Here is a 144,179-nt window from a genome sequence, read left to right on the forward strand (position 1 = left end):
TCTTTATTGTTCTAAATTAAACCATACTTACCATCACGCCCATTCCAGCTGAAGCCAACGATCTCCTGCAATAAATGAAAAATAATAAACCAACCTCATCCTTACCTTTCCATGGTTCCCAGGACAGCTTCAGCTCGGCTACATCGAGATGACAGGCTGGACCTGCAGAACGCTGCCATCCAGCCTGTCATCCCGCGGACACTGAGAAGCGCAGGCATGCTTGCGCTCCTCAGTGTCAGGCTGTGACGGCAACCAGATGAGCCGAGTCTCTCACGCTCACAGCATGCGCAGGAGAATTCTCCCACGCTGTCAGTGACGTGCATGAGGTGAGCTGAGTTCATTGTCGGCTCATCTGGATGCCGTCACAGCCAGACACTGAGGAGCGCAAGCAAGCCTGCACTTCTCAGTGTCCACGGGATGACAGGCTGGATAGCAGCGTTCTGCAGGTCCAGCCTGTCATCTCGATGTAGCAGAGCTGGAGCCGCCCTGGGAACCATGGGAAGGTAAGGATGATGTTGCTTTATTATTTTTCTTTTGTTGCAGGAAATCGTTGGCTTCAGCTGGAATGGGTGTGATGGTAAGTATGGTTTAATTTAGAACAATAAAGAATTGTGTGTTTATTTCAATTAAAGGATTTTATTCTGGGTGTTTGTGTTTTTTTCTAACTTTGACTATGGGGTTAGTAATGGGGGTGTCTTATAGACGCCTCTCCATTACTAACCTGGGCTTGATGTCAGCTGGCATTATAAGCTGACATCAACCCCAACCCCATTACCCCACTGCCACCCCTACAGGGCAGTGGGAAGAGCGAGGCTAAGTGCCAGAATTGGCGCATCCTGTGGATGCGCCATTTCTGGGGCGGCTGACGGCTGGTGTTTCTAGCCTGGGAGGGGGCCAATATTCATGGCACCCTTCCTGGGCTATTAATATCAGCCCCCAGCTGTCTGCCTAGCCTTTGCTAGCTATTAAAATAGGGGGGACCTCACGTCATTTTTTTGGTGGGGTCCCCCATTTTAATAGCTAGTAAAGGCTAGGTATTCAGCTGGGGGCTGATATTAGTAGCCTGGGAAGCTCCATGGGTATTACCCCCTTCCCAGGCTTCAAACATCTGCCCCAGCCATCTGCTTAACCTCCGCTAGAGACTAAAATTAGGGGGAACCCCACGCCAATTTTTTTTTTAATAAATCCTTTATTTTAACACTAAATGACAAGTACAGTAATCAACACTGTCACTGTACTTCATATATATGTGACTGACATGTTTCTATCTATCTAATCTATGTGTGATTCTCTATTCTTTCTATTCTAAATTGTCGGGTACAGATGCTGAATTGCCGACCGGCTTTTTTAAAGAGACGGTGCATGAAAACACTAATATTTTTTTAAATAAATCCTTTACACTAAATGACAAATACAGTAAGCAACACTGTCACTGTACTTATTATATATGTGACTGACATGTTTCTATCTATATAATCTATGTGTGATTCTCTATTCTTTCTATTCTAAATTGTCGGGTACCGCTGCTGAATTGCCGGCCGGCTTTTTTAAAGAGACGGTGCATGAAAACACTAATATTTTTTTTAATAAATCCTTTACACTAAATGACAAGTACAGTAAGCAACACTGTCACTGTACTTCATATATATGTGACTGACATGTTTCTATCTATCTAATCTATGAGTGAAGCTCTATTCTTTCTGTTATAAATTGTCAGGTACCGGTGTATGCCGCCGCTGAATTGCCGGCTTTTCATGTTTCACTGTGAGCACTGTTCCCATCGATTTGGGCAACCACCTCCCCCAATACATTCTACATTATTGTTAGTTGTTTTTCTTCATGTAGAATTAACCTACAAGGAAAGAAAGGGTTTATTTTCATTCCGATATTTGTGTCCCATTGACTTGCATTGGTTTCCGGTATCGGAATGGGCGATATCCGATACTTTTTGGGTATCGGCCCGATCAAATCCGATCCGATATTTCCTGATATCGGAAGGTATCGCTCAACACTACTCAACACTAATTGTGACCACTGCTATGCAGGATAGAAGAGGAAGCAGTGGTCACTGTAGACAAGGAGCCTGAATTAGGTGAGTTTAAGCTTTTTTTTTTACATTTTTCTTACATTATTTGACCACTGAATGAGGGACTGTGGGGACATCATGTTATATTAGAGGCTGTAGGGACAGCATATTATATGAGGAGCTAGATATTATACCTGGGCTGTGGGGACATCATATATGGGAGGAGCTGTGGGGAAATTACACTGTGTAGGGGGCTGAACATTATACTGGAGTCTGCAGGGACATCATTTTATATAGGGGGCTGTTGTACTGGGGCTGTAGTGAATATACTTTATAGAGCATTGTGGGGATATTGTACTGGGAGCTGTGGTGGAAATTATACTGTATGAAGGGGCTATAGGGTCCATCACTGTGTCAGGATGTGCTGCAGAAGACCAGAGAAGAGGGAAGTATGCAGTGAAGAGCTGTAATATGAAGTCATCATGGCATCAGGTCCAGATGGAGATGAAAAGAAAGAGAACCACTCAATCAGAGAAGATGTCACCAACTATAAGGTATCTAGATGTAAATGTTTATTTGTGATACGTGTCATCACTGCTGTGTTTCCTGTATGGTCCACAGTTTGATGATTGCTGTTAACAACTCCCATCCTCTCCTTACTATTGGTAATGACATACTGGAAGTTGTAGGTTAATGCAATACAAATGTACACTGCTCAAAAAATATAAAAACAACACAATGTAACTCCAAGTCAATCACACTTCTGTGAAATCTACCTGTCCAGTTATGAAGCAACACTGATTCTGAATAAATTTATCCTGCTGTTGTGCAAATGGAACAGACAAGAAGAAAGGGTAGGCAATTAGTAACACAACCACGATATTAAAAGGAGTGGTTCTGCAGGTGGTGACCACAGACCATTTCTCTGTTCTCATCCTTTTTGGCTGTTGTTTTGGTCACATTTGTATTTTGTCATTGCCTAGAGGTACAGTTGCATGAGGCGGCGTCTACAACCCACAGAAGTTGCTCAGGTAGTGCAGCTCATCCAGGATGGAACATCTATGCGAGCTGTAGCAAGAATGGTAGCTGGGCCTGTCAGCACAGTGTCCAGAGCATGGAGCAGATACCAGGAGACAGGCCAGTACACCAGGAGACGTGGAGGGGGCCGCAAGAAGGTAACAACCCAGCTGCAGATCCACTACCTTCTCCTTAGTACAAGGAGGAACAGAAGGAGCAGAGCCTCCAGCAGGCAACTAACATCCATATGTCTGCTCAAACTGTCAGAAACAGACTCCATGAGAGTGATATGAGGGCCCGACGTCCACAAGTAGGCATTTTCCAGAGAACACCAAATTTGGCAGATTTGAAATGGCGTCCTGTGCTCTTCGCTGACAAGAGCAGGTTCACACTGAGCACATGTGACAGACATGACAGAGTCTGGAGACACCATGGAGAATGCTCTGCTGCCTGCAACATCCTCCAGCATTACCGGTTTGGCAGTGGGTCAGTAATGGCGTGGGGAGGCTGTGCAGCCCTCCATGTGCTAGCCAGAGGTACCCTGACTGCCATTAAGTACCATTATGAGATTCTCAGACCCATTGTGAGACCATATGCAGGTGTAGTGGCCCCTCGTTCCTTTTGATGCATGATAGGCTGTGTGTCAGTAGTTCCTGCATTATGAAGGCATTGATGCTTTGGACTGGCCTGCCCGTTCCCCAGACATGAATATAATCGAGAACATCTGGGACACCATGTCTCAATCCATCCACTGACTGTCCTGGAGTTGACTGATGCTTTAATCCAGGTCTTGGAGGAGACCCCTCAGGAGAACATCTGTCGCCTCATCAGGAGCATGCTCAGGCATCGTAGGGAGGTCATACAGGCTCGAGGAGGCCACACACTACTGAGCATCATTTCCTTGTCTAGAGGCATTTCCACTAAAGTTGCATCAGCCTGCAATTTGATATTCCACTTTGATTTTGCGTATCATTCCAAATCCATACCACCATGGGATATTAATTTTGATTTACATTGATCATTTTTATGTTTTATGTTCCCAAAGCATTCCTCTATGTAATGAATAAAGATTTGCATCTGGAATATTACATTCAGTGATATCTAGAATGTGGTATTTTAGTGTTCCCTTTATTTTTTTGAGCAGTGTATATGGGGCTGACTTGACATTACAATTGATTGTTGTTCTAAGCTTGGTTCTTATAATCAAGTACTGATGGCGGTTCTGGTGTATTCATGTACTGATGATATTCATGCACTGATGGCGCTTCTAGTGATGCATTCATGTATTTATTGTAGGTCTGGTGCCGTACTTATGTACTGATGGTAGTTCTAGTGACCTATTTAATTACGGATGATGGTTCTAATGTCGCATTCATGTACTATTGATGGCTCTGCTGTTCTATTTATGTACTGATGATGATTTTGGTTTTGTATTCATGTACTGAATACATCACAACCATCATCACTACATGAATACATAACCATAGCCATCAGTAGTACATGAATACCGCACCAGAACCAATATCAATTTTGTTGCAAGCTGTATTTGTCACATTACTGATAAAACAACCATCAGATGTATCAATATATCTATAAAGCTATATTAATTTTCACAATTATCCTTGGGTCTGACATTTAAAATATAGGATATCAGGGATGAATACTGCAACTTGTCCCTTGTATTGTGTAAATGGTCTGCAATTAATGATCCTATATCTAATTAGAAATTGCACTTGCTGTTAAGCTTCACCCCTAAAGTACAATTTTTTTTTTCACTTTTGCTGGTATTTTTTTGTGGAACAGCAAAATTCTAGTGGAGATAGTCATCAGAGCTTGTTACGTGACCCATCGGAGGGGAGCGGACTGAGAAGCTTTAGGGGTCCTGTTATCTTAGCCTCTCACCAATTCCTTTGCTTGGGGCGCGGGTGGTGGGCATCATTGGTTTCATTTGCCTAGGGCACTAAAATACATTATATATGGCACCAGGGCCAGAACAAAGACTGTGGCCCCACCCATTTACTCGTTTAAAAAAAAAATCCTTTATTCAATCTTGTCCAAAGATGTAGAGGACACAAAATTCAGACACTGGTAACAGCAGTTTTGTGATTTATCATGACCCTATTAGTCCTGCCCAAACATAGAATTTATTTATAGTCCTCATTAATCAACAAATTAAAAAGTCCTTGGGCCAGTGGATATGATTTGGTGAAAAAGACATACATCTTTTTTTTTTTAAACAAAAGCAGTTTATTGGAGATGATTTACTAAAGCAGTCTATTAGACAAACATAGGCTAGGCAGTCATAAAATATATCAGTGACTCATGTTTGATAAATTCAGCACATCTTTAGTATGTGTACTGTTTACACCATATATTAGTTAGCCTACTAAGTTATGCCAAATTGTTGTGCAAATTTGGTGATCTGAATTGCTGTCTAGACCACTCCTCTTCCCCATGTGATGGATTGAAAAAGCTGCTGTTCTAATGATCCTGCAGGCTAGAGCAGATAATTATTCAACAAACAACTGCCCACATATTATTAAATGGTTACGGGACAATCGGTGAAAATCCCGTGCCCGCAAACCACATGCCTACTCAAAAATACTGATAAGAAACCAAGAGAAACAGAGAGTAAATATGGCATAAGCAAGATTTTTATTTTTATATATACACAAGACTAAAAAATGCATAAATTAGCATGGAATTCAGTGGACAAAAAAGTGCAGTGTGCTGGAAGCAATGGCACATCCACCCTATCAAAAGCCCACCAAAGATCCCAAATGGCAACAAATTGTGTCAATCCTGTCAAAGGCCTAAGGGGGAGTAAGTAAGTATAAAGCGCCTTTCAATAGGTCCACCCCTCCAAAAGGCAAATCGCTAATAATGGATGCTTACCAAGGGATGAAGTGGGAGGCAGAGTGGAGAGCAACAGTAGAGGAAAGTTCAGCAGGCAAGCGCTCCGATGCACATTTCACCTCCATTCTAACAGGCTTTCTCAAGAGGCGTGCATGTAAACGCCAAACAGGACCTTAAGTAAGCCCTCCATCCGGTCAGGTGATCCATCACGTGATTCAAGTTGGATCACGTGACCGGCCAACGTCACCACTGTGCGTGCTATTTGGCGCATGCGCTGGGTGGGAATCCCAAAACCCCCATAGCACAGGTACTGGCCGTCACCCCGGTGGTGCGCATCCAGGAGCGCGCATTGAGCGCACACCCCGGAGCGCGCCGCAGGCCCGAGATAACCATGCCCGGGCAAGGAGGCAGGGAGACCACGGCGCAGGCACACCACAACACATGGTGCGTGATATATTATAGGCCGCAGATAAGGACAGTAAGGATCAGTTCTGTAGCTCTACTCTAAGGACAATATCAGCAAATGCTGGCTACAGTAATTTAATCAAAACATGACGGATGGCCCACAGTACGTATCAAATGACATGTATATATGGAGAAAAACAAAATTATATAAATACATATGTATGGGAGGAAACAATGTTCCAAAAACAGTGTACATATCACATAAGTCAAAGAACAAACAAACAAACACACATAACATGAATGGCTCCGTAACTAAAGTAGATGAAATTTGTGGGCCGAGTTTTTCTTCCAGGCTGGATAGATCAATAGGATGAAACAGGAGGCATAGTTAGATCCAATTCAGCGTGCTATTAAGTAAGAAAGAAAAAGAGAAAGAACTGAGAAAAAATATAAAGTAGAAAAGTAAAAAAGACAACTAAAATCATAAAATGCCGAAACCAAAACAATGGGACCACAGGAGAGCATATAGAAAACCACCTTTTCATAAAAAGGAGGCAAATCCCAAAGCTTCATGAAGACCCCGTGGAGCCACGGTGTCCAGATCAACGACCAATCTGGCCTCCTTCTGGGCCAAAAGTTTCCCCCCATTCCTCCCACGGGAACCAAGATGTAGGACATCTATCCCGCGCCCTTTCAGGGATTTGAGATCACAGCTGTGTTTTAGCCGAAAGTGACGCGGGGGGGTCCTGAGTTCCCAGGGGTCGGTGACCAATCTGGCAGCACAAATGTCCCACACGTGCGCCCGCACCCTCACCCTCAGCTCCCTGGTTGTCAGACCAACATAGATCAATTGACAAGCACAGGTCTCATAGTAAATCATGTGAGTCGTTCTGCAGGAAATATATTTAAGGATCTTAAACTCCCAGGAGCCGTCGGATGAGGTGAAGGAGACGGAGCGTACGGCATTGGCACATGCCAGGCAGTGACCGCAGGGGAAGAAACCCACAGTGGGTCCACGGGATCGAAAGGGGTTGGAAAGTGGAGGAACATAGTGGCTGGAAACCAGCATGTCACCAAGGTTGTTAGCCTTTAGTCTGTTTAAGACCCGGTGACGCTAGGCTCGTCACAGTCTACCCCGGAAACAGAGTAGGGAGAGCTGCTGTTGCATGAGGGAGAGATTTGCTTGTTTATAGTTAGTAAAAGTATTCCACAGCATATCTATAAATCCATCTGAACCAACAGTCCTTCTGAGGACTAATCCAGCTGCATATATTCAGTGATGATAGCAGGAGTTGGGCAGGCAGGCAGGGTTTGTGGCAGACTGCAGTGCATCTAGCACAAGAGGGTCCATTGCAGGTTCTGTCTGCTGCTGCTGTTGCGTCAGATATTTGTAGACATAGCCCCAGATATCAGGGGCCAGGGCTAATTTTGTTTTTATCTTAATCCTGGTTATTTGCTTAAAAAGCAAGGCAGACTGCAGTGCATACAGCACAAGAGGGTCCATTGCACGTTAAGACTGATCCTGCTGTTACAGATATTTGTAGACATAGCCTGAGGTATCAAGGGCTAGGGCTAATTTTTTTTTATCTTAATCCTGATTATTTGCTTAAAAAGCAATCCAGAGTACACCATTTTTCTGCAACATTTTTGCTTGTTAGCATTGCAGAATTTAGCCAGATCTTTTCCATATTACAGTAATAAAAATCCAGAAATTTTTAGTGAACGTGGAAAATATTGGCCTCCATTTACATTTTGTTGCAGTGTTTCAGTAAAGCTATTCACACGAGATCGCTGTGAAGAATAGTAACCTACAGGCCCGCTATTTAAGACCATGGTTGTCCGTCAGATGTATCACATATAACTGCGGTTCAAATCCAGCCATTTGTAGCAAACGTGGAAAATATTGTCCTCCATTTGTTCACTTTTCCATTCATAGATCCGGGCCTCTCGCCCGGCCAGCCTCAAGCGGGTCAAGAGGAGAACACGTGTCACACGAAGGCAATGGTGGGAAAAAGCAATTACTGTTGCAAGAGATGGATGATGAGACATAATTGCCAGAAAGTCAGGAAGAGGACCAGGGTGTGGAAGTGGAAGACGAGGTGGTGGATGACATAGTAACTGAACCAACCTGGCAGGGAAACATGCAAAGCGAGGACAACAGCACACAGGAGGAGGGAGACATAGCACCACAACAGGCAGTGTTGTAACTACAGACACAAGATGGGAAAGCGTTCCCCGTAACACCAACACAACGGAAGTTAGGTCTTCCCGAATCTGGTTGCTTTTTAAAGACTCTGCAGCTAACCCCAAAAAGGCCATTTGCACCACCTTCCAGGCCAGCATCAGCAGGGGTAGCAAAACTAGCAGCCTGACTACCTTGTCGACTGTACCAACGTCTTCCGCGATTTCTCTGTGCCTTATAATTATTGGGTATCCAAGCTGGACGCGTGGCAAGAACTGGCTCTCTACGCCTTGGAGGTCCAGGCCTGTCCTGCCGCTAGTGTTTTGTCGGAGCGGGTTTTTAGGCCCGCCGGGGGAATTATTACTGATAGGCGCATCCGCCTGTCAACTGAAAATGCTGACAGGCTGACTCTTATAAAAATGAACAAGGGCTGGATTGGGCCAGACTTCTCAACATCACCGAATGATAGCAGCATAACAAACTCAAATACAGAGTCTTTTTTTTGGGAGGTTTAACTCTATTCCCATGCACCTCTGTCTTCACACCCAGACATGGGTATACCCTTCCCTTCCTGTCAATCTCTGACAGCGGCATTTAACATCGCCACACCGGAAGCGCGTCACTTACCTCGCCCATCGGTGACCTCGTCACGTGATCACTGGTCACAGATAAGTGGGCATGACAACCCTGGGTCTGCAACAGACCCCAGTGGTTGTCATGTGCTGATTGCTATGAGCGCCACCTAGTGGTCGGTGCTCATAGCACAGGACCATTTCTGCTACATAGAGGTGATCGGCTCCTATGGAGACTATAGAAGCAAGCAAAAACTGCAAAAAAAATGTTGTTAAAAATATTAAAAAAATATAAAAGTTAAAATCACCCCCCTTTTGCCCCATTCAAAATAAAATTATAAAAAAAAAACCAAATACACATATTTGGTATCGCCGCATTCAGAATTGCCCGATCTATCAATATAAAAAAAGAAATAATCTGATCGGTAAATGGCATAACGAGAAAAAAATTCTAAACGCCAGAATTGTTTTTTGGTCGCCGCAACATTGCAATAACGGACAATCAAAACATCGGATCTACCCCAAAATGGTATCAATAAAAACTTGAGTTTGGCATGCAAAAAAAAAAGCCCCCTCCCGGCCCCAGATCCTAAAAAGGGAGATGCTATGGATCTTGGAAAATGGCGGCATTTTTTTTTTTTTAGCAAACTTTGGAATTTTTTTTCACCACTTAAATAAAAAAAAACCTATACATGTTTGGTATCTACGAACTCATAATGACCTGGAGAATATGGCTGGTCAGTTTTAGCATTCAGTGAACGTGGTAAAAAAAAAAGAAAAAAAATCACGTGGTATTGCACTTTTTTTTGCAATTTCACCGCACTTGGAATTTTTTCCCAATTTTCCCGTACACGATATGGTAAAACCAGTAATGTCATTCAAAAGTACAACTCCTCCCGCAAAAAATAAGCCCTCACACGGCCATATTGACCAAAAAATAAAAATGCTATGGCTCTGGGAACAAGGGGAGCAAAAAACAAAAATGCAAAAATGGAAAATTCTAGGGTTGCGAAGGGGTTAAAGGGAATCAGTCACCCCCCTGGGCGATATGAGACCTCTACTATGGCCATACAGGGTATAGAAAAGTAAATCTATACATACCTGTATGGCCCATAGTAGAGGTCTGATTGCAGAGAAAAGCACTTTGATCAATTCTGTTTTCCAGAGGCTTGGCAATCCCCGCCTCGCTGCTTAATCATCATATCCCCCTCCCCTGTGACGTGCACTGTGCTCCCTGACATGGAGCGCGCTTTGCTTCATCCCGGCCCTGTCTCTCCGTGCCGCAGGTTTCTATTGCGCAGGTGTCGGGGGGGGGGGGTCACTGTCACTTCCCGGCGCCTGCGCAATATAAACCTATAAACCTGTGGCGCAGTGCACAGGCAGACGGGTCCGGGATGAAGCAAAGTACGCTCTATGTGAGCGCCACTTTGCGCAGCCCAGAAGTCAGGGAGCACAGTGCACGTCACAGGGCCCTGTGATGTGCAGGGGAGGGGGGATATGATAATTAGCAGAGAGGTGGGGACTTAGGGGAATAATAGGCAGATAGGCGGGGATGGCTTGGCATCCCCCGGACGCCAAGCCTGTGGAAAAAATTATTGATTAAAGCGCTTTTCTCTGCAATCAGACCTCTACTATGGGCCATACAGGTATGTATAGATTCCCTTTTCTATACCCTGTATGGCCATAGTAGAGGTCTGATATCACCCAGGGGGGGGGAGGGGGGGACAGATTCCCTTTAACTTTAGGCCTTTTAGAGATCATTTCATCTTCAACTTGCTTAACTGTTCACAATAACAGTAATTTTCACCAGGGGGTGCTTAAACTTTTGCATGCCACTCTACACAGTATTTGCCCCTATTGAAGCCCCTTAATTTTCTTACCCACAATACTCCCAAAAATGCCCCCAGCCACAGAGTATATATCACCACACTTAACTCCCACCCTATATACTGTATGACTCCATAGTGCCTCCAGCAAGGTATAACACTTCCATAGTGCCCCCAACATTTATACCCTGAACTGCCCCCTCTCACAATATCATGTCCCCCAAAAGTTCCCCTAACACAGAGATGTCTTGTCATTATGATACCCCCACACAGCATGATTGAGGTTTCCGCAGGCCACCCTCCCCACCCACTCAGTATGTTCCACACAAGCCACCCACCACAAGTACTGACATTTAAAAATAAACACTTCTTACCTACCCTCGTTTCCCCGGCGTTCTGCTATGGTCTGTGAGGACTGAGGCTCTAGCCGGCAGGTGCGAAGTAGTGACATAATTGTGCCTGCAGCATGCTGAGTGTCAGACTCACAGGCTGAATGCTCCCTGATCCACAATTCTATTCAACCATATCCACATCCTAAGGATACAACTGTAATTGTGATGTTGCGTCTGGCCTTCATTCAACCTTCATTATAGTAGGACCATTACAAGCTGTCAATCATGCACAGTTTAGCATATCCGAGGCAAGGTAAAGAAGTACCCTGCTAGATTAGTCCTGATTCGTTAGTATATGCAGCATTGCAGGACAAAAAAGTTAATTCTTCAAAGATTGCAGCATTAGTAAATACATAAAACATCTGATCAGATTAAAGATTGATACAGCGTAACAGACAAACCTATTTAAATATTGTAAAACACATTCAGTACATTTTTAATTTCACACTTAAATAATCATTGTTGTTTCAACAATCTTCACATAAAACAAAATTACAAGCAAGTGTAAGAAATGTTGTCATATATTTTGAGTGAAATAGACTTCTTTCTTCTAGTCTGAGCCACTTCATCTGTTACTCCTGAACTCATCATTCACTTGGAAAAAAAACTGCTGAATGCCATTGTAAAGACAAGACTGCCAGTCATTGAGGTGTCCGATTGCAGCTGCCTGTTGAGGTCTATAAGCCAATGGAGGCAGAGATGCATATAAAATACATGCTGCAGCTTTCATGTAAGTATTTTACCACATCCCAGAGCTGGATTCACAGCTACAGACCTCAGTATTGCTGTATAAAGGTTTTCATGTTGCTTCCGACTATAAATCATAATCACGAGAGCAGAATTCCATGTGGTTTCACAGTGTACGGTACACCTCATTGCAGCTAGTCTATAGCTACTAACTCAGAGAAAACTTAAAATTAGAACCATAGTATGCAGAGGGAAAAAAATGATAAAAAAATGCAGCATAATGGCCTCAAATAGTGTTCTTCCTCATGTACACATAGCACAGCAGATTTCGAAAAGCCACTTGAAATGACAGGTATGCTTTACGGCAGGGATCTTCAACCTGTGGCTCTCCTGATGCTGTGACTCTAATCATACCCTATAGCAGCAGAAATAACAGGTTTCAGATCACAGCCCAACGGGGGTATTTAAAGTTTTTTTGCACTTTAATTGAACAAATATATCTAATAAAATGAAGCATCTTTGTATATATACTTGTTTGAATATGTGACTATCAGGATTATGATGTAGCAGCTTGAAACACAGACCCAGTGAAATTTTTTCATGCATTTTAATTCATATCCCTGGTTTTAATGAACCAAATAAATGTGATGTTTTAATATTGTTTTCTGCGTTTACTGGATTTCCTCCACTTCTTTCTCATGGCTCTCATTGCCCAGGAACCGGCCTCAAGCTTCCTTGCACTACGCTCATATTCAGAATTTTCCTACACCGGTGAGCTGATGTCAGTCAGTTTCTCTCCATTTATTGCATAGTGTAAGTGCAGTAATATATTCACTGATTGCTGTCTTCCTTGATTTTCAGCACCACTCCGATCCTCTGGAGGAAATCACACTAGGATGTATGAGTGAATAAACAAAGAAATAAAATAAATAAAATCGCTTTTACAATGCAAGTTTGTCAACGTCGGAGCGACGCTTCATAGGTTTACATTGTAAAGAGGACTTCCAGCTTACACAAACTCCAGTGTGATGCGTCAAGTCGAAATTGGAGTCACGTGAGTGAGGAAATGACTGCAGCAACGCTGGAAACCGAGGAAGACGGTGATCGGTAAGAATATTACTGCATTCACAGTACATAGATAACTTTTGTGAGTGTTTCTTGAAATAGATCTCCACTTTGTCAACTCTAATTTATTACTTAAATCGGGCTTTCCACCATAACGATAGGATATGCCATCACTATCATCGGTAGGGGGTTTGATCCCTAGGACCATCACTGTTCCTTCCAGATAATGATGGGACACAAATTGCATAGCACTGCAGCCCCTTCTGAAATTCGCTTACACAGGGGAAGAACAGTGAAGCGGACATAGTGCTGGTAAAAGATTGGCATATCTTAGTAATATTTCATCACTATATGAAAATCTATCTTTTAGTGTGTGGGTCTGTTTCTTAAGATCTAGTACATATCTATGTATGACTTACTAAGCACAAGAAACAATGAAATATTCTGGAAAATATCACATTGAAAATAAACAGCTTGCCTATTTGTAATCTGAATTTCACTGCCTACAAGTAACAAGCACGACCATGAACATATAGGCAATATGAATAAAGACTGCTTGAAACAGAGGGGAGAGAGGACAAGGGTAATGGATGTGCTGCCACTACTTCCCTGCTGTAGCAATTTTAAGAGGTTGATTCTTTCCATACAATTCTATTTGCAGTGGAGATGAGCTTTAGACAGTCGCCATTATTTATTGCACAAGTTACAGGATGTAACACAGAGGTCACAGCAGCTCCAGTAAATTAGATTATTCTGATGTAACAGGGAAGCTAAATAGGTAATAAACATTTCATTTTGTTCTCCATCCTGCTATTTTATTAATGTATGTATTCCTATCACGTTAGTAAAGTCTCACAAGTGGAAAAAAAAAAAGACCATGCACCTTGTGCAGTCTACTGCTCCACTGTTTATGTATGGATTCTGGGCTATATGCCTGCACTATGTAAGCAATAAAAAAACCCTACATATTCTGTGATACAGGACCATTATAACACATAAAGGGAATCGGTCAACCCTCCTAAGTCATCTATATGGGCATGCAGGGCATAGAAATTTTAATAAAATGCTAGCTTTATATCTGTGATCCGATGTCTTACACCAAGAAAAAATGTGTTTTTTCGGGAATGTAATTGAGCTGTTAAGATCTACGGACAGGATATAGCTCTCCCTGAGAATCTGCCTACAGAGCTTATTTCAGATAAAAGGGGGCGTTAGGAGTGTGATATGTAATGGCCACTCTCCTGATCTACCTGCAGAGCTGTGTGTGATTATAACTAACAATACAGCGCAGCTACAATTTGTATTATTACAAACATCTGCGGCTGCAACTCTTCTCACAGTGCGGTCAGTTCAGCTGTACTGCCCTCTCACCATAAGGTCTTGTGAGATGGAAGCTGAAAAAGTGTCTGTGCTGCCAGCTCTGCTGCAGAGCTGTGCCTAACTACAAAACTATGAGAGGAGAGCTGCAGTGGTGTTTGTAATAAGACAAAGTTCAGATCTGCTGTGCAGTGTTGGCTGTAATCAAGCACAGCAATGCAGTGAGATCAGGAGAGCAGACTGTCATTCATAACATGTCTAACAGTGGTAATGCCCCCTTTCATAAAAAAGAAGCTCTGAAGGCAAATTCTTGGGGAGATATGTACATGGCCCAGAGATCTTAATAAGTCATTTACATATTAATAAAAGCATGAATTTCTTTGGAATATGACATAGGATCACATAGCAAGGTTTAATTTTATTCAACTTCCTATGATGTGCAAGCCCATGTAGAAGGCTTAAGAGGGTTAATCCTTCTGACAGATTCCCATTAAATTGATTTTGCAGATTAACTTAAGTTTAGAAAAGCCAGGTTAATAGCATATTTTGATATGGAGAATGGCATTAAATGACAATTCCAGAATGCCAATACCAAGCCATGCCTATCAAATGAGTGGCAAGGGTTACAGTGTATGACATCTGCAGGATTATCAATACAACTGATGCCACAAAATTTAGCTCTTCCTAACATAGCTACTTTGCTGAGGGCAGAAAAGAAAAGATAATCTAAAAGGACTGAAGCATCTTTTCCACTATGCTTTAGTAATAGAGTTGGTGTAAATCAATTCTCAGGACTTGATCTAGTGGCCATGTCAGTAATCTGTGGTTGCTGGGTGGAAGCCTCTTACATAATGGCATCCACAGCTCTCCTCCTGATTAGCCGGGCTAGCTCGATGTCCCAAGTGACATGCTGCAACAATGACATTGCACCAGCAGGGCTGTGGTGTCAGTGAGCCAAACCTCCGACTCCTCAATTTCCATGTAACCAACTCCGACTCCCTCATACATGGCTCATGTTTAAGTGATAAATTTACTGCAGCACAGATTCATCTCAGCTAAAAGTCTAGACCCTTAGATCAGGAATAAGACAGACATTTATAGGACATTTCATAACTTTCCCAAATTCTTATGAAAAAATGTTCCCCACAAACTATTGAACTACTGTACCCAATTTATTATATATTTTAGGAGTCAGTCCATTTTATACCGACTCCACAGCCCTGTGCACTAGGCCAGTTAATAAATGTAAAAAAAACAAAAAAAAAAAAAAGGAGCAGCAGCTGATCGCAGGTAGGAGAGGATTCTCAAGGCTCCCATCAAGTAGCCACAGATAATTGATGTAGTCAACAGACCAGGTCCTGAGAGTGGATTTGCACCAACTCTATTTACTACTATATTTATGTAAAGATCCTTTAAAGTGTTGTTCAGTACTTTATATTGACGGCCTGTCCTTGGCATAGGTCATCAATATTAGATCGGTGGGGTGTGACATATCTGCCTCTATTCAAAATGAATAGGAGTAGAGCTGCATAATCCAGCCGCAGCCACTGTAGAGCTGATGGAGTTGTGTAGTTCAGCTCGGCCCCAGTTGCACCCCCACCAATCTAACATTGATGACCTAGCCTAAGAACAGACCATCAATACGAAGTACTGGAGAAACCCATTAATTAACAGTGGCACTGGTTCATTGTTGTTCCAATAGTCAACTTATAATATTTTACATCCACAATTTTTACTATATTTATTCAGTTTTCAGTACATTTTACAGCAGGCTTGTCTTCAATTTCTGTCTCAATTTTTCCTCATTAGAAAATGTCAAATAATTGGTATTGCCTATATGCTGTTAACAGTTACAATCAGCTAGTCGCTGTCGATTGATGCGAGTTGTAATACTTTAATAAGCTCAACCTGAAGGATGTTGGGGGAAAGAAGGAATATGTTTTAGCTCCCAAAATATCAGTACTCAGAAGAAAGCCAACAGAAGGGCCTGGTAGCATTTTTCTGCTATCTGCTCATTGAAAACATATGAACGCTTGGCTAAGCTTGACAGTCATGTGTATGGGATTGTTAGGGAAGATAGCTGTTGCCTGAATGAGCGTTTGGTCAACAGTTATTTCATCCTTAGACATGTAAAGTTACTTGCATTCGATGTTTGGGGCCTAGTGGAAGATCATGTGATCTACACCCACTTTTAGCATATTGTGGTGGTAATTGGATTAAAAAAAATAGAAATTTCTGTATTTTCACTACATTTCCAATGACTGAGTGTAGGTAACATTCATATTTAGGCAGATACACGTTAATACAGTTCACTGGTATTCTATGTAATTTTAGATTAATATTTTCTGTAGTGTTAAGTGTTTTTTAGTTGGAATTTCATAAAATGTTTGAGTTTACAATCCAGCTTCAATCACGCCTTGGGAAATTAACTACAACACAAAAAACACAGGAAAGAAAACTGAACAAGAGAGAAGCAAAAAATGTGTAACCCCCCCAATCACAATCTGATGTCAATAAGGCGTGGTCCGCGTCCACTGAATGTTACTGAGTAATATGAACTTAATGCAATGTTAGTAAAGTGACCTAAAATCAAAGTTACAAAACCTCCAGTTCATCATTAAGTTCTAAAGATGAAAACATTTATTAGTAGAGAAACTCCATACCTACCATGATTCAGGCCAACAATATGAAGTATGCACTTTATGCATATGGGTAATTTGGTGTTTGAAGACTAACAACTCCCTATTGAAACATTGACTTAAGAACAGTGAAAATAAAAATGTCATAAAAAAGTCATGGTCCACTAGTGTGCATGCCTCCAGTCGAGAGGTAATAGGTCCCCGAGTACCATACATCATATGAAGACACCACAAAGTGTCATGTCCAGTAAAACGCTCATAAGTGAGCGGAGTGGTGAAATCACCTCCTTGGCTTACACTTCAGCAGCAACAACGCAGACAATATGCCTTCACCTTCTCATTAGTGTAGCAGATTCCCTTTGGAAAAATATAATCATTTAATGATTAAGATTAGAAAAAAAAAAAAAATGAGGGAAAAAATATATATTTTATACAGTCTGTGAGAACGTCCTTGATTTCACTTCTGTGCCCCTTCTCTTCAGAATATTATACAGGCGAGGCAATTTCAATATGTCCGTGTTTTTACTGTAGACATTTAAGAATATTCCAAGTACAACTAATAATCCAGACCAAATATATCTGCAAAGGCAAGAAAAGAAGTGAGGGCTCAATGTACATAATCCAGAGAAAGCAATACATTATGCAAATTAGTAAAAATCAGGAAATTGTTTGGATATATGGAAACTACATAGGGGGTGGGGGGACATTTTTTTTCCTAACCATTCTTGTTGGAGATTATATATAAATTAAAGGGGTTTTCCCATGAAAAAAGTTAATTTTAATCAATAGATCTTGGAATAATAAGAATTTGGATGTGTTTAAAAAAAAAATGTTCCTGAGCTGAGATAATCTTATAGGCTATGTTAACACATCAGGTTTTGCTGTAGAAAAGGGACGCAGAAAAAACATGATATCTTGAAAGGAGGTTGTTCAGGATTTTTGTTACTGTTTTCTTGCGTTTTTGGTCTTTTTGTTTCTGTTATGCATGTACATAAAGTTGAGTGAAAAAAAAAAATCTCATTCTGGTTTATGCACAAAAATGCTGAAAACTTGACACCTGCGTTTTTTTCACCACCCACTAATTCCAATGGGTGAAAAAACGCTGAAAGAAGTGACATGCTCTATCTTTCAAAAAAAATGCAAAGCACAAAATCCTGAACCAATAAAAAAACAAAGATGTGTGCATGAGATTTCTGGAATCTCAGACTTTGTACCAACTGCAAAACACAGCTGAAAATTTGAATAAAAAAATCTGAAAAAAAAATTGTGTGTGAACATAGCCATAAATGTGCCCCTGCTACGTACTGTGTAATGGCTGTGTCTGACAGTACAGGGACATAGTCTGATCATACCACAGCTCCTGGGCAGAGGAGGAAGCAAAAAAAAAAAAAAGAGTACAGAAATTACAGCAGAGGATCACACATTATTCTTTGAGGTAAAACATTATTTAAAAACAGGCAGGGAAATGCTTTATCTCACAAAAAGAACCAGCTGTGATCCCCTGCTGTAATGTCTGTATATTCTTTTGCTTCCTCCCCTGCCCAGGAGATGTGGTATGATCAGACCATGTCCCTGTATGGTCAGACACAGCCATTACACAGTACACAGCAGTGGCACATTTATAAGATTAAAAAGTGTTCCTGTGCTGAGATAAACACAATGTCCACAATTTTATTCCAAGATGTATTAATTAAAAGCAACTTTAAAATTTACTTAAAAGGGGTTTTCCCACAAACAAAGTTATAATCTGCAGCACAGGCATTTCTCCTTTGGCTTTCTGTCAACATTGAGTATCTGTTTGCAGAAATCTCTGCAAGGTTTCTGCATCCTTTGGCAGTAAAACCACGCGTTTTTCAGTGATTTTGTACAGAAATGAATGTTTTTTGGAGCTAAATAAAGATAAAGATATTTGAAAAAAGAAACACGGGACATTGCTTTAGGAAGAAGTTTGATATTGATACGTTTCGAAGTTATTAAAACCACACTGCTTCAACCGTTTTTTCCTGGATCCTTCCTGTGGGACTTAACCACTTAATTTTTCTCTTTAGTACATACAAAAGAATATGCTAATAAATAGAATTGCTACTATGCATAACTCAAGTGGTCTGATCTCCATATTATTCAGTGCCTTATTAGACCTGGTTTTGGCGAAGTATACATCACATTCTAAAATAAAATAGGAAAGTGTAATAGGCCCTTATAAAAGATGGTCAATGGCAAGAAATTTTGGAGAGGGTGCCAAAACTGAGTGAATCTCATAGATTATTCCAGTTATACGAGTTACATCAAGTATGAAGAACACCTCCATTCTTATTCGACATAGGACTCTGGCCAAGTCCTCTTTGCACTAGAAGTAAAATAAACTCTGCAAACTCATTACACATGATGTGGTCCTGTCCTCATATGGAACCTTTCTGGAGAGGGGTTCTGGAAATTATAAACAGGGTTTAGGAAATTCACATATTTCCTACTTTTGTGTGTATACTGGGATATGTTGAGGATTTGACTACTGATGAATATGGTAAGACGGCTGCGTCGCGTATGTTGTTCATGGCCAGGAAATAGCTCAATACTAGGTAACTGATCAGGTCCCCACAATTCTGGAGTTTATAAATAAAATCTATTGGTTACTGGTTTTGGAAAGGGGCATTTATTTAAAAAGGAATGTTATTACAAAAGAGGTGAGGTTGATTTACCCTTTGCTTGTAATGGTTCTTAAATTTGAAAATCTTCAATAAAAAACATTTGATTTAAAAAAAATAAATAAAATGATATATAAAACACATTTTCTTTTGGAACAGACTACAAAAATATATATAATTCAGTAGGATTATGGGTGACAGTTTAAAGACCAGCATCTCTTTTCTGACCTATTAAAGGGGTTGTCGCATTTTAAATAAATAAATCATGATCTTAAAGTAAAAAACAAGCACCTTTGCAACTTTGTTACAAAAATCCTTTCTGCTCTCCAGAACAGCACTTACAAGTTCTTTCCAATAGAGCTTACAAGAGCTGCTCCAAAGTTGGACAGATTGCTGGTTCCGGAAAGTTTCAGTGCCACAGCGCTCCTCCTATGCTGCAGAGGAAAAGCTGCCCCTGTTTGCAGCGTCAGAGTGCACAGTTTGTGTCAGCGGCATAACCATGCCACTGGTAAGAGTCAATAGAGCAGAAGGACATCACCCCCCAAGAAAGCCAGGATACCGGTGCACTACTGTTCTACGACATTAAGAGAACCCTTTAACTATGTATTTTTCTTTTTAATAGTTTGCATTGAAAATCAGATTTATAAATACTTACTGAATGGTGAAAGGTTTAGCAAAAAATAAGAAGGATAGCACAATGGTCATGGCCTTTCTTCCAGTTGTAACTGCAAAATAAGTTAAAAATAAACGCTTTTCTCCAATACAACCATAGTGTGTACATATAATCTGAGGCTTTTGAATTTGAAAACATGTTATTGAAGAGTCTACTGACATGGCTCATAAAGTTGGGTTTACAGTAGCTAATTACTGATCAATACAATGGATGTCAAGATAATAACCTAGGTGTATATATATGGGCTGTCTTTAAAAACCAACATGTGGTGTTACAATGAAAAATTAACATTCCAGCCTTTTGTTTATCCTATCCCAACATTTTTGGGTTTTTGCCATCAATTTCTAAAGTTTTTTTACACATTAAATGGAAAAATGTCTAACTTTCATCTTCTGATAGGTGTCCTATGTTGTATTGGGATTAAAATATGGCTATAAGAGATTCCCAAAGCATTGCATTCCTATTTTTTTTTACATTTACACAGCATCCCAACTTTTTTGAAATGAAGATTATATTTCATGGTGATAATCTCTGTAAAATAGCTTCAAAGATGGAACATGGTCAAAGGGGATGTCCAGGAAAGGGTTCAAGTCTGCAGTCACCATGTGACTGCAGATTTGGGAGTACTCAGGATGTTCCAGTGCAGGGAGCAGGTGGGCACGGGAATGCAAGTATGCGATTTGCATATATGTGGTCATGTGCCAACTAGAAGTGTCCGTCCTCGCTGGATTCACTTGAATTGAGCGAGGCTGCGCACATGTCAGCACGTGACCACATGTATGCAAGTCGCATACTTGCGGTCCCGCTCAAGGCACTGGAGAATCCCGACAGCTCACAATATGAGGATTCACAAATCTGCAGTAACATACAAAGATGGCAGACTTGAAACTCCAAGCCTGGAAAACTACTTTAATATTGTATTTCTAGTAAAACAATGTTTATATAGTGGGACACCATTGTGTACGGTTCACTAAGCATACAGTGGCCTGCAAAAATATTCACCCCCTTGGCATTTTTTGTGTTTTGCCACCTCCCCAAGAGGAATTTCAGTTTTTTTTGAGGGTTCATGTAAAGAACATGCGGTTTTCTTTTCATTGTGAAGCAAACAAATAGGACAAAATAACAGTAAACTTCAGTGTGCATAACTATTCACCCCCCTAAAGTCAGTACTTTGTAGAGCCTCCTTTTGCAGCAATTACAGCTGCAAGTAGCTTTGGAAAAGTCTATGCGCTTTCCACTGGGATTTTTGCCAATTCCTCAAGGCAAAACTGCTCCAGCTCCTTCAAGTTAGATGGTTTCCACTAGTGAACAGCAATCTTAAAGTCTGACCACAGATTCTCAATTGGATTAAGGTCTGGGCTTTGACTAGGCCACTCCAAAGCATTTACACATTTCCCCTTAAACCACTCGAGTGTTGCTTTAGCAGTATGCTATGGGTCATTGTTTTGCTGGAAGGTGAACCTTGGTCCCAGTCTCAAATCACTGATAAACAGGTTTTGCTCAACAATATCCCTGTATTTCACAACATCCATCTTCCCCTTGACTTGGATCATTTTCTCTGTTCCTGATGCAGAAAAACATCCCCACAGCATGATGCTTCCAACTACCAAGTTTCACTGTGGGGATGATGCTTTGGGGTGATGAGCTGTGTTGATTTGGCGCCAGTGTTTACCTTGGTGGCCAAAAAGTAGGCATTAGACCTACCGGTAAAAGGTTTTCCGGGAGTCCCTCATGACAGCACCATCAGGAGGATCGGCCCCATATCCTTGATAGGGACAGGAACAGAGGTTAAAAGGCCCCTCCCTCCACCCAAACCCCAGTGATTTTCCAAGTACCACACCAGGATGAATCCAACTATTTTATTTAGCTTTCCTTCTAGGTTTACCTTCACATAGCAGATTGGGATATAAGGGAGGGAATGTAATGGGTGCTGTCATGAGGAACTCCTGAAAAACCTATTACCGGTAGGTCTAATGCCTACTTTCCAGGACGTCCCTCCTGACAGCACCATCGGGAGAATACCAAAAGTATACTTTCAGGGTGGGACTACTGCCTTGAAGACTTTCCTACCAAAAGCCATTTTTTGGCTTGATAATGTCCAGTTTATAGTGTCTGCAAAAGGTGTTTAGATTTGTCCATGTTGCAGCTCTGCACATTTGGTCAACTGTTGCTCCTGCTTGTTCTGCCCATGATGTGGCTATTGCTATAATAGAATGGTCTCTGATGTTGTCTGGAGGGGGGGGGGGGGGGATCTTCCTTCAGATGATTAGGTCACACTTATTACTGATGTGACCCATCTTGCTAGCGTTGTTTTTGATGCCTTCTTCCCCTTTTTACCTGCAAACTGCAAGAACAGGTTAGGGTCTACTCGCCAGTTGCTTCTAAGTATTGAAGGACTACTCTCCTAACATCCAGGGAGTGAAAAGTTCGTTCTAAATCATTTTTATGGTCATGGCAAAAGGAGGGTAAGACTATTTCCTGGCTCATATGAAAGGGGATTACCACTTTTGGTAAAAATGCGGGATCTAGCCTGAGGATAATACAGTCATCTAGCAGTCTTAGGTATGGGTATTTTAATTGAGATTCCTTGTATCTCACCTATCCGCCTTGCCGTAGTTATCGCGACCAAAAAAGCTGTTTTTAAGGAGAGGAATTTTATACCTGATTCCTTGAGGGGCTTATAAGGTTGTTTACATAAAACATTTAGGACTATACTTAAATCCCAAGGTGGAACATGAGTTCTGACTGTCGGTCTCATTCTTGTTGTGGCCTTAATGAATCTTTTAATCCATGGATGCCAAGCTAGATAGTCCATGAAGGCACTTAAGGCTGCGATTTGCACTTTCAAGGTGCTGGGTCTTTGGCCCTTATCAAATCCCATCTGCAGAAACGCTAAATATGTTTGGAATGTTAGGATAGGAACTGTAACAATTTCACAGTTTAGTTCCCATTCTGACTGCTGCACTGTCTCCCGACTGAGGTAACTTGCCACCGCGTTCTGAGAACCTTTCACATATATTGCTGTTACTGAAAAGTACTGTTTTTTTCTGCCCGCATAAAAATCGTTCCCACTAAAGCTTGCAGATGGCAATCTTTTGGCCCCCCTGGATGTCTGAGGAAAGCCATGGTTGTCATATTGTCTGTCAGAATTCGGATATGTTGATTCTTTAGATCTGTTTGACATCTTTTTAGTCTCTCCCAGACTGCCTGGAGCTCACTCAGGTTAGATGATCTGGGAAGGTCCTGCCCCTGCCGGATTCCCTGTAGGTACTAACCCTTTATATGGGCCCCCCAGCCACTGTTGCTCACGTTGGTGGTGACTGACGAATGGAAACAACTTCCACATAATTCCCTTCTGTAGGTTGATCCTAGAAGTCCACCTTGTTAGCGACTTCATCGTTATTACGGACAAAATTATTTTCTTGTCTAAACTGTTGATCTTCCTGTTCCAGGATGTCAGAATCTGATGTAATGGTCTCGAGTGAAATTGGCTCCATCGAACTCCGGGTATGGAGACTGTCATTCATTCTAAGATCTTCATACCTTTTCTGATGGTCACTTTTGGTTTGCTTTCGAAAGCCAGAACTCTGTATGAGTTTTTTGTTTTTTGTCTGGTAGGAAGGACATCTGATGTTCTGTGTCTAGGAGAATTCCTAGGAAGATTTTCCTTCTTCCTGGTATAAAGGTCTGATTTTTTTCCAGTTTACAATCCACCCTAGATTTTTTAGGGTTAGGACAATAGAAGATAAACTGGCTTTTAGCTGTTGTGGTGACTCTGCAATAAATAGAAAGTTGTCCAGGTACGTCCAGTATCAATATGCCTTGCTCTCTGAGAAAAGCCATAACTTCAGCTACCAGTTTGGTGAAAATTCGTGGGGCCGAGGAAAGACCAAACGGGAGGCACTTAAACTAATAATGTTGTATGTCCTTTTTTTTTTTAGCGCAAATTGTAGGTATATTTGACTGAGGGTGAATGGGTGCATGATAATATTCCTCTTTGAGCTCTATCGTACACATTACCATGTTCTCTCTGATTAGAGGAATCGTAGATCTGATTGATTCCATCTTGAATTTCTTGTATGCTACTGATCTGTTTAGAGATTTTAAGTTTATGATCATGCGATAGTTGCCCAGTGTTTTTTTTTTATTGAGAATAGGCTTGAGTAATAACCCAGAAACCATTTTTCTTCTGGTACTGGTATTACCACCCCTGAATCCACCAATTTTCCTACATCCGCCAGTAATCTTCTGGGGACCTGTGAAGACTGGGTAGCTGCTAAGTGGAATCTTCCCTGAGGGATCTGCACAAACTAGATTTTGTAGCCCCCTGCTATTGTTTGGAGTATCCATGGATTGTTGGATACTTCTGTCCATGCCCTGAAAAAGTGTTGGAGTCTCCCTCCAACTTTCATGGTGTCATTGCCTACGCATGCTATTTCCTTTACTAGGAAAGGTATTCCTTCCTTTACCTCCCTTCAGGTAGCTCCATTTCCCAGAGTATTCAGGTCTCTGTTGCGAACACGACCGCCGAAAGGATGTTACTCTTAAGTTTTTCCTCTGAAAATCCCTTTTTTTTCGTCCGAGGCCTTTTCCAACATATCGTCCAGTACTGGACGGAATACACAAAGGCCAGAAAAGGGGATGGTAGATAATTTGTTCTTGGAGTGGCTATCCCGACCAAGTTTTAAGCCATATCGCTCGCCTAGTCGTGGTAGAAAGCGCCCCATTTCTTGCGACGAATGTAATTGACTAGGCCGAAGAGTCAGCCATGAATCCCGTTGCCATCTTCAGTAACGGGATGGAGTCCAGGAGCTCATCTCTGGAAGTTTTCTTCCTCAGATGACCAAGCTGTTCCAATCATATATTCATGGACCTTGCAACGGAGGTAACCGCTATGTTGGCTTTTACTATTGCAGCAGAGGTTTCCCAGTTCTTTTTGAGGAGATTGTCTGCCTTCCTGTCCATAGGGTCTTTTAAACATGATGAGTCCTCAAATGGAATTGATGTTTTTTTTCGCTACCCTGGCTATCGGAATATCAATTTTTGGTATTTCTTCCCCTAATTTTATCTCCTCAGATTCAAATGGCAGGTGTGATTTGAAACTTCTAGGAACAACTAGTCTCTTTTCAACTCCTCTAGAATCATGGCTTTAATAGGATTATTAACAGGGAATACTCTGTTCATACGGGATTTCAACCTGTTCAGAGGAAGGCTGGTGAGTGTCTTCTACCATCATTGTGTTTCTCACAGCTGATCGTATCTTCCCAAGAAAATAGATAAAGCGCTACCATTTCTTTTTCTCTTCTGGTGGAATTGAGATAGACCCTGCTCTTCCTTCCTTTTCAGGATCGGTGTCCTCTGACAACTCCTCCTCCTGTAAACTAGATTCCATCTTCACACATGGTCTTTTTTGTCTGGGAGTAGTGATGAGCGAGTATGTTTTCTTAACCATTTTGCCGAGTATACTCGGGCGAGCACCGAGTAGTTACAGCTGCTTGGTGTTATGTTTGAATCACTCCCGTGTGCATGATTTGCGACTGTTTGACAGCTTTAATACATGTGAGGAATGTCTATTTCTTACACATTCCTCACATGTATTAAAGCTGTCAAACAGTTGCAAATCATGCACACGGGAGTGATTCAAACAAAACACCAAGCAGCTGTAACTACTCGTTGCTCGCCCGAGCATACTCGGCGAAAGGGTTAAGAAAACATACTCGCTCATCACTATCTGGGAGCTATCTGGGAAATTTGTGGGGAAACTAGATCGTGGCTGAACTTTGGACTTAGTCTCTTATAATGGCTCTTATGTCAGTCATAAAGGAGGAATGTTCTTCCTTAACCACCCTGGCAATACAGTCTGTGCATAAGTGCTTCTCATATGTATCCGGTAGTTTTGAGCTGCCGATGGCACATCTTTTTCTTAGGGGCAGACGGCGTCATGGCTCTTTTAGGAATCTACTTGTCCTAGAACGACAAAGGCTCATATAAATTTACTACCATAGACAGATGGAATCAGGGAGTGAAACCAAAAAAGGAGGGAATCACCAGCTAACTCACTTGTACTGGAGGTTCAGCCGGAGTATCAAAGAAACCAGTGGTCTGTCCTACCATAGCTGGCTGTCTGGTAGCACTGATACCTCAGTTCCTTCCTACCCCTACTTAAATAGAATTCATCTCACCTGTCTTCCATCTGAATCATCAAAAACAGTGTTTCCACTTTAAATTTGGTTCCATTTTTTTTTAAAAATAGACCGGAAGTGCGTTCGGCGCGCTTTCTACCATGGGTTACTAGAGGCCTGCACGTCACAGTCTCTGTAACCGGAAGTGCTGCTTATTCCTTTCCCAGCGCTCGCCGGAGCCACGCGCAGGGCTGTAGCAGGCTGAACAAAGAGCCCTCTCTCCAGGGGAGGCTGTTCTACACGGGAGCCATGGCTTTAACCAGACAGGCTGAGGGACCCCTTGATCAGCGGGGTGTAAGTCTCCGGAAGGAAGGAGAGGAATGCGAGGATCCCATCCCGATCGTAAGTTAAAGTTAATCCTCTTCTGCGTCTGTCCCTGATAGGGACAGGACATGAAAAACACTGGGGTTTCGGTGGAGGGAGGGGCTTTTTAACCTCTTTTGTGTTCTTGTTCCCATCAAGGATATGGGGACGATCCTCCTGATTGTGCTGTCAGGAGGGATATCCTGGAAAGTTTAATTTTGGTCTCATCTGACCACAGCACCTTCCTCCACACCTTTGGAGAGTCTCCCACATCTTTTGGCAAACTCAAAACAAGTCATACAATTTGTGTGTGAAAGTATAGGCTTTTTTCTGCCCACTCCTCCATATAGGCCACCTCTATGGAGTGTACGGCTTATTGTGGTAATTAAGACAGATACCACAATCTCTGCTTGGGAACGATTCAGGGTTATCTTTGTTCTCTGTGCTGCCTCTCTGATTAATGCCCTCCTTGCCCGGGTTGAGAGTTTTGGAGGGCAGCCCTCTCTTGGCAGGTTTGTTGTGGTACCATGTACTCTCCATTTGATGGAGCTCCGGGGAATCATCATAGATTGGGATAAAAAAATTGTATGCTTCCTTTCACCAAGCATGTGATTTATGAAGATAATTGGTTCCACCAGAATTTTTTAGGGGTTTCATTGCAAAAGGGGTGAATACATAAGCACATGCCAATTTTTTGACATTTGATCCCATAAATTTAAGCTTATATTTTTCTCACTTCACTACTTTAGACTATTTAGTGCTGATGCATCACACACAAATTGGATTACAAAAATATTTAACCACATGTTGTAATGTAACAAAATATGTAAAAAGCCATGGGGGGTTGGATACTTTCGCAAGCCACTGTATTCCATTATATGAGGGGAAAAGTACCACCTTTTTCCAGGACATGTTACTTCAGATCTCTGTATTATTAACCATATAAATTTGTATGAATCTTCAATTTCTCTTTTGCTTTATCAGATTTCTTGATCTCCACTTATCAGAATTGTGTTTGTGAGTTTGTCAGCAACACACATTTGCACAGGGACAGTTCATGAAGAAAATTACCTGTCACAGCAACAAGAGCTCCAAAAATTTTAATCAATGCGAGAACGAAAGAAATCCCAAAATAGCCAGTAAGGGAGAAAAAGAATGCATAACCGTACGTCTGAAATGGAAACTAAAGAGGGAGAAAAGTTATAACAAAGAAAAAAATATTCCATTACAAAAAAAAATTCACAAGACAAAAAAGAGCCATCAGTTTCTCTTCTACTAAGCAAATCCTTAGTGTGTTAAATATGAAAATTATATAATATACACACTGCTTGACATTGAAATTGCAACACCAACAATGACAGAACTATGGAAATCACACAGATTATGCTCTTGGTGGGATCTGAACACAGTAGCAGAGTGCTTTGAGGCTTCAGTGCTAACCACTACGCTACCATCCTGATTGATTGACATGTTATTGACATGCAAATGAAAAAAATGGAAACAAAATCTTCAAAATATCTTGATTTATTCAGTACTGAATATTAGCACCATGGGCAGAAATATACATATTTACACACCTGGGCTGCCATCTATTTAATAGCTGCCATCTGTTATTAATGGTTGCCTTTGGAATGTTTTGCCATGATGAACGCATTTCGGCAACCAAATCATCAAGATCCACTGCTGGCAGCTCTCTTTACAATTGAAGGTCTGTTTACCATACAGTATGACACCACACACCATAATCCCAGGAGTAGAGCAGATGTGATGTTCTCTCATGGCGTTGTGCACATGGTCTGGCAGATTCAAAGAACGGCATGTAGTGATCCATTTTGTATTGCAAGTGTAATTAAATGCCAAATACCAAACATAAGTAGTCAAACAGGGTTTAAACAACCCATCAAAAGGGGTTTGTGCTTGACATGATGGCAATGTAGGCTGGAATGGAGGTCTATACCCTTCAGCCAGGAGTCTCACTTTCATCTTTGACACATTGATAGCTGGAGATTGGTCTGGTAAGCAATGCCATTGAGCACATCTAAGACAATACTGATCAGCAGTTGCAAAAGGGAGTCATCAGCAGCGGATATAGAGGATTTGTGTACCAATGTGCATTCAGCGTGGAAGAACATTCCTCAGACAACCATTAATAACTTAATTGATAACATGCCAAGTCATGCAAGTATTTCTGAACGTGGCAATCATACTTGATTCTTAACCCCTTCCTGAAAAATGGTGTTTTAGTCATGCGGTGCGCCCCTGACGTAATTATGACACACCGATTGGTTGCCATCACAGCTGGCTACTGAAGACCCCCATGCTTGTCATGGCAGTACTCCGGTGAAAGCCAGCGGGCGTTCATATGACACTGATTTGTGCTATATGCAGCAATACTTTGGGTATTGCGGCAAATAGCACAAGTGATTACATGAATGCAACTTCAAGTCCTTTAACTGACAAGTAAATACAATAATAAGTAATACAAGTTAAAAAAAAATAAAAAAAATCACCCCCCTTTTCTTCCTTGAAAATTGATAAAGCAAAAACAACAAAAAAAAAAACAACTTATGTCTTATCTAACAGTTGGTAAAAGTTCGATCTATGAAAGTGTAAAAGCTGATCGGTAAATGACACAATGAGGGGGGGAAAAAAAACCCACAACCTGGAAGACGCCAGAATTGCGGTTATTTTTGGCCGCTGCAACAACACAAAAAAAATACAAACAGAGGTGATCACAACATTTTATCTAGTTCACAATGAACACTGTAAAAAAAATTGCAGAATTATGCTTTTTAAAAAAACAAACAAAACCTAAACAATGGGAGAATTGAATTTTTCTTTAACTTTTCAGTGTTTCAGTACATTATATGGTGAAATGAATGGTGACTACTGCTTCTTGGTGTTGCAATTTTGTTGATGAGAGCATACACACATGGAAGTGTGTGTTGTTATAAATATATCTAAATCTATAATGGAACTCATACATATACAATAATATATATCCTATATATCTCTCAACACTAATTGTAGTACAGAGAAGGTGTTATGTATGTATGTATGTATGTATATATATATATATAAAATCTACACACATTTCCCAATCCCTTTTTGCTGTTGATCTCTTCTTGTGATGTCTATATTGCCTTTAAGAGTGCATTCATCTTACAGTCCCTGATAATCTAGGCAAGGTAAAAATATTTGAACGGCTATAGGGTCTGATGCACTCTGGTCTATGCCTAAAATGAGAAAAGGTGACATTATAAAATGAATGCAGTCGGTAAATATACAACCCGACTGATGTATTAATTCTGAATAAATAAAACATGCCATTACAATGTTTTTTTTTTTTTTATGGAAGGAAAAAATTATTTGTGGAGCGAATATACGGCTTGAAGGTAGTGCCTATTCTGCAGCCTCTGCATAACATGACATGTATATTTTATGCTGTCATGCACTATTGCCTTGCATTAATACAGTTCTCAGTCGTATACCAGCCATGTCTTTTTTTTTAATCAAGCTGCTCTATTTCCGCACTCACCTTGGAGCAGAATGATACAGCGGGAGTCAGTCCACTGGTAATGGCCAAGCCTAGTAAAATGTAAACAAATCCTATGGAATATGAATACAGAACCTGAAAATAATAATAGGGAAAATACATTTCATTCACAATGATGGGTCGGACAGTCAATAACAAGCTATGTAGAAATAATAGGTGTGTGTATAGGCTTAGTTCGAAAACCGCCCAAAACACAGATTATGGAAATTATTAATAAAGGTTGCATTTGCTCTTTTATTAAATTAAGGATGGTGCCAGCATTAGATATCTGCCAATTGTGTATTGGATGAGCAAATTGTGGGAATTACTACTTTGAAATTCCCCATAACACAATTATTCACAATCGGCCAGTCTACTGATGTTAGGGATCAGCAGGTATCCTGTACCTGGTCTTATTGATTAGTTTCCACACGCTAAGGCAGTGGTGGGCAACATGTAACCCTCATGCCCCCCGACACCCCTTTTTAGCCATGTACTACGTAGAACATTTACATGCATTTCCTGGTGTCCCATCGCACACTCTGCTGTCCTGTGCCCTGTAAGTATACAACACTCTGTATACTTACTGGGCACAGGACTACTGTCTACTGATGGTTCTATCCTGTTTGGTGTAAACATCATGAACACCTTAAAGGGGTTGTCCAGTCCTAATTGATAAGTCTGCAATCACTTTGTAACTGCAGACTTATGAATCCCCTCAGCGCATGCACTGTGGGGATTTGCCGGTTTCTGAGCCGGGACTGGATGGTATGTGTGAGTTATACATACTCCCGGCCACAGGCCGTCTAGTGGGCGCATACAGGTGTATGGAGCGAGGCCCACTGGACAGGCTCTGGCCAGGAGTATGTATAACACATACATACCCTTCGGTCTCTGCTAAGAAACCGGCGAATCCCCGCAGTGCACAGTGTGTGCTCTGCCGGGATTCAAAAGTCTGCAGTCACACACAGTGACTGCAGACTTAACAATTTGGACCAGACAACCCCTTTAAACAGGCATGTTCCCATCTTACAGATCTATATCATACAGTTTGAAACAGAGTAGTAGGATTCTGACTGCTAGGAATCTCAGTACTCTCAAGAGTAGAAGTCCATTGTTACCAGTGTGCAATGGACTGGTAACCACAAACGCATGAGTAATGCTGGAGAAGACCTGAGTAAGTATGGTCCTCATAACAACATCTGTAGGAGGACACCCAGAGAAGAACATTAACAAAAGTTGTGGACTATATTCGGGCCATTCTTTCCTAGATTCAAGAAAAGTGGATTACATATTAATGTACTGTACCCCTTACCATTTCAGAATTAGATCCATTGTGTAATTTCATAGCCTTTTCTTGCACATTTCCTATTACAGCATCGGCACAAAGGGCAAGAGAAATGAGCAGCACACCTTGAAACAACAAAGGAACAAAATCAATCTAGCTTTACCTGCTATTACACTTAAAAGGTACAAAACAGGAGTACATACTCCATACACTGCGTTACCTCTAGAACTGCGGCTACTTAAAGAGGATGCATTACTTGCCATTAATAGGTTACTGTTTTACATGTCTAAATGTTGCTGTTTAGATTTTGTTCCTTTGCCTCTCCATTCCCAAGATATGGCCCCCCGCTTCGCTGCATATAAAATCAAGTCTTGTTCATCAAAGGGGCATGGTCCTCAAGAAGACAACGCATAGAAAACAGTTGAGAGGATAATGCCAAATTTGCTAAGAAGAATAGATTTATATAACACACAAAACGCAAGAAAGGGCTGCATCTCAGAAAGAGGTACAGAAACAAAAAAATTAACTCTAGAAAGGTGCCTTTACACCAGGTAAAAAATACATATTTATGGCAAGGGACAGGTCTTCTTTAATGTGAGCAGAATTATTAAAGTCCTACAACAAGGCAAATTGATAATACCAACTATATAAAATTAACATGTGCCTTAGTAAAATAGTCAGTGTTGGCTCTTCCTCTGCAGAGGAAGCAATGGAAGGCCTCTTCCAGGCGGGGGTTTATGATAAGAATATCTGTACGAGACAGCATAAGAGTATGCTTTGTTTATACTAGCTGAATAGTTTTGCTCCCTTTAGGCAAAAATGTCATCTGAATAGATTTGTCCCTCACAATGTTCAAAGGAATCTGATTAAATTATGTAAGTAGAGCTTCAGCTGGAATCAGACTAGTTTATGTATCAATGTTTCTGAGAAATTTATGAGTAAAAGTCAAGTGAAGTCAATTTGGCATTTAGTAACTAGCATCCAAACTGCTACCCTTAGGCAACTGAATCCTTAAGAATTTTTCATTTGAAAGTTAATATAAAATAGAGAAAGTAGTATGTTTTCTGAAAGCCTCGATGCCTGCAAGACTTTTGCTGGTTTATGCATTTATCCATGCATATGCTAGTGTCAATACTCATTTAACATATGTTACCTAATACACTGCCTTTGCAAAGAATAATACGTTGTAATAAACTCCACTTCATAGCCTTCTTTTTCCTCCCTTCTTATTGTCTGTTCTGCTGCACTTTTATATACAAAAAGATACGCTACTGTGACTACAGTTACAACTGCATGGTGAGCAAATCCAATTATTGATATTTGCATGCTGCACACAAGTCCTGAACGCTTCCGCTCCGATCTCATAGATTTGATTTGCGACAAGTACAGTAAAATGACGACAGCCGTACATTTTTGGAAACAGAACTTAAAAAAAAAAAATCTGCATAGAGCTAATTGGCTAAACACCATACAGATAAAGAGACAACGCAATAAATGAAGACATTATAGAAAAAAAATTCATGGTTTTATAAAGAATTACATATACTGAAGAATTAACAGATTCACTTTTAATCCTATATATTCTTTGACCTAAAGGCAATAATAAAATGCACATGAATCAATGTGAAAGGAAATGTGGTGATATCATGTTGAGCACTGACCTATGTGTGCTAATAAATTATATAGACCTTTAATATTGTAACTTACGGCTATCAGAAAAACTCCAGACATGGAAACCTTTTTAATATAGTTCATGGCCTTATTTTGCTTCCTTCTCTCCGAAACACCTGGCTGAAAGAGCTGTTTTAGCTGACAAGTTCATGCTCCTTTAGCAGCTGCTTTGAACTGCACTTCTACCAACAAAGTGTACTCAAACACGATTTATAAACACTTCATATAGGAGCATGAACTGGGGAGCAGAAAAGCGCACACATGGAGTACGTTTGTAAAGAGTCTTTGAGTACAGATTATTTCTAGAGATGTAGCTCAAAACCGCTACAGAAGGAGAATGAATTAGGCAGTTAAAACAGCACTTTAAGGATGGTGGGTGGGAAACAATGTAGCAAAATAAGGTAATGGAGTGTGTGTGTGAGAGAATACAGTTTATTTTAAAGAGTTCTCCAGATACACAGATTACTAAAACATTGTAAACCCTATGTAAAATGAAGAAACTTCACAATTTACTTGCTGTCAAAATTCCTCTCTGTTCCTAAGCTGTGACACGTGGCCCATGTTTCTGTAACAGTCCATTCAAAGCACAGAGTACAGAGATTTCCTGCCTGTGCTCTGAATGGAAGGAAGCCTGTCCGTTGAGCATTGCATGCAGGACTCAGCCAATGGCTCTCACACCAGTGGGCTCTGAACAAGCAGGTCAGGAAGAGGGAGAGGGGAAGGGCGATGCAGGGGCATGGCCAGTGAGCATCAGCAACTTTTACAGAGAGGGGGTGCATGCTCCACAGAGAGCAAGTAATCTTATGGACTTGAGGTGCTGTGATACAGAGTACAAGATTATATTATATGGCTCATTACTACTTAGCAGTGCACCGATCCTGTGATGTGTCAGTGTCCGCATCGGTAACATAACTGCCTGTAGGAAAGTCTCAGGACAGCGCACATTAGAAGTCTCAGGAGGGAGAAGCCATGTGTGCAGTGATTTATCCAACTTGTGACTAAATAATGTAAATAGTGACAGACCAAAAAGAAGGATGAAGGTGGCTGCAGAGAAGCTAAAAGGAAAAAATAGAGTTAACAGGGGGACTCGTTACAGGAATAGCCAGGTTATTTTCTGTTTTTTTAGTGCCTGGAAAACCCTTCAAGGGGGTTTTTAATGAATACATTTTTTTTTTTTTTAAAGCATAGTTACCTCTGGTTTAAAAATAAAAAATCAAACTAGCACTTTGCTTACCCTCCCCTAATCCAGTGTGGGCTCGGTATCACTGCATTGGGTCTCTTTTTCCTAATTCTAGAGGTGATATCAAGACCACAGCATGTATCACCAATGCAGCCAATCATTGGGCTCAGCGGTTTGTGATGTCGACATCGGAACAGGCGCTGAGCACAGTAGTTGGCTGCAGCGGTGATGCACACTGTAATCGCGAAGTCACCGCTGCAGCCTGTAAGCAAAGACCACATAGTTACACAAAAATACCTGATTGAAAAAGTTCCAAAATTGTTAAGGAGACAAACCAAGGACCATAGAAAATGCATACACTGTTCTCTCAGCGCTATGTCAGACAGCTGCGAAAAAAGCAGTTTCAGTGCGATACCACTACCGAGCAAGGAAAGCGTTGTACTAGGAGTTGATGTGCGGCTTTACCATTACAACTACTGATGGGCGCTGTATTAGACTTGCATGGGGAAGATTTGGGCAGCATTATAAGCAGGTATTGTCAAGCAAAACTTCTTATCATTTTACAAGAGGAGGACTTACATTTTTTTAATCTATTTCACTTTTGGGCAAAATTAGGTTAAAAAATTGTGTAGGTTCTCTAAATAGCTTATCCACTATGGAAGTCTGGCATACAGTCGCCCATGTCTTTGCTTTTTAAGCACCCATAAATATGACAGAGATTTGAGTATATTTGCAATCAAACGCGACATTTCAGGTTTAACTGGAGGTCAAAATAAAACACAATTACAAGAAATGATGTATGAATTCTGCATGTAATCATAAAACAAGGCAATCTGTACAACCACGGTGTTGTAGGATTCACCACAAGGCTGGAGAACCGTGGACTGTGTAGTCCTTCTGTATCTTCTTACCTGTCACATTGAAGTTTGGGGCTATAGTGCTATCCGCCAAAGTAAACCATATAAGACCTGCGCTCATGCACAAAGCTGCAGTCACATCCACAGCATTATAACGCTTCCCTACAGACAAAAAGGAAAATAAATTATGTGCACACAGAATCCTATTTTACCAATATTAAGGGACAAAGGACAAGAAAAGTCCTTAGATTGGGCACAATATGTTCACATTTGCAGTGTGGCTTCTGAGTTCACAATGGAAACCACAATTCTCGGTTACTACGTTTGTGGTGCCAACGCCAGACAGACTCCATTGATTTATAAAGGGATCCCTTGGGTTATGCCAAGGTGTCAGTAAATAAAAACTAATGTCCAATAGAAGTTAAAGATAAAGCGAATAACACATTGTTTAGAGTTACAATAGCTTCTACCATGGGGTGGGCAGGGATTAGTTCTTTTTTGAAGTTGATAGCAAAAACAATGGGCAAGAATAAGGATCTGACGGGCTTTGACAAAGTACATATTGTGATGGCTAGATCAGTCAGTGCATCTCTAAAATTGCATGTCTGTCAAAAAGTGGTCCCAAGAAGGAAAACTGGTGAACCAGTGACCAGGTCATAGGCGCCCAAGGCTCATTGATACACATGTGGAGAGAAGGCTAGCCGGTCTGGCCCTATCCCAATGAAATGCTACCGAAGTGCTGAAAAAGTTCATGCTGGTTAGGAAACAGGTGTCATAACACACAGATCATTGCAGCGTGCTGGTGTATGCAGTATAGTTACACACTATAGCATCTACAATAGGCATTGCACTAGATCATGGAGCAGTCAAAGAAGGTGGCCAGTTCTGACGAATCAAGCTCTCTTACATAATGTGGGGGGCGGCTGTGTATGGCCACAACTTACTTGGAAAAGAGATGGCACTATAGGAAGTAGAGGCTGTGTGATGCTCAGTAACATTCACATATCACCTAGCTGAACATTGATGTCACAGAGTGCACCCCTGGTGACTACGGTATTCAATAACGGCAGTGGCATTTTTAACTCCCCTTATTTTTCTGTTGACAAAACCATGTAAGGGCTTGTTTTTAGCAGGATGAGTTGTAGCTTTGAAAGACACCAGCCATTTTACCATACAAAGTACTTAAAGGGAACTGGTCACCAAATTTGTCACATATCAGCTTCAAATATCAACTTATTGAATGTCTGTGCTGCTTTCTTCAAATCCTCATGTAGCTTCCTGACTCCGCCTGTATACCCCCCCGGAAAACCTTTTTATTTTCTCCAGCATTGTATTCTAATCGGGTCCGTCTGGTCCGATGGGTGTGGCTTTGGCCTCTACTCCTCCCCCCGGCTGCTGCTCGCCGTCCTTGATGACGCCTCCTGCGTCATCCTCATCGCCATGAGAAATCTTGTGTCTGCGCAAACAAATCGTGTTTCACGCCTGATATACTTTGCCCTACTGCGGGCAAAGCCGAAGAACAGATGTGCGCGTTCTAACAAATTTGGTGACAGTTTCCCTTTGAAAGGGGTTATCCGGTGAAAACCAATAAGTCTGCAGTCACTGTGTGTGACTGCAGACTTGTGAATCCCCCCGCACATGTACTATGCGCTGCAGGGATTCGCCGGTTTCTGACTCAGGTATGTATGATTTATACATACTCCCAGCCAGTGGGTGCAGCCTCACTTCCATACACTTGTATTGAGCGAGGCCTCTAGTCGGACACGCTCACTGGCTGGTCGCTTCACTAGACGGGGCACAGCTTCACTATGCAAGTGTATGGAGAGCGAGGCCGCGCCCACTGGCAGGAAGTATGTATAACTCATACATACCTTCCGGTCCCGGGTCAGAAACCGGCGAATCCCCTTAGCGCACAGTGCATGAGCTGGGGGGGGGATTCATAAGTCTGCAGTTACACAGAGTGACTGCAGACTTATCGATTTGGCCTGGACAACCCTTTAAAGGGGGAACTAAAAACTCCAATGGGAGAATATAGTAATAAAAATGTAATTCCACCATTATTTTTGGGGTTTTGTTTCTACAGCATTATATGGCAAAAATGACCTGGAAAGATGATTCTACAGGTAAGCATGAATACAAACATATCACTTTTTTTTTTTCTCTTTGGTAAAAAAAGAAAATCAAAAATTTGTAGTAAACTGAAAAACTTTGTGTCACCATTATCGGAAACCTGCAACACTTATTTTTCGACCAACCAAGCTGAGTGATGGCTCGTTCTGTGTGTGGGGAGTTGATGGTTTTAGAAATACCAGTTGGGGTACATATGACTTTTATATTAGTGTTCATTGCATATTTATTTTAAGGGAGGTGTGGTGACCAAAATACCCCCAAAATTCTGACGTTTCGATTTTCCTCTCTACTGCGTTTACCATATGGGTTAATTTATTTTATACTTTGATAGTCCTCAAATGGAGCCTGAACTCACGACCATCAAGATCTCCTCAGCCTTTGGCTGAGCTTCACAGGAGTACAAAGATGGCAGCAGCGAAACGCATGCTAAGCAATCGGTGCCTCACGGTGCGGGGGTGGGGGTGGGGGGGGTTAACAGCTCCATTTAAATGCTGCTGTTGATTGAGGCATTTTAACGGTTAACAACAGTAATGGGAGATCAGCATCGGTCACCGCAGTGAGAACAGATACAAGCTACGTAACATAGCTGTAATCTACCATATGTGGAGATAGCGGAGCTCCCGAAACTCCTCTACATAAGCCGATCCCAGTGCAGGCATACAGGCAAGTTATTTTGCGCTAAGGGTGTAAGCAGGATAAAGTACACTGCAAAAACTGCTGAGAAACGGTCTGAGGAACATGTGAAAGATTTAATGGTGCCAACTTTTCCTCTAAATTTCCAAGATCTCAATGTAATAACATTTGTGGGATGTGCTGGGAAAAAAAATCAATTTCATGGCCACATGAAGGCCACACATTGCAACTTACAGGACTTAAATGATCGGCTTCTAATGTCTTGGCCTGACATACCACAGGACACTTTTAATCAAGCAATATGGCAAAAAAGAGAGTGGTTTATTAGCCCATAGTGGCAACGTTTCAGTTCTGGAGGTATAAACCTCTCTTTCTCAAGTTTGAGAACGGTTCATACCTCAGAACCGAAAGGTTGACACTGCCACTATGGGCTAATAAACCACTGTTTTTTGGTCATATTGCTTGATGTGCTGACACCATTCATTACTTTTTATCTGGATCTGCATATGTAAAAAGTCTGATTAAAATGTAAAATTAACTTAAACGGTAAAAAGCAAAGATAAAAAACGTAAATGGCAGATTTGCTTTTATTCAGTTGCCACAACTGGCACAGAATGAAATAAAAAGCCATCAAAACATTTTTGGGGTGCATACAACATTATCAATAAAAATTTCAACTTGCCATGTAAAAAACAAATCAACAGAAAGATTAAAATCTTATGGCTCTCGGAAAATGGCGACAATTTGTTTTTTTTTGTTTTTTTTATACACACAAATTTCAGATTTTTTTCCCCCAACACTTTAATTTAATAAAACAAACTTTACACATTTGATATCGCTATAATTGTACTGAACTGTAGAATAATTTTGCCGCATAATGAACACTTAAAAACAAAACCCTAAACAATGGTGGAATTGTATTATTTTAGTGGATTTCACCACACTTGGAATTTTTTCCCCCATTTTTCAGCATATTGTATCGTAAAGTGAATTATGTCATTCAAAATTACAACTTGTCCTACAGAAAAAGCCCCTATATAAACGTTAAGTTCCTTGGAAGAAGGCAAAGAAAACAAAGTGCATAAGCGGAAAATCACCTCATCATAAAGGGGTTAAAGATCCATTTAGACTTATATACATGCATTTGAATTAAAACACAATTAATATTAATTGGAAGTCATTTTCTAATAATCAGAGTATTATTATTCATTGGCCAGACCAATAGAAGTGACACAAATATCCTGTATTCTATTGGCAAAATAAAAGATGCGGAAGATGCTGTCTCCCCTAACCGATGGTATATTTAGTACCTAAAAAAAAAAAAGAAACTCCTACCTTGAATGAATACACCTCCAATCATGACAGGGATCAGCTTACAGCATTTAAAAATGACCTGAGTAGGATAGTTCAGATACCCCAGAGAAGTGTTTGAAAGGCCCATGGTGCCCACTGTCAGGAAAGCTATGATCATGTAGGTTTTTGCTGGTATTCTGAAAAAGATAAACAATATAGCAGAGGTCATTAAAAGCAATTTTATCAATTTATGTCTGTGGATTTATCTCCCACCTCTTCAACACTAAAAGCTGGTCATTCACTACTTCCACAATGAACAAGGCCTGTGTGCATGTTTTTTTTCCCCAAATGGGACAAAAGCAATAAGCCGCTGTCAGACACCACCGGCATTTTTATCTGTGATCCTTCGTGCGTCTCATCAGTGCTGTGGTTCCTGTATGGTACACGGTCTGACGATGATTGTTAACAACTCCCAGCATCTCCTTACCATTGTTAAATACATACTGGTGTCAGGGTTAATCACAGTTTATTGTATTGTTGGAGATTTGTGATGCAATATATGATATGGCCAGTAGAGGGCAGAGGAGAGGCTTGGCAGTTTGTGACTGTTGCTAGGGGAGTTCAAGGACAGTGAAGCTACGCATCGTTGGAAAAAGGTCTGGATAGAGCGGTGCGACTCTGGATCTGTTTTTGGTGTCTGTGGAACACACTGTTTGGCTTGACATGAGCCGACTGTGAGGACAACCAAGGACACAGCATCTCGGGCTGTCACGTGAGGCCTTATTTCTAAGAACTTAGAGAAGTCCTGCGTTAGAGAGATCAGCATTCTCTAAGATTCCAGTCAGCGTTTCTCATTATTCGGGACTCAGCCCAGCAAGGAACCGTCCACTTCAATCTCAGGACGTACCGGTGCCATCTTACATCTGACTATACATGCACATATATAAATAACTTTATGGAGGTCTAGTAAGTTAGTAGAAAAGGCCTCTTCTGTAAGAGACACTTCAAAAACTGCTCCAAGTAGGCGATTACTGGAGTACTGGCACAACACTGTCGTTTTATGGCTTTATGCATAAAAAGGGTTAATCGCATGTATTATGGCTAGCATATAACTATTAACTGTACTTGTGTATACTCTTATTCTGTGTTATTGAGAGGAATTGCTGTCATCATTTATTTATTCACCGTTTACTTTCCTTTATTTATTTTTTTAAAAAAAAAAAACTGTTTAGATAATATATTATAAATATTTACTAATCTTTTTGCGTGTCTGCTGTACCCCTCGTCCTGTGGCCGACCCTCGTCCACGTTTCATTGGGAGATGTAGGTTCATGCGATACAGTTGTATATGGGGCTGACCTGACATTGCAATTGATCGCTGTACTAAGCTTGGTGATTTATTCATGTACTGATGGTGGTTTTGGCGCTGCATTCATATGGTGACTGTGGCTCTGATACTGTACACACGTAGCATTCCAAATGTGCTTCATGGTCATGTTAAAACTTAAAATGCTCAAAATTTGAAGTTTAGAGATTAGGAGCTCCAAAAGCTCAGGGTAAGTTAACATATGTCCACACCTATTTTTTGGGGCAGAAACTGAGCAGAATCCTCTCCAAATCCTCAAAACTTGGTTCTATTAATGTACTGATGGTGGTTCTGGTAATGTAATCATGCAAGTCCCCCTTTAAATATGTTGTAGCCCTTGGGATAGGTCCAGTATGGCATTGTGGCCCTTGGACCAAAAAAAATGTTGTGGACCCCAGAGATAGGCCAAGGATTGAACATACTGAAATTTAAGGTAGTGTATACACTTTCTTTTTCTTTCTCCACCTGAAAAAAATGCAGAGTCTTTTGTAACTTCTTTTAACCGCTTCAGGCTTTGAAAGCCAGTACACAGCTAAAAAAGTGACCTGACCATTCTTTATGCAAACAAAGAAAAAAAAAAAAACAGCCGGAAAAGTGACAAAAAAAAAAAAAAAAAAAAAAGCTACAGGAAAAAAAAACACCACTACCATTTTCCTGAAGCATCTTCATATAGCAAAAACTATGCAGGTACATCAGTGTCTACAAGGCATACTCTAATATGTCCAATTTTCCTTCATCAGACATCTGCCATGCATATTTTGAGAATTATGTGACAATTCAAAATGGATAGATAAGTTTTTATTTCTATAGCACCAACATATTCTGCAGCGCTTTACATTTTAGACAATAAAAGACATTACAGAATAAGGCTATGTGCCCACGATGCAGAAATGCTCCGGATTTTTCCTGAGCGTTTCTGCATCTCCCTGGCAGAAAAAACGCATGCAGATTTTACATGCGTTTTTCCTGCCAGGGACAAGTGTAAGTGAAGCATGCGATTTTGCATGCGGGCTGTCAAGGGATTTTCCAAGCAATTTTAGCATCACTTGAAAAAGTGCTTGACAACTTGGTCACACTATATAAATCCATGCAACCGGCATGGATTTATATAGTGTGACCGTAAAAGAATGGTAAAAAATAAATATTATACTCACCTTCCGATGACCCCCGGTCTTCTCCGGTGCGTCCGGTGTGTTGGGCGGCTCGTGGTGGTCTAAAAGGACCTTCCTTGACGTCATTTAGTCGCGTGACCTGTCACATGACTAAATGACGTCACGGAAGGTCCTTTTAGACCATCGCGAGCTGCCGGGGAGCCAGGATGCATCGCTAAGGAGACTGAGGCCAATCAGAAGGTGAGTATATGTTTTTTTTTTTTTTTTTTTTTTTTTTTACAGGTACCATGGTACCCGGGTCTTGGGGAGAGTCTCCTCTTCTCCAGAGCCGGGTACCATCCGCACATTGAATCGCTTAATATTTGCATGTGCACATGTAGTCATGCGGATATTAAGCGATTCAATGCAAGTCAATGGAGGCGAAAACGCAGCGCTTACACAAAATAATTGGTAGTGCTGCAGATTTTTCCGCAATGATAATCCGCAGCGGTAATTTCCGCAGCATGTGCGCAGCACATGCGGATTATCATTGGGGAACATGGCAGACCTTCTACCAAGCGTTTAAGCGTTTCTGCGGCAGAATTGCCGCTGCGGAAACGCTTAAAAAACGCATAGTGGGCACACAGCCTTACACAAATTAACAGATACCAGGAAGTGTGAGGGCCCTGCTCACAAGTTTGCAATCTGGGCCACAAAAGTGTGAGATGAGGGATAAATACATGCAGAAGCTTATTGTGCCGCCACCACCACAACTCCACCTTACACAGGTAAGCGTTATAAATGGTCAATGTAACATGAATTTTGTTGATATGTTGATTATTAGTACAATTTACAACATCTTTATATTTCCGAGCGCTCAGTTTATTTGTTATTGAGATCGCCCTGGTCATGTAAAGGAAATAGCTGCCAAATGGGACAAATCAAAGCTGTTGGCTTACAGACCCTCCAGCGATTTACTACAAACAGCACCAATCTGGTCTATGTTCTGTGTCTGGATTTTCAGTGACTGGAAATGATTTCATGCTTAAAGGGAACCGGTCATATTGAAATTGGTTATCTGACCTGTAGGATATTAGAGAGCAGATCAGATTGATACACATTTTTGTGGGAAAAGTTTCAGAAAAACTTGCATATTATTCACTAAAGTCCCCTGTGTTTTATATGCAAATGAGTCCAGTGGGCGGTCTTATTCAGTGATTGACAGTCTTCACTGTATGACAGCATGCAGAGATAGCTGTTAATCACTGGTAGGACCGCCCACTGGACTCATACATGCAAACACCAGGGATTTTAGCGTATCAAATAAAAAAGTTACACTGAATCTTTTCCAATAAACCTATATATCATTTTACTTCTCCTTCTCAATACCATGCAGTCAGCAGATCGGACTGTATGTGCTATGTGTAAGAATGTAAAAGCAAAGACCCCTTTTAAAGGGAATCTGTCACTCGTTTTCACAATTACATCTTCAAATAAGATGTGTGTCAAACCCTTTAGAACAATGGTCCTCCCCTCATAAATCATGGATGCTCTGAATAGAGGAATGGTAGTGCCAGAAGAGTCTTCTCTACTAACTTTTATGGGAGTTCCGAAAAAGAAAAAAAAAAAAAAACATCTGTCCATTTACAATGGCTGTGAGGCAGTGGTTGAAAAACTATTTATTTTATATTCTCAATCTACATTTCATTCAGCAGAGTGTTAAGACAAAGTGGTAAAAAAAGTCCCATCGCTAACTAGGCCAAATGTTAGGTCAGTTTGCTAGTAGCCCCAAGTTTCTGCAGTGCAGTTTATAATGGACATTTATTACTAGATATTAGAATAGAAAACGAGACACTGAATCCTCATGCATTACATCCTCCAACCCAAGCACTCAGAGCGGTGAACAAGCTGTATACATGGCTCTGTGTAGAGATATATGTCAGAGTGATGACATTTACATCATTTTTTAAAATCTCATTTTCAACAATGAGACTCTTCTATCCCATAGTGCAATCTATCAATGAGGCAAACACACATTAGAACTGCAGGATAATATATAGATTTTTACTGACCTTCTGCGTTTATCTTGCGTCAGTTGAAGTTCTACTAATCCGAACATGGAGTAAAACCCAAATTGTACTAATGTCAAGTACCAACCAAACGGTTTAAAACCTTCAACGGAGAATATCAGCTCCTGTAGAAGAACCATTATCCAGTTAGTGTTAAAAGACCTAATGAATTGTGCTGAAAGAGGAAAACAGAAAACTATAGGTATATATCTGCTTTTGCTCGTACATATACTTATGAAGCAATTACAGAGTTACGCAGAGGGGAAAAGAAAAAAAAAAAAAAAAAAAAAAAAGATAGATCAAAAAGAATCTTGACTTTCTAGGTCTAGGGTAAAACTGGGCCCACCTCTAACCTGACCAGTGTACAAATAAAGTTAGTATATTACTGTGCACGGAGTATAAAATGGTACAACAATCTAATTCTTATAAATACATTCCTCAAAGGAAGTATTACCTGTGCTTGATTGTTGGTAGGATTGATCGTGTATACAGATCTGTCCTTCAGATAACTCCTTCTATAATGTAGTGCATTAGTCCATATAACCATATATAATAGCCAAGTTGTGATCCATTAAAGGGTTATTCAATCTTCATAAATGGGTATCGTCACATAGTGCTTGTACATAAAAGCAATTGTACAATTAACTGCTTGTTAATATGTCAAGAACGGCTGAAACGTTGTATATTTTTCTTTAATAGCATACAGCTAGGAGAACGACCACTGCACATATTCTGCTGACTCTCTCTTTTCTAGCGAGCATGTAAGCGCTAATTTGATGCTGGACAGGATTACAGGAGTGCACTGATCCTCCAAATCCCAGCCAGCATCAGCGCTTACAAGCTTAACAGCTGCAGTGGTCGGTCTCCTAAGCAATGACCTGTAAACAAAAGGGTTTATATCTTAAGAACTGCTGCACATTTTAATAAGCAGTAAATTGCAAAAATAGACTGTGACAAAATCCAGATAGGAAGCTGGGAGTAACCTTTTAAGCGGACAAGTGCTATATTATTTTACAAAGTCTCCTAGGGCAAAACTTCTAGACTGATTTCCCAGCTGGCACCGTGAATCCAGACTTTAAGGCCACGGCCCCACTATCAGTATTTGGTCAGTATTTTTCCTCTGGAGTGGTAGCCAAAACCAGGTGAGGAACAATCAGAGAAAAGGTATAATAGACACAAGTCACCAATTCTGTATCTATCACCCACTCCTGGTTTTGGCTCCCACTCCTGAGACAAAATACTGACCAAATACTGATAGTGGGGCTGTGGCTGTAACTGTTGCATGCCTATTCAAATCAACAGGAGGCGGATGTGCAGTACCCTTCAGTGGCCATCATCGGAAGAGAGTACTTTCGGCCGCCGATAGCTGATCGGTGGGGGTGCCCAGCCGATTAGACATTGATGACCTGTTCAATGGATGCTAAAGTAGGGGACAACCTTTTAAGCTGCATGAGGAACATACAGAGGGGCAGGAAGGAGTCTGAGAGCTGCCAAGAGGGATTTTATAGGTAATGATTTCACCCTTTAGTTCACAGGAAGTCAGAGACTGACTTCCTGTTTACACATTATCGCACCGTACTGGACTGGTTGTCAGACTGATCACATGACCCAACTTCCTATAACAAAAGGAAGGGAATGTTTAGATGTAACGGAGGTGGGATGAAACACATTACACTGCTGTAATGTTGATGGTGAATAAGTACACATGCAAAGAAAATAAGGTGCAACTACTTTTGCATTAATTATCCCATTTTATATTTGCATATTATATATTGCGCTTATGATACATATATTGGTAAAGTTTTTCTCAGATTTAGAAATTTAAGTGGGGCCAAAAGAGTTTCTAAAGAGTCGTATCATTCTTGATGGGATTCTCCCATTAAGCTTTATAATGTAACTATGGGCATATCAGTCCAAAATGAATGTTAAAAAATGTTCCACAAAGCTTGAGTATTTTGAAGCCAGTCTATTCTCTGAAATCATCTTCTTTAAAATATCGCAATACAAATAAATTGACAATTTCCAGGACAATAAGAGACATATTGAAATCTAAAACCAGATCTAAGAATTATTTTGACAAAATATTACCTGCAAATATCCATATATTAAATAAAAAACAAAAACTCCGGTAACACAAATAAAAAACTGCACAGGCTTCTGGAACTGGCTGAGATTGATGCCAAGCACCCGGATGTCATCCACAGCCTTAATGTGAGGAGACATTGTGTCCGTCTTTGAAGGAATACTGATGGATATATACTTCCTTGAGTTGTTAAATTTCAGATCCATGTTAACAGGCTGGGTGACCGGATCGTCCGACTGCTTCTCTTCACCATCAGAGTTACTGAAACAAATAAAACATTTTTGTTGAAAAAAAATAAACCCTTCAAAAAAAAACACTAAATGTTTTGTCATTCACAAAGTGCATTATAACATTAGGCTACGTTCTGAGTATACAGAGCAGCCCCTGTAGCCATGCCCCGGCCCTGACTGACAGCCGACCCCAATGCGGTTACTCAGAGGTGAATTAACCCACGCCGGCCCCGCCTCCATGGCTGAAACCGAATGCTGCCGGGGAGAATAAAGTTAATTTTCTCCCAGCAGCGTTCGACTAAGTGCAGGCGCCGGGCAGGTTAGTAACGCTATTAACATGCAGGTTAATAGCATTTGTTGCTGATGACAAGTTCCCTTTAACCACTTTGCGCCAGAGCCTGTTTTTGCCTTCGTGACCGGGCCAATTTTTTCAATTCTGACCACTGTCACTTTATGAGGTAATTACTCTGGAACGCTTCAACGGATCCCCCTGATTCTGAGATTGTTTTTTTGTGACATATTGTACTTCATGATTGTGGTAAAATTTCTTCGATATCACTTGCGTTTATTTGTGAAAAAAATCGGAAATTTGGCGAAAATTTTGCAATTTTCAAACTTTGAATTTTCATGCCCTTTAATCAGAGAGATATATCACACAAAATAGTTAATGAATAACATTTCCCACATGTCTACTTCACATCAGCACAATTTTGGAACCAAAATTTTTTTCTGTTAGGAAGCTATAAGGGTTAAAAGTTGACCAGCGATTTCTCATTTTTACAACAAAATTTCCAAAAACATTTTTTTAGGGACCACATCTTATTTGAAGTGACTTTGAGGAGCCTTTATGACAGAAAATACCCAAAAGTGATACCATTCTAAAAACTGCACCCCTCAAGGTGCTCAAAACCACATTCAAGAAGTTTATTAACCCTTCAGGTGCTTCACAGGAATTTTTGGAATGTGGAAGAAAACAATGAACATTTAACTTTTTTTCACAAAACTGCTACTTTAGCCTCAAATTTTAAATTTTCACAAGGGCAGCCAGAAAAAATGGACCCCAAAATGTGTTGTGCAATTTCTCCTGAGCACGCTGATACCCCATATGTGGTGCAAAGCCACTGTTTGGGCGCACGGCATGGCTCAGAAGGTAAGGAGCGCCATTTGACTTTTGGAATGGAAATTTGACTGGAATTGATAGCGGACGCCATGTTGCATTTGGAGAGCCCCTGAGGTGCCTAAACAGAGGAAACCCACAACAAGTGACCGAATTTTACAATCTACTCCTCTGTATAAATTAATCTAGTGGTGGGAAAATAAGTAGGTAAATGGTCACTAAACCCATAGATGAATTCCCACAGAGGTGTCATTTCCATAATGGGGTCACTTCAGGGGGGATTATGCTGTTCTGGCACTTTTCAGAGTACCAGAGCTAAAGAATCCCCCCTGAAGTGACCCCATTTTGGAAATGACACCCCTCTGGGAATTCATCTATGGGTTTAGTGACCATTTTAACTCGATGGATGATTTCCAGAAACAAACACGCAATGGAAGGTTTAGATTCTGGAGAACCCCCCACCCCTGTAAATTAAGTGAGCTCTACTCGAATATGTCATTCACTAAATGAACCAAATGTTTGAATGACAAATTGGGATACATTTTTACAGTTTAAAAACGTGGTTCTGTGTGGTAGATTTTAAAGCAGTCAGTGACGCATAAGACTGGCAATGATGGGCATTGTGGGCAATAGTAGCGGGTATCACGCCTCATTCCTCTCTTAGTACATACACGACATCTTTTCTGGGGGTTCCTTCTTGTTTCTGTTGCTGGAATAAGTGCAATAAAATGTCGCTCAGTGAGTCTTTTCACATCCTCAGATTCTAATGGATGAGCGGGGCTAACACTTTGAAAGACAAGATTTTCAATTACCTTTTCTTGATAATCAAGAAAAGGATCTGAATTTCCTGCTTTTTTGTACAACACAAAAGAATTGTATGTGGCCACCTGAAACAAATAGATAACCAACTTTTTATACCAGGTATAGGACTTTCTTGATACCTGGTATGGCTGTAGAACCTGGTCTGCAAGGTCCACACCCCCCATGTGTTTGTTGTAGTCAATGACTGACACAGGTTTTTGCTTCGGAGTGGTGGATCCTAGTTCTACAGTGGCCCTTGTGGCATCTGTGTGGATCGAGCTGAGGACAAAAATATCCCTCTTATCCCTATATTTCAGGGCAAGCAGCTCTCCGTTGCGTACAGCCCCTGACTGCCCCTTTTGGAACTTTTGGTTGACCAATGGTTGTGGAAACCCCTGACTGTTTTTACGGATGGTCCCACAAGCCCCGATGTTGTGTTCAACCAGACTTTTAAATAGGGGTATGCTGGTGTAATAATTGTCCACATATAGATTGTAGCCTTTTTGAAAAAATGGACTTATCAGCTCCCAAACAATTTTTCCAGATGTCCCCAGATAAGTAGGGCATCCTGGTGGGTTTAGCTGGCTCTCTTTCCCCTCATATATGCGGAAAGCGGATGTGTATCCGGTTGAACTTTCGCACATTTTATAGATCTTTATTCCAAACCTTGCCCTTTTAGATGGGATAAATTGCTTGAGGTGCAGTCTTCCTTTGAATTTTACAAGGGACTCGTCTATAGAAATATTTTGTGTTGGGGTGTAGAGGCTTAAGAATTTTTCTGACAAATTTTCAATGATGGGTCTAATTTTATATAACCTGTCATGTTCTGGGGCATTTCTGGGCAGGCATTGACTATTGTTGTTAAAATGCCAAAACCGCATGAGCATTTCATAACGGGTCCTAGGCAGAATGACTGAAAACATAGGGGTGGCTTGAACAGGGTGGTTGGACCAGTAGGATCGAATGCTCGGTTTTTTAACAAGCCCCATGGCAAATGTAAGTCCTAAAATTTTTTTATTTCCGGGACATTAGTTGGTGTCCATAAATTTGCCCTAGCATAGTAAGATCGGGGATTCTGGCTTATGAATTGGGATGCATATAAATTTGTTTGCACGACAATATGCTCTAGCAAGCTGTCTGTAAAAAACAAATTAAAAAAATGAATTGGTCCAAAATCTTCCACCTCCACATTTATACCAGGAGTGGCGTTGAAATCAGGGCTGAATGGAGCAGCCGAATCCGAAGCCTCCCATCTGGGGAATGCTAGATCATGTGGCAAAGCCCCTTGTACACTGGCGTGCGCCAATTCACTAGTAGCAGGGACAGCGCTTGTACTGGGCAGTGTTCCCTGATTTGGAGACGTTTCTCCAGTAGCGCTATTTGCCCCTATTGTTGTACTGGTCCTTGGGCTTGAGGATGGACCAGAATCACTGCTCATTTCTGAGCTCTCAGTGTCGCCGCTACTAAAGCCCTCAAAATCCACATCTCCATCTGAGATTGCGCTGTCATCAGTGTCAGAACACAGCAGGGCATACACCTCCTCTGCGGTATAAGTCTGACGGGCCATTTTATTTTTAGATTTTTTGACCCGACTGATCTGATCGACCTGACAGGACCGACCGACCTGACAGGACTGACTGATCTGACAGACTCACTAACCCTAACTCTTACTTTCTTATTTATTTTATTTTTTTTACTTTCACAGTGGCAAGGCTGACACAGCTCTTGTCACACTGTTTCTCCTCTGCTCTCTCACTGAGATCGGAGGAGAAACAGTGTATTTATCAGGCAGATCGCCCGGGAAAGTTTGTTGCTAAAACAAACTTCCCTGGTGATCTCTCTGATTGGCTGGTGTGACGCTGACATCATCGAGACCTGAGCCAATCAGGTCTCAATGATGTCAGAGGTCACAGCACCGGGATCCCCGCCGCTCCTGAGGTATGTGGGGGGTCCCGATCGCCGACCACCAGCTGTTACTATCTTTTAAATGCCGCGATCGCTATGGATCGCGGCATCTAGAAGATAGGAACAGTTTAACATCATGGGGACCTGATCCATTCAGGTCCCCATGATGCCACATGTCAGAGCTATCGCTCTGAACCGGTACCGCAGCGCTAGCAGGACCCTGGGGGTCCTGAGCGCTGCAGGACCACCCACCGTTTTTAAACGTCGGCGCTGCACAGAGCCCGGGCAGCGCCGACGTTTATGTACAGTGGGCGGTCCTGAACCGGTTAAAGATTAACCATCATTTTAAATTTGTATTTTATAAATCAACAGTACACATGAAAATAACCAACTTTGTAATATATCTTATCAGAGAAATCAGTTCCAGTGGAGAAAGAAACAGATCTTTCATCCTCAAAATTCCTACTTGACATGTAAAATCTTAGTTCATTTAAAAGGGAATCTGTCACCAGATTTTTGCTATTTAATCTGAGAGTAGCATAATATAGGGCACGAGACCATGATTCCAGGGATGTTACACTTATTAGGCTGTGCTGTAGCTTCAATACAAACAGTATTTTATCAGCAGGAGATTATCAGTAGTGTGCTACATCTCATGTGCTCAGCAGTCAGGCGGTCTGTATAACACCACCCCCACCACTGATTGGCAGGTTACAGACAATGTACAGTGTAAACAGGAAGTTAACAGTCAGGGGTGTGGACCGGGTTATACACAGGGGAGAAGACTTACCGCTCTTACATCTACTGTAGACAAAACAGGGATTCTATGAAAACCGTACTAAGCAGTTCAATAAGTGATATATCCCTGGAGTCAGACTTTCTTGCTCTATGTTGCTGCCATCAGATTATATAGCGAAAACCTGCTGACAGATTCTCTTTAAGACAAATACTCCTATTAGTGAGACAGGAGATGACCACTGCTACTAGTAAGATTCTATGTAGATGGGAGGGGGAAGGAGCAATTCAAGACCATAACATATGACGAAGAAGAGGACATTACTGGCGGGTTTGGTCTCCATCCCACATAGAACTCGTACCGTCCCATATTACACTGATGGGCATGACACCTGGACAGTAAATGAGATCTAGAGTCTCTGTGCAAGGTATTGATTACTCGGTGCAAGGTACTCGATTATTCGTTGGAGGGGGGGGCATTCAGTCTCGCTAATGAGTATCTTTCAGACTCTGCTGTTTACCCAACAGTGGGCTTCAGCACACGGAGGATTTTTTATTTTTTTTTTTTTACATAGAAATATAAGTGTGGGCAGGAGGTGGGTACCACATGCAGATCCCCATGTTTCTATGGATTCTTAGAAGTTACCATTCGGTCATTTAAAAATATTGTCCGAGCCATGTCTAAAACCAGGGAGAGAGCACAAGCTAAATCTCATCAGTATGTAATATACCCACTATGAGGACGGGGTCACACGAGCTTACGTTCTCTCGTGCGAGAGAATCAGGGCCAATTGTGCAAATGACTAGTGTTGAGCGAGTATGTTTTGTTAACCCTTTCGCCGAGCTCTGAGTATTTACAGCTGCTCGGTGATGTGTTTGAATCGCTCCCGTGTGCATGATTTGCGACTGTTTGACAGTTTTATTACATGTGAGGAATGTGTAAGAAGCAAACATTCCTCACATGTATTAAAGCTGTCAAAAAGTTGCAAATCATGCACACGGGAGCGATTCAAACATAACACGGAGCAGCTGTAAATACTTGGAGCTCGGCCCGAGCATACTCGGCGAAAGGGTTAACAAAACATACTCGCTCATCACTACAAATGACACTCGGCTCAAACTCTGTCAGACTTTGATCTGAGTGTCAGTGCACTCTGCTCTGATCCTCTCGCATGAGACAATTGCAGCACATGTGCGGAGGAGATGGAGAAAGTTGGCCTCCATTGCTGGCATCTGTGGTAATCGGACTGCTCTCGGATGACATCCAAGTGCAGTACAATGTTTCACACGAACCCACAGATTTGTATGGGTGAGCATAATCCAATCTTAGTTGCACTCGCAGCATGCTGTGATTGTTCTCTAATGCTAAATCGACATTGAATATAATCGCGGATCTGAGCTGTCCCATAGAATAACACTGGGCTGAGTGCCATATGATAAAACATCGCATAGCACTCGACCATGTTATACGCTCATGTGAGTGAGCCCTTAGGGTTTGTTCACTTTGCGTTTTTTTTTTTTTTTGTTTGTTTTTCAGGCTTTTATTTTGAGCGGGTCCACAAATATGGTTGAAGAGACACAAAAAGAATATTTTTAGTGTAAGGCAATGTTCACACATCATGGTTATTTTGCGTCACAAATCTGCAGCAAAACTTTATCTTCAGGGGCATTTTGTTCAGTATTTTTCTTGCAGTTTTGGTGCATTTTCTTTTCACTGTCCTTCTGTCTCTATTTATTCATGTACATAAAGTTCTGCGAAAAAAAGAACCCCATTCTATCTTGCCATCAAAAACGATGATGCAAGTTTTGGTGCATTTTTTCACCACCCATTACTTTCCTATGGGTGAAAAAACGCTGAAAGAAGTGACATGCTCTATTTTCCAAAAAAACATGCAAAGCATACAATCCTGAACAAAAAAAACAAACAATGTGTGAACAGAGAATTCTGGTTTCTCATAGACTTTGCTGGTACTGCTAAACGCAGCTGAAAATTTACATAAAAATCTGAAGCAAAAAACGCTGTAAAAACCATGATGTGTGTACATAGCCTAAAATGACTTTGCAGTTCATATGTTTAGTCTTTTGAGCGTATTTTAACAACTTCAGGTTTCTAAATTACCAAGGGTTTAAAAGAAGTGACCCGACCATTCTTCATGCTTTTTCGCCATGAACCAGCTTTATACTTTACAATAGAAGTCAATACGAAGGCTTACAGGAAAAAAAGCCCTTAAGACCCCTTGTCATCTTCTTAAGCATTTTGTCAGCAATTCCACCTCAAAAACACCCGAAAAGTTGCTAAAAAACGACTCAAACAAAAATGTTAACAAAGTAAAAGAAAAAAAGCCAAAGTTTCCACCTAAACGACACAACATTTTTGCTCACCTTAAAGAAACGTTGTGTGAACAAACCCTTGGGATTCTGCTCTGCTGCACACTCCTTGTGGAGTCCACTTTGAGAAGCAAAAGCAGTTGGCATGTGATCGCAAGTGTGTAAAAGCGGTATGAGTGGTCACATGAGGACCGCCAGGCGGGTAAGCCAGAGGGAAATCCTGACAGTGGTATATTACTGCTAGAATTCGCTCCCTCCATGGTTTTAGACAAGTCCTTTAAAGCGCTTTTGGCACAGTCATTACTTCAATGCTAGCAGCAGAGACTGAGCAGAAACATGACAGAATAAGGGACGGTTTGGTTACACATGGCAAGAGATGGTGTCGGCACAGAGGCTGACATCTCTAGCAGAGTCTTTAGAAGGCTTGTCTGGCGCCTCTCACCTATAGACCTGCTGGAAGCACAGCGCACCTGTCTAGTGACAATGACATCACATCTACACATACTGGAAGCGTGCACGACTGGTGGTATGTGTAGCCCCACACAACCCCTCTAACGGCACATTCACACAACGGTGTATTTCTTCCATGTTCTCTTCCCATTCTGATCCGGTCATTCAATGTGTTAGGCTTTGTTAGAAGCAGACGGACGGTGGACGCCCTGCATTTATCACTGATCCGTGGACTTAGCACCACAACACCTTCATGCCCGGATGTTATAGGGGCTCTCAGACATTGGCCGTTCCTGTGCCAGACTTGGAGCCACCACATATTACATTTGAGTACATTATCCGCACATAGTAGAGGGTCCTGAACCTGCGGCCAACAATACCCGGCCGGGCCGCTTCATTCTGGCCAGGTCTCCCCTTTACGCCCTTCTTAGCCTTGTATGAATGAGATCGGCCTGTTTCTAGGTGCTGGCCCCCAGAGGTGGGCTACCAAGCTACGCTGTGTGCAGGACCCCCATAGAAATGCACAGGACTTTTTTTCCCTGGAAAAAGCACACAGGAAACCCAGACCCCTGAGATTGTGCGGGGCGCAGACCCCAGAGTCTGCACTTCGCCTATTTGTTGGTGATTAATCAGTGATAGGGTTCCCCCCTGTATAGGACCACCTGAGGGAAGCCAAGCCTCACAGCCCCTTCTAGTGAGGACCACCACACCCGATCAGGAAGGGCTGGCCCTAATCATGTCCAGACAGCAGTGACGTGTGACAGCAGGGTTACCGGGCACAGGGTGACAGCAGGCGGGGGGCTGGCAGGGTCTCCCCAGGCACATTCCTCCTCAGCAGACACGGGTCAGGAGCAGCGGAACACTCCCGGAAGCCGCATACTGGTGACTGCCCGTCCGCCGGTACCGAGCAGTAAGGCCAGCACTGCCGCTGTACTGCTCCCAGCTGCCGCTTCCGCGTTCTGACGTCACGCCCTGCTGACGTCTTACCTCACAGGTCTGGGCGGGAGGACGGGCTGTGCTGGCGCCGGTTCTCCCTCCCAGCGCTCAGACGTCTGTGTGCGCTACTCGTCTGCCGAACATGTCTGCCCTGACACCAGAACTTTTCACTAGTTCATCTTTTCCCACAGTGGGACCCGTGTTCTCCTATTTTTTTCTTTTTTACTTAAAGAGAACCTGTAAAAACGTTATTAACCTGCAGCTATGTGGTTAATCTGCAGGTGATTAATAGTGTTATTATGCTGCCCAGATCATGCAACGCAGGGGGAAGAACATGACCTTTATTCCCTTCCCCGCAGCGTTCTGGTTTCAGTCACAAGGGCGGCGCTAGTTCAGTCATCGGCGGCTGTAACTGCAGAAACTGGAACACTGTGGAAGGGGAAGGGAATAAAGTTCATTTTCTCCCCGGAGCATATGGCTAAGTGCAGGCGCCGGGCAGGTTAGTAACGCTATTAACCTGCAGACTAACCTCATATCTGCTGGTTAATAGTGTTTTTTTTCTGCTGACAGGTTCCCTTTAAATTCATGTATTTGAGGCTAAAACTCATTTTTGCTATTGGGTTTCTGAAAATGTTGCACACTTTGGCTTTTCCAGGCGCTTTGATTCCTGCAGGAGGTCAGAAATAGACACATAACAGTACCAGCTCCCAATGCACTTACCTTTCTGTTGTGCCCGGCGCTAATCTCTGCTGGCACAGAGCAGCCGCTTCTCTTCCTCTCTGCTCTGCTTACTTATAGAGCATGACTGCCGATGTCATGCTGATTGACAGCTGGCTCCCTGCTACCTATTTGTGGGGAGCCGGCTTTCAATCAGCCTGACGTCACCAATCCCACCTCGTCGACAGAGGCCCAGAAGAAGAAGAGTTGCTCTGTTGACATGGAGCAGCTGAATCGCCGGCAGGAGCGATCGGTGACCTCACTGAGCCAGCATCTGGTACAACAGGCAGGTAGTTAGCAATTATCCGCCTGTGTTTTTTTTTTTCTATGGTTCTAAAAACAAAATCCTGGACAACTCCTTTAACCCATTCTGCAACCAGCAATGGTGCAAGCTATTGAAGGTGAGCAGAGCAAAACTTTTAATGATACCCAATAGTAAAAAATATTTTTAGCCCTAAATGCATGCATTTACATAAAGTCCCCAAAAGTGGGCAACCCCTTCACTCTTATTTGCTCCTTCAATTTTTCTTCCAAAAGCTATGCATTTTTTCCCACATAGCTATCAAATGACTTGGTTTTTTTTGCGGGACAAGTTGTAGTTTTGAATGACAATATTTTATGATACAGTGTACTTAAAAAAGCAGTGAAAAAAATCCAAGTGTGAAATTGTGAAAAATATGCAATTCTGACATTTTTTTTTATTGGGCTTTTGTTTTCACAGCGCTCACTGTAAGGTAAAAAAGACATGACAACACGATACTCCAAGGTCAGTATGATTACGACGATACCAAACTTGCATTTTTTTTTAAGTGGTGAAAAAATATTCAGAAGTTTGTAACAAAAAAATTAATTGTGGTTTGTGTCATCTTTTTCCGAGATCCATAACACTTTTACTTTGCCATTCATTTAAATGCCGCTGTCATATAAGAATATCCCAGCGCAGGGCGTACAGTTCCGCCTGTTACACGCACGCCGCTAAGTTCAGATAGGGGCGAGACGGGTTTCATGAATTCTTTGGAATCCTGGAGGAACCATTACTCAGGGCGACCATAAGCTGCAGCTTCTCACGCACACAATAGATTCAATTGCTGACCAGACACATCTGACAAGAGTCTTTTTCAACAGTTTAAGGCTATGTGCCCACGATGCAGAAATGCTCAGGATTTTTTCCTGAGCATTTCTGCATCTCCCTGGCAGAAAAAATGCATGTGGATATTACGTGCGTTTTTCCTGCCAGGGACAAGCGGATGTGAAGCATTCTTCACATGCATTTCCGCATGCACAAGTGTAAGTGAAGCATGTGATTTCGCATGCAGGCTGTCAAGCGCTTTTCCAAGCGATTTTAGCATCACTTGGAAAGTGCTTGACAACTTGATCACACTATATAAATCCATGCAAACGGCATGGATTTATATAGTGTGACCATAAAGAATGTTTAAAAATAAAAAATTAATCTATACTTACCTTCTGATGGCCCCCGAAGTCTTGCTTTCCTCCGTCCTAGCGTTCCGGCAGCTCGCGTTACACTCCACTGAAGGACCTGCCGTCACATGACTATGACGTCAGCGCAGGTCCTTCAGTACACCGCGATCTGTCGGCAAGGGAGGACAAGCGCAGCGGGGGCCGTCAGAAGGTAAATATGATATTTATTTTTTATTTTATTCTTTTTTTTTACAGGTTCTATGGTACCCGGGTCCGGAGCAGAGTCTCCTGTCCTCCACACCTGGATACCATGCGCACATTGAAACGCTTGGATTCCGCATGTACAGATGCAGTGATGCTGAATCCAAGCGATTCAATGCAAGTCAATGGCGGCGAAAACGCAGCGCTTCCACAAAATAATTGGTAGTGCTGCGTTGTTTTCCGCAATGATAACCTGCAGCGGAAATTTCCGCAGCATGTGCACAGCACATGCGGATTATCATTGGGGAACATGGCAGGCCTTCTACCAAGCGTTTTTTAAGTGTTTCTGCAGCGTTTTTGCCGCTGCGGAAACGCTTAAAACGCATCGTGGGCACACAGCCTAACAGTAGAATTTAACCTGAAGCATGGCTAGTGCAATTCAGGGATATTACAGCCACAATCTTCACTACAGTACAGTCTGAGATTCTTGAGTAACCGGCTCCAGTAACAATACAATAGTTTCTTCACAAGGCTTAGTATTACAGTCTCTTCAGTAGCATAATTCAGCATAGATTAGATCACTTAGCAGCATACACAACCACAGGCTTTTCCTTCACTAGAACACAATAGTACACAGCATTCTTTATCCTGCATGGAGATGGAGGGGGGCAGGGTTTGATGAGGGAGATGATCCCTGTGACACAATTCCTTCCAGTCCTTATCTTCCTGCCCAATAATACTCTGCACTGTTAGTTCAGGGCGTTTCTGACCTGTGTTTAGTTTCTCTCCTGTTCAGTTGACTTCTGTTAGATCCAGATAATGCACCACCTTTCTCTTCGGCTTCAGCCAGACTACGATAACAAGTTCCCCACAATCCTCCTGCGGCTCTGCTAAAACATTCCCTTTCTCCTGTGACTGTTTTAACCTCTTTCAAGATTAAAATAATAAAATCCATATAATCACCTCTCCTAGGTGTCCCCTGCTGTAGTCCTCTGACCGCTGACTCTGATGAGCCTGGGAGAATGAGCAGCTCCGGAGCTGCAGCTCAGGAGCCGTATCCTGTCACTCACTGAGCGCAGCTCCAGAGCGGCTCATTCTCCCGGGCTCCTCGGCTTCAGCGGTCAGAGGATCACAGCGGGGGACACCTAGGAGAGGTGAGTATATGGATTTTATTATTTTAATCTTATTTTTACAGGTGGGGACATTGCGAGAGCAGACACTACCACTACCCTCATCATTGTCCCTGCTGGTGTTGATCGCAGTGCCGGCAGGGAACCTTGATGTGGGCAGTGTTCAGCACCCGGCGCTTGGGAACAGCGCTATCTGTAGAGCTGATTCCCAGGCGCCGGTCCATGTCACACTGATGACACACGGATGTCATCCGTGTGTGTTCAGCATAATGCACTTTTGCGGACCGCGTATCCGCAAAAAATCGGACATGTCAGCGTGTTTTGCCCACGGACACAAAGTCCGTGGAAACACACTGACATGTGCGCAGATCCATAGATTTGAATGGGTCTACGTGTGTCAGTGTCTCCGGGATGTGTGGAAACTCACCATTCATACCGGAGATACTGATGTGTGAAAGAGCCCTTAGGATGTGTGCACACGTAGCAGATTTGGTGCGTATTTGCCTAGCAGATTTGCTAGCAAAATTTGAAGCAATCCTGATGCCAGAAAATTGAATGAGAAACCTGAAGTCTCATGCACACGTTGCTTACTTTTGACTTGCAGATTTGGTGCAGAAAATAATCTGCAGAATGTCAATTCTCTGTGCGTTTTTGCTCTGTGTTTTTCCCCATTGACTTCACTCAAATCAGTCAAAAATGCAGGGCAAAAAGCACCAAAAATGTGCATTTTTGCAGCTGCATTTTTCTTGCCAAGAGACGTAGAAGTGGTGCAGAAATTTTACTCGACGTGTGCACATATCCTTCCTGTCTTTAACTTATCAGCCAACACTAGGTTAGACTAATACAGGCAATTGTTACTCAACCTCCCCGGGTCCAGTGCTGCCTTCCTGCTGCTGCTCGGATGTTTAACAGGCTATAGCGGTGGCCTCAATACTAAAGCGCACATCAATGCTGCAGCCAATCATTGCATTTGTGCCATCTACATCAGCTGAGCTCAGTGATTGGCTGCAGCCAGTGATGTGTGCTGTAGTCGGGAATTTACCTTAGTAACCTGTAAACTAAGACCAGAGCAGCTGCAGTGAGTCAGCCCTGGACCCCGGAAGGATGGGTGAAGAACTCTTAGAATATTACAATCTGTCTGAACCTTGCTTCCAGAAAACCCAGTTAAACCTGTTAGTCTACGTGCACACATCATTTTAAGGCAGATACACTCCATAACCCCCCTGAAAAAGCGCTAAACAAACGTTAACCCCCTTCATGACCGGGCTATTTTCTGTTTTTTCCTCCTCCTCCTCCTCCCTTTCTTCCAAGAGCCATAACTTTTTTTACTTTTCCTTCCACATAATGGTATGAGGACTTATTTTTTTGCAGAACAAGTTGTACTTTTGAGTGGACACCATTAATTTTATCATGTGATGCACTGGAAAGTGGGAAAAAAATTGCGTTGAAATTGCAAAAAAGTGCAATCACCATGGAATCAATAGTGCTATGTAAATAAATAATATGAATAACTTCACAACTGTGTTTTTTTTTTTGTTTACCATGTTCACTATATGGTAAAACTGACCTGCCAATATGATTCTCCAGAGCTGTACGATTCCGCAGATACCAAATATGTATAGTTTTTTTTTTATTTAAATGTTGAAAAAAAATTCTGAAATTTGAACAAAAAAAATATTTTTTTTTTCCGCTTGTGTCGCCATTTTCGGGGACCTGTAATGTTTTTAATTTTCGGGTACATACGATGTTTTGATCACCTCTTCTTTCATTTTACTGCGTTTTACTGTTATGTATAATCACGGTCTCTTATGAATACCAGCTAAACGCTGTCTTTCACAGCAGAATCGTCATGACAAGCACAGAGGTCTTCTTCCTGACTGTCATGGTAACCCATCGGCGCTCCGCAATCAAGTCAGGGGTGCAGCAATTAGAAAGAGATTGACAGCTGCATTTAACATTTTAACAGCAACCCGCAGCTGTTAGGGGCAGATGATGGCTGAATAAATCAGCCATCATCTGCTGGGAAAGTTGTGGGCTCGGCGTGCGAGCCTGCATCAAAGTCAGCGACCCGACATATGACGTAACTGTATGTCATATGTCGAGAAGGGTTTAAAAAGAATGAACATAGCATTGTAAAACCAACTTGTTGTGCATATGTTCAGTTTTTTTTAGCTTCTTTTAACAACTTCATGTTTGCAAAGATGTAAAACGATTAAAAAATTGACCTGTCCACTCTTCAGTTGGCTTCCTCTTGGAAACCGTTCACTATTTTATGCAATGCAATAATAAAAAAAAGAAAAAGCACCAAATATTGCTGGAAAACACGAAAAAATACATGTTAAGAAAAACATTGCGAGCGCTTTTCTGAAGCATCGTCTGCTTGCAAACAAGGCGGGTCCACTAGCGCCTTAAGGACGTCATGTGCAAATACCCTTAGGGCTCGCTCACATGTGAGAGAATTGGCTCAATTATTCTAATGACACTCCAATCAAATTCTGAGTTTGAGCCGATTGTCAGTTTACTGTGATCCGATTCTCTCATCACTGGTGAGGAGAAGACAGAGAACCTAATTTCTCCATCTTCTCTATTATCTGTGTTTTACATGCAACCCTAGACTTGAAAGGGTGAGCATGCTCCAATTTGCACAGCCAGTTGCAGCATGCTGCAACTTTTTTCCCATGTCGCATCGGCATGAGAAAAAAGTTGCAGATCTGCACTGCCTCATAGAATGACATTGGTCCGAGTGCAATCTGATAAAAGATCGGATAGAACTCGTCCGATGAGTAGATTTGTGTGAGTGAGCCTTTAGAACAAGGATGTCAAACTTAAAACAGAGGGCCAAAATGAAAAACTTGGACAAAGTCGCGGGTCAACCAGTATACCGTATAATGGGCCCCACATAGTCCTCCATACAGAATAATGGGCCCAACGTAGTCCTCCATACAGAATAATGGGCCCACATAGGGGTAGTGGTTCTGGTGTCGTGGGCCAAATATAACCACCCTGCAGGCCAGATTTGGCCCACGGGCTGGAGTTTGACACGAATGCTTTAGACTAAGTTCTTACAATGAGTATTTGGTGCATTTTTCATGTTGCAGATATTTTGCATCATTTCTGCACGAAATAGCTAAATTAGGTTACTTGCATTTTTTCATTGTGTTTTTGAGTGTTTTTTTAATTTTGTTTTTTCAACTGAGGTTTTTGTCTCTTTTTGTATGTCATGTCTTAAAACTTTGTTTTGGATACTTCCTGTTTATTAGCTTTGTTAAAACTTTATTGATAAAGTTTGTGCGCATTCAGGCGTATACATATCTGTTTTTTTACCTGCATTGGCAAATAAAACGCATATTTACTTCTAGAGAAGTTGACATTTTGTAGATTTTAAAAATGCCCCTCAGGTCAGTTTACACTATGTAAAAAAAAAAGTACACTGGGCATGAGCTTTCTATGAATCCCACTCACATTGCTGGAATGCTGATACAGTGTGTTCTTTGTGCAGTTAAATACGCAGCGTCAAAAACACACCAAATACTCATTGTAAGATATATTTAATTGGACCAATGAATGAATAAAAGCGAGTGGAACGAAAACGTTCAGAGTTTCGTCCAAAAACGTGGGTCGATTTTATTTTTTCTCACTTGTCTGTATTTGCACCTCTGCTCCATTCAAACAGTGCTCTGTATAGCCCTATATACAGTTGAGACCAGAAGTTTACATACACTATATAAAAAGACACATATGCATGTTTTTCTCAATATCTGACATGAAATCAGAAATAAACTTTTCCCGTTTTAGGACAATTAGGATTACCATAATTTTTAAAATTTGCCAAATGCCATAATAATGAGAGAGAGAGAGAATGTTTTAAGGCATTTTTATTACTTACTGCAAAGTCAAAAGTTTACATACACTAAGATTACTACACCTTTAAACAATTCTGGACTGCCCATATGATGTTGTTGTTATGCTCGCGCCCGGACTGACTAGTGTGAGCGTGATTAGTGATCCCACTGTACCATGAACCGAGGAGTGCCTGGAGGGGCGTAAGTAAGTATCAACCCGATCCGACCAAGGTCGTACGGCAGCTCAGTCGACTCCGTGAACCAGGGAGGAACCGAGCAGAGGGACCAGGTGCTACTCCAGGTCAGACCCCGGTCACAGCTGTTGACCCACACCGGGGAATGCAGGAACAGGCAGGTTAAACTGGCATATTGACTGGTGGGTACTGGCAGGCACGGCTGGTATGCAGACAGGTGGATATTGACAGGCACGGCTGGTATGCAGATAGGTGCGCAATGGCAGGCACGGCTTGCATGCAGACAGGTGGGCACTGGCAGACACGGCTGACATGCAGACAGGCGGGTACTGGCAAGTAGGAACGTAGGCAGGATAGGGACCAGTGCAGACTGGGATACAGGAACAGAGCCGCAGGTGCGGTAGACAAGCAGAGCGAAGCAAAACCCGCAGATGCGGTGAACAAGCAAAGCAGAGCAAAACCGCAGATGTGGTGAACCAGCAAAGCAGAGCAAAACCGCAGATGCGGTGAACCAGCAAAGCAGAGCAAAACCCGCAGATGCGGTGAACCAGCAAAGCAGAGCAAAACCCGCAGATGCCGTGAACCAGCAAAGCAGAGCAAAACCCGCAGATGCAGTGAACAAGCAAAGCAGAGCAAAACCGCAGATGCGGTGAACAAGCAAAGCCGTGCAAAACCCGCAGTGGGATCACTAATCACGCTCACGCTAGTAAGTCCAGGCGCGAGCGTAACAGTTTGCTCAGGCACCTCCTACTGGGTGGAGGGGGTTAAGTATCCAGTGACTCACAGCAATAGGCTGGGGACGCATTAGGACTGTGCACACAGTAACCATAAGATACAGACAGAAGCCGCGTCGACGCCCCAAGCAGTCAGACAAGAGACATGGACACAGCAGATACGGAAACAAAATGTGCAGCCTGGACTGACAGGTAAGATTGCGGTCTTGCATTGTGGGAGGTGGTGCACCATGCAAGCAGGCCGCCAGGAATGTTATAGTTGTCATGTGTTTGGAAGCTTCTGATAGTTTTTTTGCCAACATCTGAGTTAATTGGAGACACACCCATGGATGTATTTTAATGCACACCTGAAACACACTGCTTCTTTGTGTAGCATCATGGGAAAGTCTAAAGAAATCAGCCAAGATATCAGGAAGAGAATTGAGGACTTTCATAAGTCTAGCTCATCCTTGGATACAATTTCCAGTACCTGAAGGTGCCTCATTCATCTCTACAAACAATTATTTGCAAGTACAAACAAGAAGGGAATTTCCAGCCATCAATACCGCTCAGGAAGGAGACTGGTTCTGTGTGCCAGAGATGAATGTGCTTTGGTCCGACATGTGCATATTAACCCAAGGACAAAAGTAAAAGACCTTGTGAAGATGATGGCACAAGCTGGTAAGATTGTATCAATAATCACAGTGAAATAAGTACTGTATCAACATGGGCTGAAAGGCCACTCTGCCAGGAAGAAGCCATTACTCCAAAAGAAACATAAAAAAGCCAGATTAATGTTTGAAAATGCACACAGGAACAAAGACCTTCATTTTTGGAGACATGTCCTGTGGTCTGAAACTAAAATTGAACTTTTTGGACATAATGACCATTGTTACGTTTGGAGGAAAAAGGGAGAAGCTTGGAAGCCCCTAAGAACACCATCCCAACTGTAAAACACGGGGGTGGCAGCATCATGTTGTGTGGTTGTTTTGCAGCTGGAGGGACTGGTGTACTTCACAAAATAGATGGCATCATAAGAAAAGATTATGTGGCAATACTGAAGCAACATCTCAAGACATCAGCCAGGAAGTTACAGCTTTGGGCACAAATGGGTCGAATGACCCGAAGCATACTGCCAAAATGGTAACAAAGTGGCTTAAGAATAACAAAGTCAATGTTTTGGAGTGGCCATCACAAAGCCCTGATCTCAATCCTAACGAAAATTTATGGGCAAAGCTGAAAAGGCAGGTGCGAGCAAGGCGACCTACAAACCTGGATCAGTAACACCAGCTGTGTCAGGAGGAATGGGCCCAAATTCCGACCAACTATGGTGAGAAGCTTGTGGAAGGATATCCCAAACGTTTGACCCAAGTCATCTAAATACTAATGAGATGTATGTAAACTTTTGACTTTGCAGTAAGTAATAAAAAGGCCTTAAAACATTCTCTCTCTCTCTCATTATTCTGGCATTTGGCAAATATTAAAAATAATGGTAATCCTAATTGACCTAAAACGGGAAAGGTTTCTTCTGATTTCATGTCAGATATTGAGAAAAACATGCATATGTGTCTTTTTATATAGTGTATGTAAACTTCTTGTTTCAACTGTACAAGTTCTGTGTTGGTCCCAGAACTCAGGCCCTGTGTCCTCATTCGGGCGTCAGTATTTTTCACGTATGAAAAAAAAAATGGTACATCTGTTTCTTAGAAAAAAAAAATAGGTGTTATCAATGTTTTTAACGTATGCATAAATACATTTCAGAGCTTCTTATATCCATGGCAATGTTAAATGCAGACAGCACATGGATGGAACACAAATGCCATCCATGTTCTATCTGTGATTTTCATGGAACCATAGGCGAGTATTAGCACTTTTCATTCATGCTGCTGGAGAGAAAAGAGACATGTCTCTTTTGGGTATATATAAGTTATTGTGTAAGTTATATAATTTGATTTGTGACACGAATATTGAAAAAAGCAATTTTGGTTTAGATTGAATGACTTCTCCAGGTTATTACGGTTGTGATTTAGATTTTCATTATTCCCCATATTTTTCACTGTAACTTTAGCATCCGTAGGAGCACCAGTTGTAGGGGATAAAAAGCACGCTAGTGACATACAGCGGGTGAAATTAGTACTGAACACGTCACCAATTTTCTAAGTAAATACATTTCTAAAGGAGCTATCGACATGAAATTCTCACCAGATGTCAGTAACAACTGTGGTAAAGCGGCTTGCTCGGCTCTCACAGAGGAAGACACAGGAAACACGTCTCAGGGTAACTTCCTGCGGGTTTATACGGTATAAACCCCGTCAGGGTTCCACAAAAATAAACAAGTCTTCTCTGGGATAACGGGAAAAGAAAAAGATAAAGAATTGCACAATTCATGGGTGAGCGGGTTTTGCCCACTTTCGGTATCAAAAACAGTCCAGCAAAGTCCTTCTGTGGCTCTCTCTGGCATTCAACTCACAGTCTGGAGACTTCCTCCTCCAGACCAGTCAAAAAAAACAGTGACTGAGTATTTAACTTCTCCCAGCCACACCCTTGAGGTGGAGATATTATGAGTAGGCTTCCCACCCGTTTCTCACCTACTCACAAAGAACCAGACCCAAGATGTCTGTTTAACCTCTTCAGCACTTAACATGCTAAAGAAACTTCTAGGTTCAGTTCACTGAGGCTCGTAGCCATAGGGAAACATATCTCCCCTCACATATATCACCAGTGACTCTGTCACACAACCCATCCAATCCACACGGGCAAAGAAATCAAACCATAGATGTCCATAAACTAAGTTATGTGTAATAATGAGAAATCACACAGGGACAAAGTATTGAATACATGAAGAAAGAGGTGCATAAAGCCATGGAAAGTCATGACACCAGCAGAAATGTATCAGTAATTAGAAAGCAATCCTGCCACTTAGTTAAAAGCAATATCAGCTGGTTCAACTGATGGCCTATAGAAAGATGTCTCATTGTCAATGTGCCACACAAGAAACATCTCATGATGGCTAAAAGCAGTGAGCTGTCTCAAGACCTTCGCAACCTTATAGTTGCAAAACATAGTGATGGCATTGGTTATAGAAGAATTTTTAAACTACTGAAGGTTCCAGTGAGCACTGTTGGGATCATAATCCGGAAGTGGAAAGAATATAATTTCACCATAAACTGGTCACGACCCCATTGCTGAACAAAAAGCATGTTCAAACACCTTTACAGTTTGCTCAACAACATTTAGACAAGCCTGTGGAGAATACTGGGAGAATATAGTCTGGTCAGATGAGATAAAAATTGAACTCTTTGTTTGCCATAATACACAACATGTTTGGAGGCTGAAATGCACTGCATATCACCCCAAAAACACCATGCTAAAAGTGAAGATTGGAGGGGGGAAGTTCATGGTGTGGGTCTGTTTTTCAGCATATGGCACTGGAAAACTTCATATAATTGAAGGAAGGATGAATGGACAAATGTACCGAGACATTCTTGAACAAAATCTGCTGCCATCTATCAGGATGATGAAGATGAAACGGTTTTGGACATTTCAGCATGACAATTATCCCAAACACACAGCCAAGGAAACTCAATTGGTTTCAGAGAAAGAAAATAAAGCTGTTAGAATGTCCCAGCCAATCATCTGACCTGAATTCAATAGAAAATTTATGGAAGGAACTAAAGCTCAGAGTTCATAGAAGGAGCCCACTGAACCTTCAGGATTTAAAGAGTGTTTGTGTGGAAGAATGGGGCAAAAATACATCTGAGCAATGTATGCGATTAGTTTCTCCATACAGGAGGTGTCTTTAAGCTGTAATCCCCAGCAAAGGTTTTTTTACGAAGTATTAATTAAATTTCAGTAAGCGTGTTCAATACTTTTTCCTTGTGTTATTTCTAATTATTACACATAACTTAACTTAATTTATGGACATCTACAGTTTGACTTCTTTGCCTGTGTGGATTGGATGGGTTGTTCAATACTTATTTCACCCGCTGAATGTCACTGCCAGAGCTGATATGGGTCTGCTAATACCTAGTAGCTCTGATATGCCAGCAGACACCCTGCAATGATGTTATTGCCAGGTCCTACAGAAGCATGCAGTGTTATCAATGCTTGTGTACACTACATAACGATATGTACCTGTCGAAATGGAAGACAGGAGCGGTAATAAACTGCTTTTGTTATTTCCCCAGAATTTGCGGCTGTGTCCTTAATTTTTTTTGCTCCTTTTTATAGCAAAAAGTCACGTGATCTATTCATATGTTATGCTTTACTTGTATAGTGCCATCATATTCCGCAGTGCTTTATGATTATTGTCCCCATTGAAACTCACAATCTAGATTCCCTATCAGTATGTCTTTGGAGTGTGGGGCGAAACCCACGCAAGCACGGGGAGAACATACAAATAATTTCTTGCAGATGTTGTCCTTGGTGGGATTGGAATCCAGGACCCCAGCACTGCAATGCAGCAGTGCTAACCACTGAGCCATCATGCCATTAAATTGAAATGTTGCGCAGAGCTTTAATATTTGCATGAGAATTTTTGTTATACAAAAAAATGGCTCTTCTGAAGTGTGGGGTGGGGATGTGGGTACTGGAATACCATAATGCAAAAAAATAGAGATTTCTTAAAAAGTCGCAAATAATGAATGGGCCGCAAACATCTGGATTACAAAAGCCACACGCATAATGGCGAACAGGGATAAAACAGACAAGCAAGTAGAAAATATACTTCAAAGTATAAAAAAGAATTTGTCCTAGAACAAAAAATAACCTTAATTAAGGCCCATAGTGCAAATGTTAAACGCTGTTCAGAATTCCGTTCGGCACCTTATGTGATATTTCTGCACATCTTCTAATAGAAGCTTTTCCTGGTAACATTTTTTTTTCTAGAAGGTAATATTTGCCAAGTTTATGTTGTATTTCTAAATTACTAGGTGAGGCCATAAATGAAGGAGATTAGGCAAAACATTATTCCCCACAAGAACAATTATTCTTCATGAATAATTAAAAGGTAAGCACTAAGATCCAAGAGAAATTGTTTGAAGTATAAGTGTCAAAGCTCTAATTCAGAGGTCAGTGATTTTTCTCAGAAATATATAAGTGATCAATTTTCATGAACATTTTTGATCAGATTATCATCAGTTTGATCAGAGTCCGTTTTTAACATCAGAGTTTCAAAAAATGATGGACATTTCTCAAGCTTCTCATATCGAGCAGTCAGTGAAAAACTGATATCACATGGATGACATTTTGAGTCCTGTCTGTTTTTTTCTTGAAACAATAGACTTACATTGACTAGATTTTCTGTGACTCAAATCAAAATCGGACATGTCTTAGTGTTTTTGTGTGGATTGTTTGGTCCGAAAGAATACATAGACATGTGAATAGCTTCATAGCAATAGGTATAAGTTCTACATGTGAAAAACCCGGAAAATTTACATATGAATAAGTTCTAATGGTACAGACTTCGGTCTGAGAATCAATCATGTATGGTGCCACAGTCATACTGATTATCTCCAGTGATTGTAAAATAAATTTATTAGCAGTTAGTGTTATGCTGTGGCCATCATAGCTTTCATCACTTTATGCAAGATTGGAGGAGGAGCTGGCTGAGGAACATATTGTCACGGGTGTGTTGCCACGAAGATCGTCACGAGTACACAGCCTGACTTCTCGCAGCTGACTTGTTGGTGCTTTGTGTTTTCTCGGCAGTGTAGGAGTTAATTCTCTCTCTCTCTGGGCTAGCTGAGGTCCAGCCTCGCCCAGCTGCAATCAATGCTTCTTTAGTGAGACTCCTTTATATTCCTGCAGGTCTGTTTGGGAGGTGTCGGTGAAAGCTTTTCATTCAGACTTACAGAGCGGATCGTGGTGTTTGGAGTTGCTGAGATAAGTGTATTTGGAAGTGTTTTTTCCCTTTCCTCGCTTTATCATTTATCTCCTTTCCCGTTGGTGTTCCCTCTGTTGTAGTTGTGTAGAAGTTGTATGCAAGGTGGTTTTGGTTTTTCCCTTGTACTGTCTCGTTCGTCTAAATACTGTGTGTGGGCATATTATTTCTGGTTCCCTATTGTTGTGATCGGGGTCCTTCTCAGGACTAGATTACTTAGGTGCAGGGATCCTCAGGAGGTAGGGGTTACGCTGGCGGCCTGGACCTCTGTACCTTTAACAGTACCTCCAGGTTGAGGGGTTAGTCAGGGTCCCAGCTTAGGGTCAGCTTAGGCCCCCTACCTCCAGTATTCTGTGACAGTGTGACATTTTCACCGACCCACTTAGTTTTCTCCAGCTACCATGGATCCAGTAGCCGGTCTAGCTCGGCAGTTGCAGAGTTTGTCCATGGGGCTGGCGGACGTTAAGTCCAAGGTTTTGCATCCTCTGGAGCAAGCCGGACCAGAACCTAAAGTAGCTCTCCCTGACAAGTTCACTGGGGGGCGGGACAAGTTTTTTGTTTTCCGGGAGGCATGCAAATTGTACTTTCGGCTGCGGCCTCGGTCATCGGGCAGTGAAGAACAAAGGGTGGGAATTGTCATCTCGCTCCTACAAGGGGACCCTCAATCTTGGGCGTTCTCTCTTCCCCCAAGCTCCCCGGTTCTCCAGTCAGTGGATAGGTTTTTCGCTGCTCTGGGACTCGTATATGATGACCCAGATCGGATCTCCCTTGCTGAGTCTAAGTTACGTAGGATTCAGCAGGGAGATCGTCCGGCGGAGGAATTCTGTTCGGAGTTCCGTAGGTGGGCCACGGACACCCAGTGGAATGACCCGGCTCTTAGGAGCCAGTTTTGTCATGGTTTATCCGACAAATTACAGGATGTGTTGGCACAGTATGACTCTCCCGCGTCACTGGAAGCCGCTATGGCCCTTGCTATTCGTGTTGACAGACGGCTTCGGGAGAGGTGCGGGATAACTCTACCCCCTGTAATGTCTCCACCTCCTACAAGGTCCCCTCATATGGTGGTTCCCCTGGTCAGTCCGGAGGAGCCTATGCAATTAGGAGGGACATCATTTCGGGGAAGGGGACCGGTGGTGTGCCATAAGACAGGAAGGTGTTTCCTCTGCGGGAAAAAGGGACATTTTATTGGGGGGTGTCCATCCCGTCCCTTGCAGAGTAAAGAGTCGTCGAAAAAACTGTTGATCCCAGGTTGTGTGGTGGACGGCAATCTGGGAGTAGGTATTTCGTCCCTAGGTTCGTCTCAGTTTCTCGTACCGGCGGAGGTGGTGGTGGGTACGAGAACTGAGAGGATATCTGTTCTTCTGGATAGTGGGGCCGGGGCTAATCTGGTTGATGCTCGGTTTGCCCGGGTTCAAGGTATGCGATTGAGTGAGTTGGCTAAACCCATCCCCATATTCTCGATCGATGCCAGGCCTCTCGGTCAGGGAAGTTTTTTGCAAGCTGTGCATGGTGTAAAACTTCAAGTGGGGGCAATACATAAAGAACTGTTGTCTTGCTACGTGTTGGAGGGTCTTCCCACTCCTATAGTGTTGGGCCTTCCTTGGTTAGCTAAGCATAACCCGGTTATTAATTGGCAAACCAGAGAGATAAGCCAATGGAGTAAATTCTGTAATAAAAACTGCATGAACACGGTCATCGGTGCGGTTACTCCTTGGGTCTTACCTCCATTTCTGGCGGACTTTGAGGATGTATTCTCGGAGAATGGGTGTCAGGAACTACCTCCTCATCGCGAGTATGACTGTTCTGTAAAACTGCTCCCTGAGGCCAAGTTACCTAAAGCTAGGTTGTATAACCTTTCTGGTCCTGAGAGGCAGGCCATGAAGGATTATATTTCTGAAAGTCTGGCTAAGGGGCATATTAGACCTTCATCTTCACCGGTGGCCGCGGGGTTCTTCTTTGTTAAGAAGAAAGATGGAGGCCTACGCCCTTGCCTGGATTTCCGTGAACTTAATCGGATTACGGTCCGAGATCCGTATCCGCTCCCACTTATTCCCGATCTCTTTAATCAGATCGTGGGCGCCAAATGGTTCTCTAAGTTGGATCTCAGGGGGGCGTACAATCTGATTAGGATGAAGGAGGGGGATGAGTGGAAGACGGCTTTTAACACTCCGGAGGGGCATTATGAGAACCTTGTCATGCCATTCGGTCTGACTAATGCCCCGGCGGTGTTTCAACACTTTGTTAATGATATTTTTCGCCACCTGGTGGGACAGTTTGTTGTCATATATCTGGATGATATCTTAATTTACTCGCCGGATCTGGTGTCTCATCAGGAGCACGTTAGACAGGTGTTACAGATCTTGCGGGATAATAAACTGTATGCCAAGTGGGAAAAGTGTGTGTTCGCCGTACAGGAACTCCAGTTTTTAGGCTTCCTGGTTTCAGCGTCCGGTTTTCGTATGGACCCTGGGAAAGTGCGGGCAGTTCTTGAGTGGGATCGGCCGGAGAATCTTAAGGCACTACAACGTTTCCTGGGGTTTGCTAACTATTACCGGAAGTTCATTCGTAATTTCTCGTCCATGGTTAAGCCTCTCACAGACATGACTAAAAAGGGGACGGATTTTTCTAGGTGGTCTGACAAGGCTTGTCAAGCATTCTCCTCCTTGAAAAAATGTTTTGCCTCGGCACCCATACTCATTCAACCTGATGCGTCTCAGCCATTCTTTGTAGAGGTAGACGCTTCCGAGGTAGGGGTGGGAGCAGTATTGTCACAGGGTTCGTCCCCTGGTAAGTGGCATCCGTGCGCCTTTTTCTCTAAAAAGTTGTCGTCCGCTGAGAGGAATTACGATGTCGGCAATAGGGAACTCTTGGCCATTAAGTTAGCTTTTGAGGAGTGGCGCCATTTTTTGGAGGGGGCAGTTCATCCGGTCACCGTCATCACCGATCACAAGAACCTGCTATATCTGGAGTCCGCTAAACGTCTGAATCCCAGACAAGCTAGGTGGTCATTGTTTTTTACCAGGTTTAATTTCGTCGTTACATATCGTCCTGGGTCTAAAAATGTAAAGGCGGATGCCTTATCTCGCAGTTTCCCTGGGGCCGGGAATACGGACGACCCGATTCCTATTCTTCAGGAGGGGGTGGTGGTTTCGGCAGTATGCTCTGAGCTGGAGGAGGAGATATTGGAGGCTCAGGGGGACGCCCCTGTTGGACCTTCGGGGAGACTGTTCGTTCCAGATCAGTTGCGACAAAAGGTGATCGAGGCACACCATAACTCAGTTTTTGCAGGACACCCGGGGAGTAAAGCAACTGTGGATCTCCTCTCGCGTCGGTTTTGGTGGCCTAACTTACATAAAGAGGTGGTAACTTTTGTCGCGTCCTGTGGGGTTTGTGCGCGCTCTAAGACCTCACATACCCGTCCGTCTGGGGCCCTCTTACCTTTGAAGATCCCGGAGCGTCCTTGGACTCATCTGTCTATGGACTTTATTACGGACCTCCCTCCGTCTTCGGGTAAAACGGTCATACTCGTTGTAGTGGACAGGTTCAGCAAGATGGCACATTTTATCGCTCTTCCGGCTCTCCCTAATGCTAAAACTCTTGCGCAGGTGTTCATTGGGGAGATTGTGAGGCTTCACGGGGTACCCTCCGAGGTGGTGTCTGATCGGGGGTCTCAGTTTGTGTCCAAGTTCTGGAAGGCGTTTTGTGCTCGGCGGGGGATGCATTTGTCATTCTCGTCGGCTTTTCATCCTCAGACCAATGGTCAGACGGAACGTATGAACCAGAGCTTGGAGACATATCTTCGGTGTTTTGTGTCAGAGAACCAGGAGGACTGGGCTTCTTTCCTACCTCTGGCAGAGTTTGCTCTCAATAATAGGCGGAGCGAGTCCACTGGTAAGTCCCCGTTTTTTGGGGCATATGGTTTTCACCCCCAGTTTTGTACTTTCAGTAGGGGGGGCTCTTCGGGGGTTCCGGAGGAGGAACGATTTTCCTCATCTCTCGCTTCAGTATGGAGAGGGGTGCTGAAGAATCTGAATACTATGGGGAACCGATACAAACGTATGGCTGATAGGAGGAGAGTGTCTGGTCCGGACCTAAGTGTGAACGATCAGGTATGGTTGTCTACCAGGAATATTAAACTTAAGGTTCCCTCCTGGAAACTGGGTCCCAGGTTCATCGGGCCGTACAGAATCAGTTCTGTTATTAATCCGGTGGCATTCCGTCTTGACCTCCCCCCTACGTTTAAAATTCACAACGTGTTTCACAGATCATTGCTTAAGAGGTATGTGGCGCCGGTGGTACCGTCACCTTTACCTCCCCCTCCTGTGGTTGTCAATGGTAACTTGGAGTTCCAGGTATCGAGGGTCATTGATTCACGCTTTAATCGCCGGTCCCTTCAGTACTTGGTTCATTGGAAGGGGTATGGTCCTGAGGAGAGGATGTGGGTTCCTGCATCGGATATTAACGCAGACCGATTAGTTCGGGCCTTCCACTCGACTCACCCGGATAAACCTGGCCCTGAGGGTCCGGAGGCCCCTCGTAGAAGGGGGGGTACTGTCACGGGTGTGTTGCCACGAAGATCGTCACGAGTACACAGCCTGACTTCTCGCAGCTGACTTGTTGGTGCTTTGTGTTTTCTCGGCAGTGTAGGAGTTAATTCTCTCTCTCTCTGGGCTAGCTGAGGTCCAGCCTCGCCCAGCTGCAATCAATGCTTCTTTAGTGAGACTCCTTTATATTCCTGCAGGTCTGTTTGGGAGGTGTCGGTGAAAGCTTTTCATTCAGACTTACAGAGCGGATCGTGGTGTTTGGAGTTGCTGAGATAAGTGTATTTGGAAGTGTTTTTTCCCTTTCCTCGCTTTATCATTTATCTCCTTTCCCGTTGGTGTTCCCTCTGTTGTAGTTGTGTAGAAGTTGTATGCAAGGTGGTTTTGGTTTTTCCCTTGTACTGTCTCGTTCGTCTAAATACTGTGTGTGGGCATATTATTTCTGGTTCCCTATTGTTGTGATCGGGGTCCTTCTCAGGACTAGATTACTTAGGTGCAGGGATCCTCAGGAGGTAGGGGTTACGCTGGCGGCCTGGACCTCTGTACCTTTAACAGTACCTCCAGGTTGAGGGGTTAGTCAGGGTCCCAGCTTAGGGTCAGCTTAGGCCCCCTACCTCCAGTATTCTGTGACAGTGTGACACATATTCCTTCATCCCCCTTAGCTGTAGTAAATTTTTGAACGTTTACATGCCCAGTATTTTTGTGTGTACCATTTTTGCATGTGTCCCTAAGAAAAAGGTAGAAAAATGTAATGCTTTAAATGTAACCAAATATCCCAGAGAACTGTGAAATGCAATCAAACATGTTTAAAACCCTTGATATATTTTAAAAGGAGCCTGTCAGCTGATACATACTGCCCAAACTGTGGGGAGCATGTATCATGGGTCTTGCAACAGGATAATGACCCAAAACACACAGCTAAAAACACCCAAGAATGGCTAAGAGGAAATCCTTGGACTATTCTGAAGTTGCCTTCTATGAGCCCTGACCTAAATCCTATTGAGCATCTTTGGAAAGAGCTGAAACATGCCGTCTGGAAAAGGCAAACTTCAAACACGAGACAACTGGAGCAGTTTGCTCATGAGAGGTGCAGAAGTCTCATTGACAGTTACAGGAGTCGTTTGATTGCAGTGATTGTCTCAAAAGGTTGTTCAACAAAATATTAAGTTAAGAGTACCATCATTTCTGTCCAGGCCTATTTCAACAGTTTAATTTTTTTTTTAATTCTGTGGAAGCAGAAAAGCAATGTCTGACTTTCATTTGTTCATTTTCATAGATTTTTAATTTATTATTACTATTGTCAGATTCAAGTTATTTCTGTGACCATTGTGGGTTTTTCTTTCATTAAACGAGGGGTACCAACAATTTTGACCATTTGTGCAGAGTAAGTGTACATGTAATACACTGACTCACCAGTGACGTCTCTAGGTGAAGTCCTTCATCTTCGCATTTCTTCTTCATCTGGCACAGACCGCCATCATTTCTTCCAGCCAGGAATCATCTCTGCAGAAAATAACACATCTCTTCTAGAGAATATTCCCACTCCCCCCCCCCGACTTCTACACTACACCAGTTGAAGAAAAAAAGCGATATAGAGCCGCCCTGCACAGTAACAGGAGCCCTCTTTTGTCCCATCCCATGGAAAACAATTTCCTAAAAAGTAAATTATATTACAGAAGTAATAATGTCCCTAATTGGACTCTAAAATAATAATGTTCCCCACTGGCCACCATAAACTAATAAAGTATGTTCCTCAATCTGGCCCCAAACAGTAATTCAGTCCCTTGTTCAGCCTGGCACCCCCATATATCCATCCTGCCCCCCCCCCTTCCCTGCATATATCCATCCTGACACCCCCCATATATCCCTTCTGGCCCCCATATGTCCAGTGTGACCCCTCCATATATTTATCCTAGCCCACGTGTATCAGCCTGCCCCCTCACATATACCCATCCTAGTCCCCCATGTGGCCTGCCTGCCCCCCCCCCACATATCCATCCTGGCCTCCATGTTTCCAGACTGCCCCCCCATATATCTGTCCTGGCCTCCATGTGTCCAGCCTGCCCCCTCCCATATATCCATCCTAAAGCCCCATGTGTCCAGCTTGTCCCCCCCATATATCCATCCTGGTCTCTATGTGTCCAGCCTGCCCCCCTACATATCCATCCTGGCCTCCATGTGTCCAGCCTGCCCCCCCAATATATCCATCCTGGCCTCCATGTTTCCATCCTGCCCCCCCATATATCCATCCTGGCCTCCATGTGTCCAGCCTGCCCCCTCATATATCCATTCTGCCCTTCCCCCCTGCATATATCCATCCTGACACCCCCCCATATATCCCTTCTGGCCCCCATATGTCCAGCGTGGCCCCTCCATATATTTATCCTAGCCACGTGTATCGAGCCAGCCCCCCCACATATCTATCCTAGCCCATGTGTCCAGCCTACCCCCCCATATATCCATTCTGGCCATCATGTGTCCAGCCTGCCCTGCCCCCCATATATCCGGCCCCCCCATATATCCATCCCCCCCACATATCCATCCTGGCCTCCATGTGTCCAGCCTGCCCCCCATATATCAATCCTGCCCCCCCTTTCCCATGTGTCCAGCCAGGCTCCCCCCCCTTATGTGTCCAGCCAGGCTCCCCCCCCTTATGTGTCCAGCCAGGCTCCCCCCCTTATGTGTCCAGCCAGGCTCTCCCCACTTATGTGTCCAGCCAGGCTCCCCCCACTTATGTGTCCAGCCATGCTCCCCCTTAATGTATTCAGCCAGCCCCCCCTTATGTGTCCACCCGGGCTCCCCCCTCGTGTGTCCAGCCAGGGTCCCCCCTTGTGTGCCCAGCCAGGGTTCCCCCTTTTGTATCCAGCCAGGGTTCCCCCTTGTGTGTCCAGCCAGGGTTCCCCCTTGTGTGTCCAGCCAGGGTTCCCCCTTGTGTGTCCAGCCAGGGTTCCCTCTTGTGTGTCCAGCCAGGGTTCCCTCTTGTGTGTCCAGCCAGGATTCCCTCTTGTGTGTCCAGCCAGGATTCCCTCTTGTGTGTCCAGCCAGGGTTCCCTCTTGTGTGTCCAGCCAGGGTTCCCTCTTGTGTGTCCAGCCAGGGTTCCCTCTTGTGTGTCCAGCCATGGTTCCCTCTTGTGTGTCCAGCCAGGGTTCCCTCTTGTGTGTCCAGCCAGGGTTCCCTCTTGTGTGTCCAGCCAGGGTTCCCTCTTGTGTGTCCAGCCAGGGTTCCCCCTTGTGTGTCCAGCCAGGGTTCCCCCTTGTGTGTCCAGCCAGGGTTCCACCTTGTGTGTCCATCCAGGGCCCCCCCTTGTGTGTCCAGCCAGGGCCCCCCCTTGTGTGTCCAGCCAGGGCCCCCCTTGTGTGTCCAGCCAGGATTCCCCCTTGTGTGTCCAGCCAGGATTCCCCCTTGTGTGTCCAGCCAGGGTCCCCCCTTGTGTGTCCAGCCAGGGTCCCCCCTTGTGTGTCCAGCCAGGGCCCCCCCTTGTGTGTCCAGCCAGGGTCCCCCCTTGTGTGTCCAGCCAGGGTCCCCCCTTGTGTGTCCAGCCAGGGTCCCCCCTTGTGTGTCCAGCCAGGGTCCCCCCTTGTGTGTCCAGCCAGGGTCCCCCCTTGTGTGTCCAGCCGGGCCCCCCCTTGTGTGTCCAGTCAGGGTTCCCCCTTGTGTGTCCAGCCAGGGCTCCCCTTTGTGTGTCCAGCAAGGCCCCCCCTTGTGTGTCCAGCCAGGGGCCCATCCCATTCTGCATCCACTCATATACATATACATACACACACACACAGACTGATACCTCTTACCTTCCTGCGCTCCCGTGCGGTGTCCTCCTTCTCCGGCGGCTGAGTTGCACGCCTCCTTCACAGCAGGCGCATGACGATGACATCATACGCCGGCCGGCGAAGGGAGACGCGCAGCTTCAACTGCTTCACTGGGACGTGCGCCGCGGCGGTTCAGGTAATGAACGCCGCGTGCGCGCGTCCCTGCATACACTGTGCCTGCGCTTTTAAAGGGCCCGTGCCCCTTAAGACCGCAGGTTTTTTTTTTTATTATTCTCTTCTCCCCCCTCTCCTCTGCAGCAGGGGGCGGGGCCCACCAGGAAAATTCCCGGTACCCCGCCAGCCCAGTCCGACCCTGTATGTGACCAACATTCTGCTTACTCACCAAGCAGCTCATAGTAAAAGCTAGAACATAGTTCTGCTTTGGCTAACTGAAGGTGAGCAGGTTTTTAACTGCTTCAATACTGAATGATTTTACCTTAAGAACTTGAATTTAATAGAGAGCCATATGGTATCCAAAAGAACCGGCTCTTTTTGGTGAACTAAGCAAAATGATCAAGTTCACCAAAAACAATCGAACTTCCCATCACTAATTTTAACTTTGTGACTTGTTCACATGGGCAGTTTTTATACTTTTCCATTGTCACACGCAAGCTCTGAAGCCCATAATTGCTGCATGTATACTGAACCACACAAGCCTCAGCCTCCGAGCCTGAAGATCAGCTTTCATTTCTGACATAAGCAGGTTATACATGTTGGAGAAAACCGCTAGATACTACTCCATTGCCACTTAAGATGTTTCTACGACTATGTTATTAAATGGATTTTGGATGTTTGCCAACAATAAACAGCAAATTAAGGTATAAAGTGCTATTAAGAGGATGCGCGGTGTTTAAGTGCTATATAGAGATAGACAATCACGTTTATTCATTTTATATCCAGTGGAAGTAAATTGCTGCTGTTAGAGAATTAGAATTTAATGTCATTATAATGAGGCACATCAAGATTAATAAAATCAAAGAACAGTACAATGTTGGTGTTTTTTCAAAATGGAAGTTGCAACAATAAGGTTTTGTATGTTTTGGGGGAAGTAGAGGTAATTGTAGGTGTAAATGTATTCTGTGATCGGCCCTATATTGAGCTGTCCATCACATAGATGTTTCAACAACCACTCAGTGAAGTAAGACATAAAAAATGAAGGGAGAACTAAACAGAACTCCTTCCAATCGCAGCCTTCCTCACAGAGCTCCATTTTTCAAATCTGATGTGTCACTTTACGTGGTAATAACTTAAAAATACTTCTATGTTTTCCATTGATTCTGAGAGGTTTTTATTTTTGACAGTCTTTACTTTAAAGAAGAAAAAAGCCAGCTCACCACACCTGCAGTCTCTATTTCCCTGGGTGCTAGGTGACACATGAATGCCTTAATCACGATAATACAATAATTGAAGAAAGTCCAGCCTGACCGGTTATAATGTGAAATATGTATCTTTTATTTCATTTGTGCAATAGCATAAAAAACATTTACTTGCGTTCCAAAGACCAAGCATTTCAAACAGAAAAAGTTCTTTTTTCAAGACCCCTTTATTACATTGTAACCGGTGCTGCTGGAACTTCTTCATTTATTATCATGATTAAGACATTGTGGGTGAAATCTAATGCAATTCTGCCATTGTTTTAGGGGGTTTTGTTCTTACAACGTTCGTTATATCATAAAAATAATTTGGAAACCTGAATCTCCATGTCAATATGATTACAGTAATACTAAACTTACATATATTTTTTATTTAAGTAGTGAAAAAAAATGTAAAAGTTTGTAAAAAAAATAAATTTTGGTTTGTGTCACCATTTTCCAAGACCTGTAACATTTTTACTTTTCTATTAACAGAGCTATGTCAGGACTTGTTATTTGTGTGGCGAGCTGGTGACCAAAAAACTGCAATTCTGGCATTTTGAATTTTTGTTTTTCATTACAACACTTACTGACCAGGTAATTAATTTGATATTTTGATAGATCAGAATTTTATGGAAATAGCAATACAAAATATTTTTTACATTTATAATGTGGGAAATGTGGGGGTGATTTGAATTTTTATACTTTTTTTTTTTAATATTTTTTAAAAAAAACTTTTTTTTTACTTCTTTATTCTTAATTTCTCTTAAGGTGCTTGAATCACAAATTGTCCGATCACTTGTACTATAGAATGCAATACCACAGTATTGCAGTAAATACCATATATTGCAGGTCTGAAATCAAATGTAACAAATTTAAAGATTTGCATCATTGTCGGAAGAATAGAAGGAACAAGGTGAAACTCAAGACCAGCAACCCGATGGCTTGATACTATCAAAATAATGGCAGAGAAGACCTTGGTGGACCTATCTAGGCTTGCACAAGATCAATTCTCCTACAGAGTGTTCATCCATTAAGTTGCCATGGCTCAAGATCGAGCCGAAGGCCATTAAATAAATAATAATCTGGATAAACTGGATGTAATAAATAAAAAAAACAACTTCATGCTTGATAACACCGGTATTTTATATACTGCCCAAGATTCACAATAGGGTACATAAAACTTTGGGATGCCCAATAGTGGCATCAACGGATTCCACACTATCACCTCTTTCTTTCCTGTTAGAGAAGATCTTAACGCCACTAAAAAATATACAATTCCTACTTGACACATGGGACTCCATTAATCTTATTGAAAACCTGGGACAGATTTCAACCAAAGCACTACTTGTGACTTGGGATGTAAACAGTCTTTACACATCCATTCAATACCGCAAGGAATTGTGGAGGCATAAAGAAAATTAATGGAAAAATCCTCCTTGGAGAGTGAGGTTATTGACTTCTGAATGGATCTCTAGAGTTTAGTGCTTAAAGAAAACTTTTTTTTTTCAGGATGATTACTTTTTACAGGTTTAAGGTATTGCTATTGGGTCCAACGTAGCACTGCCAGATGCAAATGTCTCACTTTGAAGAACATTACATTTTTGTCAATGAAATATAGCGGCAGAACGTCATATTCTGGCGCCATTACATAGATGACATCTTCTGCGTATGGCGATGCTCCTTGGACTTCCTTTTGAAGTTCCACTCTGTTATCAATAACATCTGGCATTAATTACAATTCAGTACATATCATGATACACAAAAAAAACTGTTTTTTTTTAATACTACAGTGATTAAAACTTCAGAAAGTTAATTAACTATTAACCTATTCATAAAGGAAACAGACGAGAACAATTTGTTACATTATTCCATCTGCCACCCCAAAGAATAGATTTCAAGCTCACAGTTAAATAGAGTTAATCAAATTATCACCGATCCTCAAATTCGTCCAAAGAGACGAGACGAAATGGTGCAGAAATTCAGAGAGGGATTATCCTACCGAAACACTAAACTAAAAATCTATTTCAAAAATATTACCAGAGCCTAAGGGAAGGAGAATCCTGTTTGTACACTCTTTTCATCTGTTTATGTATAAAATACATAAAGGTGTTTGTAAACATCGGCCCCTTTACAAAATGGTTATCCATCAGTGGAGGAATTTAAAGAACCCTTTCTACCATGTTTCAGATATCCACTCAATGTTTGAGATAAACTGCTACATACTGATATAGGGTCCTCAAAAAAATTACCAGTTCAACATTTTCTAAATACACCAAAAAAAGGCATATTTGATGGCCTTCATTGTCGTAGACTGGAGTAAGATTTGTAGAATAAAGTACAATGCAATTAGTCATGAATTAGACAAGTTAGCATCGCCACGCCTTGTCCCAGCTCCAACAATATTGGTGGATCTGGGCAGAATTGTTATGAAAACGCCAAAAGTCGCAATATTTTCGCACAACTTTAAAAAAAAACACTTTGATGAAACGGTTCCATTGTGCTCTAAGTGGAAATATCTCCATAATGAAACTGTGCAGTGCAAAAGAGAAGAAAGCAGTAGAATCAGAAGAGGTCATGAATTTTTGCAAGGTATTTCAGTCAATTGTTTTTTTTTAGTTGATGGCAGGTCCTCTTTAAACAATAAGATTTATGTACCATGTTTCTCCAAAAATAACACAGGGTCTTATATTATTTTTTGCAATGAAAGATGGGTTACAGCTTATTTTCAAGGGATGTCTTATTTTATTTCTATGAACAATAATCCACATTTATTCTAAAAAAAAAACATTTATTCAAATATAATCATGTAATCATATTCTGAAGCATGATAACTCTCCAAACCTTGAATTCCATCATGAATTTCTTGAGATCCTATTTCCTTTTTCCATGTACAATTAAAATAAGTAATAATGAGAAATGACACAGGGAAAAAGTATTGAACACATGGAGAAACAGAGGTGCAAAAAGCCAAGGACAGTCATGACGCCAGCTGAAATCTATCAGTAATTTATAAACAATCCTGCCACTTAGTGAAAAATAATATCAGCTGGTTCAACTGATGTCCTATAACAAGGTGTCTCATTACCAAGGTGCCACACAAGAAACATCTATTGGCGAGTAAAACCAGTGAGCTGTCTCAAGACCTTCAAAATGTTATTGGTGCAAAACATACTGATGGCTTTCAGGTCAGGAGAAAATGAAAGGATTCATCCAGTCTGTTCAGCTTTCCCAGGAGACAGGCACCAGGCAGAGGTATTAAAAGTCTTCAGAAATTTACTTAGATAAAAATCATCATAAAAAAAGATACATAGAACAACGCGTTTCGGCTTAGTGCGAGGAACGTTTTCTAGTAAAAGAAGTATAATATAATAGTCCTAATATGATCATTGAATATATGTTGTATGTGTGGATAATGCTATAGATTTACATTTTTTTATACATCCACTCATGCTGTATACACGCAAATCAATGTTTGTAATGTTTTTTATGTGTGTGTGTGTGTGTGTTTTTCACCATATATTTTATCATGTATTGCAAATATACTTGTAACAAAAAAAGAAACAAGGACAAGCTAAAGCTGCATACTGAAAACCACCAAGCAGCAATTAAGCTAATGAAGAACCACCAGGTCTTGACCATTTAACATAATTAATTTATTCAAGTGAACCTATATAGACTATATAACTCTAACAGACTGTAAAGCAATATCTTACCTGAGGAAGGCTATTCTGTACAAATATATAGCCGAAACACGTTGTTCTATGTATCTTTTTTTATGATGATTTTTATCTAAGTAAATTTCTGAAGACTTTTAATACCTCCGCCTCGTGCCTGTCTCCTGGGAGCGCTGAACAGACTGGATGAATCCTTTCATTTTCTCCTGACCTTCATTCCACGGTCTCCTGGCTGAGAGATCTGTTGTATCCAGACTATAGCTGCACACCAAGGAGTCAAGGCATCTCAGTCAGACCTAAGAGGTCGATACGCTATGCCACAAGCTGCATCAAAGGTGAGCAAATTTGCTTCTGAAAAATAGCTGAACCTAATAATCTGCACTTAGATCTGCGCCTGTGTTTTCTGTCTTTTCCCCTCTCCTAGACCCTATAACCTTGGGGTCATATACCTCTGATCATTAGAAGCCTAAGGAATCTACCATTCGCTTGGGTGGAAGACGGTTTGCAGGAAAACAAAGGCTGCGATCTCCTGATGGAACATTTTAGCAACAGACTAGTAAGAAGGCGTGAAGCCTTTGCTGCTATTAACCCATATGGAGAAACATACGTTAGTACAGGACCCTTATTGAATGACATAGATTTGGAAACAAAAAAGATCAGAAATTACTTTTTTAATTTTGAGAAGAATATGAAAATGGAGATTCGTCACCATTTGGATGCTGAGTTCCTGGACTTATGCATTAAAGAGAAAATTATACCCAAAGGGCTACAGATATATTTTAATAGTACATTTCCAATGGATTTAGAGTTCTCAAAAAAGTGACGTGACACTATAGACACATGCTCTTATAACCTAATGACAATTTTGATAGAGAAGCGCAAGGAGCTTGCACTCCTTGCAACTCAAAAATGTGAATCTTTGATCAAGGAACTTGAGATTTACAAAATGGTTCCATATTATGATGCATTGAACTCTGACACAAATACCAATCTAAAAAATTTTGAGAATAATCTCATGAAAATAAAAACTAAAAAACTAAGGAGAGATGTCTTCCTAAACAAAAATAAAAACCTTTCAGGTAAGGATGATAGCAGATACAAAGAAGGATCTGCAAATCATTCTACCCCATTAGATTCTTTCTCCAAAAAACAAAGAATTACAGTTAATCAATTACGCACTTTTTACAACTCTAAGCTATCAAATAATATTGAACCTAAATCTACGAGCAAATTCCCTAATAAATATCAAGGGAACACAGGAGCAATACCTTAACATAAACAAACACATGGTACACCGCAATCAACTATACATAGATGTGATAGGTTATTGACTTTGAATAAAAACAATAAGGACACATCATAGTCTAACTTTAAAACAAAATTTACCTATCCATAATCCAGGATTACCATCTTTAAATATTATATCAACTAAGAAACAACAGGCTTTTAGACAAAACAACAGACAGAACTGAAAATGCGGATGAGACCAAGACTAATGACAATAGTTTTTTTGATCTACATGATCTCACCACACATAGCATTGAAGATACTTCTTCAATGTTCACCACAGTGATACAGGCGTCCACCCTATCACCAATTTCTCTAAGCTCACATATCTTTTTTTTTAGAGATCGGCCCCTTATGCCCACCCCCCTTGGTGGAAACAATTGTCCCCTCGATTTTAAGTCAGTCGAATCTGGCTCTAAGTATGGTCCCCAGAGGAAACACGATTACTGCTTCCCAACCTCAGATTACAAAGTATTTCACTGCAGTAACCATTCACCCCAAAAAAAGAAAAGGAGGACCCGAGGTTCTAGAGGGGGAAAAAACTCCCAAAAAAACATCAAAAGATCCAGATACCTTGGAAACAGTGGAAATACAGGGTCAAAGAATAATCTGATAGTTGAAACGGATGTAAATCGACATAATGGAAAGATAGATAACAGAAAAAGGATTTTTAATCTCTCCAAATACCCACTAGATCCAATAGAACGAAAAGTCCTCACAAAAGGCCTCAATTTCTGTCCAAGCCAGGAGACTAATAATTTTGACCTCTTTATTGATTTAAACAAATTTGTGAGGAGATTAACACTTACAAGACACTTTACTCTTAAAAAGAAAAATGAAAATACCTCAAATCCGAAACCCGCTAAATGTTCAGAAACCATAGATAATAGAGCTACCACTATAGACTCTAATCTACATCTTGAATTAAAAACAAAGTCAAACTTTAATCCTGTCCATAATAGGGGGAGCTACATAGAAACGTTCCTCGCACTAACCGGCGAGGAATTTCGTACTCTTAAGTCACAAGAATTTTCAAAAAAGAAAAAGAAAAATCAAGTGACTAGAGAAACCAAAAACCCCATCCAGAAGGCTAATATAACGAGGAAAGAACAAATGGCGATTGCTAAATTAAAAAATAATAGAGAAATTGTAATCCGTGAAGCCGATAAGGGGGGAGGGGTAGTTGTCCAAGACAGAGAAGCCTATATTAATGAAGCATACAAAATTTTATCTGATGGTAAATACTACCAAAAACTATCTACAGATCCATCAAAAATCTTCACAAAAGAATATCTGATCTAATTGATAGGGCTTTCTCCGAAGGCATTCTGAATAAAAAGGAAAGGAATTTTTTAGTTAATAAAGAGGCTTCCACTGCCTTTTTTTACGATTTGCCTAAAGTCCATAAGGACCCTATCAACCCTCCGGGACACCCTATCATCTCAGGGATTAATTCCCTGACTAGTCCTCTATCTCACTTCCTTGACCTTCATCTCCAAGAACATGTTAAGGAATTACCTTCTTACCTTAAAGATTCTACCCAGCTAATCCATGAATTAAACACAATATCTTGGAATGAAAATTACTGGATAATCACATTGGACTGAAATGCCTTATACTCCAATATAGATCATGAGTTAGGAAAAAATGCGACTAAATATTATTTATAAAAAAATGGAAATATGCCTGAAAAACAGGTAGAATTTCTTGTGACGGCTCTGGACTTCATACTCAAACATAATCTGTTCGAGTTTGAGGGCCAGTTGTACTTACAGAGACACGGGACCGCGATGGGGACTCGGGTAGCCCCAAGTTTTGCTAACTTGTTCATGGGGCTATTCGAGTCCCTGTCACCCCTATGCTCCTCCAGATATGCACAGAATATAATACTATATAGACGCTATATTGATGATTTGATCATCATATGGAACGGTACCCGAGAGGATGATGAACTATTGGTTAAAGATCTGAATGATAATACTTGGGGCATATCATTTGTCACAAATATAGAGAAAGAGAAAGCAGTTTATTTAGATCTTGAAATTATGCATGAAAATAACAGAATAATCACCAATACTCATTTCAAATCAGTAGATGTGAATGGGTACTTGGATTACAGGAGTGCCCATTATACCAAATGGAAGAACAATATCTCCTATAGCCAGTTCTTTCGTATTAGAATGAATAATACGAGGGAATTGGACTATGAACAGCAATCTGATCTTCTAAAGGAAAGATTTATGATGAAAAAATACCCTAAAAAAATTGTCAATGAGGCATACAGGATTAATTTAAATAAAACTCATAAGGATTGTTTGGGGAATCTTACCTCACCAGACAACAAAAAAAGAAATGCTCAGAAAATAGACAATCCCAGGAGATGGGCACACAACTTTGTCACCACTTATAATAAAGGTAACCAAAAAATTAGAGAGATACTACAAAAATACTGGTACATACTGAGACAAGATCCCCTTCTACGGGATGTACTACCAGAGAGACCAGGCATCACCTTTAGAAGGGGTAAAACACTCAGAAACATTATAGCACCTAGTCCAGGGCCGGCGTCAGCACCCGGCGCACCCGGGCAAATGCCGGGGCCCTGAGCAGGCAGAGGGGCCCACTGGCGGTCGCGCATCCCGCTGGGCTATGGGCGGAGGAGAGCGGTGTCAGCGCCCGCCCTTCTCCGCCGCTTGCTCAGGGCCCTGGCAGGCGGATACTTACCTCTCCCCGTGCCTCCGCAGATCAGCTGTCTTCCTGCTCTGCGCTCCCTGTGACGTCTCAGGTCAGAGGGCGCGGTGACGTCTTTACACCGCGCCCTCCCCTGAGCCATCACAGGGAGCGCTGAGCGGGAAGACGCAGACAACGCTGGAGTTCGGACCCGAGCAGCAGGCAGCAGGTGAGGAGAAGGGAGGTGAGTATTTGATTTTTTTTTTTTTAAATGTATGGAGGCATGGGGCAGTATAAAGAGAAGTGGGGGGGGGGGCATCCTCAATGGGGCATTATAAGGTGGGGAACAGCCTGCATAGTGCATTATGTGGGGGGTAACAGCCTGCATGGATCATTAAAAGGGGGTGGCTGTATGGGGCATTATGTGGGGGGTAACAGCCTGCATGGAGCATTATAAGGGGGGGACAGCCTGTATGGGGCATTATGTGGGGGGTAACAGCCTGCATGGAGCATTATAAGGGGGGGACAGCCTGTATGGGGCATTATGTGGGGGGTAACAGCCTGCATGCAGCATTATAAGGGGGGGACAGCCTGTATGGGGCATTATGTGGGGGGTAACAGCATGCATGGAGCATTATAAGGGGGGGGACAGCCTGTATGGGGCATTATGTGGGGGGTAACAGCCTGCATGCAGCATTATATGGGGACCGGTATCCTGTATGTAGTGTTATATGGGGGCCGGTATCCTGTATGGAGTTTTATAGGGGGACCAGTATCCTGTATGGAGCGTTATATGGGGGCCGGTATCCTGTATGGAGTTTTATAGGGGGACCAGTATCCTGTATGGAGCGTTATATGGGGGCCAGTATCCTGTATGGAGCTTTATAAGGGGACCAGTATCCTGTATGGAGCGTTATATGGGGGTCAGTATCCTGTATGGAGCTTTATAAGGGGACCAGTATCCTGTATGGAGCATTATATGGGGGCCAGTATTCCGTATGGAGCCTTATATGGGGGCCAGTATTCCGTATGGAGCCTTATATGGAGGCCAGTATTCCGTATGGAGCCTTATATGGAGGCCAGTATTCCGTATGGAGCCTTATATGGGGGCCAGTATTCCGTATGGGGCCTTATATGGGGGCCAGTATTCCGTATGGAGCCTTATATGGGGGCCAGTATTCCGTATGGAGCCTTATATGGGGGCCAGTATTCCGTATGGAGCCTTATATGGGGGCCAGTATTCCGTATGGAGCCTTATATGGGGGCCAGTATTCCGTATGGAGTCTTATATGGGGGCCAGTATTCCGTATGGAGCCTTATATGGGGGCCAGTATTCCGTATGGAGCCTTATAAGGGGGTCAGTATTCCGCATGGAGCCTTATATGGGGGCCAGTATTCCGTATGAAGCGTTATATGGGGGCCAGTATTCCGTATGGAGCCTTATATGGGGGCCAGTATTCTGTGTGGAGCGATTCACCGGTTTCTGAGCTATTGTGGAATTTACAATAGATATCACTCATGTAATGTAAGAAGTGAAATCTTTGCATTGTACTAATATATATATAAATATTTATTTATTTCTCCGCCGTATCTCTGCATCATGAATCGTGGTATGTGTTAAAGGGGCCCACTGAGACTCTTTCGCCCGGGGCCCAGAAAAACCTGGAGCCGGCCCTGACCTAGTCGCTTGAAAAAATCTGTAGTGAAAAGCTCTGGAAAAAAACAAATGTCTCTCCAATTTAAAACTACTAATCCTATAACAAAAAAGACAACCAATACACTCAATGGCACTTTTAAATTTAACCAGAAAAAGTGCCAATGCTGCCAAACAATAACCCATGGCCATCAATCTATCACCTCCAATAGTACAGGAGAAACCTTTCCCATAAAACATCACCTGACTTGCACTAGCAGCTATGTTATATATGTAATTACATGTAGTTGCGGAATGCAATATGTTGGCCGGACGACACAGATGGTCAGATCACGTTTAAACGCACACCGACATAATGCGAAAATTGGGCTACTAACACATAGCCTATCGAGACATCTCTTACTAAATCATAATAAGAGCTTTGAGATAAGTTTGACTCCTGTCGAAGAAATTCCGCAGAATATATCAAACAGAATCCATCTACTGAATAAGAAAGAGGCTTTCTGGATGTACAGATTGCGCTCTCTACATCCGGACGGCCTAAAGGATAGACTGGAGAACATATAGAACATCGAATTAGATCAGGACAGCATTGCTGACCAATAGAAATATATAGAAAGAATAGAATATATGGTAACCCAGGCTAGATATATTTTTTATGATATATTCTTGGGTTTGCCCATAAACCCCTGACTAGTGAAGCCAGCGTCATGAGGACATCCACAGCATAGAGGTAAATACCAATGAGAGAAACACAATAGACCCTGGAGTGTGGACTACACGAGTTCAATCCCAGTAGAAAAAACTAACTTATCTGAAAAGTTCCCACAGCAATTAAAGACATAGAACTCACAATATGATTAGATTAATGTAATATGATTATTCTTTTTTTATTTTTTTATTTTTTTTTATTTATTTATTTTTTTTTTTTGTGTTGTGTTTTCTCTCATAAGAAAAGTTTTTCTAGTAAAAGAAGTATAATATAATAGTCCTAATATGATCATTGAATATATGTTGTATGTGTGGATAATGCTATAGATTTACATTTTTTTATACATCCACTCATGCTGTATACACGCAAATCAATGTTTGTAATGTTTTTTATGTGTGTGTGTGTGTGTTTTTCACCATATATTTTATCATGTATTGCAAATATACTTGTAACAAAAAAAGAAACGAGGACAAGCTAAAGCTGCATACTGAAAACCACCAAGCAGCAATTAAGCTAATGAAGAACCACCAGGTCTTGACCATTTAATATAATTAATTTATTCAAGTGAACCTATTTAGACTATATAACTCTAACAGACTGTAAAGCAATATCTTACCTGAGGAAGGCTATTCTGTACAAATATATAGCCGAAACGCGTTGTTCTATGTATCTTTTTTTATGATGATTTTTATCTAAGTAAATTTCTGAAGACTTTTAATACCTCTGCCTGGTGCCTGTCTCCTGGGAGCGCTGAACAGACTGGATGAATCCTTTCATTTTCTCCTGACCTTCATTCCACGGTCTCCTGGCTGAGAGATCTGTTGTATCCAGACTATAGCTGCACACCAAGGAGTCAAGGCATCTCAGTCAGACCTAAGAGGTCGATACGCTATGCCACAAGCTGCATCAAAGGTGAGCAAATTTGCTTCTGAAAAATAGCTGAAGCTAATAATCTGCACTTAGATCTGCGCCTGTGTTTTCTGTCTTTTCCCCTCTCCTAGACCCTATAGCCTTGGGGTCATATACCTCTGATACTGATGGCTTTGGTTACAGAAGAATTTTCTAAACTACTGAAGGTTCCAGTGAGCACTGTTGGGGCTAAAATTTGGAAGTGGAAAGAACATCATTTCACCATAAACTGGCCATGACCAGGTGCTCCCCGCAAGATTTCAGACACAGGAGTGAAAAAAAATTATCAGAAGAGTTGTCTAAGAGCCAAGGACCACCTGTGGAGAGCTACAGAAAGATCTGGAATCAGCAGGAGCAATTGTTTCAAAGAAAACAATAAGTAATGCACTCAACCTCCATAGCCTGTATGTACCTCACCACGCCAGACTTTATTTCTGAACAAAACGCACTTAGTCAAGCCTGTGAAATACTGTGAGAATGTAGTGTGATCAGATAAGACCAAAATTTAACTCTTTGTATGCCAAAATACACACCATGTTTGGAGGTGAAACGGCACTGTATATCACCCAAAAAACACTATACCAACAGTGACATTTTGTGGTAGGAACATCATGGTGTGGGGCTGATTTTCAGCATACGGCACTGGCTAACTTCATATAATTGAAGGAAGGATGAATGGACAAATGTACCGAGACATTCTTTAAAAAAATTGTCTGCGATCTACCAGGATCATGAAGATGAAACGAGGGTGGACATTTCAGAAAGACAATGACCCCAAACACACAGGCAATTGGTTTCAGAAAAAGAAATTAAAACTGCTAAAATGGCCCAGCCAATCACCTGACCTGAATCCAATAAACAATTTACGGAAAGAGCAAAATCCCAGAGTTCATAGAAGGAACCCACGGAACCTTCAGGATTTGAAGAGTTTTTGTGTGGAAGAATGGGCGAAAATCACGCATGAGCAATGCATGCGACTACCTCTTGAAGCTCATTAAGAGAATGCCAAGAGTGTGCAAAGCAGTCATCAAAGCAAAAGGTGGCTACTTTGAAGAACCTAGAATATAAGACATATTTTCAGTTGTTTCACACTTTTTTGTTAACTATGTAATTCCACATGTGTTAATTCATAGTTTTGATGCCTTCAGTGTGAATGTACCATTTTCATAGTCAAGAAAATACAGAAAAATCTTTAAATGAGAAGGTGTGTCCAAACTTTTGGTCTGTACTGTATGTCACACAAAATAGTTAATAAATAACATTTCCCATATGTCTACTTTACATCAGCACAATTTTGGAACCAAATTTTTTTTTATTGGGGAGCTATAAGGGTTAAAAGTTGACCAACGATTTCTCATTTTTCCAATAAAATTAAAAAAAAACATTTTTTTAGGGACCACATCATATTTAAAGTCACTTTGAAGGGTCTTTATAACAGAAAATACCCCAAAGTGACACCATTCTAAAAACTGCACCCCTCAAGGTGCTCAAAACCACATTCAAGAACTTTATTAACCCTTCAGGTGCTTCACAGGAATTTTTGGAATGTGGAAGAAAAAAATGAACATTTAACTTTTTTCACAAAAATGTTACTTTAGACCCATTTTTTTTTATCTTCGCAGGGGTAACAGGAAAAAATGGACCCCAAAATTTGTTGTGCAATTTCTCCTGAGTAAGCAGATACCCTATATGTGGGAGAAAACCACTGTTTGGGCGCACGGCAGGGTTCGAAAGGGAAGGAGCACCATTTGACTTTTTGAATGTAAAATTTGCTTGAATAATTAGCGGACGCCATGTTGCATTTGGGGAGCCCCTGATGTGCCTAAACAGTGGAAACACCCCACAAGTGACACCATTTTGGAAACTAGACCCCTCAGGGAACTTATCTGGATGTGTGGTGAGCACCTTGAACCCCCAGGTGCTTCACAGAAGTTTATAACATTGAGCCGTAAAAATAAAATTTTCACATTTTTCCCACAAAAATGTTTTTCAGCCCCAACTTTTGCATTTTCATAAGGGTAACAGAAGAAATTGCACTATGCAGTTTGTTGTGCAATTTCTCCTGAGTTAGCAGATACCCCATATGTGGGGGAAAACCACTGTTTTGGCGCGCGGCAGGGTTTGGAAGGGAAGGAGCGCCATTTGACTTTTTGATTGTAAAATTTGCTTGAATAATTAGCAGATGTGCCCCTGATGTGCCTAAACAGTGGAAAGCCCCAACAAGTGACACCATTTTGGAAACTAGACCCCTCAGGGAACTTATCTAGATGTGTGGTGAGCACCTTGAACCCCCAAGTCCTTAACAGAAGTTTATAACATGGTGCCGTGAAAATAAAAAAATTAAACTTTTTCCACAAAAATTATGTTTTAGCCCCAATTTTTTTATTTTCACAAGGGTAAGAGGAGAAAATGGACCCCAAAAACTTTTGTGCAATTTCTCCTGAGTACGCCAATACCCCATATGTGGGGAAAATACAGTGTTTGGGCGCACGGCAGAGTTAAGGAGGGAAGGATCACTGTGTGACTTTTTGAACGCAAAATCGTCTGGAATCGAGAGCGGACGCCATGTCACATTTGGAGAGCCCCTGATGTGCCTAAATAGTTGAAACCCCCCACAAGTGACCCCATTTTGGAAACTACACCCCTCAAGGATTTTTTCAAGGGGTATAGTGAACATTTTGAACCCAGAGTTACGACACAGAATTTGATAACATTAGGTCATCATATTGAATAAGTTGTCATTACTCTTGAGCGCAAGTGCTCGCTACTTGAGTTTGCATTGGGTACTCAGGTATGCACCATGTATCACGGGTGCTCAAGTGAAATTCTCGAGTCCCCGCCCGCATGTTTCACGGTTATTAGACACCCCAAAAAAAACATGCGGGGATCGCTAGTGCATGGCAGGCAATCCCCGCAAGGTTTTTATGGCCGCAAAGCATATGGGGCGGAGACTCGAGCACCCGCGATACTCAGTGCATACCCGAGCACCCGATGCAAACTCAAGTAGCAAGCATTTGCATTCAACACTAGTTGCCATATCGTCCTTTTTTTTTTCTTCTTTTTTTTACTTTTGATAAAAAAACAACCCCAACCCTAACATTAGCACAACCCCAGCCCTAGCGTTCAATTTTTATGCCGTTCCTAGTGCGGTATAAGTGATTAGACGACCTTATTCTTCGACTACAGAGATATCAGAATCATATCGGGTTTTTATGATTGACAGCTGTCACACACTAAAAGACACATATTTTGTAAAATCTAGTTTTTGCATCGCCATATTTTGAGAGCTATAATTTTTCCATATTTTGGCCGACAGAGTAATGTGACGGCTTGTTTTTTGCGGGATGAGTTGACGTTTTTATTGGTGCCATTTTCAGGCACGTGACATTTTTTGATCGCTTTCTATTCCAGCTTTTGGGAGGCAGAATAAACAGAAACCAACAATTCAGGAATTATTTTTTTTATTTATTTTTTTATTCTACTCCACGTGTGGTAAAATTGATAAGGTAGCTTTATTCTTCGGGTCAGTACGTTTACAGCGGTACCACATTTATATAGTTTTTCTATGTTTTGGCGCTTTTACACAATAAAAGCTATTTTATAGAAAAAATTATTTTTTTGCATCGCTTTATTCTGAGAGCTATAACTTTTTGATTTTTTGGATGATGGAGCTGTATGGCGGTTTGTTTTTTGCGGGACAAGATGACGTTTTCAGCGGTACCATTTTTATTTATATTCGTCTTTTTGATCGCGTGTTATTCCATTTTTTGTTTGGCAGTATGATGATAAAGCATTGTTTTTTGCTTTTTTTTTTTTTTTTTTACCGTGTTCACTGAAGGGGTTAACTAGTGGAACAGTTTTATAGGTCATGTCGTTATGGACGCGGCTATACCAAATATGTGTACTTTTATTGTTTGTTTTTTCATAATAATATTTATTGATGGGTACATTATATTTTTATTTTTAGTGGATTATTTTTTTTAATTTTTATATTTTTACAATTTTTTTTTTTTTTTCACTTTGAGAGTATTTTTTACTTTTTTACTTTGTCCCACTATGGGACTTTCACTTTTTTTATTCTTATCGCCTGCATAGCATAGGGATGGAGCACCATCCCTGTGCTATGCAGGCAGTATGCGCTGCACAGTGATAAGATTGTTTGGTCATGCACTGCTCATGACCAAACAATCTTCCTGCTGTCTGGTGACCCGGATGTTGTCATGACGACATCGGGTCGTCATGGCAACACCTGGGAAGCCGCGGCAGACAGCGCTGGAGGCCGGAAGAGGAGGTGAGTATACCGATCACCTCCCCTTAGCCACCGCAATGCTGCGATCGACTTCGATCGCAGCATTGCAGGGGTTAATGTGCTGGGAGCGGTGCGGGACCGCTCCCTGCACATAGTACCGGGTGTCAGCTGTGACAATTAGCTGACACCCAGCGGCGATCGCACCCGCACAGCCTGTGTGCGCGCGCGATGACGTACTAATACGGGTCAGGCTCTTAAAGCCCAGGGCACAGACGCGTATTAGTACGTCATGGGCTTTAAAGGGGTTAAAAGGATATTTCTGGTTTGGGACAAAAATATGGAGTCACTCTATGTACCTGTAGACTGTCTAATTGTGACATCATGCAGTGCTCATGGTGTTATGATTCCCTGGTAGTCCCACGTGCTAGTCATCGGTGATGTGACCACATGTATGCAATTTGCATACGTGCGGTCACTTGCCAACTGGATTCCACTGACTTCTATCTATTCACTTTTTTTATGACAGAAGCCAAATGAGTCTAGTCGGCATGTGACTGCAAGCATGCGAATCGCCTACATGCCGTGACATGACCTCTCAGTGGCACAGGGAATCGGAACAGTGTGCGCACCAAACACTGTCATGATTCGGCAGTCTGCAGTCACATAGAGTGACAGTAGACTTTTTTCCCAAGCCTGGGGAACCCCTTTAAGGCTGCGTGCCCACTATGCGTTTTTCAAGCGCTTTTGCCTCGGAATTTCCGCAGCGAAAATGCTTAAAAAAACACTTGGTAATACGTGCCCCATGGTCCCCAATGATAATCCACATGTGCTGTGCACATGCTGCGGAAATTTCCGCTGTGGATTATCATTGCGGAAAAATACGCAGCATGTCCATTAAATTTGCGGACACGCAGCGTAATTGCCGCCGTTGACTTGCATTGAATCTCTTAATATCCACACCATTACATGTGCACATGCGGATATTAAGCGATTCAATGTGCGGATGGTACCCGGGTCTGGAGAAGAGGAGACTCTCCTCCAGACCCGGGTACCATGGTACCTGTTAAAAAAAGAATAAAAAAAAAAATAAACATTATACTTACCTTCCGATGTCCCCTGGTCTTTTCTCCGCTGCGTCCGGTCTCTTGTAAGGCTTGCGGTGGTGTGAAAGGACCTTCCATGACGTCATTTAGTCATGTGACAGGTCACGTGACCGCTGACGTCGGCGGTCACGTGACCTGTCTTATGACTAAATGACGTCTTGGAAGGTCCTTTTAGACCACCGCGAGACACCGGGGAGACCAGAAGCATCGGATAAAGAGACCAGGGCCATCGGAAGGTGAGTATAATGTTTTTTTTTTTTTTTTTATTTCTTACCATTTTTATTCTTTTTTTCAACTATTAACTTGGTCACACTATATAAATCCATGCTGGTTGCATGGATTTATAGAGTGTGACGAAGTTGTCAAGCCCTTTCCAAGTGATGCTAAAATTGCTTGGAAAAGCACTTGATAACCCGCATGCAGAAATGCATGTTTAAAAGCTTGACAAACGCTTCTACATGGCAGGAAAAGCGCATGTAAAATCCGTATGCGTTTTTCCTGCCAGGGAGATGGGGAAAAAATATCCAGCATTTCTGCATCGTGGGCACTTAGCCTAAGACATTACAAGAGTATTTTAATTATAAAGATCATACAATGAAGGTACTTGAGGAAAAGACCAGTGAAAACTGAAAAAAACAAAATGAGATGTAAAAAATACTCCATTTTTGCTACAGTTTGGTAAACAGCACGTGATGAGAAATTTTCCATGTCCACATGTGCAAGGCTGACGTTACTTATTGTTGCCAAGAGAGCCTGTTCCACAAACACATTTTGTATGGAGTGAATAGTTATCCATTCAATTATTCCCAGTGCAATAATTGTGAAAACGCTAAACCTAAGATAAAAACAAAATGAGCCAATACCCTGCAGTAAATAAGTAAATAGCAGTATTGAATGAAAATAATATAGGGTGCTTAGTTAACATAATTTTGATCAAAAAAATGTAAAAGCCATCCCACCACGTTACGGTGATCCTATTCAGGACGGTCCTAAGCTCTAGTATTAAAACCTCACCATATGGCTAATAACATAAATGTGAATCAGGGCCGAGAAGGACCAAGGCCCACACTAATGGACACCCAGCAGTGGGGAGCTATATAAACATAATGTCCAACTCAAAGTACCACACTGTAGAGCAGACATGTCAAACTTAAACACACAGAGGGCCAAAATGAAAAACTTGGACAAAGTTGCGGGCCAACCAGTATACAGTATAATGGCCCCACATAGTCCTCCATATAGAATAATGGGCCCCACATAGTCCTCCATACAGAATAATGGGCCCCACATTTTCTGTATGGAGTACTAATGGGCCCCACATAGTCCTCCATACAGAATAATGGGCCCCACATAGTCCTCCATACAGAATAATGGGCCCCACATAGTCCTCCATACAGAATAATGGGCCCCACATAGTCCTACTTACAGAATAATGGGTCCCTCATAGTCTTCCTGTCACGGGTGTGTCGCCACGAAGATCGTCACGATTACACAGCCTGACTTCTCGCAGCTGACTTTTTGGTGCTTTGTGTTTTTCAGCAGTGAGGGAGTTAATTCTCTCTCTCTCTGTGCTAGACGAGGTCCAGCCTCGCCCAGCTGCAATCAATGTTGCTGTAGTTAGACTCCTTCATATGCCTGCTGGTCTGTTAGGGAAGTGTCGGTGAAAGCTTTTCATGCAGACTAACAGAGCGGATCGTGGCATTTGGAGTTTAAGAGATAAGTGTATTTGGAGAGTTTTTTCCCTTCCTCGCTTTATCATTTATCTCCTTTCCCGTTGGTGTTCCCTCTGTTGTAGTTGTGTAGTTTTTGTATGCAAGGTGATTTTGGTTTTTCCCTTGTACTGTCTCGTGCGTCTAAGTACTGTGTGTGGGCATATTATTACTTGTCCCCTTTTGTAGTGATCGGGGTCCTTCTCAGGACTAGATTACTTTGGTGCAGGGATCCTCAGGAGGTAGGGGTTACGCTGGCGGCCTGGACCTCTGTACCTTTAACAGTACCTCCAGGTTGAGGGATTAGTCAGGGCCCCAGCTTAGGGTCAGCTTAGGCCCCCTACCTCCAGTATACAGTGACAGCGTGACATTTTCACCGACCTGCTTAGTTTTTCTCCAGCTACCATGGATCCAGTAGCCGGTCTAGCTCGGCAGTTGCAGAGCTTGTCCATGGAGCTGACGGACGTTAGGTCCAAGGTTTTGTATCCTCAGGAGCAAGCCGGACCAGAACCTAAAGTAGCTCTCCCTGACAGGTTCACTGGGGGGCGGGACAAGTTTTTTGTTTTCCGGGAGGCATGCAAGCTGTACTTTCGGCTGCGGCCTCGGTCATCGGGGAGTGAAGAACAAAGGGTGGGAATTGTCATCTCGCTCCTACAAGAGGACCCACAATCTTGGGCGTTCTCTCTTCCCCCGGGCTCCCCGGTTCTCCAGTCAGTGGATAGGTTTTTCGCTGCTCTGGGACTCGTATATGATGACCCTGATCGGATCTCCCTTGCTGAGTCTAAGTTACGTAGGATCCAGCAGGGAGATCGTCCGGCGGAGGAATTCTGTTCGGAGTTCCGCAGGTGGGCCACGGACACCCAGTGGAATGACCCGGCTCTTAGGAGCCAGTTTTGTCAAGGTTTATCCGACAAATTACAGGATGTGTTGGCACAGTATGACTCTCCCGCGTCACTGGAAGCCGCTATGGCCCTTGCTATTCGCGTTGACAGACGGCTTCGGGAGAAGTGTGGGATAACTCTACCCCCTGTGATGACTCCACCTCCTACAAGGTCCCCTCATATGGTTGTTCCCCTGGTCAGTCCAGAGGAGCCTATGCAATTAGGTGGGACATCATTTCGGGGGAGGGGACCGGTGGTGCGCCATAAGACAGGAAGGTGTTTCTTCTGCGGGAGAAAGGGACATTTTATTGGGGGGTGTCCATCCCGTCCCTTGCAGAGTGAAGAGTCGTCGGAAAACTGTTGATCCCAGGTTGTGTGGTGGACGGCAATCTGGGAGTAGGTATTTCGTCCCTAGGTTCGTCTCAGTTTCTCGTACCGGCGGAAGTGGTGGTGGGTACGAGAACTGAGAGGATATCTGTTCTTCTGGATAGTGGGGCCGGGGCTAATCTGGTTGATGCTCGGTTTGCCCGGGTTCAAGGTATGCGATTGAGTGAGTTGGCTAAACCCATCCCCATATTCTCGATCGATGCCAGGCCTCTCGGTCAGGGAAGGTTTTTGCAAGCTGTGCATAATGTAAAACTTCAAGTGGGGGCGATACATAAAGAACTGTTGTCTTGCTACGTGTTGGAGGGTCTTCCCACTCCTATAGTGTTGGGCCTTCCTTGGTTAACTAAGCATAACCCGGTTATTAATTGGCAAACCAGAGAGATAAGCCAATGGAGTAAATTCTGTAATAAAAACTGCATGAACACGGTCATCGGTGCAGTTACTCCTTGGGTATTACCTCCATTTCTGGCGGACTTTGAGGATGTATTCTCGGAGAAAGGGTGTCAGGAACTACCTCCTCATCGCGAGTATGACTGTTCTGTAAAACTGCTCCCTGAGGCCAAGTTACCTAAAGCTAGGTTGTATAACCTTTCTGGTCCTGAGAGGCAGGCCATGAAGGATTATATTTCAGAAAGTCTGGCTAAGGGGCATATTAGACCTTCATCTTCACCGGTGGCTGCGGGGTTCTTCTTTGTTAAGAAGAAAGATGGAGGCCTACGCCCTTGCCTGGATTTCCGTGAACTTAATCGGATTACGGTCCGGGATCCGTATCCGCTCCCACTTATTCCCGATCTCTTTAATCAGATCGTGGGCGCCAAATGGTTCTCTAAGTTGGATCTCAGGGGGGCGTACAATCTGATTAGGATGAAGGAGGGGGATGAGTGGAAGACGGCGTTTAACACTCCGGAGGGGCATTATGAGAACCTTGTCATGCCATTCGGTCTGACTAATGCCCCGGCGGTGTTCCAACACTTTGTTAATGACATTTTTCGCCGCCTGGTGGGACAGTTTGTTGTCATATATCTGGATGATATCTTAATTTACTCGCCGGATCTGGTGTCTCATCAGGAGCACGTTAGGCAGGTGTTACAGATCCTGCGGGATAATAAACTGTATGCCAAATGGGAAAAGTGTGTGTTCGCCGTACAGGAACTCCAGTTTTTAGGCTTCCTGGTTTCAGCGTCTGGTTTTCGTATGGACCCTGGGAAAGTGCGGGCAGTTCTTGAGTGGGATCGGCCAGAGAATCTTAAGGCACTACAACGTTTCCTGGGGTTTGCGAATTATTACCGGAAGTTCATTCGTAATTTCTCGTCCATGGTTAAGCCTCTCACAGACATGACTAAAAAGGGGACGGATTTTTCTAGGTGGTCTGACAAGGCTTGTCAAGCATTCTCCTCCTTGAAAAAATGTTTTGCCTCGGCACCCATACTCATTCAACCTGATGCGTCACAGCCATTCATTGTAGAGGTAGACGCTTCCGAGGTAGGGGTGGGAGCAGTATTGTCACAAGGTTCGTCCCCTGGTAAGTGGCATCCGTGCGCCTTTTTCTCAAAAAAATTGTCGTCCGCTGAGAGGAATTACGATGTCGGCAATAGGGAACTCTTGGCCATTAAGTTAGCTTTTGAGGAGTGGCGCCATTTTTTGGAGGGGGCAGTCCATCCGGTCACCGTCATCACCGATCACAAGAACCTGCTATATCTGGAGTCCGCGAAACGTCTGAATCCCAGACAAGCTAGGTGGTCATTGTTTTTTACCAGGTTTAATTTTGTCGTTACATATCGTCCTGGGTCAAAAAATGTAAAGGCGGATGCCTTATCTCGTAGTTTCCCTGGGGCCGGGAATACGGACGACCCGATTCCTATCCTTCAGGAGGGGGTGGTGGTTTCGGCACTATGCTCTGAGCTGGAGGAGGAGGTATTGGAGGCTCAGGGGGACGCCCCTGTTGGACCTCCGGGGAGACTGTTTGTTCCAGATCAGTTGCGACAAAAGGTGATCGAGGCACACCATAACTCAGTTTTTGCAGGACACCCGGGGAGTAGAGCAACTGTGGATCTCCTCTCGCGTCGGTTTTGGTGGCCTAACTTACATAAGGAGGTGGTAACTTTTGTCGCGTCCTGTGGGGTTTGTGCGCGCTCTAAGACCTCACATACCCGTCCGTCTGGGGCCCTCTTACCTTTGAAGATCCCGGAGCGTCCTTGGACTCATCTGTCTATGGACTTTATTACGGACCTCCCTCCGTCTTCGGGTAAGACGGTCATACTCGTTGTAGTGGACAGGTTCAGCAAGATGGCACATTTTATCGCTCTTCCGGCTCTCCCTAATGCTAAAACTCTTGCGCAGGTGTTCATTGGGGAGATCGTGAGGCTTCACGGGGTACCCTCCGAGGTGGTGTCTGATCGGGGGTCTCAGTTTGTGTCCAAGTTCTGGAAGGCGTTTTGTGCACGGCGGGGGATGCATTTGTCGTTCTCATCGGCTTTTCATCCTCAGACCAATGGTCAGACGGAACGTATGAACCAGAGCTTGGAGACATATCTCCGGTGTTTTGTGTCAGAGAACCAGGAGGACTGGGCTTCTTTCTTACCTCTGGCAGAGTTTTCTCTTAATAATAGGCGGAGCGAGTCCACTGGTAAGTCCCCGTTTTTTGGGGCATATGGTTTTCACCCCCAGTTTTGTACTTTCAGTAGGGGGGGCTCTTCGGGGGTTCCTGAGGAGGAACGATTTTCCTCATCACTCGCTTCAGTATGGAGAGGGGTGCTGAAGAATCTGAATACTATGGGGAACCGATACAAACGTATGGCTGATAGGAGGAGAGTGTCTGGTCCGGACCTAAGTGTGAACGATCGGGTATGGTTGTCTACCAGGAATATAAAACTTAAGGTTCCCTCCTGGAAACTGGGTCCCAGGTTCATCGGGCCGTACAGAATCAGTTCTATAATTAATCCGGTGGCATTCCGTCTTGACCTCCCCCCTACATTTAAAATTCACAACGTGTTCCACAGATCGTTGCTTAAGAGGTATGTGGCGCCGGTGGTACCGTCACCTTTACCTCCCCCTCCAGTGGTGGTCAATGGTAACTTGGAGTTCCAGGTATCGAGGGTCATCGATTCACGCTTTAATCGCCGGTCCCTTCAGTACCTGGTTCATTGGAAAGGGTATGGTCCTGAGGAGAGGATGTGGGTTCCTGCGTCGGATATTAACGCAGACCGATTAGTTCGGGCCTTCCACACGACTCACCCGGATAAACCTGGCCCTGAGGGTCCGGAGGCCCCTCGTAGAAGGGGGGGTACTGTCACGGGTGTGTCGCCACGAAGATCGTCACGATTACACAGCCTGACTTCTCGCAGCTGACTTTTTGGTGCTTTGTGTTTTTCAGCAGTGAGGGAGTTAATTCTCTCTCTCTCTGTGCTAGACGAGGTCCAGCCTCGCCCAGCTGCAATCAATGTTGCTGTAGTTAGACTCCTTCATATGCCTGCTGGTCTGTTAGGGAAGTGTCGGTGAAAGCTTTTCATGCAGACTAACAGAGCGGATCGTGGCATTTGGAGTTTAAGAGATAAGTGTATTTGGAGAGTTTTTTCCCTTCCTCGCTTTATCATTTATCTCCTTTCCCGTTGGTGTTCCCTCTGTTGTAGTTGTGTAGTTTTTGTATGCAAGGTGATTTTGGTTTTTCCCTTGTACTGTCTCGTGCGTCTAAGTACTGTGTGTGGGCATATTATTACTTGTCCCCTTTTGTAGTGATCGGGGTCCTTCTCAGGACTAGATTACTTTGGTGCAGGGATCCTCAGGAGGTAGGGGTTACGCTGGCGGCCTGGACCTCTGTACCTTTAACAGTACCTCCAGGTTGAGGGATTAGTCAGGGCCCCAGCTTAGGGTCAGCTTAGGCCCCCTACCTCCAGTATACAGTGACAGCGTGACACTTCCATACAGAATAATGGGCCCCACATAGTCCTCCATACAGAATAATGGCCGCACATAGTGGTGGCGGTTCTGGTGTCACGGGCCAAATATAACCACCCTGTGGGCCAGATTTGGCCCACGATACGGAGTTTGACATGAATACTGTAGAGCCTTAGATTAGGGAATCTTTTCCAATGCTTATGCTACCCTATTTTGTGCTCATGATCCTTATGGTGCTGCATCACTTGTTTTTTCAGAAAATTACATTTTATAAGGGGTAGTGCTGTAGTCCTCAATGATGTTAGTCCTCAATATTCATGGGTTGTCGGCTTCCTCACTCAACCACTGCTAATTAATGGCCTTCTCCCTAGGAGGTGTGGGCAGGCAGGCTATGGGAGCCAGTAGCTTATGAATAGGGAGAATTCCAAATTGACACATCGCTATAATCAGTGTGTCTGTGACTACATTATATTGCCTTCAGACAGGACAGCACAAGTCTGATGACATTATCTTTATCTGTGACTTAATCTTTGGGTGGGTTAATGCTGATGGAGCTATTAAACAGCTACAGATCTAGAAGTGCACTATTATATATAATATATATATATATATAGTAGGGTTCGGTACTCACTTAGCCACGTTAGAGGTAGGCACGGGACACTGTCTCTTTAAAATGTCCAAGGTAGGTTTATTATGCTGCATAAACTGCACTTCCAGAAGTAAACAAAAGCCTTGTCCGGCACAGTGTAACAAGAACCGAAAGTAAACAGTCCATCCAATATGGCGGGTTCACCCGCTTACGGTCATGGTCAGTGTCTTTTTGGCACAAACACTCTGGAGGTCTCCACACCTCCAGCCACAGATAATGAATGAGACACTTGGTCTTCATTTTATACACACTCCCTGGGGTGGGAATATGTGAGCAGCCAATCCCCCCCCATCTCTTATGACTGCTCAAAAAAAACGGCCCGGATACGCCCTATTAACCCTCTCAGCACTATGTGTGCTGGAGCATGCTTTCCCGGTTTCACATCACTGAAGCTGCCAACCTCAGCGACACATATCTCCCCTTAAGGACATATCCGGCGGCCCTCTTACATACCCCACCCTCTGCCCAAAGCAGGGGGGCTTGGCACCTTCCGCTAATAAACCGCGGACCCTCGACAACGCGTCAGCATTTGCATGCCGTTTCCCAGGCCTATGCTCTACACGGAAGTTAAAATCCTGAAGGGCTAGGAACCACCTGGTCACTCGAGCATTGTTCCCCTTTTTCTCGCTCATCCATCTTAGTCGGGCATGGTCTGACACCAGTCTGAACTTCCTGCCTAAGAGGTAGTACCTTAGGGTGTCCAGGGCCCACTTGATGGCCAAACATTCCTTATCCACTATGGAGTAATTTCTCTCACAAGATGTCAGCTTCCGGCTTAAATACATTATGGGTTGCTCCTCCCCGTTCACCTCTTGTGATAGGACAGCACCCAGTCTGACATCTGATGTGTCCGTCTGGACCATCAACTCTTTTGAGAAATCCGGAGCCACCGGCACTGGCTGTTTACACAGAGCCTGCTTTAGTTCCTGGAAAGCCATCTCCGCTTCTGGAGTCCACTTAGCCATAACTGACTTTGTCCCTTTTAGGAGGTCTGTCAAAGGGGTGGCTACCATGGCGAAGTTGGGGATGAAGCAGCGGTATTAGCCCATGATGCCCTGGAACGCTCTGACCTGCTTTTTTGAGAGAGGTTGTGGCCAACCCTGGATCGCGTCAATTTTATTTATTTGGGGCTTGATCACGCCTCTTCCTATTACATAGCCCAAATACTTGGCTTCCTCCATGCCCATGGCACATTTCTTCAGGTTAATGGAAAACCCCGCCTTCCGAAGAGCATCGAATATCGCCTGGACTTTACTCAGATGGCTACCCCAGTCCTGGCTGTAGATCACAATATCATCCAGGTAGGCCGCTGCATACTTCCTGTGGGGAGCTAGAATCCGGTTCATGGCTCTCTGGAAGGTAGCTGGTGCTCCTTGAAACCCAAACAGCATTCTGGTGTATTGGAAACACACATCTGGAGTTGAAAAGGCCGTCTTATCCTTGGCCTCTTGGGACATAGGGATCTGCCAATACCCTTTTGTGAGGTCAAGGGTGGTGATGTACCTGGCCTGCCCTAGCCTCTCAATTACTTCATCTTCCCTGCGCATTGGGTACGAATTAAACTTAGAGACCTCATTCAGTTTCCTATAGTCAATGCAGAAGCGCCACTCTCCATTTGGTTTCGGCACTAAGACTCTGGGACTGGACCAGCCACTCTTAGACTCTTCGATGACCCCCAGATTCTGCATGCGCTACACCTCCTTCGAGATCACCTCTCGGCGGGCTTCAGGAATCCGATATGGCTTCATATTCACTCGGACATGCGGCTCCGTAAGTACCTCATGCTCTATGACCTGAGTACAGTTCGGTAGATCCGAGAATAGGTCCTTGTTCTGCTGTAGCAACTCCCGGCATTGTTGCTTCTGGGCACTTGACAGTGACTCTGCCACCTTGACTTCCTCCACATTGGTTTCAGTCTTTGTTATCAAACACGGAGCTTCCACAGGCTCCCTGTCTCGCCACGGCTTAATGAGGTTGACGTGGTACACCTGGTAGGGCTTCCTTCTCCCTGGTTGGTGAACCCTATAGTTGACGTCTCCAACCTTTTCAACCACTTCATGGGGGCCCTGCTCCTTGGCCAGGAACTTGCTCTCCACCTTAGGTACCAGCACTAGTACCTGATCCCCAGGGTTGAAATGTCTCACCCTCGCTGATCTATTGTACACTCTCGACTGTGCCTCTTGTGCTTTGAGGAGGTGTTCTTTCACAATGCGCATCACCTCTGCAATCCTCTCTTGCATCTGGGCCACATGTTCAATTACACTCTTGTGGGGTGTAGACTCCGCCTCCCAGGTCTCCTTTGCCACGTCCAGGAGTCCACGGGGGTGTCGGCCATACAACAGTTCAAATGGGGAGAACCCAGTAGAGGCCTGTGGGACTTCTCTAATAGAGAACAGAAGGTACGGTAGTAGATAGTGATGAGCGAGCATACTCGCAAATACTCAGTACTTGCCCGAGCATCTCAGTACTCGAGATGCTCGGAGCTCACCGAGTACTTGCAAGATGCTCGGGCGGATGCTCGAGTCCCCTCCCTGCCATGTTGGTTGTGGCATTACAGTGATTGGCTGGCCGCACAGCGTCATCAGGTCTATATCAGACCTGGTGCCGCTGTACTCTTCAGTCTACTCCACAATCAGGCAGTGTATGGAGAGGTGCTGCTGAGCTAGGGAGACATTTGGTTGTGTATTAGGTAGTGTAGGGAGAAAACAAGTACATTACACATATCCATCTCAACAAATAGTCTTTCTGAGGACTAATCCATCTGCAGAGATATCAGGCAGGCAGTGTATATAGGCAGGCAAGCAGTGTATATAGCAGACTGCAGTGCATATAGCACAAGAGGCTCCATTCCAGTTCTGCCTTCTGCTGCTGTTAGATATTTCTAGACAAAGGCCCAGGTCTCAAGGGCCAGGAATAATTTTTTGATCTTAATCCTCATTATTTGCTTAAAAAGCAATCCAGAGAACACCATTTTACTGCGCCATTTGCTTGCTGCCAGGTCCTTTCCATATTACAGCGCTAAAAATCCAGCTATTTAAAACTATGGTTTGTCCGTCACATGGATCACATATAATTGTGCTGAAAATACTGCCATTTTTGGCCTCCATTCAAATTTTTTTTCAGGGTGTCTTCAAAGTTTTTGGCACTGGTTTGCTGTTCAAAATAGTTACCTACAGACCAGTGTAATGCAGCGGCTTGCTGCATTACTAAAATATCCAGGGGGTGTGTTCTGGCTGACCACGTAAAACCCCTTCAGGTGACTGATCACATGACTGTGACATCACAGGTCCTGTGCACACAGAAGGATATATAAACCCTGGTGGTTTTTGAAACAGCAGAGAAGCCTGGTCCCTGTGTCTGGGACACCAGTAGGCTTGGAAGGCAAGAGGCCTGATCCCTGTGTCTGGGACACCGTTGGCCCTGGAAGGCACGTGGCCTGGAGACCACGTCTGGGGAGCCTTACACCACAGCTGTGGCAGAACAGAGCTGATAGAAGCCGCTAGACCCGGCAAAGGTAAAAATGGTGCTTGATATAGACATTGATATTGTTACCTTGCTGAAGGCTGTATCTGGAGTCACGTGGGCATATCTGCCACTGAAAAGGCTCTAGGATATTACATGTGTAACATGCCTGCGAGCCACTGAGATGGACTATGTTATAGGCAGTTTATGATGTTTAATAAACTGCTTGACTGTAGATTACCAGAAAGTGTTGCATGTGTGCTTTAATTGACCCGGTGAAGTGAGTGCCCCTCAACATGATCATTAGCGCTACCTTACACCAGGTATTTAAAACTGTGGTTTCTCCATCACACGGATTACATATAGCTTCGCTCCAAATTCAGCCATTTGCAGTGATCGTGGAAGATATTGTCCTCCATTTAAAATGGGGAAGGCGCGTAGCAAGGGACGGGGAACTGGACGTGATGGTGATGGTGCATGCAGAGGCCGAGGCCGTGGGCAAACTGAAATTGTGCCACAACAAACACCCACATCTTCTCGTCCGACCTTCCTGTCCCAATTCCTCGGGACCGCAGCACACCACTATTGAACCCAGAGCAGTGTCAAAAGGTTGTTGGTTGGATAGTGGATAATGTTTCCAGTCACTTAGCCACCACCATGTCTTCCACATGGTCAAGTCTCAGTAGCCGTGAGTCTGGACCGCATATTCCTCACCCTGATCCTCCTTCCTCCCACCATGCCGAGTGCCCGGAGACAACTGATCCCACACTTGGATACTCTGAAGAGCTGTTTACTCTTCCATTTATAGATTCGGGCCTCTTGCCCGGTCCACTTAAAGCGGGGCCAGAGGAGATCGCATGTAGCGATGCCCAAATATTTGAGCAGCCACGGTCACACGAAGGCGATAGTGGGAAAGTGTCACAAGAGGTGGAATATGATGAGACACAATTGCCAGAAAGTCAGGAGGAGGACCAGGGTGCGGAAGTGGAAGATGAGGTGGTGGATGATATAGTAACTGACCCAACCTGGCAGGAGGACATGCAGAGCGAGGACAGCAGCACACAGGGGAAGTGAGGCAGAGCACCCCAACAGGCAGGAAGAAGGAGTGTGGTGGCCGCAGACAGAAGGCAGGCAACCGTTCCCCGTAACACCAACACGAAGGAAGTTGCCAGTACAACTGTTAGGTCTTCCCGAGTCTGGTTGTTTTTTTAAAGACATTGCCGATAACCTCAAAAAGGCCATTTGCACCACCTGCCAGGCCAGCATCAGCAGGGGTGGCAAAACTAGCAGCCTGACCACAACCAGCATGATCAGGCACATGGCATCAAACCATCCAACTTTGTGGGCCGAACCCCAGGGTCCAGGAACAGTGTCTGCGGGTGGCACCATTGTTTCTTCCGCTGTTGTGCATGCAAGCCAATCCCCTGTCCATGGTGCATGCTAAGATGCCTCCTGCCCTGCACCTGTCGTTGCACACTCTCAAGTAGCAGCATCAGGAAGCACGTCCTTGTCCCAGCACAGCGTTCAGTTGTCCATACCCCAGTCCTTGGAACGCAAGTGCAAATACGCAGCCAACACCCCACAGGCCACACTACTAAATTCCCACGTATCACGACTGCTTGCGCTTGAAATGTTGCCTTTTAGGCTCATGGAGATGGAAGCATTCCACAATCTGATGGCGGCGGCCGTCCCTCGGTACTCGGTCCCCAGCCGCCACTATTTCTCCCGGTGTGACGTCCCCGCATTACACAAGCACATGTCCCAAAACGTTAGCCGTGCCCTCAACAACGCAGTTACCGGGAAAGTCCACCTAACCACGTACACGTGGACAAGTGCTTGTGGGCAGGGACGGTATATCTCGTTGGGTTAACATAGTGGAAGCCGGGACCCAGTCGGACCTTGGACGGAACACGTCCTCCTGATGCCAAGGATTGCGGGCCCTAGATCAATCAGGGTTGCCCTCACAGTCTTCAGCTCCCGAACCTCAGCCTCCTCCTCCTCTTCAGCCTCCATCTGAGAAATGACCACATCAGTCACAAGCTGGAAGCACTGCAGCACTGCCTCGGCCAAGTGGCAACAGGCTGTGCTGAAGCTAATATGCTTAGGTGACAAACCGCACAATGCTGAAGAGCTGTCGACAGCTCTGAAAGAGCAGGCAGATCTGTGGCTCACACCTCTAAACCTACAGCCTGGCATGTTCATGTGTGACAATGGCCAGAACCTGGTGGCGGCTCTGAGGCGAGGCAAGCTCACACACGTACCATGCCTGGCCCATGTGCTTAACCTCGTGGTTCAGCAGTTTCTCAAATCCTACCTGGAGCTGCCGGATCTAATTGTTAAAGTACACCGCCTGTGTGCCCATTTTAGAAAGTCACCTACAGCTTCCGCCGCCCTTGCTGTGTTTCAGCAGCGTTTGCAGCTTCCGGCTCACAGACTGGTGTGTGATGTCCTCGACTCCTCACGCGTTGGAACTCTACACTGCAGATGTTGGGAAGGATTTGTGAGCAGAAGACGGCAGTTGTTGAGTACCAGCATCAACAAGGCCATCGGTTTTCAGTTCAGACTCCACACATAAGACCTCAGGAGTGGACATAGATGTCAGACATATGTACTATCCTCCAAAACTTTGAGGACTCCACCAAGATGGTTAGCGGCGATGACGCCATAATTAGCATCACCATCCCACTTCTCTGTCTTTGGAAATGCTCTCTGCTCACAATCAAAGAGGCTGCATTGCAGGCGGAGCACGATGAGATGCAGCAAGAAACCATACTGGGTGATTACACACAGCCCAGTCTCATCTCATCCCAACGTGGATTGGGTCTTAATGAGGAAGAGGAGGAAGAACAGGAGCTAGTTTCCTGAGCTATAGACGGTACTTCCTGCACATCTGTCATACCGTCTGTTCAGCGTGGATGGCCGGAGGACAGAGAGGAGGAGGAAGAGAGCATGGTCAGTTATCCTCTTGGTAAGGACACGGCAGTCTTGCCTGTTAGTTGTCTGGCACGCATGGCTGAGTTTATGTTACGCTGCCTTTCCCATGACCCTCGCATTCTCAAAATTTTGGGTGACAGTCATTACTGGTTGGTGACACTTCTAGACCCACGCTACAAGGAGAACTTTATATCTCTTATTCCTGAGGCGGACAGGTCTACAAAAATGGGTCTGTTCCAGAATGCCCTTGTTGCAGAACTATTAAAAAAAATTCCCATCTGAAAACGCTGGCGGCAGAGATCACAGTTCGTTGGACAACCAAGGAGTACAGGCGAGAGAGACACAACTTCAGTCCAGCAAAGGCAGGGGAACACTGTCAAAGTTCTGGGAGAATTTTCTCAGCTCCTCCCATCGCTCAAGCCCTGAGGCGCGGGGTACTCTCACAAGGAGTGCAAAGTTTGGGAAGATGCTGAGGGAGTACCGTGCCGACCATACCAACGTCCTCCGTGATTCCTCTGTGCCTTATAATTATTGGGTATCCAAGCTGGATACGTGGAATGAACTGGCTCTCTATGCCTTGGAGGTCCTGGCCTGCCATTCCGCCAGCGTTTTATCAGAGTGTGTTTTTAGTGCCGCTGGTGGAATTATAACTGATAAGCGCATCCACCTGTCAACTGAAAATGCTGACAGGCTGACTCTTATAAAAATGACCAAGGGCTGGATTGGGCTAGACTTCTCAACACCACCGAATGATAGCAGCGTAACATAAACTCAAAACCAGTGTCTTTTTTTGGGAGGTGTATTCCCATGCACCTCTTCACACTCACACATGGGTATACGCTTCCTGATTTTGGCTATTTGCTCTTGTCCTCCTCCTTCTCCTCATCCTCCATCACCATATCACCAGGGTGACCGTGGTCCGTGATGCAACACCCACATAATTTTTTTAAAGGGTGTTTATGATGCCCATAAAAAAAATTTTTATACAGTATGCTCATGTATACTTCCCAGGGGTAAATGTTTGGCAGCCCATACACTTAGTGCTTGGGCATTACAAGTATAGGAGACCCGCTCCTTTCTAGTGGGAACATTTTTTTATGAGACTCTCCTCCACGTCTCTTCCAAGGGGCATTGGAGTGCCTCCCAATTTTTGGCAGCCCTTGCATTCACTGCATAGGCAAACACAATGGGAGACCCACTTCCTAATAATGGGAACATTGTTTTTAGGAGACCCTCTGACCTCCACGTCTCTTCCAAGGGGCATTGGAGTGCCTCCAAATTTTTGGCAACCCTTGCATTCACTGCATAGGCAAACTGTTATGAACTGCTACAAGCACTAAGGAAAGATAGGAAGACTGTCCCTACAATAGGACTAAGCTGATTCCCTACGATGCAGCGGGAGACCTGTTCCTTGTGAACAGACCCGTCTAAGTCCTCGGCTAGTCAGAACGCAGACCTATAGATATAAGGGAGGGGTCCCTACAAGAGCTAAGGACTGGGATATAGTTGGACACCTCCTAGCAGAAATTGTAGCAGAGCAAAGACAAACAAACAAAAAGTACTAGTGGTCCAAGGACCAAGCAAACTACAGAGTTAGGTACAAGGCACCTGGCTAGCTTAAGAGTAAATGTAACACTGAAGTCCAGCAAGGCCAGAAGGGCGGAGCTGGATTATATAGGCAGAAAGTCATGTGACCAACAAAATAGAAAAAGAACTAACAGGAGGGTTCTAACACAAACACAATGGGAGACCTACTTCCTAATAATGGGAACATTGTTTTCAGGAGGCCCTCTGACCTCCACATCTCTTCCAATGGGCATTGGAGTGCCTCCAAATTTTTGGCAACCCTTGCATTCACTGCATAGGAAAACACATTAGGAGACCCACTTCCTAATAATAGGAACATTGTTTTAAGGAGGCCCTCTGACCTCCACGTCTCTTCCAAGGGGCATTGGAGTGCCTCCAAATTTTTGGCAACCCTTGCATTCACTGCATAGGCAAACACAATGGGAGACCTACTTCCTAATAATGGGAACATTGTTTTCAGGAGGCCCTCCTCTAAATCTCTTCTAAGGGGGTATTGGGCTGCGTCCAAATTTTGGGCAGCCCTGGGACTCTCTGCATATGCAATAACAGTATAGGAGACCCACTCTTTAGTAATGGGAACAATAAAACATAGCCAGCTGATGGCGCTCTAAGAATAGTGAGGGCCGACTGCTGGCCCTTTAAGAATATTAAAGGCCGCCTGATGGCCCTATAAAAATAGGCGTTGTGACTTTCAGAGTTCCTCCTTCATAAATGAAACACGATGTGTCTGATGATATCTCACACACCACATGGCCAGATAAGGTTGTAAAATGTTAAAATGACATTTCCTGGTGAATGCATTTGTCACGCTTGAAAGCAATGCAAAAGTGAAAAAACGCATCAAAAACGCTATGTTTGAACATAGCCCAAGGTGTGGAGGAGCCTTTTTGTTTTTGTTTATTTATTTTGCTTTATATACAAGTCATTACTCTGGAAAGGATGTTCCTTAACATATTTCCCAGGAAAATCCATTTTGGTTTCGTTTTTGTATGTTTTATTGTGAGTCTGTAAAAGTGGCGTAATACCTCTGACAACGTTGCTGACAGAAGTGACCTGGTAGTCAGAAATGCTTCCAGGGGTCTTCCCTATGCTGTCCTCATGTCATTTGAGCACTGTTCCCATCGTTTTGGTCAATTTTTTGGCCCTCTGCAGACCGCCGGGGGGAGCCGTCTGAAAAATGCTCGAGTTTCCCATAGACTTACATTGGGCTTGTTGCTCGTGGCGAGCACCCGAGTATTCCAATGTGCTCGACCGAAGCATAGAGCACCCAAACATTTTAGTCCACCTCATGGGCCCCGGCACCACAGTTTGTATTTATGACCACTCGGGCCACAGGGTAGTCCTTAGCGTCCCCATGGATACAACAGATGCCAACCTTTTTCCCCGGAACCAGTTGATGAGGAACTGAGGCCCGCACTAGGGTTACCAAACTCCCCGAGTTTAATAGAGCAGTCACTTGCACTCCATTTACCAATACAGAGCATTCCTGCGGTCCCTCGCCTGGTTGAGGAACAGCTCTGCAGGCAGGATATGCAAAGTACAAGCAGCGCCATCCTGTGCTGCAGTCCATTGGCTTGTTGGTCATGGGGCAACAGGCTTCTATGTGACCTGGGGTATGACACCTCCAACATACTACGTAATGGGGTGGGACCTTGGGCAGCAACTCAGACCCCTCCTGAGCTCTAGGATACCCCCCAGGTGTGGCTCTAGCTCCCCTCTTTTGGGTGTCCGCCCCCTTTTGGGAACCCCAGTATGGAGACGCTATGACCCCTTGTTTCCCCAAGGAACTCTCAACCGCCTGGTACCTTTCCACCAACCCCACCAAGTCATCGGCATTGCGGGGATCTCCCTGGGCAACCCAGGATTGCACCGACCTCGGAAGGGAATGTATGAACCTGTCCATGACAACTTTCTCAACCATTTGTGCAGGGGAGGAAGATTCAGGTTGCAACCACTTTTGGACCATCTGGAACCAGGGAGGTTTGTCATTGCAATATGCCCAATGGTGCACCCGTTGCGCCTTGACAGAGTCACTCTCAAGCGCGCCAAAATCTCATTTTTCAACTTGGCGTACTCCTTTGCATCCTGCAAGGCCAGGTCATAATAGGCCTTCTGCAGTTTCCCTGTTAAATATGGCGCCAGCACCTCCGCCCACTGCTCTAGAGGCAATTTCTCTCGTTCTGCCACCCTCTCAAAGACCGTCAGGAACGCCTCGACATCATCACCCGGGGTCATCTTTTGCAATGCTCTCCTTACCGTCTTCCTGACGTGTGAGTCATTACCTGGAGTAGGGGATGGGGCGGTTTCCTTGCCACGGATCACCTCGGCAAGGAGCTCCATATACTGCTTATGCTGTAGTTGTTGCATCTGCTGCTGCTGTTGCCACTGCTGCTGCTGTGCTTACTACTGCTGTTGCCACTGCTGCTGCTGCTGTTGGTGCTGCTGGAGGTTAGCCTGCACCAGTTGCTTAATCAACTCCTCCATATTGCCGGACGTCGCTTGCTGGCTGGCCGCCTTCACCCAGGGCATAAACTGTTTCTTATAGCAGTCACACTGCCCCTTGGGATTCGTGCCCGTGCTTCTAGCACCAATTGTAGGGTTCGGTATTCACTTAGCCACGTTAGAGGTAGGCACGGGACACTGTCTCTTTAAAATGTCCAAGGTAGGTTTATTATGCTGTGTTATGCACACGCCCAGACTGACTGGCGTGTGCGTGTTTAGTGATCCCACTGGACCATGAACCGGAGAGTGCCTGGAGGGGCGTAACTAAGTATCTACCCGATCCGACCAAGGTCGCACGACAACTAACGACGCCAGTGCACCAAGGCGGAACTGAGCAGAGGGACCAGGTGCTACTCCAGGTCAGACCCCGGACACGGCTGTTGACCCACACCGGAGAATACAGGAACAGGCTGGTTAGGCTGGCACACTGACTGGTGGGTATAGGCAGGCACGGCAGGTATGCAGACAGGCGGGCACTGGTAAGCACGACTGGTATGTAGGCAGGGAGTAGTGGCAAGCACGGCTGGAGTGCCGACAGGGAGGCACTAGCAGGTTGGAGCACAGACTGGATAAGTTCCAGTACAGACTGGGACTGAGGAACAGAACCGCAGATGCGGTAGACAAGCAGAGCAGAGCGAGGCCGCCGGAGCGGTGAGCAAGAGCAGAGCAGGGAGAGACCACCAGAGCAGTGAGCAAGAGCAGAGTAGGGCGAGACCGCCTGGAGCGGTGAGCAAAGGCAGGGCAGAGCGAGACCGCTAGACAAGCAGAGCGAGACCGCCGGAGCGGTGAACAACAGCAAAGCAGAGCTAGGCTGCCGGAGCGGTGAGCAAGAGCAGAGCAGGGCGAGACCACCTGGAGCGGTGAGCAAAGGCAGGGCAGAGTGAGACCGCTTGGAGCGGTGAGCAAGAGTAGAGCGAGACTACCTGGAGCGGCGAGCAAAGGCAGAGCAGAGCGAGACCATCTGGAGAGGTGAGCAAAGGCAGAGCAGAGCGAGACCGCCTGGAGCGGTGAGCGAAAGGCAGGGCAGAACGAGACCACCTGGAGCGGTGAGTGAAAGGCAGGGCAGAACGAGACCGCCTGGAGCGGTGAGCAAAGGCAGAGCAGGCAAGAACCGCCGGAGCGGTGAGCAAGGCAGAGCAGGCAAGAACCGCCGGAGCGGTGAGCAAGGCAGAGCAGGTAGGAACCGCCGAAGCGGTGAGCAAGGCAGAGCAGGCAAGAACCACCGGAGCGGTGAGCAAGACAGAGCAGGCAAGAACCGCCGGAACGGTGAGCAAGGCAGAGCAGGCAAGAACCGCCGGAGCGGTGAGCAAGGCAGAGCAGGTAGGAACCCCCGGAGCGGTGAGCAAGGCAGAGCAGGCAAGAACCCCCGGAGCGGTGAGCAAGGCAGAGCAGGCAAGAACCGCCGGAGCGGTGAGCAAGGCAGAGCAGGCAAGAACCGCCGGAGCGGTGAGCAAAGGCAGAGCAGAGGGGACAGGGCTCTGTTCACACGGAACAGACTGGAAGGGAAAGGCTGAACCAGATACACACAAGATACTTGCAATGAAGTAGCGAGTGGACTCTAAACTCACAAATGGTAGTACAGCGACAACGAGTAGGAATTAGGTGCAGGTTGAGACTCTGCAGAAAAAGGGAAAGTACGGACATAGAGAAAAACAGGAAACAGGCTAGGAGAGTGTTCAGACAGAAACTGAGTGTTCAGACAGGAACTGACACTGCAGCGAGATACAGGAGCGAGTCTGGGTATGCAGCCCCCAGAGGGCGGGACGAACAGGCTAGGCACGTGTTCAGACAGGCCTGGAAATACACCCTCCAGGAAGGCAGACAAGCAGGAGAAACAGAACAGGACCTGGCACATTCAGAGTCAAGGAGCACACTGAATGATAAAGTTGCTCAGGCACCAGCTTCCAGGTAAAGCTGGTTTAAGTATCCAGTGACTGACAGCAATAGGCTGAGGACGCATTAGGGGTGTGCCCACAGCAGCTACAAGAAACAGGAAGTGACCGAGCCACCGCCCTAAGCAGCCAGAACAGAGGCAAGCAGACAGCATGGAAAGAAGCCAGGCTAGCAGACTGGACTGATGACCAAGTTTGCGATCTTGCATAGTGGGAGATGGTGCCCTATGCAAGAACGCCGCCAGGTATGTTACATTCTGCATAAACTGCACTTCCAGAAGTAAACAAAAGAAAGCCTTGTCTGGCACAGTGTAACAAAAACAGAAAGTAAACAGTCCATCCAGTATGGCGGGTTCACCCGCTCACGGTCACGGTCAGTGTCTTTTGGCACAAACACTCTGGAGGTCTCCACACCTCCAGCCACAGACACTGAATGAGACACTAGATCTTCATTTTATACACACATCCTGGGGTGGGGATATGTGAGCAGCCAATCCCCCCCCATCTCTTATGACTGCTCAAAAAAACAGCCCTGATACACCTAATTAACCCTCCCAGCACTACTTGTGCTGGAGCATGCTTTCGCGGTTTCACATCACTGAAGCTGCCAACCTCAGTGACACATATCTCCCTACAAGGACATGTCCGGCGGCCCTCTTGCAATATATATATATATATATATATATATATATATATATATATATACAGTTAGGTCCATATATATTTGGACAGAGACATTTTTGTAATTTTGGTTCTAGACATTACCACAATGAATTTAAAAAAAAACAATTCCGATGCAGTTGAAGTTCAGACTTTCAGCTTTCATTTGAGGGTATCCACATTAAAATTGGATGAAGGGTTTAGGAGTTTCAGCTCCTTAACATGTGCCACCCTGTTTTTAAAGGGACCAAAAGTAATTGGACAATTGACTCCAAGGCTATTTCATGGATAGGTGTGGGCAATCCCTTTGTTATGTCATTGTCAATTAAGCAGATAAAAGGCCTGGAGTTGATTTGAGGTTTGGTGCTTGCATTTGGAAGGTTTTGCTGTGAAGTAAACATGCGGTCAAAGGAGCTCTCCAAGCAGGTGAAACAAGTCATCCTTAAGCTGCAAAATCAGAAAAAACCCATCCGAGAAATTGCTACAATATTAGGAGTGGAAAAATCTACAGTTTGGTACATCCTGAGAAAGAAAGAAAGCACTGGTGAACTCATCAATGCAAAAAAGACCTGGGCGCCCACGGAAGACAACAGTGGTGGATGATTGCAGAATAATCTCCATGGTGAAGAAAAAGCCCTTCACAACAGCCAACCAAGTGAACAACACTCTCCAGGAGGTAGGCATATCAATATCCAAATCTACCATAAAGAGAAGACTGCGTGAAAGTAAATACAGAGGGTTCACTGCACGGTGCAGGCCACTCATAAGCATCAAGAATTAAAAGGCTAGACTGGACTTTTCTAAAAAACATCTAAAAAAGCCAGCACAGTTCTGGAAGAACATTCTTTGGACAGATGAAACCAAGGTAAACCTCTACCAGAATGATGGAAAGAGAAAAGTATGGCGAAGTGTGGTACAGCTCATGATCCAAAGCATACCACATCAACTGTAAAGCACGGCGGAGGCAGTGTGATGGCTTGGGCAAGCATGGCTGCCAGTGGCACTGGGTCACTAGTGTTTATTGATGATGTGACACAGGACAGAAGCAGCCGAATGAATTCTGATGTATTCAGAGCCATACTGTGTGCTCAGATCCAGCCAAATGCAGCCAAACTGATAGGTCTTCATTTCATACTACAGATGGACAATGACCCAAAACATAAAGCCAAAGCAACCCAGGAGTTTATTAAAGCAAAGAAGTGGGATATTCTTGAATGGCCAAGTCAAGTCACCTGATCTCAACCCAATTGAGCATGCATTTCACTTGTTAAAGACTAAACTTCAGACAGAAAGGCCCACAAACAAACAGCAACTGAAAACCACTGCAGGGAAGGCCTGGCAGAGCATCAAAAAGGAGGAAACACAGCGTCTGGTGATGTCCATGAGTTCAAGACTTCAGGCAGTCATTGCCAACAAATGGTTTTCAACCAAGAACTAGAAATGAACATTTTATTTACAATTATTTAATCTGTCCAATTACTTTTTGTCCCTTTAAAAACAGGATGGCACATGTTAAGGAGCTGAAACTCCTAAACCCTGTATCCAATTTTAATGTGGATACCCATAAATGAAAGCTGAAAGTTTGAAATTCAATTGCATCTGAATTGTTTAGTTTAAAATTCATTGTGGTAATGTCTAGAACCAAAATTAGAAAAATGTTGTCTCTGTCCAAATATATATGGACCTAACTGTGTGTGTATATATATATATATATATATATATATATATATATATATATATATATATATATATATATATATATATATATATGTATACACACACTTTGTCTTAAATAGTTGTGCCCTGTACGAGTTAATACTCCTGCAGTTCTCTTAGGTCACGACGTACTGTATACATCATTTCAGCATAGAGCATAGTGCTCGTCTGAGTGCTGTCTGTAAAAAAAAAAGGACTGGACCCGGAACTATGTTATTCAATGAGGCAATGCAGATGACCAGTTTTTTCACAAATTGAATCTACATGTGAAAGAAAAATCACAGCATACACTAGTTTCTTCCATGTGTTGGATTAGACTCAGCCATTAAAGTTTATGGGTGCTGAAAAAAAAATTGAATGTCGTAAATAGCCACCGTATAGCTCCATTTTTTTACGGATACATTGCAATTCTTTAACATGTCAAACTGTAAATGGTCTTGTAAATTATTAATAGCTGCTGCTGTAGAAAAAGCAGATTGCATACAGATTGCACATGGTTTAATCCAGAAAATTCAATGCATAAATCGCCATCAGAGTTCTTCCCCATTGTCCCCCAAGCACTGGTCTCGAGCCACAACATTATGTGAAACATTGTGATCTGGACAACTGACCAGCACTTGTCAAGTGCATCAACTTATGCCCTGGACAGGTGGGAGTGATCACACTGAAAACAATTGGATCAGTTTCTCCATCAGTTTCCATCCGGCATTTTAGTTAACACTGGATTGAAATGACAATGCATCACTAGATACATGTGAAGTAGGCCTAAATCAATAGATACAGTCATACTTTTACTTTCTAAACACGCATACTCTTGTAATCTTAACTTTTCATGCAGAAGAATCATGTATATTTACCTTACATCAAAACAATCAATATACACCGTACATATCTATTTTCCTTTTAAGTAATCATTCATGCATTTTAGAATAATATACAATAAAGCATATTAAGAAATTGTCACCATTTTCCCGTATTGATAATGGATGCACCCTACAATGTATTTACAAATAAACCCCCAAACATTTTGAAAATAAAATGTGAAAAAACATACGCATCTGAAATAACGAAAATATTGGTGCAGATTCATTACGACTGTAAACTTGAATCTAAAAATGGGTGGGTTTATATTTACACAATTTTCAGACTTAGGCAAACTCATACAGACATCAGTTTTTCATACTTGACTTCTATCCATGTTTTTCAAATATAGAAATCGTACTTATTAGGCTACATGGCTGTTCACATAGCCGAGTATTTTTATGGATGACGTTTGATAGAGAATAGTTTCAGAAGCTGTGGCCCTTAGGAGAGATGTCACTTGTCTGGCTTATGCCCGCCCCGCTCCAGGTGATTGACAGGTCTCTCTCGTGTGTGCATGTAAGGAGAGAGCTAGCAATCACCAGATCAGGTTGAGAAGAAGCTGTCCGATGGACTAGTCTGATCTCTCTATATGAACCCTGCTGCCTTTTCTAACTATGAATCAGCCAGTGTCAAACCTCAGGCAGCATGAGTCTAATCACAGGTTCAGTACTGTAAACATTCTTCAAACATAATATTCAATTTTTGTAGAATATGACTGCCAGGTAAAATAAAAGCATAAACATTTGAACCTAAAGTTAAAAAAAATAAATAATAATAATGCCTTTCATATTGCTCAATGTGCTATACTTATTGTGCAAGCAATGGTGTAATGTGAGACTTCCCATATGCTAATTCACATATTTTTTTGCTAATATCATATATAATTAAGTACCTTTCATTACTGCTGTTCCGCTGGTTGTTCAAACTACTTGAAGATGGCCGTGTGTTGTTTTCAGTTAACATACCCTCATTAAAACGAAGACACCAAGAAAACAGAATTGCTTAAGCTGATATACGGACTTCCTTGTTCTATGATCTCTTTCTACTTCGTGGACTCGACTAGCTAACTGGGAAGTGTTTAACTTGAGTCATTTGACACCATCCACATCCTGTATACAGGTGGAAGAATAGTGAATGATCCTGCGCTGCAAGAATGAGAAATGTGTCCTCATTGCTAGAATTTAACCTTACACGTAACATACAGTAACAAATGTATAAATAACAATAAGAAACGTATAATAATGATCATGACTATTATAATGATATCAATAAAGCTATGTGCCCACGATGCAGAAATGCTCAGGATTTTTTCCTGAGCGTTTCTGCATCTCCCTGGTAGAAAAAAACGCATGCGGATTGTACATGCGGATTGTACATGCGTTTTCCTGCCAGGGACATGCGGATGTGAAGCGTTCTTCACTTGCATTTCCGCATGCGGGTTGACAAGCGCTTTCCAAGAGATTTTAGCATCACTTGGAAAGTGCTTGTCAACTTGGTCACACTATATAAATCCATGCAACCGGCATGAATTTATATAGTGTGACCGAGAGAATGTCAAAAAATAAAACAATAAATCTATACTTACGCTCCGATGGCCCGCGCTGTCTTGCTTCACCGTCCCGGCTGCCGGCAGCGGTGGATTGAAGGACCTGCCGACGTCAGCGTCGCGTGACCCGTCGCATGACTCTGACGTCAGCGCAGGTCCTTCATTCCATCGCGAAGTGCCAGGAAGAAAGGAGGAGCGCAGCGCGGGCCGCCAGAAGGTAAGTATACATTTTATTTTTTATTTTATTCTTTTTTCTTAGAGCTTTTTTAATGGTACCTGGGTGTGGATGAGACTCTCCTCTCCTCTACACCCGGGTACCATCCGCACATAAGAACGGCGCCAATTACGCAAGTACAGATACAGTGAAAACGCAGCACTTCCGCAAAATAATCCGCAATGATAATCCGCAGCCGAAATTTCCGCAGCACGTGTACAGCACATGCAGATTATCATTGGGGGACATGGCAGGCCTTCTACCATGCATTTTTTAAGCGTTTCTGCAGCGTTTTTGCCGCTGCGGAAACGCTTAAAAAACGCATCGTGGGCACACAGCCTCACAGTAAGTTTATCTAAAAGTGCTCAAACCTTTCCCACTTCCCAACATTCAGTGTACCATACGGTGCGGGTGTCGGTTGTTTTCTACCTCTTTAATGCCTTGAAAGGGGTTTTCCCGGCAAAACCGATAAGTCTGCAGTCACTCTGTGTAACTGCAGACTTATGAATCCCCCCAGTGCATGAACTGTGCGCTGCAGGGATTCGCTGGTTTCAGACCCCGTAACTGAGGGTATGTATGAGTTATACATACTCCCGGCCAGTGGGCGCCGCCTCGCTCCATACACTTGTATAGAGCGAGGCTGTGCCCTCTAGTCAGACACGCCCACTGGCCATTCACATCACTAGACGGGGCATGGCCTCACTCAGTACAAGTATACGGAGCGAGGTAGCGCCCACTCTCCGGAGGTATGTATAACACATGCATAGCCTCTGTAACCGATGAATCCCCTTAGCACACTGTGCATGCACTGGGGGAATTCATAAGTCTGCAGTCACACAGAGTGACTGCAGACATCGGTTTTGACCGGACAACCCCTTTAACTACATAGGTACCGCTGTAAGTCTCTGACAGCAGCATTTAATTGGTGCAATCATAGGTTCAAGTTCCCTAGTGAGACTAAAAAACAAGTAAAATGTATTAAAAAAAGTTTTACACAAATTAGAAGCATACAAGTTTGTATCATTCCTTTGTTTCTGCTTCAAAAATGAAGAAATATAAAAAATAAATATACACATTTGGTGTTGCCATGTCTGCAAATATCACATTGATCAAGCTACAGTATTTCAGCCCACAAAAATAAGGGGGATTGGGTGACATTTATCTAATGTGTATGGCAACTTTTGACAGTTTTTTCATTCTTAAGACTTTCCAAATTTTTCTTCCTGTTGTTGATTTACAAACTCGTTTAGATTAAAATTCCTTTGTGGCGTATGATGCAAATCCTAAGTGAATCTGCAGCAAAATCGGCATATACAGTACAAATCACTGCAAAATACCATGGCAATATAATAGGAAAGATGCAGAACCGAAAACCTGCATTGTCTCCTGAAATCCGTGTGCATTTTTTTTAAACTCTATTGTACTGTAATTTTTCAGGGATTTTTGTTGTAATCCCAGTGTCAAATCCACTACATCTGATAATTGCCTTACAGGGCACTACAACTGTAGACATATACAGTGCCTTAAAAAAGTATTCATACTCGGTGACATTTTTCATATCTTTTCAAGTTACACCCACTAACATAAATGTATTTTATTGGGATTTTATGTGATATTCTGACACAAAGGAGCAAGTATTTGTTAAGTGTAAATATGGTTTTCTAATTATTTAAAAAATATAAATCTGAAAATTGTGACGTGCATTTGCATTCAGTCCTTTTGAGTCAATACTAGTGTTGAGCGAACATGCTCGACACTGCTCGGTACTCGCCCGAGCATCATGCTACTCGGGATGTTCGACGAGCACCGAGCATTTCCGGGTTACTCGGGCGGGAGCTCGGGTCTCCGCCCTGCATGTTTGGCGCTCTTTACAGAGCCAATGAACATGCAGGGATTGCCAGCCAGTCACTGTAATGCTGCAGCCATGTTGGTTGTGGGCATTACAGTGATTGGCTGGCCGCACAGCATCACCTCGAGTATTTAAAACCGGGCGCCGCCATCTTGGACACAGTCGCTCCGGATTAGACAGTGTAGGGGCAGCGCTGCTGATTTAGGAAGAGATATAAACTGCGAAATAGTTAGTGTAGGGTCTGTAAAGGCTGCCAGATCAAACAAACAGTCCTTTTCAGGACTAATATCCATCCCAGATACCAGGCAGGCAGGCTGTATAGGAGACACAGTGGTTATACCAGCAAACGCTGCATTACGGTCCTGTGTGCTCCTGTTGCTGAAATTGCTGGACTTAGCACCAGGTGTCGGGGGCCAGGACAAATCCTTTTTTTTTCATCTAAATCCTCCTTTTTTTTTCCTACTTCACACTGTACAAATTCCCGTCTTATTAACCTTTTGGTGTGTCCCCCCCCCCTTCAAAAAAAAAAAGCGTGTCTCTGATTTTTCAGACGCAAATATAACTGTTGAAAATAGTCTGGTGTAGGCTAGAGAAACAGAAGTGTTGTTTTGCACTTCCATGGTTCAAACCTCTGTATTATCCATTTTGGGCCATTTGTATCTAAAAAAAAAAAACAGTTTGAGTGTGTCGCTCACTGTTCAGCCGCAAATCTATATATTTAAAAAAGTCTGGTATACCCCAGTAAACAATAACTGTGGTTTTTCCATCCCACGGTAAAAAATCTCTATTATTCAGGTTTTGGTATATTTTCCGTAAAGAAAAACAGTAGTGTCTCCTGACTGTTGTGACACAAAAATATATCTGTTGAAAATAGTCTTGTGTAGGCCCGACTTCCCAGTGTGGTTTCGCAGTTCCATGGGTCAAATCGCTGTACTATCCAGTTTTGGGCCTTTGGTATCTAAAAAAAAAAAGCAGTTTGAGTGTGTCGCTCACTGTTCAGCCGCAAATATCTCTATTTAAAAAAGTGTGGTATACCCCAGTAAACAATAACTGTGGTTTTGCCGTCCCACGGTAAAAAATCTCTATTATTCAGGTTTTGGTATATTTTCCGTAAAGAAAAACAGTAGTGTCTCCTGACTGTTGTGACACAAAAATATATCTGTTGAAAATAGTCTTGTGTAGGCCCGACATCCCAGTGTGGTTTCGTAGTTCCACGGGTCAAATCGCTGTACTATCCAGTTTTGGGCCTTTGGTATCTAAAAAAAAAAGCAGTTTTAGTGTGTCGCTCTCTGTTCAGCCGCAAATATCTCTATTTAAAAAAGTGTGGTATACCCCAGTAAACAATAACTGTGGTTTTGCCATCCCACGGTAAAAAATCTCTATTATTCAGCTTTAGGTAGTTTTTTCCGTAAAGAAAAACAGTAGTGTCTCCTGACTGTTGTGACGCAAAAATATATCTGTTGAAAATAGTCTTGAGTAGGCCCGACATCCCAGTGTGGTTTCGCAGTTCCATGGCTCAAATCGCTGTACTATCCAGTTTTGGGCCTTTGGTATCTAAAAAAAAAAGCAGTTTGAGTGTGTCACTCACTGTTCAGCCGCAAATATCTCTATTTAAAAAAGTGTGGTATACCCCAGTAAACAATAACTGTGGTTTTCCTCTTCCACGGTTCTAATCTACTCTTTATTACCCTTTTTCCATTGATAGTGCGAGTGTAAGCTATTTTACTTCATTTACAATGGGCAAGGCGCGTGGCAAGGGACATGGAAGTGGGCGTTCTGGTGATGGTTCGTGCAGAGGACGGGGCCGTGGCCAAGGTGAAAATGTGCCACAACCAACAGCCACATCTTCTCGCTCCCACTTCTTGACCGAATTACTAGGGAAGCACAGAACAACACCAGTATTGAGAACTGATCAGTGTGAACAGGTTATTAATTGGATAGCAGATAATACTTCCAGTTACCTGGGCACCACCACCTCCGGTCTGTCTTCCACACGGTCAACTCTTAGTAGCCGTGAGTCTCGAACGCATACTCCTCCTCACCCTGATGCTCCTTCCTCCCACCATGCCGAGTGTCGTCAGACAGCAAGTGATCCCACACTTGGACAATCTGAAGAGCTGTTCACTGGTCCATTTCCATATTTGGGCCCCTCGCCTGATACGCTTGAAGTGGTGGAAGAGGAGATCCCATGTTGCGATGCCCAAATATTTGAACAGCCACGGCCACAGTAAGTCGACGTTGGCAATCTGTCACAAGAGGTGGAAGATGACGAGACACAATTGCCAGGAAGTGAGGAGGAGGATCGTGGTGCGCAAGTGGAAGAGGAGGAGGTGGTGGATGATCTAGTAACTGACCCAACGTGGAAGGAGGACATGCAGAGTGAGGCCAGCAGCACACAGGGGGAGGGAGGCAGAGTACCCCAACAGGCAGGAAGAAGCAATGCTGTGGCCGCAGACAGAAGGCAGGCAACCGTTCCCCGTAACACCAACACGAGGGATGTTGGCAGTACAAGCGGTAGGTCTTCCAGAGTCTGGAATTTTTTTAAAGACTCTGCTGATAACCCCGAAAAGGCCATATGTTCCACCTGCCATGCCAGCATCAGCAGGGGTGACAAAACTACCAGCCTGACCACCACCAGCATGATCAGGCACATGGCAGCAAAGCACCCGACTTTGTGGGGCGAAACCCAGGGTCCACGACCAGTGTCAGCGGGTGTCACCACTGCTTCTTCCACTGTTGTGCGTGCAATAGAACCCCCTGTTGTTTGTGCAAGGCAATCCCCTGTCCATACTGCATGTAAAGATGCCCCCTCCTCTCAGTCTTCACTTGTTATGGCAGTTTCTCAAGAAACAGCATCAACGTCCACGTCCACGTCCCACCGCAGCGTTCAATTGTCCATATCCCAGACCTTTGAACGAAAGCGGAAATTCGCAGCTAACGCCCCACAGGCCACAGTCCTAAATTCGCACATTTCACGACTGCTTGCGTTGGAAATGCTGCCTTTTAGGCTGGTGGAGACAGAATCCTTCCGCAATCTTATGGCGGTGGCCGTCCCTCGGTACTCGGTCCCCAGCCGACACTATTTTGCCCGGTGTGCCATCCCCGCACTACACAAGCACGTGTCCCAAAGCATCTGCCGTGCCCTCAACAACGCAGTTACTGGGAGAGTCCACCTGACAACGGACACGTGGACAAGTGCTTGTGGCCAGGGACGGTACATCTCTCTGACGGCACACTGGGTAAACATAGTGGAAGCCGGGACCCAGTCGGAACTTGGGACGGAACACATCCTCCCCACACCGAGGATTGCGGGCCCTATGTCAGTCAGAGTTGCCCCCACAGTGTACAGCTCCTGCGCATCCTCCTCCTCCTCCTCCTCCTCCTCCTCATGTTCAGCCTCCATCTCAGATATCACCACTTCAGTTATAAGCTGGAAGCATTGCAGTACTGCCTCCGCCAAGCGGCAACAGGCTGTGCTGAAACTCATAAGCTTAGGTGATAAACCTCACACTGCTTGTGAGTTGTGGACAGCTGTGAAAGAGCAGGCAGATCTGTGGCTGAGACCGCTGAACCTACATCCCGGCATGGTCGTGTGTGACAATGGCCGTAACCTGGTGGCGGCTCTGAGGCGAGGTGAGATCACACACGTACCATGCCTGGCTCATGTGCTTAACCTTGTGGTTCTGTGGTTTCTTAAATCGTACCCCGAGTTGCCAGATCTGCCCAATAATGGGACTTATGTTTGTAATATGCTGTACTGCATGTGACACGCCCCCGTGGCTCAGGCTGGTCAAATTAGTGGCAGTCTTTCTTAGGTTTTGAGGTTAATTGTCCGACTGCGCCACCCGTGGATTGCGGTCAGGGAGTACCACCGCTGCGAGGCAGACCGCTGAGGCTGGTGTTGTGTGCGCAGCATAGAATGGGATAACTCCCCTCGGGAGGAGTATAGCCTCAGGGCAGTGAGTGTGGATGATGGGGGTGATGGTGCACGAGCGCAGCAGGAACGACTCAGAGTCTTTGCAGTGCAGTTCAGGGTCTTTACTGATGATTATAAGGTAGACCCTCCCGGGAGTACTGGCTAGCATAAGAGGCCTGGTCAGTCTGTGAGCAAGCAGGAGTTCCCCTGGCCAGGTGGAGTTGTAGGCCTCCCCGTCTGTCTGCACTCTTCCTGGCTACCTTGCTGTAAGCGGATAGAAGTAGCCCACGTCCCTGAGTGTACCGTGTAGTGCTCACCCGTATGGCTGGTGACTTGGGGCCTTCTGTTAGCCTCCTCTCCACGACGGCGGTGCTGGTCCCTTGCTTTTGACTGAGCCTCCGGGCTTCTATGGCCAGAGGACCTGAAATCCCCTGCTGGCTGGTTTCTGCTGCTGGATATATAAGTCCTCAGAGCCTCGGACTCCTGTGTCCGATTCCTATTGTCTTCTGCCAGGGCGAGCTCTGCTCAGCTTCCAGCCCCTGGTCTTTAGCTCCTAGCTCCTACAGAGCTCCTTGCTGTTACTTTCCCTTGCTCTCACTCTGACTCTGACTGTTCTCTGTTCTCTGACTCACTCAACCCCGCCCCAGATCCAGTTTATAAGGGCATAATTCTCCCCTCCCAGGACTGGGGCAGGAGGATGTTGCATGTTTAAGGGATCCTGACCAGGAAACCTCCCACTTGCTCTCCGACGTAATATCTCTATTACTGTGGTGACCAGACCCCTGGGGTGCCACACATGGCTCTTGTAAGGGGCATTGCAGTTCCTCATAATTTTTGGAAAGCCTTCCATTCACTGCTTAGGCCAACAGTGCACAGGAGACCCAGTTGCTATAAATGGAAAAAAAGGTTTAGTTAACGCCCTCTGACCTCCATGTCATTTCCAAGGGGCATTGGAGTGCCTCGAAATTTTTGGCAGGCATTGCACTCACTGTATGCCCTATAACTGTGTAGCCGAACTGCTCCTTTTGTTACAGAAACATATCCTACAAGACATATCTGGTTGACTGGCCTGATATTGATGTGAATGGTCCCTGTTTCTCCTGCTCTTTCTCCTTTGCCACTACCTCATCCATCATTTATCACCTGAAGCTTTGTTTTAACGGGAGTCATAGAACTTGGATAGTAGCAGGAAAACATCCAGCAATCCTCGTAGGAGGTAGGATATGCGCCAAAACGCTGACCACCTCAGGCCTAGCCGCTACTACATACATGCGCTTGCATTACAACAAAACAAAGCAGATGCTAACTTCTATCATCCTCATCATGCTCCTCACCTTGGCACTCTCAACTCCCCTGATGGAGAAGCCAGGGCCCACCGGAGGAGTCTGATAGTCCGGTGGGCTCGTCCAATGCTGCCCTAAAGCAGGCCAGGCTAAGAAAAGTGTGGGAAAGGTTACCGGGACAAATAGGGGGGGCTGGGGACCGAGTATGGACACCCGGCCACTCCCTGGAGGCTGGGGAGCAAGCGGGGACACCCGGCCACCAGGCGGCTGGGGACTGAGTATGGATACCAGACTGCCGACACAGCCATGGCGTGGTGGCCAGATTCTGCCTCCACATGCCTAAAAGGCCCAATTTAAAGTGCAAGCAAGCAAGCAGTATGGTATTGCAGCCTGGGGGCGGGTGGGTGGCAGGCTGCATACTTGCGCTTGCATTGCAAGGAATGGGGGAGGTACAATTGAACACTGCCCTGGAACAAGGACTTGAATGGGGATAGTTGCAAGTCTGCAATGACAGGTGCAAGGTGGGAGGCATCTTCGCATGTGCCATGAACTGGGGTTTGGCATGCACACACTACAGCGGAATAGGCACTTCTTCCCACTAAATGCACTGGGGAGGGCACAAGTAATGTTTTGGTATACGAGCTTAATCTTATGTATAAGGCACACCAGGACAAATAGGGGCGGCTGGGGACTGAGTATGGATACCTCGCTGCCGAAGCAGCCATGAGGTAGTGGCCAGCTTCGGCCTCCTCCAAACTAAAAGGCCCCATTTCAAGTGCAAGCTAGCAGTATGGAATTGCAGTCTGGGTGTGGGTGGGTGGCAGGCTGCACGCTTACACTTGCATTAAAAGAAAACATAGCAGATGCTAACTTCTGTCATCATCATCATGCTCCTCACCTTGGCACTCTCAACTCCACCGATGGAGAAGTCAGGGCCCACCAGAGGAGTCTGGTTCTCTGGTGGGCTCGTCCAATGCTGCCTAAAGCAGGCCGGGCTAAGAAAAGTGTGTGGGGGGATGTTCCAAGGAGAAATAGGGGCGGCTGGGGACCGTTTATGGACACCCGGCTGCCCCCAGGCGGCTGGGGACCGTGTGTGGACACCCGGCCGCGGGGCGGCTGGGGACAGAGTATGGACACCCGGCCGCCGGGCGGCTGGGGACTGAGTATGGATTCCAGGCCGCCAACACAGCCATGACGTGGTGGCCAGATTCCGCCTCCACATGCCTAAAAGGCCCAATTTCAAGTTCAAGCAAGCAAGCAGTATGGTATTGCAGCCTGGGGGTGGGTGTGTGGCAGGCTGCATACTTGCGCTTGTATTGCAAGGAATGGGGGAGGTACAATTGAACACTGCCCTGGGACTAGAACTTGCATGGGGATAGTTGCAAGTCTGCATCTTCTGATGCGGCAAGGATCACTTATGATGGGCACACTTTTAGACAGTGACCTGGGAGTCAGAGATGCTTCCAGGGGTCTTCCCCATACTGTTCCCATGTCTTTTCAGCACTTTATGCATGTGTCACACAGCACATGGCCAGATAAGGTTGTAAAATGTTAAAATGACATTTCCCGGTGAATGCATTTGTCATAGTTGAAAGAAATACAAAAGTGCAAAAACGCATAAAAAATGCTACTTGTGAACATAGCCGAAGGTGTGGAGGAGTATTTTTGTTTTTGATCATTTATTTTAACTTATACACAAGTCTTTTCCCTGGAAAGGATGTTCCTTAACATATTTCACAGGAAAAAACTTTCACTTTCGTTTTTGAACGTTTTATTGTGAGCCCGTAAAAGTGGCTTAATACCTCTGACCACGTTGTTGACAGCAGTGACCTGGGGGTCAGAAATGCTTCCTGGGGCGATCACCATGCTGTCCCCATGTCATTTGAGCACTGTCACTATCGTTTTGGGCACTTGTTAGGCTTTTAAAAGACTGCCGGGGGTGCCACCACAAAAATGCTCGAGTCTCCCATATGCTAACATTGGTCTCGTTGCTCGGGTCGAGCACCCGAGTATGACGGCGAGCTCGGCCCGAGCTTCGAGCACCCGAGCATTTTAGTGCTCGCTCAACACTAGTCAATACTTTGTAGGACCACCTTTCACTGCAATTTTTGCTCCAAGTCTTTTGCGGTATGTCTCCACCAGCTTTCCACATCTAGAGGCTGCAATTTTTGCCCATTCTTCTTTGTAAACTAACTCTAGCTCAGTGAGATGGAGAGCATCTGTGAACAGCAATTTTCAAGTCTTGCCACAAATTCTCAATAGGATTTAGGTCTGGACTGTGACTGGGCCTTTCAAACACATGAATATTCTTTGATCTAACCCATTCAATTGTATCTCTGGCAGTATGTTTAGGGTTGTTGTCCTGCTGAAATGTGAGCCTATGCCCCAGTTTCAAGTCTTTTGTAGCTTCGAACAGGTTTTCTTCCACGATTGCCCTTTATTTAGCTCCATTCATCTTTCTTTTGAACTCTTCTCCATAACTTTATCCCTCACCTGTCTAGTGTGTTCCTTGGTTTTCATGACGCTGTTTTATACCCGATGTTCTCAAACAAATCTCTGAGGCCTTCACAGAACAGCTGTAGTTATACTAAGAATGAATTACACATAGGTGGACTCAAATTACTAATTATATGACTTCTTGATCACTCAGGATTTTATTTAGGTATACCAGACTACGAATGTTACGTCACAAATTTCAAATTTATATATTTTTAAAAATTAAAGAACCATATATAATTTCCTTTAAACTTCACAAATATTTGGTACTTTGTATTGGCAAAGCAGATAAAATCCCATTAAAACATATTTAAGTTTGTGGGTGTAATATGAAAAAATGTGGTAAAGTTCACAGGGTATGACTACTTTTTCAAGGCACTGTATGTAAGTACCATATTTTTAGGACTATAAGATGCACTTTTTTCCTCCAAAATTTTGGAGGAAAGTGTGGGGGGGTGCGTCTTATAGTCTGAATATGTATAGTCAGAATGGAATTGAGGTGGCTGTGGATGGGGGGGGAGTCGCTGTAGCGGAGGAGCGGGCAGCCAACATTGTGCACGTTGCTAAAGAAAATGAATATTCACTGCTCCCCATGCCCTTGGGTGTGTGGAGCACTGAATATTCATTTTACATAATAGCGCGCGAAGTATCAGCAGCCGCTGGCTCCTGCAGCGTCACGGCTATCACATGCGCCAGCTTTGAAAGAGCATGAATATTCACTCCTCCACACTCCCATGAGCGTGAGGAGTTGTGAATATTCATAATCTTTAATAGCGGGCACACGTGATCGCCCAGCCGCTGCAGGAGCCATGGCTCCAGCTGACACTGTGTGTGCTATTAAGGAGAACGAATAGTCCAAAAAATACAGTAAGTCTCTTATCTCAAAGGCAGTGTCCCCAAACCCATGTTCCCAAACTACAGCTCCTGTCACGCCCGGACAACTGCAGCTACCAAAGGATGATGGGCATTCTTGTTTGGAAATAAAAGGAACTTTACAAGCTCAGGAACACTGCTCTAGGGAAACAAAGGAAATTTCACATGCCTAATCCTTCTTTTTACAGATATCTGCCATTGGTGGGCAGTTAGGGGTACTCCATAAACATTATATTAGAGGCCAATCTCACTGAAATCAGACGTTTCTGCCGACTTTTATTTAATGCGTGCTGCCAGATTCCCCGAACATTACCTTCCTCTCTATTTCTACTTTGTTCAGCTTAGTCTTTACATTATGTTCAGATATTGCATTTGCATTTATTATTAGTTTTTCTATAGGAAATCTCTCAAACATTTTTTGAATCCCATACTAAAAGCCCAATTGAGAATTAATTTTTTGTTTCATTTTAAGTATGCCACTTACATTGACTACTTAATTTATTAAATACAGTGCTACTTGGTTCAGATCCATCAATGTAAAATGCCAAAGACCTATAGTAATATTGATAGATATAGTTAGTTAGATTATTGTGGCATAATAATGTTATTTTATCTCTTAGTTAAGGACCAAATTTTAAGTAACATTCAGTTGTCTTATTTTTCCCTTTTCCTTTATGCTCTGTATTGAAGATATAGAAGAATCCCCAGGTAAGTGGTTTATTCATCCTATATCTTTCCAGTTCATCATTATCCATTAATACACCATGCCAGTTCATCACATTACTTCCCTGCTGCTTCTTGATAATATAAAAAGATTCTGAATGGACAGCTCAATCCCTCTTCCATTTTATATTTGATTGTATTGCTATTGTTTGGTGCCCTGGAGAGGCCTCTGGGAGAATTACTTGCACTTTATGACCCTTAAAGTCCAAACTACACTTTTCCCTTTGTTTTAAACAACCCTACTGCTGCACACAGATATGTTGCTTTATACCACACCGGTAAGAAATATGTCTAATTATTTTTAGTAGAACCATTTTAAATGGACAGTCAATCCATGAGATATATTTCCCCTCTAAAAGAAAGATATCAGTAAAATAGTCCGTATTTAGTGACCAACTGAAATAGAAAGTGGCTATTTATCACTTTCTTTATATCACTTTACTATTTATTCCATTTATCAGCCCTACTGTATATGTATAACCCACTTTCTATGTTGAACATGTGAGTGATTTATTGATTTCATCTAGTAGCTAAAATATGGGAAAGGTTGTGAGTATTTTAGCAGGCGCATGTTCCTTATATCTAGCATGTACAAGTGAAGAAGGCTAAAAGGAAAGATGCTGGGGAATAAGATGGCTCACCTTCAGGACTTGATGAAGTCGTCTTAAAGAGTAACCGTTGTTTTAATTTTTATTTCATAAATGAATAGTACACATAATAATAATAAGCAACTTTGTAATATATTTTATCAGAGAAATTTGCCTCTTTCTCCACCTGGACTGATCTTTCACTCTCAATTCAGTGATAAAACCTTTAGTCAGTGAAAACAGATTTTCCCAATACTGAGATAGGAGATGACAGTTGGTGCTTTTAGAATTCTATGGGAGGAGGAGGGAGGAGCTAGAGGCAGACAGAACATTATGTTGTAAGTTCTTCTGAAATGACAATTACAGTTCTCCATAGATATAGCAAGATTGGCATGCACTCGGTCAATCAGCGAGGTGCAGCAGGAACGGGGTACATGACCCCTAGACCAAGGCGAGAGAAAATTTCACAGCACACTCTGAGTAGTAGGTAATGCAAGGATTTTATTCACAAATTGGCACTCAAGGAAAATCATGGTGAAAAGTGCGACAAAATGTAACGACGTTTCGACCCTACCAGGCTTTTTGTTATAGGGGCTGACGGTGTCTGAATAGGTAACAAAGTCTTGGGAGTGGTGACACTTGCCCAAGTGGGAGGGGCTGACGGTGCCTGCTTGTATAGGTTAGTGTGGCATTGTCCTGGGAATACAGACACTCCCCTATGTAGGAGGGGTAGTGCCTGTATGTATAGTGATGTGAACTAGTGGATGAGAGGTATATGATGAATAGTTGGTCCTCACTGGGACAGCATACACGGGAACTGTATAAGTAGTATATGATGAGAGGGATGGAAGTAATGTAAGGGGAAGTGGTAGATTTACTAAAAAGGCTATGCTGATGCGGGAGCCAGTAATGTGTGGTGGTAGGAAATAACAGCTGATATGGGTCCTAATGTGGGCTTAGACGTATGAAGGATCTGACAAGACCATCAGAGATGATGGTGCCTGGGCTGTCATCTGTGGTGACCTGAGATAATGGCACTTAGCTAGTATGAGCTTTATAGAGGTAACTCAGTGTATCTGTGGGAAAAGAAAGTCAAGAACTATTATTGTGGTTAAAAAAGCCAGTCCAACTCCTTATTGAAACCTTTCAGGGCCAGAGTCTGTAATGTGTGTATCCAGAATGTTTCTCTATGTTTGAGAAGCTGGATGTGGTTGGCGTCACGTCTTGATCGAGGGACTTGTTTGATTACCTGGAAACGCAGTTGAGAAACAGAATGTCTGGCTTCGCTAAAGTGGTCAGGTAAGGGTAACCCTGTTTTTCCACATCTGATGTTGACTTGTGGCTTGCTATACGGTCCCTGATGTGCTGAGTGATCTCGCCTACATAGAGGAGGCCACAAGGCCGTTTGATGAGGTAGACCACAAAATTTGAATCACATGTATAATAGCCTTTGATTGTATATGATTCGCCCATTCTGGCATGTGTGATGTTCTCTGATTGTGTGATGTTCTCGGATTTTGTGATGTTTGAGCAGGCTGTGCAACTAAGGCAAGGAAATGTGCCATGTTTGCAGGTGCTTAGGAAGCGCTGAGTGGGTAATTTCTGAATGCTTTGTATGTCAGCTCGTAATAGTTTGTCCCAGATATTAGGGGGTCTCTTAGTGCACATAAGGGCAAGTGTTTTGAATGCCTCAATGTTCAGGTATGCTTTTACCATGTTTCCTAATGATAGTGTAGATTTTAGGCATCATTGGATTGTAAACGTGTACGAAAGGTATTCTTTCTTGTTGGACCATAGGTGGAGAGGGGGAGTTCGTGGACAGGGCCCTCTGTTTTTCCTTTTCTAGCAGTGTAGTCGGGTAACATCTGTCTCTAAATTTGTGGGACATTTCTTCCAATCTAGTTGATAGGGTCTCCCTGTCCATCACTATGCTGGAAACTCTCTGGAAATGGGAACTAGGAAGGCTGTTTTTGGTGTATTTGGGCTGGCAGCTAGAATAATGGAGCAGGCAATTGCAGTCAGTAGGTTTTGAAAATAAATCGGTAGAAAGGGTCCCCGTACTATCCTTGGACACCATAGTGTCAAGGAATGAAATGGCACTTGTGTTGTGATTAAGAGTCAACCGAAGTTCCAGTCTAATCGAGTTCAAGTGGGAAAAGAATGACTCAAGTGTGTCCAGTTGTCCATGCCAGATGCAAAAGATATCATCTATATACCCGTGCCAGCTTATGGAATGCTGTTGTAAAGGCACGTTGTTATATACATGTATATAACAACAGTAAATTGAGAATTTTGAGAATGACAGATTCGCTCATGGCGAGACCGAAACAGATTTCTCTGATAAAATGTATTGCAAAGTTGCTTATTTTCATGTGTACTAATGATTTCTGAATGAAAAAAAATAAAATGATGGTTAGTCTTTACCTATAGGAGCATTTCAGAGACATCCACTGCCTGTTCACATGAACCAGAACTAGTATTGGTTTCAGAATGGAAATGTGAAGGTTATTGCAGCTATTAGACAGAAAAGAAAAACTTGCAAGTTTTTTTCTATCACTGGGAATACCACTGCACTGATACTAATCCAGCCCAGCTTCCAGCACACCATCCTACTTTTCACAATGTTTCATCTTTGTGCTCTTCTCTAATTGTTGCTAGTTTAGAAGCTCAGCTATTCATCCCATTTCTACATTATTGCTTCTTTGTGTTCCTCATAAACCTTGGACTTCCTGACTGCTGCCTTTATGACCTTCAGTGTTTCCTAATTACTCATGCAGACCGCCTGGTAATGACTCGCCCCCTGGGCCGTGGGGCACGCGGATCCGGGCAATAGGGAGACGCTGGGAGTAGTAGTGGCGGCCCGGTCCCGCGGCTCAGGGTGGTCAGACCAATGGTAGTCTGCTACGTACCGTTGATAATATCCGACTACGCCACCCGTGGATTGCAGCTATTAGGAACCGCCGCTGCAAGGCAGTCCGCTGGGGCCGATGATGTATGCAGCTGGGATGGTGTGACTCCCCACGGGAAGAGTGCGGCCCCAGGGCAGTGTAGTGAATGGTGGGAGTGATGGTGGTGAGAGTCCCAGTACCGGTAGTGCTGGAGGAGCGAAAGAGCACACAGACAACATACTGCAGTCCAACGTCTTTTACTCACAGTTCAGGTACTCCAGGTCACTTCTGTACAGGTAGTGACCGCCCGAGCCATGCTGCGTCCGCCAGGTGAGGGGCTCGCTCAACTCCCAGGCAGTTCAGGAGTATGGCACAGGACCCCCTTCTTTCCTTTCTCTGGCCTGCCTCACCAGTGACCCACTTTTGTCCGGTCGCCGCGGACCTGCGCAGGTAAACGTGGGCCCCGTTCCCCGCTGTCCTTTATGGTGCCTTCCTAGCAGGTTTGATGAGGTGCTGCACCAATAAATGGTCACAGCCTCCGGTCTTTGGCTGAGGGTTGTTTCTCCTCCACCAACTTGGGATCCGGTACCCTTAATCTGCCTGACCCTTCACCCTGGATTCTCGTGCGTTCTTAGGGTCCCTTCCACCTTCTTGTTCCTGAGCCCTTCTGTTTCTCTCTCTTCTCCTTCTTTCCTGTTCTGTCTTCTCCTCCTTCCCTTGGCCTCTTCTCCAGGCCCACTTCTCCTTCTCCTCTCAGGCTCTGGCCTTTTCTCTAGGCCTGCCTCTGAGCAGAGCTCCTACAGAGCCTCTGCTCCCTGTCTTCTCTGACTGGACTTCTCCCAGAACTAAAATGGTGCCCACCTTTTATACCTCCCTCTAGCCATGAGCCCAGGTGACCAGCAACCAATGGGCTCCTACCTACGCTCAGGAACCAACCCCTATCTGCCCCTACAGCACTGGGTGTTCCACCCCCCTCCTCACTCCAGGCAGGGACATAGCTGGTCGTGCCTGCACTTCTGTCTAGTGGGAGCACCGTTGAGCTGTCCCTCGGAAATGGGGTGTGTGTGCTGTATGCAGCTAACTGAGCCCTGGCCCATACTCCATCCTTACCCGGGAGTGGAATATCACACCTCTGGCAGAGGTGCAATACCCCTGTAGCGGCCGAACCCTCGGGGCGCTACAGTAACATATCAAAACACTAGAGTCAGCAGATCTCCTTGTGTGGCTAAATTGCTGTCTCATAAAACTACTGTGTCGCATTTTAAATTTGGGTGAACCCACTAAGCAAAAGACGATTCTGGAAAACGCCAGCGGTGTCTTTCCCTGAAGCATCTTTCTCTGCATTTCTTTGGTCACTTTTTTGAAGCTGCTTTGCCACCAATGTTTTTCCTTTTTACTTGTACAGTACATACAAAAGAGTTAGCTTTGAAGCCACTTGAGGAATGGTCGGTTCACTTCTTTTAACTGCTTCACGGCTTTGAAAAACCTTAAGCAGTTAAACATAGTGAGGAATATAAGTTTTTTATACACTGCAGATTTTGCAAGTTTTCCCACCTACAAAGAATGGAGAGATTTGTCATTTTTATCGTAGGTACACTTCACCTGTGAGAGACAGAATCTTAAAAAAATGCAAAAAATCACATTATATAATTTTTACATAATAAATTGTCATTTTATTGCATGAAATAAGTGTTTGATACAATAGAAAAACAGAACTTAATATTTGGTGCAGAAACCTTTGTTTGCAATTAGGTCAGACGTTTCCTGTAATTCTTGACTAAGTTTGCACACACTGCAGCAGGGATTTTGGCCCACTCCTCCATACAGATCTTCTCCAGATCTTTCAGGTTTTGGGGCTGTGGCTGGGCAAAATTGAGTTTCAGCTCCCTCGAAGATTAATTATATTAATAATCTTTTTATTTATAGCGCCAACAAATTCCGCAGCGCTTTACAATTCAGACAATTTACAGACATTATCGGCACTGTTCCTATTGGGGCTCACAATCTACATTCCGTATCAGTATGTCTTTGGATTGTGGGAGGAAACTGGGGAACCCTAAGGAAACCCATGCAAACACAGGGAGAACATGTAAACTCTTTGCAGATGTTGTCCTTGGTGGGATTTGAACCCAGGACCCCAGCGCTGCAAGGCTGCAGTGCTAACCACTGATCCACCATGCAGGTATGGAGACTGGTTAGCCACTCCAGGACCTTGAAATGCTTCTTACGGAGCCACTCCTTAGTTGCCCTGGCTGCATTTTTGGTTTATTGTCATGCTGAAAGACCCAGCCATGACCCATCTTCAATGCTCTGTAAGATAGCTCACGGATAGTGTTGAGCCACCCCCGTAGTGTTCGAGTTCGGTTCGGTTCATCGAACACCCTTGTGTTCGCCGAACTGTTCGTCGAACACCGTTAAAACCAATGGCAGGCAAACAAAAACACATAGAAACACATAGAAAACACCTTCAAAGGTGTCCAAAAGCTGACAAACTGCTCAGAAGACATAACTAACACATGGAAAAGTGACAAGTACATATAGTCATGCGAAAAGAAAAGAGGTGGAGGAGTAAAAGGAGGGGGAGACACAGATATAGGCATGTCATGCCCTTCTAAAATCCAAAAAGTGAGAAGCCGACACGGCCAGTCCGTTCCTGCCCGTGCCACCTCCGTGTCGCCGGGTTTGTGCCAGAGCCGCGGTGGACCCTGACGGCCAGCCCCCCTCTCTCAATACTGGTGCCTGTCCGCTGGTGGGTCGAGTGAGCCCCCCTGTGGTGGAGGCAGGTCTAAGCTTTTTAATTTAAATTGTCTCTCTAATTTGAATGAATACACTTTAAATCCTTTTACAAGGATCTATTGGAGGGCAAGTCTCATGCCAGCAGCCGCGTAATTCCAGCTCCAGTAGCGTCCACTAAAGCTGCTGCAGTTAAAAAGCTTTTATAAGGATCAAGCTCGGCGGTCCACTGCAAGGCATCCTACCGCCAGTCCCAGCCCCTATGCCTTGGGGTGCCTCCTGATGCTCTTCACTGAGTATCCCGGGGTCCCGAAGCATTTCCTTTGAAAAAATTAAGTGTCCAAACTACAGGTGGTGTAGCTTGCTTAACAGCTGGGATAATCCGCTGACTAGCAGACACTGCTACTAGGCAAAAAGTATTTCCTGGGCTAGATGCAGTTAAAAATTTGTAATTAGATACTCTCGTTGGATGCTGAGAAAGCATTCCATAGAGTCTCCTGGCACGCCATATATGATTCTCTTAAAAAGCTTGGGGTAGGGGTCTAGGGGACCCTTTTATAGCCAAAATCACGGCCCTGTATCGCAATACGTCACCTAGGCTGAAGATAAATGGAACTGTAGCACCCCGAGGGCTCGGTTGCTACAGAGGTATTGCACCTCACCCAGAGGTGTGATATCTCACTCTCAGGTAAGGATGGAGTGTGGATCAGGACCCCGACACCTGCATGCATTACACCACATTGCCGTGGGGCAGGGCGATCAATATGCCCCTGAGATGGGCACGACAGTCCCTGTCCCTGGCTGGAGTGGGGGGAAGGAACACTGAGGAAGGGGAACCCTGTAGTGCAGGAGCAGGGAGGAAGCAGTTCCTGGGTGCATTGAGAAGGGAGTATAAAAGGTGGGCACCATCTTAGTTCAGTGCAGAGAAGTCTGAGCAGAAGTGACAAGGAGCAAGGGCTCTGCATGAGCTCTGCTCCGGAGGCGGGCCTAGTAACAGAGGCCCAGGCCTGGAAGAGGGAGAAGGAAGGAAGAAGAGCGGAGAAGGCTCCAGGAACAAGGAATGAAGGGATCCCAGGGGTGCGGACGGGTGAGTCGCCACCGCACGCCCAAATCCACCTGCGTGGAGGGGTCAGGCCAAAGGGGGAGACCGGTCCCCGAAACTAGTGGAGGCGGGAAACGACCCTCAGCTAGAAACCGGAGGCTGTGACATTTTATGTGGCGCAGCCCCTCGCTACACCCACTAGGAAGGCACCACATAGGGTCAGGGAAACTGCCGCCAAGTTTACCAAGAGGAGGCCCGAGGCAGCCTTACAGAAGCGTTGGTAAGAAAGTCCAGACAAAGGACACACAAAGGGGGTCGTGTGAAGCGCTCCAAAGTTATCTGGGAGTTGTCTGAGCCCCTCACCTGGTGAGCACAGTATGACGTGGGCAGCCGTTACCTGCAGAAGTGGTCTGGATAATAAGAACTGTGAGTAAAGGCCCTGGACTGCATCACTGACTCCATGTCGTTACTGCTGCTGCCCTGCACCATCACCCCCATCCTCCGCATACACTGCCCTGAGGCTATACTCCTCCCGTGGGGAGTTATACTACGCTCTGCTGCACCCACAACCGCCCTGCAGCGGCGGTTCACTCTGACCGCAATCCACGGGTGGCGTAGTCAGACATTTAAACATCAAAACCACATAAATAGTTCCGCCACTGGTTTGACCGCCCTGAGCCACGGAACCGGGTCGCCGCCACGGAGACTACAACCACCAGTATCCACCAAAAAGGGTCTGGCTCCGGGTGTCCCAAGGCCCAGGGGGCGCGTCAGAACATTTTCATCACCTTTCATAATCACCAATGGGACAAGGCAGGGATGTCCTCTGTCCCCTCTCTTATACATCCTAGTGACGGAGCACCTGCTCTCATCAATTCGCCATAACCCCAATATTAGGTGGATTGAGGTGGGAGGCACCGAGTACAAGTGCTCTCTATTTGCTGATGATGTCCTAGTATATATTACTCAATCACATATATCCATCCCTGCTGTTATGGCTGAAATAGATCACTTTGTTACATGGTCAAATTTTAAAATCAATGCAGCGAAGTCTGAGGCCCTCGAAGTCTCCCTTCCCAAATCCATACAGGATTCCATCCAGTCCAACTTTCCCTTTGCCTGGCCCACAGGGTATCAAATACTTAGGAATTCCTATTCATAGAGACCTCTCCCATCTATGTTATCTTAATTTTGGGCCCTTTATTGAACAACTCCATACAGACCACGGTTGGCAAGTTCGAACTGTAAGATTCACTACGTGAGCCACTGGTGTTTTGTGAAAAAGCACATGTACACTGTGTTCCAAATTTTTATGCAAAAAGTGTTTAGGAGTGATAAGGTAAGAATTTTTTTGTTTATCAGTTAAACTCATTGATGGTGATGTGTGTCAGGGCTCTTTATATCACTGTAAGCAATTGCAGACACCTGTGCTAATTAGTTTGGCAGGTGTGTCCAATGAAAGGCAAGACTACTTAAGAAGGCTGTCCCACATTATTAAGCAGCCTACATTTTCTGCCAAAATGGGAAAGAAAAAGGATGTGTCGGCTGCTGAGAAGCAACAAATTGTGGAGTGTTTAGGTCAAGGCATGACTACAATCAACATTGTGCGATGATCAAGATGAAGTGTCTTGGCAATCAAGAAGTATGTAGCTGATTCACAGTACACACGTGTGTGTGCTGATAAAGGCAAATTGAGGACTCTTTCATACAGGCAATTACGTCAGGTTAAAAGAGCAGCGGCAAAAAAGCCTTGTCATAGCAGCAGACAAGTTTTTGAAGCTACTGGTGCCTCCAACGTCCCCCGAACAACAAGATGCAGGGTCCTTCAGAGGTTTGCAGCTGTGCGTAAGCCATCCTGTCGACCTCCTCTATCCACTGCACACAAGCAGAAACGGCTCCAGTGGGCCAAACAATACATGAAGACTGACTTCAAAACTGTTTTGTTCACGGATGAGTGCCGTGCAACGCTCGATGGTCTAGATGGATGGAGTGGAGGATGACTGGTTGATGGACACCCCACGCAAACACGGCTACAGCGCCAACAAGGAGGAGGTGGAGTAATGTTTTGGGCTGGAATCATGGGGAGAGAGATTGTCGGCCCCTTTAGGATCGCTGAAGGGGTAAAGATGAACTCCATAATGTATGTGGAGTTTCTCAAACAGCACTTCCTGCCATGGTTCAAGAAGAAGAACCGTGCATTCCACAGCAAGATCATTTTCATGCATGATAATGCACCATCTCATGCTGCACATAACACATCTGCATCTCTGGCTGATATGGGCATAAAAGGGGGCAAACTTATGGTGTGACCCCCATGCTCCCCTGACCTCTACCCCATTCATAACCTCTGGAGCATCATCAAAAGGAGTGTCTATGATGGCGGGAGGCAGTTCACATCTAAGCAACAGCTCTGGGAGGGTATTCTGTCCTCATGCAAAACCATTGAAGCAGAAACCATCCAAAACCTGACAAATTCAATGGACGAGAGAGTTCAGAAGCTCCTTTCGAACAAGGGGTCCTATGTGCAAATGTAACATCCCTTTAGAATAAAGTTTTGAATTGAAAACTGTTTGATTTCAGTTTCTAATAACCTGCTAATGCTTATAATTTCAAAAATGACCATTTTTTTGGTCTTTATTAAAATGAAAAGGTTGATCGAAGAGTGTGGGGGATCTAAGAGTGTGGCAACCCAGTAGTCAGGATTACTTCGAATTCTGACAATCTGAGGGTCATGTTGCAGGTAGTGCAGCAAGAAGGCACTCATGTGTCTTGCGCATCTAGGAGCCCCAAAATTATTTTCCGGGCTAGATGCAGCTAAAAATTATTATTAATTTTAAATCTGGTGGAGCTTAGTATAGATGGCCTAATAGAATCAGTACTGCACACTGCTACAAAGCACAAATTATTTTCCAGCCAAGATACAGATAAACATGATTAGTAATTTTAAATCTGGTGGAGCTTAGTATAGATGGCCTAATAGAATCAGTACTGCACACTGCTACAAAGCCCAAATTATTTTCCAGCCAAGATACAGATAAACATGATTAGTAATTTTAAATCTGGTGGAGCTTAGTATAGATGGCCTAATAGAATCAGTACTGCACACTGCTACAAAGCCCAAATAATTTTCCAGCCAAGATACAGATAAACATGATTAGTAATTTGAAAGCTTAAAACGGTTGGTGAGGTGATTTTAACCAATCATCAAGCTTTTACTCTCCCCAGGATGACACATGGGTAGAAAAGTCGTTTCTTATCCATGATTTGTTCATCTTTATGAACGTGAGTCTGTCTACATTATCAGTGGAGAGCCGCGTGCTCTTATCTGTCAGCACACCACCAGCAGCGCTGAACACACGTTCAGACAGAACGCTGGCTGCGGGGCATGACAAGATCTCCAAGGCGTAAGTGGCGAGCTCCGGCCATTTATCCAGATTGGAAGTCCAAAAAGAGCAAGGGTCCAGTGACACAGTCATGGCTTCAGTGTTTACTTGGAGATACTCCTGTACCATCGTCTCTAGGTGTTGACTATGTGTCAGACTTCTTGTCTCCTGTGGCCTTGCCAAGGATGGGCTAAAAAAGTGGTGAAATGATTCCGCAAAATTGATGTTACCAGCAGATACTGTGTTTCTGTTACGGTTTGAGTGCTGAACACTCGACGGTCCCACAGTTGGCAAGTTGGAACTGTGAGATTCACTACGTGCACCACTGGTGTATTGTGGAAAAGCACATGTAAGATTCTGCAACAGTCTCTGCTGATACTCCTGCATGCGTGCATCCCTTTCTATGGCAGGAATAATTTCTGCAAATTTACTTTTGTACCGGGGATCTAACAGTGTGGCAACCCAGTAGTCAGGATTATTTCTAATTCTCACAATTCGAGGGTCATGTTGCAGGTAGTGCAGCAAGAAGGCACTCGTGTGTTGCGCATCCAGGAGCACCAAGTCCCTGTTGTGTTGGTGGCGAGGTAACAATCATGCTTCCTTCCTCTGTCCTCTCCCCCCAACCTCGCACAACAGAAATGTGATCAAGGTCTCCCTCATCTGATGAGTCTTCCATCAGTTCGTCCTCCACTTCTTCCTGGGCTCCTGCACCTTCCTCACTAGTTAGGCTGCTACCATGCGCCCTGGTAAAACCATCTCCCCAACCCTCACATGCCTGCCGCCTTGGTGCTGCCGACCGTCTGGACCTTGCAGATGTTAGCCCTTCCTCATACAACTCCTCCTCATCTACTTCCTCCACCTCCTCTTGTGCCACCACCTGACTCCGAATTCTGTTTAACATGTTCTCCAGCATGTAAATCACCTTAATAGTCATGCTGATAATGGCATCGTCAGCACTAAACATCTTCGTCACCATTTCAAGACTGTGCAGAAGGGTGCATAGGTCCCTGATCTGAGACCACTCCTCCAGCGTGATTTGCCCCACCTCTGGATCTCATTGGCCCAGGCTATCCTTCAGAACGTATTGCACCAGGGCTTGTCGGTGCTGCCACAGTCGCTGCAACATGTGCAGAGTTGAATTCCAGCTGGTAGGCACATCGCATTTTAGCCGGTGAAGTGGCAGGCCCAACGACTTCTGTAGAGATGTAAGTCGCTGAGCTGCGGGATGCAAACGGCGGAAGTGAGCACACAGCGACCGTGCCCTCTGCAGAAGGACATCTAGTCCGGGATAGTGGGCTAAAAATTGCTGGACAACCAGGTTCAACACGTGAGCCATACAAGGCACGTGTGTGACATTGCCCCGGCGAAGGGCCGCACCCAGGTTTGCAGCATTGTCGCACACGGCCTTCCCTGGTTTCAGGTCCAGTGGAGACAGCCATTCATGAAATTGGTTCTCCAGAGCTGACCACAACTCCTCAGCTGTGTGACTCACATTTCCCAGACATTTCAAAGTAAAAACCGCCTGATGACGTTGAGCCCTACTGCCAGCATAGTAAGGAGGTGTCCAGGATCCCTTCTGCGCAGTTAGAAAGCTTGTGGCATGACCAGACAGGCTTTGGGTGCAGGTGGAGGACCGAGAGGAGGTTAAGGAGGCAGAAGCAGTGGAGGAACTTTGAGATAAAGAGGATTGACGCACAACTCGTGCGGACGGCAAGACTTGGACAGCAGCCCCTTGTCCTGCTGTCACCATAGTTACCCAGTGCCCAGTCAGCCACATGTAACGCCCCTGTCCATGCCTACTTGTCCAAGTGTCTGTGGTGAAATGCACCCTGTCACGCACAGAGTTTCTCAAAGAAGCGGTGATGCTGTGTGCGACATGCTGGTGGAGCGCAGGCACACCTTTCTTTGAGAAGTAGTGCCGACTGGGCATCTGGTACTGGGGCACCGCGACGGACATAAGGTCTCGAAAATCCTGTGTCCACCAGGCGGAAAGGCAGCATTTCTGTAGCCAAGAGCTTGCAGATGGTGAAATTCAACCTCTTAGCTTTCTCATGGCTAGGAGGAAAATGTCTTTTACTTGTCCACATCTGAGGGACCGAGGGCTGGCTGTTGTGCTTAGACGGGGTTGATAAGGGTGTCCCTGGCAAACTGCCGGTCTGTGAGGAAGATGCAGGCGGACTTGTTAGGTTGCCTTGATCCAAAGGTGGTGCTATCGATGTCGGACAGCGCTCAACACCAGCTGGTGTTACCACCTCCAAAGAAAATGATGACCTGCCAATCACGCTGGCTTTTGCGGGTAAAGAGGTGGCAGGTCTGCGTCCCAAAACAGGTGTGACTGCTGTCCCCCCAGTCACAGAGGATGAAGAGGCCGCGGATTCACGAGATGTGGCAGACGGTAGTTGGCCCGGCCGGCTAGGCCGCATTGTAGCTGTTAGAACCTTGCTCTTAGGTTTTTTTTCCTTTGCTGGTCACATGACCTTGTTGGCCTATTTAATCCTGCTCCGCCCTTCTGGCTTTGCTGGACTTCATTGTATATCTACTTTCTAGCTAGCCTGTACTCTTTGTCTTGCTCTGTTAGTTTGCTTGGTCTACTGACCTCTATGTTCTATATATTTTGTTTGTTCGTTTGTCTGCTACTATTTCTGTTAGGAGGTGTCCCGTATTCCTCCCAGTCCTTAGTACTTGTAGGGATTCCTTCCCCACATCTATAGGTCTCCGTACAGACTAGCTTAGGACTTTAGCAGGTCTGATCGCAGGATCAGGTTCCCTGTTACATCGTAGGGATTAAGCTTAGTTCTATCGTAGGGACAGATCTCCTCTCTTTCCTTAGCTCTGGTAGCAGAACATAACAGTAAGTCCAGCCAGCAAATTCTCTAAGGAAAGATTTTTCTGTTCCATCATGGTGTCGGTTCAGGATTTGGTTCATCGCCTGCAGGGACTCTCTCTGGAGGTGGCCGAGCTCCGTCAGC

At 44.0% G+C, this 144,179-nt stretch overlaps 1 protein-coding gene across 2 annotated transcripts; it reads right to left on the minus strand.

Moving 5' to 3' along the window:
• Window positions 1-16,962: 16,962 nt before the first annotated feature.
• On the minus strand, window positions 16,963-118,750 carry SLC35B3 (solute carrier family 35 member B3). 2 transcript variants are annotated; one of them, XM_073678748.1, is made up of 10 exons: window positions 118,570-118,750; window positions 45,986-46,241; window positions 43,901-44,022; window positions 39,414-39,568; window positions 35,370-35,477; window positions 31,635-31,732; window positions 30,323-30,415; window positions 27,856-27,967; window positions 20,282-20,351; window positions 16,963-17,563 (listed from the first exon to the last, which is right to left on the minus strand). In XM_073678748.1, the coding sequence occupies exons 1-10, from the start codon at window positions 118,638-118,640 to the stop codon at window positions 17,413-17,415; spliced, it is 1,236 nt and encodes a 411-aa protein (XP_073534849.1). In that variant the 5' UTR covers window positions 118,641-118,750; the 3' UTR covers window positions 16,963-17,412. The 2 variants fall into 2 exon arrangements, with proteins under 2 accessions (XP_073534849.1, XP_073534850.1); XM_073678749.1 differs by lacking the exon at window positions 118,570-118,750 and adding an exon at window positions 54,320-54,477.
• Window positions 118,751-144,179: the final 25,429 nt, after the last annotated feature.

The sequence above is a fragment of the Phyllobates terribilis genome, unplaced genomic scaffold, assembly GCF_046119375.1.
Source record: "Phyllobates terribilis strain yellow unplaced genomic scaffold, ASM4611937v1 Scaffold_4__5_contigs__length_816908805, whole genome shotgun sequence".
Taxonomy (NCBI): domain Eukaryota; kingdom Metazoa; phylum Chordata; class Amphibia; order Anura; family Dendrobatidae; genus Phyllobates; species Phyllobates terribilis.

What these genes read in the sequence shown, in the direction of transcription:
- SLC35B3 (XM_073678748.1), bottom strand. Translation starts at nt 118,640, where the DNA reads ATGTTAACTGAAAACAACACACGGCCATCTTCAAGTAGTTTGAACAAC. An exon ending in ACGCAAGATAAACGCAGAAG is followed by an intron (nt 39,569 to 43,900) that starts GTCAGTAAAAAT and finishes TATCTTTTTCAG; the next exon opens with AATACCAGCAAAAACCTACA. An exon ending in TGGAGGTGTATTCATTCAAG is followed by an intron (nt 35,478 to 39,413) that starts GTAGGAGTTTCT and finishes TTTTGTCTGTAG; the next exon opens with GGAAGCGTTATAATGCTGTG.